We start from the raw sequence: 144,179 nt of genomic DNA on the forward strand, positions 1-144,179 counted from the left end.
GAAACAAACTGCGTGCCCCTATCAGAGACTATGTCTGAAGGAATCCCATGCAATTTGACAATGTGGTCAATAAATGCCTGCGCCAGCGTCTTAGCATTGGGCAAACCAGGGAAAGGGATAAAATGCACCATTTTGCTAAAACGGTCCACCACCACCAGAATCACAGACTTCCCCGAGGAACGAGGCAAGTCCGTTATGAAGTCCATGGACAGATGTGTCCAAGGACGGGAAGGAATGGGCAAAGGAAGGAGAAGACCTGATGGCCGTGAATGAGGGACCTTGGCACGAGCGCAAGTCTCGCAAGCTGCCACAAAACCCTCAACCGACTTACGAAGCGCAGGCCACCAGAATCTCCGAGCGATGAGATCCAGTGTGGCTCTTGCCCCCGGGTGCCCAGCAAGGACCGTGTCGTGGTGTTCTTTAAAAATCTTGTGTCTCAAAGCGAGAGGCACAAACAACCTCCCAGGAGGACAAAGATCAGGAGCTTCTGACTGGGCTGCCTGCACCTCTGCCTCCAATTCAGGAAAAAGAGCAGAGACCACCACACCTTCAGCCAAAATGGGACCCGGGTCTTCAAAATTCCCACCTCCTGGAAAACAACGTTCTTAACCCCAGGGCGGAACGTAACAACAAAATGAAACCTTGAAAAGAACAAAGACCATCTGGCCTGTCTCGGGTTCAGACGCTTGGCTGACTCCAAATAGGCCAGATTTTTATGGTCAGTAAACACGGTAATAGGGTGTCTGGCTCCCTCTAGCCAATGGCGCCATTCCTCAAAAGCCAACTTGATGGCCAACAATTCCCTATCTCCCACATCATAATTTCTCTCTGCGGAGGAGAGTTTCTTTGAGAAAAAGGCACACGGTTGCCATTTGGCAGGAGAGGAACCCTGAGACAAGACCGCACCCACCCCTACCTCAGAAGCATCAACCTCAACTATGAAGGGTAACGAAATATCAGGTTGTACTAGGATGGGAGCGGAAGCAAAACTCTCCTTGATATTAGAAAAGGCCTTACGCGCCTCTACCGACCAGGAAGAAAAATCTACCCCCTTTCTGGTCATATCAGTGAGTGGTTTAACAACAGAGGAATAATTCAAAATAAATTTCCTGTAACAATTGGCAAAGCCCAAAAAACGCATCAGCGCCTTCTGGTTCTCAGGAAGCTCCCACTCAAGCACAGCGCAGACCTTCTCGGGGTCCATGCGAAAACCAGAAGCGGAGACAAGAAACCCCAGAAATTGGATTTCTGGAACCGCAAACACACATTTTTCCAGTTTCGCATATAATTTATTCTCCCGCAGAATGAGCAAGACCTGACGTAAGTGTTCCTTATGAGTCTTGAAATCAGGAGAAAAAATCAAAATGTCATCCAAATACACTAATACAAATTTTCCCATTAAATGATAAAAAATGCTGTTGACGAAATGCTGAAAAACGGCTGGGGCATTCATCAAACCAAAAGGCATAACCAAATTCTCAAAATGGCCCTCAGGGGTATTGAAAGCCGTCTTTCATTCGTCTCTTTCTCTGACCCTAACCAGGTTGTATGCCCCTCTTAGGTCTAATTTGGAAAAGACTTTAGCCCCAACAACCTGGTTAAACAGGTCCGGGATCAGAGGAAGCGGATAAGGATCACGAATAGTGATACTGTTCAGCTCCCTGAAATCCAGACAAGGTCTTAAAGAACCATCTTTTTTCTTAACAAAGAAAAAACCAGCGGCAACAGGTGACTTCGAGGGTCGTATGTGTCCTTTTCTCAAACTCTCAGAGATATAAGCCCGCATAGCGACCCTCTCAGGTTGGGAGAGATTGTATAAACGAGATTTAGGCAGCTTGGCGCCTGGGATGAGATTAATAGGGCAATCATACTCCCTGTGCGGAGGTAAACCCTGAACTCCACTCTCAGAGAAGACATCCAGAAATTCAGAGAGGAAAGGTGGTACAGTCTTAGTAGAAACCTCAGAAACAGATGTCATGAGGCAATTCTCTCTGCAAAAGTTACTCCAACCATTTATTTGCCTCGCTTGCCAATCAATGGTGGGGTTATGTTTAGTGAGCCAGGGTAGCCCCAACACTAGAGGAGTAGGCAAACCGCTAAGGACGAAACATGACACATCCTCAACATGAGCATCACTCACAATTAAACGGATTGTGTGAACTATGCCCTTTAATGATTTCTGAGAAAGTGGAGCTGAATCAATAGCAAAAACAGGAATATCCCTTCCCAAAGTGCAAACCTGGAAACCATGAGTTATTGCAAATTGATTATCAATGAGGTTGACAGCTGCTCCACTATCCACAAAAATCTCACAAAAAATGCTCTTGCTCTCTAGCGCCACCCTAGCAGGCAGGACAAAACGGGAACTACAAGCAAACGGAATACCTTCAATTTCCGCCTCAACCCTGACAATAGTAACAGACGGAACATTTTTAAAAGATTTTTTCCTTTTTGTCTCTTTATTACTCCCAGAAAACTGCCTGAATCTCCTTGAGGGACAAACATTTGCCAAATGATTTATACCTCCACAACAAAAACAAACCCTCCCATGCAGGCTGAATCTTCTATTGTCAGAGGCAATCAACCCCAGCTGCATGGGCTCCTGCTCAGAAGGGGCTGACAGCGACTGAGACTCCTGCGCACAGAATGAGACCGCTGCACTGTTCCGAGACTGAGTAGGACAGGAAGGAGAGATCTCTCGTCTCTCTCTAAGACGCCTGTCAATACGAACGGCCTGAGACATAGCAGAGTCCAAGGAGATAGGCCTCTCATGAAAGGAAAATGCATCTTTCAATCCCTCTGAAAGACCATGGCAAAATTGACTTCGGAGTGCAGCATCATTCCAACCAGTATCAGCTGCCCATCTCCGAAATTCGGAGCAGTATATCTATACGGATTGTTTACCCTGGCATAACAGACGTAGTCTAGACTCAGCCAGAGCAATACGATCCGGATCATCATATATCTGACCCAGGGCTAAAAATAATTCATCCACTGAGCGGAGGGGCCGTGCCCCCTCCTGTAGCGAAAAGGCCCAAGACTGAACGTTACCCCTGAGCAGCTATACAATGATCCCCACCCTCCGTTCTTCATCACCAGAAGAATGGGGAAGAAGGCGAAAATGGAGTTTGCAAGCCTCTTTAAAACACACAAAATTCTCACTACCCCCAGAGAACGTATCCGGGAGCGAGATCTTGGGCTCAGCACAAACTCCATGAACGCAAGCTGAACCGGTCACTTGAAACTGAGAAAAAATCCTACGGAGATCAGCTACCTCCAATGAAAGACCCTGGAGGCGTTCAGCCAAAAGTGAAACCGGATCCATGCTTGAGACGGTTTTGGCGGCTGATAATGTCACGGATGGTGTACAGGAAACAAGACAATACCATATAAAAAATGTCTCTCTGGATCCACAACTAAGGAACAAAGGGAGACCCCTGCAATAGACCTGCCGCTCTCCCTCATTGCTCAGCCTATGCGAACACCCTAAAAGGTGGATGGCCGCATATCCACGTTCCTCGGCTATCTATTACCTGAAGACCCTACTATAGTGAAGGGACACGACCACCGGCTCCCTACACTGACACGGAGGGAGTCAGGGTCACCTGGATCCAGAAAAGACAAAAACATAAATACATAAACAGCACTAATCTGCAGACGACTGACGACTGAGGACTGAGACCTGGGAACTGGGAACTGGGAACTTGGAACTGGGAACTGCATGCACACACACTCCAGGAAGTTGTATCAGCCGCACACTACTGCATTATGGGGAGGAACTTAAAGGGTAGCGATCAGTCTGACTGCATGACAGCTGAGATAGACTAACGAGATGAGAAACTAAACCAAAACAAAGAAATTCAAGGAGGAGGATCTGAGAAGCTCCTGTGAGCGCTTCTCAGCTGTCTGGCTGTGACATTACATCACTGAGTATAATAGTAATATAATTACACTGTGATCAGACATGAGATCACACACCTTATACTACAGTAACAGCTATTCCATCTATTACTGCTGACAATTAGCCTCTATATCATGTCTGAGAGGTTGTCACAGCCCCGCCCCCTGTTACTGACATCACTGAGTATAATAGTAATATAATTACACTGTGATCAGACAAGAGATCCACACACCTTATACTACAGTAACAGCTATTCCATCTATTACTGCTGACAACCAGCCTCTATAGCATGTCTGAGAGGTTGTCACAGCCCCGCCCCCTGTTACTGACATCACTGAATATAATAGTAATATAATTACACTGTGATCAGACATGAGATCCACACACCTTATACTACAGTAACAGCTATTCCATCTATTACTGCTGACAACCAGCCTCTATACCATGTCTGAGAGGTTGTCACAGCCCCGCCCCCTGTTACTGACATCACTGAATATAATAGTAATATAATTACATTGTGATCAGACATGAGATCCACACACCTTATACTACAGTAACAGCTATTCCATCTATTACTGCTGACAACCAGCCTCTATATCATGTCTGAGAGGTTGTCACAGCCCCGCCCCCTGTTACTGACATCACTGAATATAATAGTAATATAATTACATTGTGATCAGACATGAGATCCACACACCTTATACTACAGTAACCGCTATTTCATGTATTACTACTGAAAACCAGCCTCTATATCATGTCTGAGAGGTTGTCACAGCCCCGCCCCCTGTTACTGACATCACTGAATATAATAGTAATATAATTACATTGTGATCAGACATGAGATCCACACACCTTATACTACAGTAACAGCTATTCCATCTATTACTGCTGACAACCAGGCACTATATCCACGACTGTATTTACAGTCAGGTCCATAAATATTGGGACATCGACACAATTCTAACATTTTTGGCTCTATAAACCACCACAATGGATTTGAAATTAAACGAACAAGATTTGCTTTAACTGCACACTGTCAGCTTTAATTTGAGGGTATTTACATCCAAATCAGGTGAACGGTGTAGGAATTACAACAGTTTGCATATGTGCCTCCCACTTGTTAAACAACCAAAAGTAATGGGACAGAATAATAATCATAAATCAAACTTTCACTTTTTAATACTTGGTTGCAAATCCTTTGCAGTCGATTACAGCCTGAAGTCTGGAACACATAGACATCACCAGACACTGGGTTTCATCCCTGGTGATGCTCTGCCAGGCCTCTACTGCCTTCAGTTCCTGCTTGTTCTTGGGGCATTTTCCCTTCAGTTTTGCCTTCAGCAAGTGAAATGCATGCTCAATCAAATTCAGGTCAGGTGATTGATTTGGCCATTGCATAACATTCCACTTCTTTCCCTTAACCACTTCCCATCTGGGCCTTTTGCCCCCTTCCTGACCAGGCCAAATTTTGCAAAACTGACATATCTCACTTTATGTGGTAATAACTTTAGAACGCCTTTATTTATCCAAGTCATTCAGAGATTGTTTTCTCGTGACACATTGTACTTCATGATAGTCATAAATTTGAGTCAAAATATTTCACCTTTATTTATGAAAAAATCCAAAATTTAACCAAAAATTTGAAAAATTCGCAATTTTCTAAATTTCAATTTCTCTGCTTTTAAAACAGAAAGTGATATCTCATAAAATATTTATTATTTAACATTCCCCATATGTCTACTTTATGTTGGCATCATTTTGGAAATGTCATTTTATTTTTTTAGGACGTTAGAAGGCTTAGAAGTTTAGAAGGAATTCTTCAAATTTTTAAGAAAATTGCCAAAATCCACTTTATAAGGACCAGTTCAGGTCTGAAGTCACTTTGTGGGGCCTACATAGTGGATACCCCCATAAATGACCCCATTGTAGAAACTAAACCCCTCAAGGTATTCAAAACCGATTTTACAAACTTTGTTAACTCTTTAGGCGTTCCACAAGAATTAAAGGAAAATGGAGATCAAATTTTTAAATTTCACTTTTTTGGCAGATTTTCCATTTTAATCAATTTTTTTCTTTAACACATCGATGGTTAACAGCCAAACAAAACTCAATATTTATTACCCAGATTCTGCGGTTTACAGAAACACCCCACATGTGGTCATAAACTGCTGTATGGGCACACGGCAGGGCGCAGAAGAAAAGGAACTCCACATGGTTTTTAGATGCATTCTCCCATTTGAAGCCCCCTGATGCACCCTTACAGTAGAAACTCCCAAGAAGTGACCCCATTTTGGAAACTAGGGGATAAGGTGCCAGTTTTATTAGTACTATTTTTGGGTACATATGATTTTTTGATCATTCATTATAACACTTTATGGGGCAAGGTGACCAAAAAATTGGTTGTTTTAGCACAGTTTCTATTTATTTATTTTTACAGCGTTCACCTGAGGGGTTCAGTCAAGTGACATTTTTATAGAGCAGATTGTTACGGACGTGGCGATACCTAATATGTATACTTTTTCTCATTTATTAAAGTTTTACACAATAATAGCATTTTTGAAACAAAAAAATTATGTTTTAATGTGTCCATGTTCTGAGAGCTATAGTTTTTTTATTTTTTGAGAGATTTTCTTATGTAGGGGCTCATTTTTTGCGGGATGAGGTGACGGTTTTATTGGTACTATTTTGTGGGACATACGCGTTTTTGATCACTTGGTGTTGCACCTTTTGTGATGCAAGGTGACAAAAATTGCTTGTTTTGACACAGTTTTTTTTGTTTTTTTTTTACGGTGTTCACCCGAGGGGTTAGGTCATGTGATATTTTTATAGAGCTGGTTTTTACGGACGCGGCAATACCTAATATGTATACTTTTTTTTATTTGTTTCACTTTAACACAATAATAGCATTTTTGAAACCAAAAAAATGATGTTTTAGTGTCTCCATGTTCTAAGAGCTATAGTTTTTTTATTTTTTGATAGATTTTCTTATGTAGGGGCTCATTTTTTGCGGGATGAGGTGACGGTTTTATTGGTACTATTTTGTGGGACATACGCGTTTTTGATCACTTGGTGTTGCACCTTTTGTGATGCAAGGTGACAAAAATTGCTTGTTTTGACACAGTTTTTTTTTTTTTTTTTACGGTGTTCACCCGAGGGGTTAGGTCATGTGATATTTTTATAGAGCTGGTTTATACGGACGCGGCAATACCTAATATGTATACTTTTTTTTATTTTTTCTATTTTTAACTTTTTTTTTTCATTCCTTACTTGGGGACTTTTTTTTTTTTTTACATGTGAAACTTTTTTTAATTTTTTTATTTTCAACCTTTTATTTTTATTTTTTTTATTTTACACTTTTCGTCCCCCATAAGGTCATACAAGACCTCTGGGGGACATTTACTTCACTTTTTCTTTTTTTTTTCACTGTTGATTTCTCCTGTAACTGGGGCTGACATAGTAGCCCCAGTTACAGGACAAATGCACCCCTAGAGAGGCTGTACAGCAGCAATCCAGCGCTGTACAGCCTCAGAGCAGGGCTGATCGAGGTCTCTGAGAGACCTCACACAGCCCCTGCACTCTCCGGTCCCGGCGGTCACATGACCGCCGGGCCGGAACAGGAAGCGCACAGCGCTTCCTTCTCTGCAGCGATCATGAAGGCAGGGACACCTGGGAACTGTCCCTGCCTTGTCTTAGGGTTGCCCTGCTGTCACTGACAGCGGGCAACCCGATCAGCAGCTGCACGATTAGCGTGCAGCTGCTATTTCTGACAGGACGTTTTAAAACGTGCTGTCAGAAATAGACGTCCACCCATAGGACGTTTATAGTCTATGGGCGGACGTGAGGCGGTTAAAAAACGTTTTGGTTGCTTTTGCAGTATGCTTTGGGTCATTGTCCATCTGCACTGTGAAGCGCCGTCCAATGAGTTCTGAAGCATTTGGCTGAATATGAGCAGATAATATTACCCGAAACACCTCAGAATTCATCCTGCTACTTTTTTCAACAGTCACATCATCAATAAATAAAAGAGAACCAGTTCCATTGGCAGCCATACATGCCCGCACCATGACATTACCACCACCATGCTTCACTGATGAGGCGGTATGCTTAGGATCATCAGCAGTTCCTTTCCTTCTCCATACTCTTCTCTTCCCATCACTCTGGTACAAGTTGATCTTGGTCTAATCTGTCCATAGGATGTTGTTCCAGAACTGTGAAGGCTTTTTTAGATGTCGTTTGGCAAACTCTAATCTGGCCTTTCTGTTTTTGAGGCTCACCAATGGTTTACATCTTCCGGTGAACCCTCTGTATTCACTCTGGTGAAGTCTTCTCTTGATTGTTGACTTTGACACACATACACCTACCTCCTGGAGAGTGTTCTTGATCTGGCCAACTGTTGTGAAGGGTGTTTTCTTCACCAGGGAAAGAATTCTTTGGTCATCCACCACAGTTGTTTTCCGTGGTCTTCCGCATCTTTTGGTGTTGCTGAGCTCACCAGTGCGTTCCTTCTTTTTAAGAATATTCCAAACAGTTGTTTTGGCCATGCCTAATGTTTTTGCTATCTCTCTGATGGGTTTGTTGTGTTTTTTCAGCCTAATGATAGCTTGCTTCACTGATAGTGACAGCTCTTTGGATCTCATCTTGAGAGTTGACAGCAACAGATTCCAAACGCAAATAGCAGACTGGAAATGAACTCTGGACCTTTTATCTGCTCATTGTAATTGGGATAATGAGTGAATAACACACACCTGGCCATGGAACAGCTGAGAAGCCAATTGTCCCATTACTTTTGGTTCCTTAACAGGTGGGAGGCACATATGCAAACTGTTGTAATTCCTACACAGTTCACCTGATTTGGATGTAAATACCCTCAAATTAAAGCTGACAGTCTGCAGTTAAAGCACATCTTGTTCGTTTCATTTCAAATTCATTGTGGTGGTGTATAGAGCCAAAAATGTTAGAATTGTCCCAATATTTATGGACCTGACTGTATAGCTGGTGCCACCCTAGGCACTGTCTGAATATTCCCTATCACGGCCCAAAATAAAAGAAGGTGGGGCTAATACATAGATGTGGCAAGCAACACCACAGAGCAATACCTGCAGCAGAACCAAATACCAAAGCACAGCTAAATTGTTATACCCCATTAGAACAAAATAGAAAAACGCAGCACAAAATACTGCCCCAGCAGAACCAAATACCACAGTACAACACAATATACTGCCTCAGCAGAACCAAATACCATAGTGCAGCACAATATACTGCCCAAGCAGTAGGCCTGCAGTAAGCGATTATTTCAGTAATCGAGTATTCTATTGCTTATTTTTTGCGATTAATCGAGTAATCTAATAAGAAAAAATTAATTAATAGACTGTTTTCCTTTCTAAAAAACTCATCAGACCCCCTGCCGTCAGTCCCCAACACCCTTTGTGCCCTCCTGTGCGATCAGCCCAAGTGCATCAGTTCTCCGAGTGCCATCAGCTCCGTTCACCTAGTGCAGGCATGGCCAACCTGCGGCTCTCCAGCTGTTGTAAAACTACAACTCCCACCATGCCCTGCTGTAGGCAGTCTGGGCATGCTGGGAGTTGTAGTTTTGCAACAGCTGGAGAGCCTCAGGTTGGACATCCCTGCCCTAGTGCCCTCAGCTCTCCCCCACCCCAGTGCCTTCAGCTCTCCCCCACCTCAGTGCCTTCAGCACCACTCCCCCAGTGCCATCGATCAGCCCCACCATGCTATCCATTGCCATGTCCCCCACTCCCCCAGTGCCATCAGATCAGCCCCTCCATGTCCCCCACTCCCCCAGTGCCATCAGATCAGCCACTCCATGTCCCCCACTCCCCCTCCATGCCATCCATTGCCGGCTGTCCCCCTTCAGTGCCATGTCCCCAACGCCAGTGAAATAAAATACTTACCTTTCCTGTAGGGGCGCCGCTCCACAGCTCCTTCCTCTTCTTCTCTGCTGACGATGTGTCAGAATCCAGTGCAGCGCGGTACGGGCCAGCGGGTGACCACGGAGCGTTAAGTGATAGCAAGCACTTCACTCCGGCTCCGTGGTCACATGACACAAACGAATCCTCGATGCAAAAAAATTTGCATTGAGGATTTTTTTGTGTAGAATTACTCGAATTCAATCGAGTAATCTGTAACGGATCTCCTAGCACCCTGACCGGGTACCTCCGTTGATAAATGCTCCCAGTGCCTCCCGAGGACTCCAAGCACTCCGCTCGACACCGATACCACCACAGGAACCAGGAAAAGGAACAGCTCTTACAAGAGCTAGGAGTAATAGCCAGGGGAGTATACAAGTATAGCAATCCCCACACACATGAGACGAGGCTCTATGTTGAGTGTAAAACAGGAACACTTTATTGAGGGCTACCCGCCCGTATTTATGCAGGTCCCCATCTGGTGTACACGCCCCTAGGGGACCAGAAGGAAGACTGTGACACAGGACAGATACGTAGCACTCAGGATACACAGACACAACACATCCCCACAATGCATCATGGTTTCCTCCTCTCTGCCCTGGAGACACCCGAGGAGCAATTCAATTATCTCTCAGGACAAAGGGAAATCACCAATACACATGTGGGAACAACAGGACAGGAATCACCACCCAAACACACAATGTCACACCCTCACAGCAAACACAGACATTTAACATATTCCCAGATAGCTCAAGTCTGAGTGCATATCATTAGGTGAATAGCACTCAGAATACACAAATACAATAAAATTAGCTATCGGGGTACCCTCACATAACATACACTACAATTACACAGACAGAGGGTTCTGTCACACACCTCAAAACCCCACATGTCCCCATATGGCTTGGATCTGAGCGCTCAGATGCCCAAACACAGTCAAATCGCCATGGGGGTTTAAGTTTTGCATGGGCTGATGAGAGGGCCCATAATCCTGGGGCAAGAGGCTGGCAACCAGCCCCCTCCAAAACCCAGTGGCGAGGTTATTTTCGCCACATAATCGTTTTAGCCCTACCAAGCAGAACAAAATACCACAGCGTAGCACAATATACTGCCCCAGCAGAACCAAATACCACACTGCAGCACTATATACTGCCCCAGCAGAACCAAATACCACAGTGCAGCACAATATACTGCCCCAGCAGAACCAAATACCACAGTGCAGCAGAATATACTGCCCCAGCAGAACCAAATACCACAGTGCAGCACAATATACTGCCCCAGCAGAACCAATTACCACAGTGCAGCACAATATACTGCCTTAGCAAAACCAAATACCACGGTACAGCACAATATACTGCCTCAGAAGAACCAAATACCACAGTACAGCACAATATACTGCCCCAGCAGAACCAAATACCACAGTGCAGCACAATATACTGCCCCAGCAGAACCAAATACCACAGTGCAGCACAATATACTGCCTCAGCAGAATCAAATATCATAGTGCAGCACAATATACTGCCCCAGGAGAACCAAATACCACAGTGCAGCACAATATACTTCCTCAGCAGATCCAAATACCACAGTACAGCACAATATACTACCCCAGCAGAACCAAATACCATAGTGCAGCACAATATACTGCCTCAGCAGAACCAAATACCATAGTGCAGCACAACATACTGCCCCAGCAGAATCAAATACCATAGTGCAGCACAACATACTGCCCCAGCAGAACCAAATACCACAGTGCAGCACAATATACTGCCTCAGCAGAACCAAATACCATAGTACTATACAATATACTGCCTCAGCAGAACCAAATACCATAGTACTATACAATATACTGCTCCAGCAGATCGTATTGAACTGTTCTATTTGGTTCTGCACTGTGGTCTGCTGGGAAGTATATTGGAAGCATTTTGGTATTTTGTTCTCCTGCAGAACCATACACCACAGTGCAGGGCAAATACAATCCTAGCAGAGATAAAATACCACAATGCAGCACAATAAACCACCCCAGCAGCACACCTTCCCAGAAGCTGCCCCTGTGGTGGCCAGTGCAAGCTGCCTTTTTCCCTCCTCCTGTTGTCTCTAAGATATGGAGGAGGGGGCTGAGAAGGTGAGACGCGGGTCACAGCACTGAGCCAGCTTTACCAAACATACAGGAGAATACAGCACTACATACCTCTTACATGCAGCGATGTCTCCTTTGATGCATAAGTTCCCTTTCTTCATCATCTCCATTTGGCCTAGGTCACCGCAACAAGTTCTTTCAGCCACATCTTCTCTCTGCAGAGTTTACCACATAGCTATATTAGATTCCTCACTTTTCTATCATCTTTCTCCTCCTGGTGCCCCAACATTGTCATCCATACTACTACCCTCAATGGCCTCAAATACTGTACTGTGGAAAAAATTGTGCCCTCAGTATTATTAATAATGCCTTTATAGTGACCCCGGTAGTACTAATACCCCTATAGTGCTTCCAGCAATAATAATTCCCCCCCATTAGTGCTCTCCAGTAATAATAATAATAATTTAAGCTAAGAAACGCCCCCAAAACGTTGTGGTAGCACAGTCTTCTCCCACCGTGATTTGGTATGTATTAATTAATTACTCTTTTTAGATAATGGTGAAATAAAGAAGATGTTAATACACTGACAATCATCTTCGCTACCTCATACATAAATTGGACTTGCAACTATTTAGCATATGATTAGTAATGCAGATTCTTGTCATGTAACTGCATTGTTATGTCTCAAGTGAAATCTGTTCCCAGGTCTCTTCTTCATGTTCCCAATGTTGGTGCACACTGCTCGACCCACTTGGGTAGGTATACAGCTTTTTCTTTAACTCTAAAACAAAACCCTGGTGGACCCTATCTGGGTATGGGCATTGTGGGGATTCGCTCTGGTAGGCAGGTTAGTGGACGCAGTATAGAGGCAACAACAAAGTCTTTGAATTAAACAGTTCAGTGTTTATTCACACATTAAGTAAATGACAAAACAAAAAGTCAGTTTCAAGGAAAACCGTCACCTTTTGATTCTGGTGTTCGTTCAACCATACAGCAAAGAAGAAGTCCTTGGACAAAGCAGAATCCACCTGCTTTCACACCAACAAGGTAGCAGGCCTTAATCCAGGCCCAAACTCCCAGGTCCCAACACAGGGACTGACAGAGCTCCACTGTCAGAAAGGAGTAATCCACTCACAGCTGACACTGCTGGCTGGGTTTTTTATAGGCCAGTCAATACCCAGCCTGGAACGTGGGGAGTAGTCACCCACCCATCACTTTGGCTACTCCCAGTAAGAGCCGTCCCGGATCAGCTATACAGCCATACTAAAACAGAAAAGTGTCAATCAGCATTAGCTGCCGCTGACACTTGAAAATACCGGCTCTTACTTCACCGAGGCCAGGACACATACCTTCTGTCAACGATGGACCCTTCCTACAGTATACTTAAATAAATCAACAAAAAGCCTAGAGGCTGAATACGCAAACTTGACCCAGATAATTTTTCCCAATAAAACGTAACTTTTAATGATCACAATTATAATGGCTCAGTGAGCATAAACAATAGGTTATAAACCGCTGTGTCCAGTCTGTGTGTAAAGTGTGTTTGTATAAAGCCGAAATCATAGATGTCAGGGACGTGCACTATCCCTGCTAAACTATTAGATCAGTGTTGCCAAGAGTCATTATAATTGTGATCATTAAAATTTATGTTTTATTGGGAAAAATTATCTGGGTCAAGTTAGGGTATTCAGCCTCTAGGCTTTTTGTTGATTTATTTTTTAATTTATCTCTACCCATAGTTTGATTGGGTTGAGGTCTGGGGACTGTGGAGATTAATCCAGCACCTCTACTTCACTGTCATTGAACCATTTCTTCTCCAATCTCGATGTATGCTTCAGGTTGTTGTCCTGCTGGAACACTATGTCGTCCTTTTCATACCCATAATACTCAAGTGTATGAAGTAACTCATCTTGTAGGATACTCACATATATCTCAGCATTGAGACCACCATCGATCCTGGTCAAGTATTCATCAGGCTTCCTCCACTAAACTTAACCGTTCCTTCAATTTCTTGATCCGTTTCCCCTTGTTTCTTCCAGACTCATTTGCACAATCAGAGCCCAGACTATTGACTTTCGCCTCATCGCTCCAAATCACCCATTTTAAATCTTCTATTGTCCACAGTTCGTACTTTTTTGCAAACTCGAGCCAACGCTTCTTATGATGATACTGAAGTAGAGGCTTCTTCACCTTTTTCGGGCCACCATTCCAAACTTGTGTAATGCGCGTCGCACGGTGCTTGCATGTGATCTCTGTCACAGTTCTGCTTTTTCTAGGCACTGCGGAGTGTCTTTTGTCTTGCACTGAAAAGTTGGGCACCATCTAGGGCATTTTACTCAGCGCAATCATCGCCCGACCAATTGTACGAATGTTTCTCCCTGATCATTGCCACGTGTAAACATGTCTAGCAATCGAAGGACTAATGATAGTTTGCTTGTCTGTCATTGATTACATCTTTCATGATCAAATACAAATTAGGGGATGTACTGCCGATAATAATGGAAATCATATGGGAGGGAGGGACAAATACCATATGTTTCCCCCCCAAAGTTCGTTTTATGGGACGAATACTAATGAGAGCTTCCATTGTGGAAGCGCTCATTTGCACAGGAGGACCGGGAAGCAGTGAATGCACCGCTCCCTGGGCTCTGTACTCACCACTTCCTCGGAAGCTCGCTGTGCTGTGACTGCGCACAGCGTGAGGACCTCGGGTTTCAGTAACTTTACACTGTTCAGCGTCGAGTCACAGCGTGTGGCAGGAAGAACAGGAAGAGCGCTGCATGTGAGGAGCGGTGGCGTCCCAAGCAGGAGAGGTAAGTTGATTTTTTTTTGTCTGCACTACTGTCTGATCTGAGGACTGATTGGGGGTCATTCACATTGGGGCTCTGATGTGAGGTCTGATCTAAGCTCTGATTGGGGGTCATATTCACATTGGGGCTCTGATGTGAGGTCTGATTGGGGGTTATTCACATTGGGACTCTGATCTAAGGTCTGATTGGGGGTCATATTCACATTGGGGGTCTGATCTGAGGTTTAATTCACATTGGGGGTCTGATCTGAGGTTTTATTCATGTTGGGAGTCTGATCTGAGGTCTGATTGGGGGTCTTATTAACATTGGGGGCTTCAGCTGAGGTCTAATTAACATTGGTGTTCTGATTAGGGATCTGATGAAAACATTTTTTTCTTATTTTCCTCCTCTAAAACCTAGTTGCGTCTTATGGGCAGGTGCGTCTTACAGGGTGAAAAAACCGGTAATCATAATATCGTTTGTACGAGAATCTCGATCGCCGCTCATTACGGGCAGGTTATCTGCCCATGTAAAAGGACCCTTAGACAGTGCTCCTTCCCACTTGCTGGGGCATGCACTGCTGACTACAAACAGCTACTACTCCACAGATCTGCGACCCCTTCAGAGCTGCCACTTGTAAATATATATGGCCCCCACCATTTTACCCTTGATACATTGGCCCCTGTCTTGGCAATGACTGTGAGTGACAGCTCTGACATGTGAGTACAGGCAATTTGCCCTTAAGGATTATTTCTACTGTCAAGTGCCCCGTGGTGGTGCCTGCTATAAAAAGCCATTATGGGACAATGATGTCGTACAGTGAATGCAGCAATTAAGGCAAGTTTTATGGCTTCCTTATAGTTTTCCAGACTCTGGGCAGCCACGTAATTAGGGGAAGGTCTGATGCTCACAGGGGGCTCATTGTGTCCATACACCGGCACTTTATTAAAGACGTCCTCCCCGGCCGTAATACCTTAATTTACTCTGATTTATTCCTAGATGCCTGAAAGAAGAAACAGAGTACACCCTGATTATTTAAGAAAGTACCTTACATGATAGGCTTAGATACCTCAGCTCGGCAGACAGTATCAAACATGATAGTATTAGGGCTCATGCACACAAACGTATTTTATTTCTGTGTCCAGTCCATTTTTTTTTGCGGACCATATGCAGAATTATTCATTTCAATGGGTCGCAAAAAAAGGAAGTTACTCCGTGTGCATTACGTTTCTGTATGTCCGTTCCACAAAAGAATAGAACATGTCCTATTATTGTCCGCATTAGGGACAAGGATAGGACTGTTCTATTAGGGGCCAGCTGTTCCATTCCGCAAAATACGGAATACACGCGGACGTCATCCGTATTTTTTTGCGGATTCGTATTTTCCGGACTGCAAAATACACAGGGTCGTGTGCATGAACCCTTAGATACAGAGTCTCAGCAGAGAGTATCATACATGATAGACTTAGATACAACAGCTCAGCAGGGGGCATAACACGATAGGATTTGATACAGCAGCTCAGCAGGCAGCATCACACATGATAGGATTAGATACAGAGGCTGAGCAGAGAGTATCAGTTACAATATCAGGCTTAGATATAGCGGTTCAGCAGAGAGTATCACACAAAACGATTAGATATGACAGCTAAGCAGACAGAATCACACACAATAGGATTAGATACAGCAGCACAGCAGAGAGTATCACACATGATAGGCTTAGATACAGCAGCTCAGTAGAAAGTATCACACAATAGGATTGGCTATAGTAGCTCAACAGATAGTATCACACATGATAGGAAAGATACAGCAGCTCAGCAAACAGTATCACACATGATATAATTAGATACAGAGGTTCAGCAGAGAGTATCATACATGATAGGGTTAGATACAGCAGCTCAGTCAACAGTATCACTTATGATATGATTAGATATAGCAGATCAGCAAGCAGTATCACACTTGACAGGATTAGATACATCAGCTGAACAGACACTATCACATATAATGGGATTAGATATGGCTCAACAGACAGTATCACACATAATAGGCTTAGATACAGTAGTTCCACAGACCGTATCACGCCATAGGATTAGATAGAGCGGATCAGCAGACAGTATAACACATCATACGATGAGATACAGCAGCACAGTATCACACATTTGGTTTAGATACATAGATACATAGGCTCAGCAAGAGAGCTTAGGCTGCATTGTAGTCGGTGATGACTCCTCTGGGGGGATTTGGGTTCCGAGAATGATGAGGCGTCTGCTCTTCGGCTCGGGGCAGGTTCTAGAGTTACAGGACGGATGGGAGAGTTTGTCCCATTTCTCTGTTTTCTCTCCAAATTCCTTTTTTCCCACGTGACCTGAAATCGGACTGTGGACAGATATTTTTGGGGTTATATTTTCTCAGCTCGCACTGGTGGGGCCCGGTAGGGGAAGTCATAAACCTTTAACACATTAGAAGCAGGGAGCATTAGCACGCAATGTGGATGATTTTAGTGAAAAGTTTTTGAAACTTAGTCTATCTGTAAAGTTTTTTCTAGCAAAATGAATAAACAGATAGAAACTTGATGGACCATATTATAGTCAGTGGGGTCCATTGGGCACCATTGGTGTCCATCATCTGACAGATCTGGCACTGCTGTCATTTTCATGTCCCTATAATGGAACAGAAAAACTGAAATACAAGTGCAGATGTGAACCTAGCCTTACATATCGGACATTGTAAATCCGCAATACAATAGTTCAATTGAAGTGATCATGTGACCAGAATTTGAGCGGCTTCGTATTAAAATTTCATTATAGGAAATCTTCATATTTTGTCTTAATATTGGTGCAATTGTAATAAAAATCAGTTTGATTTGACTTCCCCCCAAAAGGAACCATCTAAAAGTTGGAGTCAGGAATAAAAACAAGCAGAGGAAAAATCGTGATCGCCCCAAAACTGGGACCTGCAGAAATACCCAGATTATTGGGTTGTCAATCTTACATCCCCACTTGGAACCGAACCCGAGTTTGGGAAATGTTTTTTTTACAGTACAAATTAATTTATGAAGTTATTGCGCGAAGTCTCGTGAGACTTCGCAAAGCAATAACTTCGGCTCATCTGAGCCAATACATTCTAATACTGTACGGAGATCCTGCTCCGTACAGTATTAGAACAAAGTTTTATGCAAATCAACTTCGGATGTTTCATCTGAAGTCGATTCGCTCATCCCTAGATACAATATAACATAATCTATCGTATATATAGCGTACAACCCCAATAATTTACAAATCTCATAGACCCATATTTTATCAGATGTTGAAAGTGAGACATTTTACCATTTCATGATAAAATTTACTCATTTAGAACTTGATGGCATAAACACATCTTAAAGAACTTGAGACAGGGCCATGACTACAACCTGTAAACGTCTGGGAAGTGAGAAGACCAATTGCTGGAGATTTAGGGCGCCTTCACATGCAGCAGATTTTGTGGCAGAAAATTCTCAAACTGCAAATCCGGAAGTCCAGCTCCATTCATTGTAATGGGGCAGCAAGCACATTGATTTCTGCAATACCCCATTAAGGTGAATGGAACTGATTTGCAGTTGGAGAATTTTCTGCCAAATTTTTTTCTTGTTTGTTATCTTACATTTTAAGGAAAGTACAGAATTTACCTCAATGTTTCTTAAATTCTACAAGTTATATAGCTTCTCTCCTAGAAGACACGTCATTGCTAGACGCCTGGAGGACTTTACACCCAGATGATCGGCAGTATACACAATATTCCCATGCCCAACATTCCTGGTCAAGGATAGATTACTGGATTATAGCCCCTCAATTGTTAACCAGGATACAAGAGGTACATATTGGAGATTTTGTGATATCTGATCACTCCCCAGTTCTCTTGACTCTGGCAGATTCAACCCCCAAGGGCAAGGAGTTTATTTGGAAATTTCCATCCTACCTAACAAAAGACCATTCTTTTGCAGAATTAATACAAGGATTGTGGCTGGAATATAGCTCCCTAAACCAAGAACATGCCACTAACCCGTTGTTGTACTGGGAGGTTGGCAAGGCCAGGTCGGTTAATATCCCACATTGCAGGACTCAAAAGGGCCACGAAGGCTCATTACCTTAAAACTAGTAGAGAGGTCCAGAGAACGTACAGGGAATTCCTACAATTCGGCACATCACAATATAAGCAAGCCTGGATACAAGCCAGACGGGACTTTGATTTATGGGCAGACAGGAAGGAAAATCTCTATAGAGCAAATTGGGAACTGGAGTTTCATAAATACGGGAACAAAGCAGGGAGATTGATGGCTAATCTGGCAAAAGGAAGACAGTTGGTAAGGCCTATAGGTCACATCAGAAATCCCGGGGGGTCCATTGAAACAGATTCACGGAAGATCCTACAGGTTTTTCAACAGTATTACGCGGGGATCTATAGTAAACCAATTACTAAAATAGATGATGGGCACCAGTTTTTGGACAAGTTAGGACTTTTCGGTTCTCACTCAAGAGCAACTGAACGAACTGAATTCACCCATTACAGCAGGGGAGATCAAAACCACAATCTCCCATATACCGGGCTCTAAGGCACCGGGACCAGATGGGTATTCAGGTGACTTCTATAAAATTCTTAAGACACAAATTTCCCCTCTGCTGTCATGCGTAGGTAATGCCTTTCATTAGGGAGGGAGTTTCTCTTCTGAGATGAATGTGGCTCACATTAGACTGCTACCTAAAGAGGGCAAACCATCTCAGGATCCCGCCTCATACCGCCCTATCTCCCTAATTAACCAAGATGTGAAAATCATCTCTAAACTCATGGCCAACAGACTGGCAGGGATTCTCCCAGATCTGATAACTCCAATGAAAGTTTGTTTTATTCAAGGCCATTCAGCGGTCACCAATATACGTAGAGTATTGGTGGCTCTGGATGGAGTGGCACGGAACACAAGGGGGATACGGACCCCGCCCTAGTCACCCTGGATGCAGAAAAAGCATTTGCTATTGTTCATTGGGAGTGGCTAGGGCGGGTCCTAGACAAGATGGGAATAGTGGGACCCTTCAGATCTTATATTGCTCAACTCTACCAAAACCCACAGGCTAGAATTAGCATGTCAGGCTTTCTATCAGAACCCTTTCAGCTGTTTCAGAGCACCCGGCAACGCTGCCCATTGTCCCCCTTATTGTTTAACTTGGCTATAAAGCCAATAGCACGGTATCTGAACAAGCAAGCACCATACGCAGGTATTAAAGTGGGAAATAGTACCTTGAAGGCAGCTATTTTTGCTGATGAAGTTATACTGTTCATGGGGTACCTTAGGAGAGACTTACAAAAGGTATTGGATAAAATAACAGTTTGGGGCACTTTCGGGGTTCAGACTGAACATTACAAAATGTGCGGTCTTAGCCTTGAAGGGGGGTAAGCCTGCCCAAATACTGCGGTATACCATTGGCAAGAGATAATATAACCTACCTAGGAATTAAAATCGGACATAAGTCTGACTTCCCGTACTCTCTTAACTATGTCCCTTTACTTAGGAAAATAAGCCAAGAGCTCCAAAAATGGCAGAATCCGCCTCTATCGCTTTTGGGACAAATTAATCTTGTCAAAATGATGAGTTTCTCAAAACTCTTATATCTGCCGCAGACATTGCCCCTCCTAATCAAACATGCTGATATTTCCAAATTATATGAGGCAATATCACACTTCATATGGCAAGGCAAGGCATGGAGGATCTCCAAATACTTGTCTCTATGGAACCATCCAGAGTTTGAGCAAGGGAGATCTAATGTTCTCTCCAGGGAATGGAGGGACAAGCGGATTATGACTGCTCAACACATGATGCATGCTACTAACGGATGGTGGTTAACTCAGCAAGAAATTACGGAGCAATATAAATTAAGATCTTTTCAGGCCATTCAGTTTGCACAGGTCAAAGACTTCCTTACTGCCAAACTGACCAATGTATCTCATGAAACGCAGGCGAACAGGTTTGATAAGATCCTCAATAGAGGTTCAGGCCCAGAATCAATTTCCTCATTGTACTCTCAAATCAGGGTAGGTCTTGGCGATGGTATGCCTGTACACGCATTTAAAACATGGAGTAGAATTCTGGGGGACCAAGAAGCAGGTAACAAGATACTTACGGGTTGGGGTTCCATGAGAAATGCCATACTGAACAAAACCTGGAGGGATACATATTTCAGGATTATGCATAATGCTGTGTATGCCTTTGACCTCCCTCAAACCCTGACAGACCAGATACATTAACTAGTTGTCCTAAATGCCAAGCGTCCAAGACGGATCTATTTTATGGGTTGTGGACGTGTCCATAATCCGCGGCATTGTGGGAAAGGATTGCGCTATTTATCAGAGATATCTGGAAACAGGAGATACCACTAACCCCTATGACCTATCTGTTTCACTATTGGGAGCGGCGGTGTCACGGATGAAGTTAGCAGATAGCTGGAACATATAAATAAACGAGCGACTGGCTTGATCCCAAACTAGGGAGCTTATAGGTGAGCCCTATAAAACCCTAAGAGCTCTCCCTGACTGCTATGCACATGCAAGGGTCTGTATGGTAGACGATTGCATGCCCGCGTACCTAATACTGTGTGATATATATTACATTCATATATACCCTGCACATGTAGAGGCACTTAATATCGTGTATACATTTAGTCGTAGACTACTGGTTGCCTACTCTTGACATGTGCATTTGTGTTGTAATTTTTATTAATTTAAAATATAACTTTTATTACTTGTGATAATACTAAAATACATTTTTTAGCAATTTTTATCTAACCTACTAGTTAAAACTATCTCTGGACTTCGAGATGGTGCTTCCTTTTATATTTGTTTTTTTACACTATTACTGCAGCAGTGGTAGTTAGTTAGCAGTTACTATCGATTGGTCAGCCTTTATTAGTGCAGGCTGCCTTCTGTTTGAATACTGTATTTGTACCTTTATCTTATGGTAAATAGGTAGTTATTGCTGGTATATATTGGCTCCAGCAGTTGGATAATTTAGAGCCAAGGCTTGTTACTGTAGCCTATTTATTGCAACATTTTCTGCCTGTAGTTACCCTATAACTATTCCTATATAGCTGCTGCTGTTCACACTGCTATCTGCTGGTAGTGCTCTTACTGTGATCTGGCTACTTTAATCGCTGACTATTAGTGACAGCCTGTCTACTGTTTTAACAATCTATTGGCCCGCTATTTGCGGTTTGCTAAGTTTGCTGATAGTGCTGTTACCAGCATGGTGCCTTTGTGGGCTGTCACTGTGTTAGTCGAGCGCTGGATCACTGATCTCTAGATGTCCAGGGTCTAAAATTCTAATTGCTGCCCCCCGACATGTTTCGCCATGTCCATGGCGTCTTCAGGGGATCGGGCAGTCTGCATGGAGTAAACGTGTGGCTGTGTTATTTATAACCTCCGTCACCCTAAGGGAGGTTATAAATAAGGCTACTTTCACACTAGCGTTCGGAGCGGATCCGTCTAGATCCGCTCCTATAATGCAGACGTTTGCATCCGTTCAGAACGGATCCGTCTGCATTATAACTTAGAAAATTTTCTAAGTCTGAAAGTAGTCTGAGCGGATCCGTTCAGACTTTACATTGAAAGTCAATGGGGGACGGATCCGCTTGAAGATTGAGCCATATGGTGTCATCTTCAAGCGGATCCGTCCCCATTGACTTACATTGTAAGTCTGGACGGATCCGCTCGCCTCCGCACGGCCAAGCGGACACCCGAACGCTGCAAGCAGCGTTCAGGTGTCCGCTCATTGAGCGGAGCAGAGGCTGAGCGCTGGCAGGCGGATGCATTCTCAGTGGATCCGCCTCCATTGAGAATGCATCAGGGCTGGACGGCTGCGTTCAGGACCGCTCGTGAGCCCCTTTAAACGGAGCTCACGAGCGGACACCTGAACGCAGGTGTGAAAGTAGCCTAACACAGCCACACGTTTACTCCGTGCAGACTGCCCGATCCCCTGAAGACGCCATGGACATGGCGAAACATGTCGGGGGGCAGCAATTAGAATTTTAGACCGTGGACATCTAGAGATCAGTGATCCCGCGCTCGACTAACACAGTGACAGCCCACAAAGGCACCATGCTGGTAACAGCACTATCAGCAAACTTAGCAAACTGCAAATAGCGGGCCAATAGATTGTTAAAACAGTAGACAGGCTGTCACTAATAGTCAGCGATTAAAGTAGCCAGATCACAGTAAGAGCACTACCAGCAGATAGCAGTGTGAACAGCAGCAGCTATATAGGAATAGTTATAAGGTAACTACAGGCAGAAAATGTCGCAATAAATAGGCTACAGTAACAAGCCTTGGCTCTAAAGTATCCAACTGCTGGAGCCAATATATACCAGCAATAACTACCTATTTACCATAAGATAAAGGTACAAATACAGTATTCAAACAGAAGGCAGCCTGCACTAATAAAGGCTGACCAATCGATAGTAACTGCTAACTAACTACCACTGCTGCAGTTATAGTGTAAAAAAACAAATATAAAAGGAAGCACCATCTCGAAGTCCAGAGATAGTTTTAACTAGTAGGTTAGATAAAAATTGCAAAAAAATTTATTTTAGTATTATCACAAGTAATAAAAGTTATATTTTAAATTAATAAAAATTACAACACAAATGCACATGTCAAGAGTAGGCAACCAGTAGTCTACAACTAAATGTATATACGATAATACTGTGTGACACCTGAAAACCCTATAATAGTGAGGGGACACGACCACCGGCTCCCTGCACTTAATACGGACGGAGTCAGGGTCACCTAGAATGAAGCCAGCAAGGAAACACAATAAAGTAAATGACTTATCTGAACAAACAGCAGGCGCAGCCTCCAGCAGTGAACACCTCATCCAGGAAGTAGTATAAACTGCAACGTGAGGCAGTATGGGAGGGATTATAAAGGAAGACGATTAGTCGAAATGAGTGACACCTGGCAGAAGGAAAAGAGATGAGAAAGTGAAACCAAAACAAAGAACATCATACAAGAGGTAGAGAAGAACGTCTGCCATATCTTCTCACAGAACTGGCGGTGACAGTACCCCTCCCTCTACGGGTGGACTCCGGACACTCAGAGCCCACCTTCTCAGGATGAGACCTATAGAAAGCCCTGATGATTCGAGTGGCCTTAATGTCCGCCACTGGGACCCACATCCTCTCCTCAGGACCATAACCCTCCCAATGAACGAGGTACTGAAGAGAACCACGGATAATGCGAGAATCGACAATCCTAGAGACCTGAAATTCAAGATTACCATCAACAATAATCGGAGGAGGAGGCAAAGAGGAGGGTACCGTGGGTTGGACATAAGGTTTTAATAGGGACTTGTGAAAAACATTATGGATCTTCCAAGTCTGAGGAAGATCAAGAAGGAAGGCAACGGGATTGATGACGGACAAGATCTTGTAAGGCCCAATAAACTTAGGACCCAACTTCCAGGAGGGAACCTTCAGTTTGATATTCTTTGTAGACAACCACACCAGATCACCAACATTCAGGTCCGGACCAGGCACACGTCTCTTATCCGCCACACGCTTATATCTCTCACTCATCCTCTTCAGATTACCCTGAATCTTTTGCCAAATAAATGACAAAGACTAGGAAAATCTCTCCTCATCAGGTAAACCAGAAGACCCCTCTCCAGAGAATGTCCCAAACTGCGGATGAAACCCATATGCACCAGAAAAAGGTGACTTATCAGAGGACTCCTGGCGACGGTTATTTAAAGCAAACTCAGCAAGGGACAAAAAAGAATACCAATCCTCCTGATTCTCCGCTATAAAACAGCGCAGACATGTCTCCAGATTCTGATTGACGCGTTCGGTCTGACCATTCGACTGCGGGTGAAAAGCAGAAGAGAACGACAACCGAACCCCCAAGCGAGAACAGAAGGCCTTCCAGAATCTGGAAACAAATTGCGTGCCCCTATTAGAAACAATGTCTGAAGGAATGCCATGCAATTTAACAACATGATCAACAAACGCTTGCGCCAGCGTCTTAGCATTGGGTAACCCAGGAAAGAGAATGAAATGTGCCATTTTGCTAAAACGGTCCACTACCACCAGAATCACAGTCTTCCCCGAGGAACGAGGCAGGTCCGTAATGAAGTCAATGGACAGATGCGTCCAAGGACGGGAAGGAATGGGTAACGGGAGCAGAGAACCCGATGGCCGTGAATGAGGGACCCTGGCACGAGCGCAGGTCTCGCAGGCTGCCACAAAACCCTCAAACGTCTTACGAAGAGCCGGCCACCAGAATCTCCGAGCAATGAGATCCACTGTGGCTCTACTCCCCGGGTGCCCAGCAAGGACAGTATCGTGGTGCTCCTTAAAAACCTTGTGTCGTAAAGCGAGAGGCACAAACAACCTCCCAGGAGGACAAAGATCAGGAGCCTCTGCCTGGGCTGCCTGAACCTCTGCCTCCAAATCAGGATAAAGAGCAGAGACGACCACCCCTTCAGCCAAAATGGGACCCGGGTCTTCAAAGTTCCCCCCTCCCGGAAAACAACGTGACAGGGCATCCGCCTTCACATTTTTAATCCCAGGGCGGAACATAACAACAAAATGAAACCTAGAAAAGAACGAAGACCATCTGGCCTGTCTCGGGTTCAGACGCTTGGCCGATTCCAAGTAGGCCAGATTCTTATGGTCGGTAAACACGGTAATAGGGTGTCTGGCTCCCTCTAACCAATGGCGCCATTCCTCAAAAGCTAATTTGATGGCCAACAACCTATCTCCCACATCGTTATTTCTCTCTGGAGAGGGGAGTTTCCTTGAGAAAAAGGCACACGGTCGCCATTTGGCAGGAGAGGGACCCTGAGATAAGACCGCACCCACACCCACCTCAGAAGCATCCACCTCAACAATAAAAGGTAGAGAGACATCAGGTTGTACCAAAATGGGAGCGGAAGCAAAACTCTCTTTAATACTAGAAAAGGCTTTAAGCGCATCTACCGACCACGAGGAAAAATCCACCCCCTTTTTAGTCATATTAGTGAGTGGCTTAACAACAGAGGAATAATTCAAAATGAACTTTCTGTAATAATTGGCAAAACCCAAAAACCGTATCAGCGCCTTCTGATTCTCAGGAAGCTCTAAATCAAGCACAGCGCGGACCTTCTCAGGGTCCATCCGAAAACCAGAAGCGGAGAGAAGAAAACCAAGAAATTGAATCTCCGGAACCGCAAACACACATTTTTCCAGTTTAGCGTATAATTTATTCTCCCGCAGAATCAACAAGACCTGACGTAGGTGGTCTTGATGAGTCTTGAAATCAGGAGAAAAAAAATCTAAATGTCATCTAGATACACCAGTACAAATTTCCCCATTAAATGATAAAAAATGCTGTTCACAAAATGTTGGAAGACGGCCGGAGCATTCATCAAACCAAAGGACATAACCAAATTCTCGAAATGACCCTCAGGGGTATTGAAGGCCGTCTTCCATTCGTCCCCTTCACTGACCCTGACTAGGTTGTATGCCCCTCTTAAATCCAACTTAGAAAAAACTTTAAGCCCCAACAATCTGGTTAAACAGGTCCGGGATCAGAGGAAGCGGATATGGGTCACGAATCGTGATACGGTTCAGCTCCCTGAAATCCAGACAAGGTCTTAAAGAAGCATCTTTTTTCTTAACAAAAAAAAAAAAACAGCACAACAGGTGACTTCGAGGGTCGGATGTGTCCCTTTCTCAGGCTCTCAGAGATATAAGTACGCATAGCGACTCTTTCAGGTTGGGAGACATTGTATAGTCGTGATTTTGGCAGCTTGGCCCCTGGGATGAGATTAATAGGGCAGTCGTACTCCCGGTGAGGGGGCAACTACTGGACACCACTCTCGGAAAACACATCAGAAAATTCAGAGAGAAAAGATGGCACAGTCTTGGTAGAAACCTCTGAAAGAGACGCCGTGAGGCAATTCTCTCTGCAAAACTCACTCCAACCATTTATTTGCCTTGCTTGCCAATCAATGGTGGGGTTATGTTTAGTGAGCCAGGGTAGCCCCAACACTAGAGGAGTAGGTAATCCGCTTAAGACGAAACATGACATATCCTCAACATGAGCGTCACCCACAGTCAAACGGATATTGTGAACTATGCCCTTTAACGATCTTTGAGAAAGTGTAGCGGAATCGATAGCAAAAACAGGTATATCCTTTCCATGCGTTGTTGCAAATTGGTTATTGTGGCGAAACCAACCTCGCCACTGGGTTTCGGAGGGGCCTGGCTACCAGCCTCTTGCCTCAGGATTATGGTCCATACTAACTTTAAAGGAGAAGAGAGACCGGCCGCACAGCTTAAATCTGTCTTTGGAATTGTATTTTATGTTATGTGAGGGTACCCAGATAGCTAATTTTATTGTATTCGTGTAGTCTGAGTGCCATTCACCTAATAATATGCACTCAGACTTGAGCTATCTGGGGATATGTTAAATGTCTGTGTTTACTGTAAGGGTTGTGACATTGCATGTTTAAATGGTGATTTCTGTCCTGTTGTCCCCACATGTGTATTGGCGATTTCCCTTTGTCTTGAGAGATAATTGAATTACTCCTCGGGTGTTTCCAGGGCAGAGAGGAGGAAACCATGATGCATTGTGGGGATGTATTGTGTCTGTGTATCCTGAATTGCTGCATATCTGTCCTGTGTCAAAGTCTTCCTTCTGGTCCCCTAGGGGCGTGTCCACCAGATGGGGACCTGCATAAATACGGGCGGGTAGCCCTCAATAAAGAGTGCCTGTTTTATCCTTCATCATGTTGAGGCTGGTGTTTGGGTAACTAATCAACACTGGGGGATTGCTATACGCTGAAGATCTGCTATACTCCCCTGGCTTTACTACTAGCTCTTGTAAGAGCTGTTCCTGCTCTCTGGTTTTAGGAGAGGTTCACCCACTGGAGCCTGGAGCCTTGTCGTAGGTCCAGGGTGGGTAGGAGACGGTGAGACCTCAACCAAGCTTCGGCGGTTCGTGGGGTCTGCAGTGCGTACGGTGACAAGTGGAGTGCTTGGAGTCCTCGGAAAGCACTAGGAGCATCTATCAACGGAGGTACCAGGTCGGGGTGCCAGGAGATCCGTTACAGTTATCAATGAGATTGACAGCTGCTCCACTATCTACAAAAATCTCACAAACAATGTTCTTGCTGTCTAGCGCCACCCTGGCAGGTAGGAGAAAACGGGAACTACAAGCAAACGGCAAACCTTCAATTTCCGCATCAAACTTGCCAATAGTATCAAATGGAAAGTTTTTAGAGGTTTTTTTTGTTTTGTTTTTATTACCCTCAGAAAACGCCATGAATCTCTTAGAGGGGCAAACATTAGCCAAATGATTTATACCCCCACAACAGAAACAAACCCTCCTCTGAGAGCTGAATCCTCTACTATCAGAGGCAAGCAAACCCAGGTGCATGGCCTCCTCCTCAGAGGGGATTGAGACAGACTGAGACTGCAGCACTGAATGACACAGCCCCACTGTCCTTGGGCTGAATATGACAGGAAAGAGTAGTCTCCTCTCTCTCTCTAAGACACCTGTCAATACGAACAGCTAGAGACATGGCTGACTCTAACGACGCTGGTCTCTCATGAAAAGCGAATGCATCTTTCAATCTTTCCGAAAGACCATGGCAAAATTGACTTCGGATTGCAGCATCATTCCAACCAGTATCAGCTGCCCATATCCGAAATTCAGAAATATATATCTCTGCGGACTGTTTACCCTGGCATAAAAAAAGCTGTTTAGATTCTGCCGTGCCCCCACCGGCAGCGAAAAGGCCCAAGACTGAGCGTTATCCCTGAGCAGCGAGATGATGATCCCCACCCTTTGTTGCTCATCACCAGAGGAATGGGGAAGTAGGTGAAAATGGAGTTTGCAAGCCTCTCTAAAGCGAACAGAATTCTCACTACCCCCGGAGAACGTATTCGGGAGCAAGATCTTAGGCTCGGAACAAACTCCATGAACGCCAGCAGAACCGGTCACCTGAAACTGAGACGCAGTTTTACGGAGATCTGCTACCTCCAGCGAAAGACCTTGCATACGGTCAATCAAGGCTGAAGCCGGATCCATGCTTAAGACGGTTATGGCGGTTTATAATGTGACGGATGAAGTTAGCAGATAGCTGGAACATATAAATAATCGAGCGACTGGCTTGATCCCAAACTAGGGAGTTTATAGGTGAGCCCTATAAAACCCTAAGAGCTCTCCCTGACTGCTATGCACATGCAAGGGTCTCGATGGTAGACGATTGTATGCCCACGTACCTAAGTCTGTGTGACACCTGAAAACCCTATAATAGTGAGGGGACACAATCACCGGCTCCCTGCACTTAATATGGACGAAGTCAGGGTCACCTAGAATCAAGCCAGCAAGGAAACACAATAAAGTAAATGACTTATCTGAACAAACAGCAGACGCAGCCTCCAGCAGTGAACACCTCATCCAGGAAGTAGTATAAACCGCAAAGTGAGGCAGTATGGGAGGGATTATAAAGGAAGATGATTAGTCGAAATAAGTGACACCTGGCAGAAGGAAAGGAGATGAGAAAGTGAAACCAAAACAAAGAACATCATACAAGAGGTAGAGAAGAACGTCTGCCAGATCTTCTCACAGAACTGGCGGTGACAGGCGGTGAACAGACGGTCCAGGGGAAAATAATTTACCCAATCTTTTTCATGCTATATGCATGGTGACTAAAAGGAGTCTTCTACAACACTGGCTGCGACCCGCCGTCCCTACTAGGGAGATAGTATTGGAACGCAGGGAGGCTGAGAGGCACAAGGAACGGAGTGTGAAAAAATTTGTGGGAAGGTGGCGTAATTTTCTACTACATTTCCTTACAGAGGAATAAATAGATAATGTGATCAGACCTTTCTCTCTAACTTAATGGTACCTGACAGCAATTAAAAAAACACGCTAGGTAGATTGCAGCTGAGATCTTGAGATCTATTACAGTATATATATCTTACCCTTACCTTCATAGGGTCCGCATTGAGAGCTCACGTATATCATGGGTATATATTGAAATGGCAGGGATATTTTTTATTTCATATTTTATTTTTTATTATTTGATGTGCAGGTATGTTGTCTGTACAATGTTTGTATAAAATGTTGTATGTATTAAAATTTTCAAAATGCAATAAAATATATATATAAAAAATAATAATGAATGGAGCTGATTTTCAGTCGCAGAATTTTCTGCCTCAAAATCTGCCGCTTGTGAAGGCGCCCTTAGGAGAGGAGTTGTCCCAATCTCATCTGATGTAGGATTATAGCTGCTCAGGTTTTTAATTGGTGAAAGGTCTGGACTGTAGGCACCCTCACCAATCTGACATTGATCAGCTCTCTTGAGGATAGGCCATCACTTGTAACCCCTTTAAGGCGAAGTCACTCCTGGTGTCAGCTAAAGGCCTTATTACATGGTAAGTAGCAAGCGACTGACTGTCTGGAAGGAAGTGTTCCTTCCTGACAAATACCTGGTCGTCAGTGGAGGAGACTGCCGCATTTACATAGAGTGATCCACAGTATGAGGAGGAGTGATCGCTAACACCATCGCTCGTCCCCATACAGAATTATTAATTGCCGGCAGCAGAGGCTGGTTAGACGGCACGATCTGCTGCCGGAAAATGATGATTTAGGTGACTGCACCAATGGCACCTTTACACAGATTATCGCTAACGAGTGTTCATATGCAATGGTTTTTCTCTGGCCTAAGGCCTCATGCACATGACCGTAGGCAGCCTGTGGTATTGTGGCAATATACACGCACCAGCTGTTTATGCAGAATGGAGGCACGGATCGGAAGCCCACAGAAGCACTACAGAGTGCTTCTTTGGGTTTTCTGTTCATGCTTCCGCACCGCAAAAAAGTAATGCGTGCACTGCTTTGTTGCGGTGTGAACCGTCGGATGAGAACCCCATTCAAGTGAATGGGTCTGTGTCCACAGATGGCGGGCACAGGGTCGGTGCCCATTGCAGTCTGCAACATGGACATGGCTGACACACAGTCATAGTCATGAGGCCTAAATCTGGAATTTATGTTGGAAAGCGGCCGGATCACTGCCAACCTCATTACAATCAATGGGGATCCGGTGGTGAACTATAGAATCCAGCAATGCTGGATCTGTCAAGTTGCTCTCTGCCATAGCAGTTGGTTTTCCAAGTGATTTTTACTGATGAACTGTCCTCTGGATAGGTCATCAGTATCTCATTGGTGAAGGCCGCAGCGCTACTGTGAGCACTGCTGAGAAGCCAGCAGTGCTCACAGTAGCGCTGCGGCCTTCTCCAGATTTTCTTAGACCATGTGACGTCACATTTATTGGTTACATGGCCCAGGAGCAGCTCAGCCCTATTGAAGTGAATGGGGCTGAGAGCAAAACCAAGAACAGTCGCTATAAAATATACGGTGCTGTGCTTGGTGAGCTTAGAGAAGGCCACAGCGCTCACAGGAGCGGCGGTGCCTTCTGAAACAGCCGATCGGATCCCCACCAATCAGATACTGAAGATATGTCATCAGTAAAAAAAACACTTGGAATACCCCTTTAAAGGGGGCATTTACTAAGACCAGTGTATCGCACATGACTGGTGCACGCGTCTTAATAATTGTGGCGCAATTGGAGCAGATTTCCACTATAAACTACACGAGTTTCCTGATGTAGATTATGAGAAACGAGTGGGGTTCCAAATGCCCCAAAAGTCACCACATTTAGCGCATGTAGGGCATGCACCAAGCTTTGTGACTGTTTGGCATACAAGGGTTAATAAATGTCCTCCATAGTTTTAACATAGCATGGAAGATGAGTAGGTAAAAGCGATATTACAGTATTTGTGTATATATTTATATAGTAAATGTATTATATAAAGTTAATTCTAAATTATTTTATAGTTACACTAGCAGAAGGACCCAGCTTTGCACGGTTATATTTCATCTATTTAATTTAATGTTTGTGTGTGTCGTTAAAAGATATCGACAGTATCCCCCATAACAGTGACATCTGCAGAACCCCGCCCCTTCAACAGTGACCTCCACAGCAGCCTGCCCCCTTAACAGTAACATCAACAGCGCCCTCCCCTTTAACAGTGACTTCCACAGCGGCCGCTCGTTTAGAAGTGACCTCCACAGTACCCAGTCTCGTTAACAGTGACCTCTACAGCACCCCGCCCCTTAACACTGACCTCGATAGCGGACCACCCCCTTAAGGGCTGTTTCACACGAGCGGATGCCGTGCGTGGCATCCGCTCCGTGAAAGAGTGCCAAGACCCGATGCAGACTGCAGAGGCACGGAGCATTATCAGTCATGTTAATGCTCCGTGCCTCTGCAGTCTGCATCGGGTCTTGGCACTCTTTCACGGAGCGGATGCCACGCACGGCATCCGCTCATGTGAAACAGCCCTAACTGTAACCTCTACAGTTCCCTGTCCCCTTAACAGAGACCTCCACCGCGCCCGCCCCTTTTATAGTGACCTTCACAGCATCCCTCCCCCTTATCAGTGACCTCCACAGCAGCCCACACCTTTAACAGTGACCTGGACAGCATCTCACCCCCTAAACAGTGACTACCACAGCAGCCCGCCGCTTTAACAGTGACCTCCACAGCGGCCGCCCCTTTATTAGTGACCTCCACAGTACCCCATTTCCTTAACAGTGATTTCCACAACATTCCGTCCCCATAACAGTGGCCTCTACAGCAATCTGCCACTTAACACTGACCTCCATAGCGGAATGTCCCCTTAACTGTGACCTCCACAGCAGCCTAGCCCTAGGGTGGCCAGAGTTCCAGATTTAGGCAGAACAGTCAAGCTTTCAGACTCCCTGTCCTCCGTCCGGCGCAGCACCTGGACGGACACAGGGATGTTCTTTTGAACAGCTCACTCTCAGACAGCAGCACTGTGCTGTTTGAGCGTGAGCTGCAGGGAGAAAGTCACCCTCCCTCCCACCCCTGCAGCTGACAGAAGTAGGAGTGTGGAGTGGGAGGGGGCGTGGCTTAGTGGGACCTGGGGGTGGGGTTTTTAAGTCCGTCTTTTGAGGGTGGCCTGAATGGCCAGTCTACTTGCCCCTGAACTGAGACCTTCACAGCACTCCCCTCCCTTAACAGTGTCATCCACAGCACCCTGCCCCTTTAAAGCTGACCTGCAGCAGTGAAGAAAAAGGGCTGGGTTGTTATGGAAACCTGGTGTAAAACTTTGCGTATGTGGAGACTAAGGGCCTGCGAGCTTCTATTGGCTAAGAGTCATGTGACCAGCCTATTGGCTAATGCATATTTTGGGAATATCTCACACAGGGATGTTCTTTTGAACAGCTCACTCTCAGACAGCAGCACAGTGCTGTCTGAGCGTGAGCTGCAGGGAGAAAGTCACCATCCCTCCCACCCTTGCAGCTGACAGAAGTTTATTTTTACTTTCATTTTTTCAATTCCTGGCGGCTGTGGATTGGGAGGAGGCGTGGCCTAGTGGGACATGGGGGCGGAGTTTTAAAATCCGTCTTTTGAGGGTGGTCTGAATAGCCACCCTACCTACCCCCTGAACTGTGACCTCTACAGCACTCTGCTCCCTTAACAGTGTCATCCATAGCGCCCTGCCCCTTTAAAGCTGACCTACAGCAGTGAAGAAAAATGGCTGGGTTGTTAGGGAAACCTGGAGTAAAACTGTGTGTATGTGGAGACTAAGGGCCTGCGAGCTTCTATTGATTGATAAGGGACATGTGACCGTGTGTATGGCAGTTGGGATATGAAGAGAAAGACTTGCAGGCTTGTATTGGCTAATGCAGGTCATTTTTTAGGAATATCTTAGGAACGGTACGTCCTACAGAGCTGTGACCCCCACAAGATTTCTTTCCAGGTAGCAAGGGATGAGTATACCAAGTTTCGTTGAAATCGATGGTTGCGTTTTTGAGTGATCGCGGAACATACACACATACACACATACAGGTGAAACTCGGAAAATTAGAATATCGTGCAAAAGTCCATTTATTTCACTAATGCAAATTAAAAAGAATTGCATTAATGCAGCTTAAAATTTGAATTTTGTGAAAAGGTTTAATATTCTAGACTCAAAGTTTCACACTCTAGTCAGCTAATTAATCCATATCCCCTGAGCAAAGGGCAACTGAGATTGTGACTTTGGGGTTTCATAAACTGTAAACCATAATCATCCAAATTATAACAAATAAGGCTCCATTCACACGTCCGCAAATGGGTCCTCATCCGTTCCGCAATTTTGCGGAACGGGTGCGGACCCATTCATTTTCTATGGGGACGGAATGGATGTGGACAGCACACAGTGTGCTGTCAGCATCCGCATTTGCGGAGCGCGGCCCCGATCTTCGGGTCCGCAGCTCCGCAAAAGATAGAACATGTCCTATTCTTGTCCGCAGCTTGCGGACAAGAATAGGCATTTCTATAGGGGTGCCGGGCGGGTGTGTTGCGGGTCCGCAACACACCACGGACGTGTTAATGGAGCTTAAAGGCTGGGAATATCTCGCTTTGCATGTAATGAGTCTATCTCATATGTTAGTTTCACCTTTTAAGTTGCATTACTGAAATAAATGAACTTTGCACAATATTCTAATTTTTCGAGTTTTACCTGTACGTCCTTCTTTATATATATAGATATATGTATATAAACATATATACACTATCTTGTTGATGTCTGTGTGTATATGTAATGTGGTATAATATGGGAAGTGTAATGTTTTATTTATGAGGTATTATATTTTATAGTTACACATGTATATAAACATATATACACTATGTCGCTGTTTATATCTACTGCGGTATAATATGGGAAGCGTAATGTATTATTTATGACATTATATATGTGTATTTTATGGTTATATATATGTGTGTGTATAAACATATATAGACTGTTGTTTATGTCTGTGTGTATATGTGCTATAATATGGGAAGTGTAATGTACTATATAATGTATATACTGTGAATTATATGATGGGTTCCTGTATAATGTATTCCAGGATTAGATCAATGTCTATACTGTATAATAGTAATGTACACTGCGTATAGTATACAGCAGCACAAAGGGACAATACAGCCGTGTGCCCTGACATGGAGTCGCCCGGTTGTTTACATAAGTGTCCTCTGCCCCCATCCCCCAGGCTGAGGGTGGGAGGGGAGCCGGCTGGCCCCTCACTCCAGACCGAGGTCTCAGCTCTCCGCTCACAGAGGACAGGCCCTGGGAATGTAGTTCCGGCTGCAGAAAAGGGGGAAGGGAGGAGAGAAGGTAGTCCCTGCGGAATTCTGCGCCTTACTCGCCCGTGAGAATGACCGAACGGACGGCGCTGGGTACAGTGCACAGAGCGGAGGGTACCGGGTTCATACCTGAGCAGTAAGGGCTTACGTTAGTCGGTGGAGCAGTGCGGAACTCGGTTACAGGACAAGGATCAATCCGCCGCCGGAGCAGGAGGGGGAGGAGAGTATCCGCGGCGGCTTCACACGCAGCATGGAGGGTCCTGAGCGGGGAAGCGTCAGCCGGGGCCGGGAGAGCGCTGAGCATTGAGGCGCACGCTCGCGATGTACAGGGGCCACACGCAGACATGGGCGCCGTGCTGAGGAGCCTGCTGGTCTGCAGCCTGAGCTGCCTGCTGAGGGGTAAGTGCGGGGTCATGTGACTGCGGGGGCTCGGAGCGAGGGGGTGACCTGGGGCAAAGTCGTGAGAGGAGGTGTGGGATTTTGGGGTACCCGACATCGATGTGGGGTGCGTAGGGTTACTGGAAGGGGGGGTCACCTGAAGCTGGCGCAGAGCCTGCTGGGTCTTTTTCATGGAGGACCTTGTACTGGGTGAAGTGGAGGTAAATGGGGCCTGCACTTGGGTAACCTGGAACCAGTTTTATGCAGACGATTGTACCTGGTGGAAGTGCAGGGGTTAATTGTGTGGGGTACTGGGGTATGAGCTGTGTGCCCACCTGTGCTGGTGGTGGGCTCTCTACAGGGGGATGTGATTTGGGGTAGGGGTGCCTATGAAGTATGAGGGAGCGGGGACCATGGTATGGTGATATTACGTGAGGTCCTAGGAAGCTGTACATGTTGAGAGTTGTAGTAAGTCGCTGGGATGGGTTTTTGGTTATTTTTGGCAGGTCTGTGTCCACTACTTTTTCTTGGTTGGGGGAGGGGGGCTCAGGATCTCAGCAGCCGCCATGATTGTTTGTTTTGGCTGCCTCCCACCTCACATTGCTGGACTGTTGAGTAAGCGCCCACTTAATCAATTTACATCCTAATAGCTTTTACATACATCCCCAGTTGGTGGGGAGGGGGCCGTGCCCTCCTCCTTCATTTTTCCTTACTTCTCCTGAGGTTTGAAGTTTTGCTCCAGATCTTGTGAGATGAGATTGTTGTCACTTTGTTTTTACTTGGCTCCCCCAATATGCCAGCTGCAGGCGCGTCCCCTGACATCTGTCCAACGCATGTGTTCTCTATCCCTCCCCCAGTATGTACTGGACAGGCTGGATTTTACCACATTAACCAGTATGCCAGGGCACAGACTGGGAACACGCTGCCAGTTCCAAATTGGCCATAGACTACAACTCGCTTCCTAGAAAGCGCCGCCGATCTCCGGCAGATCTACTGGTGCGGCCGGCTGCTTGGGTCGATCTTCATTTGGTTGAAAAGCTCTGCAAAGCCTTTATAAACCCTGTGTTTTTACACCTTTCCATATTCTCTGCTTGCTGTCAGTGAAGGCGAGCATTTTTGTTTACATCCAGGGCCTGAAAACCTGCCCTGATCTCATCCTGCCCGTCGCTGAGGGGCCTGTTGCATTGTATGATTCTAAGCAATCCTGAACGCAATGCGCCAGCTCCTTCCTATACATTGTAACAAACCATCATCTGCAATAAGTATTTTTCATTCACTGACCACCAGCAGACATCTCGATTAGGCTACAAGCACACGAACGTTGTTTTTCCGTGTCCGTTCCGTTCGTTTTTTTTGCATATATGATGCGGACCCATTCATTTCAATGGGTCCACAAAAAATGCGGACAGCACACTGTGCGCTGTCCGCATCAGTATGTCCGTTCCGTAGCCCCGCAAAAAAATAGAACATGTTCTATTCTTGCCCGTTTTAGGCATTGTTACAATGGATCCGCAAAAAAAACTGATGACATACAGCTCTCATTCGTGTTTCTTTTTTTTCTTGCGGATCTGCTAATTGCGGATCGCTAAACGCATACGGTCGTGTGCACGTAGCCTTAGGGTCCATTCTCACGTCCGTAGTGTATTGCGGATCCGCAATACACCAGGCCGGCACCCCCATAGAAATGGCAATTTTTTTTTCCGGAGCCGCGGACCGGAAGATCGCGGGCGCGCTCCGGAAATGCGGATCCGGACAGCACACAGTGTGCTGTCTGCATCCATTCCTGCCCCATAGAGAATGAAGGGGTCCGCAGAATTGCAAAACGGGTGCGGACACATTCACGGACGTATGAATAGACCCTTACTGCTGTGAGAAACTGGAGCACAAAGTCTGAGGAAGTGGCAATAAGACGCTTCATTATGGGAGGCGCCTGAGGTGCAAAAGTGTGCAGCTGAGGTCACATGACCAGGCTTTCTTTGTCTGCCTCCCAGCAGCTGAGGGGTTAAGTCACCGACAAAAGGTTCCTGCCTGATGCACTTCTCAGATGTCTATCCTGATGGTGACGCTGCGGTCATTACCCACATGAAGTCTGGGACTTTAGTAGATATGGGAGTCCATGATGGTCTGACTGGGATGGGAGACAAGTCCTTGCTGGTTTAACAGCCGCTTGACTTTTAGTCTGGCAGCGCTTAAGTCTGAGGCAGTCTGACGTGTGCCAGTGATGAAAGCCTTGGGCAGCCCCCTCTAGATCCACCACCAGTGCTCGGGACTGGGGCCTACTGGTGTCGGTGTGGAGCACTAATCCCACTAATGTTGTAGCAGCGCAGTTGTAATCATTCGGCAGTAGTTCTGCCATCTGAAGATCACTCTCCAATCTGGCGGCTGTAGGGTCACCCTGGGACAGGCAGGGGGAGAGCTGCGTGCCCGCTATTTCATGGCTCTTTAAGAGATTCCTCCATATGGTTTATGAGCTGCAGCCGGAGCTCAGCTGATGCTCCCCACACCTGGAAGTCTTTATATCCATGCACAGCGCCCGCACACTATCTGCACTTCATCGCCCTCGTCCTTATATTTCTCTAGATTGTAAGCTCTCCGCAGTCACAGTCTAATGTGGCTCTGCAAATTGGGAACTTTGTGCTGCTTTCTTGACCTAATTGGTTCCCTATGTACAAGAAATAGTGGGTTGATGTGGTCGTACCCATTATCAGTGTCACTTATTTCCATTCTGCTCCTTTTTCTAGATGCAGTGTAGAGCATGGTGGGTTTCTTGTTCAGGATCATATTGATCAGTAATATATTCCGTTCTACACCTCCCACTTGTAATTTGGTTGAGGCCTCATGCACACGACCGTATGCTGTCTGCAAACTGCGGATACCGTCCATGCTGCCTCTGCGTTTTTTGCGGACCGTGGTTAATGTTTTGCGACCACCAACAGAATATGTTCTATCTTATTGCAGAACGGCGTACGGATGCGGAAAGCACACGGATCATCAGTGTGCATTCCGCATCTGTATGACCTTTCCGCAAAAAGAATATAGAAGTCAATGGGTCCTAAAAAAAAAACACCACCATGCTTCCCACATCTGAATGTCCGTTCTGCAAAAAGAATATGCCCACAAAATGCGAACCACGGACCCAGTGAAGTCAATGGGTCCATAAAAATATGCAGAAGGCATACGGACTGGAGCGATTTGTGGACCGCAAAATCTATATGTTGTGTCCATAAGGCGATGGGTATATCTAGTATAGCGTAGAGGAGACTGTATTCAAGTGAATAAAGAGATATCACCGTGAATGCCACCATTCTTTACACTGCAGGCTACATCCAAGGAACTGAAAACGAGCAAAATTGAAGCTAGGTGTACATTGTTGTTTTTTGTCTGACTACCTGTACCCGCTGTAGTTCATCTGTCCTGGTTTTTCTTTCAGCATCTCCCTTACTGCTTTATGCCAACCGGCGTGACCTGCGGCTGGTGGATGCTGCTGGAATGAAGGGGAACTCCACTGTCCTGGTCACGGGCCTGGAGGACGCAGCCGCTGTGGACTTTGTGTATTTCCGTGGATATATTTACTGGAGCGATGTCAGCGAGGAAGCCATTAAAAGGATCAACTTCAACAAGACTGGAAGCTCGCAGGATGTTGTCATTGGCGGATTGGTATCGCCAGATGGACTGGCCTGTGACTGGTTAGGAGAGAAACTGTACTGGACAGAATCCGAGACAAATAGGATAGAAGTTTCTAACCTGGATGGCACTTTGCGGAAAGTTTTATTCTGGCAAGAACTTGATCAACCCCGAGCGATCGCCCTGGATCCTGCCAGAGGGTGAGTGGTAATGCCATCCAACTGTAGTGTTCTTCATAGGATAGAAACCTCCCTGCCCTTTGTTTTAAGTCAGTTGAAAAGCTGGCAGCTGTTTTGGTGACCGTATCAGTTGTCCCCCAACTAGAAAAAATGAGGAGAAATAGCCAAGTCAGATGTTTTAGGGCGGCTCCAGGTTTCACATTGATGATGGGTGGACAGGCCTACCACTGCACAGCGCCCCTGATGGGGACCACCTGTGACCCTGAGAGCGAGAAGTCCCCGAGTCCACCCTCTGAATGTGTCGGTCCACTTCTATGGAACTGAGATTTCTCTATTCTGTGGACGAGTGATAACTAGCTGATCACTGGGGGTCTGACCTCTGGGACCCCCACCAATCATGGAAGGGGGGTCCAGTTCTCTCTTTCTGCAGCAGGTCATGCATGTGCACTGCCGCTTTATTCATTGTCTATGGGAGCGCCGGAGACGGGCAAGTAACTTAAAAATGTGGCACAGTCAATTTGAAAACCAATCTGACAGATAACGTCAGGGGAAGAGAAGGATCAGGGATTTGGGTTTTTCCCCAATGCATTTGTTCTTCCAGGCGATAAGGTGTCTGACAACCGCTTTCCCTTTTTCCCCATTGACAACATGTACACGCTCATCTGAGCGGGGGAGTCGGGAGAGAGAGCTTTTGGCCCACAGCTGCTGAAGGTGTGTGGGCACCTTTACCTGAACAGGGCAGGATGCCTCAGGCACAGACTGGTGATTGTCAGGGGTGCATCACTTGGTCTATGGTCATCTTCTAGTGCAGCGTTTACTTCGTGTTACATTTGGTAGAGCTTCTTGGCGTCCGATCCCGGAGGTCTGCTTTCTATTTGCTTGCTGAATTGCTGATTGTTTCCTTTGATGCAGGGCCATGTGATCACAGCAGCAGGCAATCAGATGCCGAGCATATGCCAGAGCCTCCAAGCCTCGTCAGTGGCTGACAAATTAATTGGGTCCTCCCCTCCTCCAAAGGCCTCCGGGGAAGATGGTGGTTATAAGTCGCTTTGTCTGCTGCTTCTCCTTCCCATATTTTGCTTTTTAGCGTCTTTTGGCGGCTAATGGTTTACTGTGATAGCTGGTGACACTGCTTTAAGAGGATCCACCATAGGGGGGGGCCTGATGCCTGCCCCCCAACCCCCATGTTATCCTGTGGGAATGAAAAGTGTCAATCCCTGCCCTGTGCTCCTCTGTGGAATGTCTCCATTCATCTCAAAGGGAACCTGTTACCATGAAATGCCGTGCAATCTGCTATAGAGCAGGAGAAGCTGAGCAGATAGGCAGTCTTTTCAGTGATTGACAGCTAACGCTGACTAACCATAAAGAGGAGGCTGTCAATCACTGGGTGGCACCGCCCACATGACTCCTAAGCCTAAAAAGAGCAGAGGTGTAAATTAATAAATTACAAGATTTACTGAGTCAGGCCAACATAAATTTAGTTGAGCAGTAGCCACTCAGGACTAATGTATGCTATCGATGATGACGTTGATCGCGTACATTTAACACCTCAGATGCCATTTTCAAATGTGACCACGGCATCTGAGAAGTTAAAGACCAGGAGCGCTCGCTTCTGGCCATTTACTGGGTCCCCCTGGCGACGATTGGGGTAACCGGATGTAGTGTACTCAGGAGTGTTACCGGGCTGCCGCACACTAGTTCCTATTTTTAAAAATAAAAAAATTCAAATCATCCTCCTTTACCCAAAATAAAAATACAAAAATAATAAAAAAAATTAACATCATGGGCATCGTCTTGTGTGAAAACATCTGTAGTATTAAAGGGGTTGTGCACTTTGTTTTAACTGATGATCTATCCTCTGGATAGATCATCAGCATCTGATTGGCGGGGGTCTGACAACCGGGACCACCGCGATCAGCTGTTTGAGAAGGCAGCAGCGCCGCGGCCTTCTCACTGTTTACCGCTGGCCCAGTGAGGTCACGACTTGTATCAACTGGCCTGGGCGGGGCTAAGCTCCATTCAATTGAACAGAACTTGGCTCCGCCCAGGCCATTGATACTAGTCGTGACGTCACTGGGCCTGCGGTAAACAGCGAGAAGGCTGGAGCACCGCGGCCTTCTCAAACAGCTGATTGGCAGGGGTCCCGGGTGTCGGACCCCTGCCGATCAGATGCTGATGATCTATCCAGAGGATAGATCATCAGTTTAAACAAAGTGCAAAACCCCTTTAATATAAAAATATTTATACCATGCGGCAAATGACGAAACTGGGGGGGAAAAAAAGTCAATATGGCCAATTCACAATTTTTTGGCCATTTAATCTTCAACAAAAACATTGAATAAAAAGTGATAAAGACACACCCCCAGAATGGTGTCAGGGAAAAGTACAGATCGTCCCGCTAAATAATGAGCCCTCCTACAGTTATGGGGATGCAAAGGAAAACATTCTTTCCTAGGTTCTTAGTTTTTTTTTTTTTTCCCAGTAAATCTATACATATGTGCCATCGTTGTAATTGTAATGACCCGGACAATAAAAGTAACAGGTCGGTTTTACCACATAGGAGAAGGTGTAAAAAAAATAACATAAACACCCCATAAGGCTACATGCACAAGACCGTGCCGTTTATTGCCTGTGTGTCTTCCGCAATTTGCGGAACGGGCGGCCCATTGTAGAAATGCCTATTCTTGTCCGCAAAACGGACAAGAATAGGACATGCTCCGTCCCATAGCCCCGCAAAAAAAATATAGCAACGGATGCGGACTGCACACGGAGTGCTGTCCGCATCTTTTGCGGCCCCATTAAAGTGAATGGGTCCGCACCCGAGCCGCAAAAACTGCGGCTCGGGTGCGGACCCGAAAGACGGTGGTGTGCATGAGGCCTAAAACTGACGGAATGGTGTTTTTTTTTTTTTAGAATTCCACCCCATTTGGATTTTTTTTCCCTCTTCTCACTACATTGTATGCAACCGTAAATGGTGCCATTAGAAAGTACATCTTTTTGAGCCCAAAAAAACAAACCCTCATACGGCTATGTGAATGAAAAAATAAAAAGTTATGGCTTTGGAAGGGCTGGGAGTAAAAAATGAAAAAAAAAAAATGGTTAATGAGGGTCTGCATCAAAATTCACACATGCATCCTAATCTGCACTTTAAAAAACTGCGCCTGCAAAGTTTCTGTCAGATTTTCTTTTTTTCGCAGGGTGTGAAGACGTCCTTACGGATCATGTAGGCGTCATTCTTCGTCATGTCCGTGGCGCTGTATGTGGGCAGTGTGTTTCAGTCATATAATGCAGAGGTGCCATACCTCCCCACCATATGGTGTTCATGTCATGGGAACTATCTGTGTATGTTCCTGTGGTATAGGGGGAAATCTCGCTGACCCTTCCCATTGACTGCGCTCTCCCCGGAGTTCCTCCTGATCTGTACCAGGGGACAGCTCCATTTATGCTGATTGCTCCGGGTTCTTGCTGGGAGCTCAGCAGGGAGCTAATGAACTGCATAAGTAGCTTCGGGTAGGTAGGAGCCAAGGGACTAGATCTCTGCACTTCCCCCGTCTTCTTCCATGGGATTCCTTTTTTTTAATTTTTATTCCTCTGCGGAGCTTATGTATGGAAGTTTGGAGGGAATTATGAAGAAGTCCCATGGTTGCCCTAATTACAGCAGTGGAATGATTAGAAGCCTGCATATGGGGGAAACGATGAGGATCCGTGTCTGAGCTCACAGCTGCTTGCATGTGGTCTCACTGACTGCATCATCCCCCTCCCCCATCCTCCCTCCAGCCCATGCAAGTCAATGAGAATCTCCTCCACAGACCCTGGGAAGCCTCCGAGCTGTAAAGTGCTTCTAAAATGTGGTTGTAATGGGGCATGTTTTAATTAAAACTAACAAAGACTGCTGGCACCTGGTATGAGTTTACAAATCCATGCTATAAATACATGGGGCTATTCAATCTTCAGTGTGTTGGGATGAGCTGCTGTAATATCATTTGATGGCAGCATTATGAAGGGCAGCTCCACACTATTAGGCTCCATTCACACATCCGTGGTGTGTTGCGTGCAAGCTGCGGACAAGAATAGGACATGTTCTATCTTTTGCGGACCTGAAGATCGGGGCCGTGCTCTGCAAATGCGGATGCTGACAGCACACTGTGTGCTGTCCGCATCCATTCGTCCCCATAGAAAACGAATGGGTCCGCACCCGTTCCGCCTAAATTGCGGACCCATTTGCGGACGTGTGAATGGAGTCTTAACATGCCCACCGCTGTGATTGTTCCTGTTATACATCCCCAGGATAAATATCATCCAGACGAAGATTTCTTCTGTGCGCTACAGTATAACTATTATATTGCCCCCAATGTACCAAAATATAGCTACTATAATACTGCCTCCTAGGTACAAGAATATAACTACTATAATACTGCCTGCTATGTACAAGAATATAACTACTATAATACTGCCTCCTAGGTACAAGAATATAACTACTATAATACTGCCTGCTATGTACAAGAATATAACTACTATAATACTGCCTCCTAGGTACAAGAATATAACTACTATAATACTGCCTCCTAGGTACAAGAATATAACTACTATAATACTGCCTCCTAGGTACTAGAATATAACTACTATAATACTGCCTCCTAGGTACAAGAATATAACTACTATAATACTGCCTCCTAGGTACAAGAATATAACTACTATAATACTGCCTCCTAGGTACAAGAATATAACTACTATAAGGCCCCTTTCACACGGGCGAGTATTCCGCGCAGATGCGATGCGTAAGGTGAACGCATTGCATCCGCACTGAATACCGACCCATTCATTTCTATGGGGCTGTTCAGATGAGCGGTGATTTTCACGCATCACTTATGCTTTGCGTGAAAATCACAGCATGCTCTATATTCTGCGTTTTTCACGCAACGCAGGCGCCATAGAAGTGAATGGGGTTGCGTGAAAATCGCAAGCATCCGCAAGCAAGTGCGGATGCGGTGCGATTTTCACGCATGGTTGCTAGGTGACGGTCTATTCATTGTATTATTTTCCCTTATAACATGGTCATAAGGGAAAATAATAGCATTCTGAATACAGAATGCATAGTAAAACAGCGCTGGAGGGGTTAAAAAATAAAATAAAAAAATTAACTCACCTTCTCCTCTTGTTCGCGTAGTTCCCGGTCTTTACTTCTTTAATGATGAGTTGTGGGCTAAAGGACCTTTGGTGAAGTCAGATCACATGCTCCAATCACATGGTACATCACCACGGTGATGGACCATGTGATTGGAGCATGTGATCTGACGTCACCAAAGGTCCTTTAGCCCACAACTCATCATTAAAGAAGTAAAGACCGGGAACTACGCGAACAAGAGGAGAAGGTGAGTTAATTTTTTTATTTTATTTTTTAACCCCTCCAGCGCTGTTTTACTATGCATTCTGTATTCAGAATGCTATTATTTTCCCTTATAACCATGTTATAAGGGAAAATAATACAATCTACAGAACACCGATCCCAAGCCCGAACTTCTGTGAAGAAGTTCGGGTTTCGGTACCAAACATGCGTGATTTTTCTCACGCGAGTGCAAAACGCATTACAATGTTTTGCACTCGCGCGGAAAAATCGCGGGTGTTCCCGCAACGCACCCGCACATTTTCCCGCAACGCCCGTGTGAAAGAGGCCTAATACTGCCTCCTATGTACAATAATATAACTACTATAATACTGCCTCCTAGGTACAAGAATATAATTACTATAATACTGCCCCTATTATGCCTCTTTCACACTACCGTATGGCTATTTCAGTGTTTTGCGGTCCGTTTTTCACGAATCCGTTGTTCCATTTTTTTGTTTCCGTTCCGTTTTTCTGTATGGCATATACAGTATTATTTTATTATTTATTATTAAAGCGCCATTCATTCCATAGTTCTGTACATATGATAAGGGGCATACATACATACATACATACATACATACAGACAATTGCACGAAGCATGAACAAGACGAGTTACAAACTTGTACAGAAGTAGAGAGGGCCCTGCCTGTGAGGGCTTACAATCTACATGGTATGGGAGAAGGACACAGTAGGTGCGGGTGAAGCTAGTCATGGCAGTATAGAGGCAGCAGGGTCACCGGTTGTAGGCTTGTCTGAAGAGGTGGGTTTTCAGGTTTCTCTTAACGCTGGGTTCAGACCTGAGCGATCTGTATGCGCCATTCTCCGGGCGTCACATACACTGCTCCGGAAGTAAAGCGAACGCCCATTGTCGAGCGTTCCCGGAAGTCTATGTACGGGAACGCGCGACACTACGCCCCAAAGAAGCTCCTGTACTTCTTGGGGCGTAGGGCGTTTTACAGCGCGTTCGTACGTGCTGTAAAACGCTCAGGTGAGAACCATGCCCATAGGGAAGCATTGGTTCTTGCCTGTTGAGCGTTTTACAGCGCGTAGGAACGTGCTGTAAAACGCTCAGGTGTGAACCCAGCCTGAAGGATTCCACTGTCGGTAAGAGTCTGATATGTTGGGCAAGCGAGTTCCAGAGTGTGGGGGATGCACGGGAGAAATCTTCGAGGCAATTGTGGGAGGAGGTGATAAGAGGATCGGAGAGTGCGTGTGGGAATGTATCGGGAAAGTATCTCCGAGATGTAGGGAGGGGACAGGTTATGGACGGCCTTGTATGTATTTGTTAGTACTTTGAAGTGAATTCGCTGGGCAATGGGGAGCCAGTGAAGGGATTGGCAGAGGGGAGAGGCAGAGGAGTAATGGGGTGAGAGGTGGATTAGTCGGGCAGCAGAATTGAGGATAGATTGGAGGGGTGCGAGAGTGCTAGATGGAAGGCCACAGAGGAGAGTGTTGCAGTAGTCTAGGCGGGAGATGATGAGGGCATGTACAAGCATTTTTGCAGATTCAAAGTTAAGGAAATCGCTGATGCGGGAGATGTTTTTGAGTTGGAGGCGGCAGGTGGTGGAAAGGGCTTGGATGTGTGGTCGGAAGGAAAGGGCGGAATCCAAGGTCACTCCAAGGCAGCGGACTTGGTTGACCGGGGATAGTGTGCAGCCATTGATCGTGATAGATAGGTCTGCTGAGGGGGTTGAGCAAGATGGGGAAAGATGATGAATTCTGTTTTTATCCATGTTAAGTTTTAGAAAGCGAAAGGCGAAGAAGGATGATATAGAAGATAGACATTGTGGGATTCTTGATAGTAAGGTGGTGATGTCTGGACCAGAGAGGTAGATTTGTGTGTCGTCACAAATCAGTATAGATCAGTATGAGTCGTCACAAATCAGTATACAGTAATTACATAGAACATTTTGGGCTGGGCATAACATTTTCAATAGTTGGTTCCAACTGCATTTCCGTATGCATTCATTTTTTTTTTGTGGACCCATTGACTTTAATGGAGCCACGGAACGTGATTTGCGGCCAAATATAGGACATGCTCGATCTTTGAACGGAAACACGGAAACGGAATGCATACGGAGTACATTCCTTTTTATTTTGCGGACCCATTGAAATGAATAGTTCCGCAAAACGGAAAAAAAAACGATAGTGTGAAAGAGGCCTTACAAGAATATAACTATTATCATACTGCCTCCTATGTACAAGAATATAACTACTATATTACTGCCTCCTATGTACACGAATATAACTACTATAATACTGCCTCCTATGTACAAGAATATAACTACTATAATACTGCCTCCTATGTACAAGAATATAACTACTATAATACTGCCTCCTATGTACAAGAATATAACTACTATAATACTGCCTCCTATGTACAAGAATATAACTACTATAATACTGCCTCCTATGTACAAGAATATAACTACTATATTACTGCCTCCTATGTACACGAATATAACTACTATAATACTGCCTCCTATGTACAAGAATATAACTACTATAATACTGCCTCCTATGTACAAGAATATAACTACTATAATACTGCCTCCTATGTACAAGAATATAAGTACTATATTACTGCCTCCTATGTACAAGAATATAACTACTATAATACTGCCTCCTTTGTACAAGAATATAACTACTATAATACTGCCTCCTTTGTACAAGAATATAACTACTATAATACTGCCTCCTATGTACAAGAATATAACTACTATAATACTACCTCCTATGTACAAGAATATAACTACTATAATACTACCTCCTATGTACAAGAATATAACTACTATAATACTGCCTCCTATGTACAGGAATATAACTACTATAATACTGCCTCCTATGTACAGGAATATAACTACTATAATACTACCTCCTATGTACAAGAATATAACTACTATAATACTGCCTCCTATGTACAAGAATATAACTACTATAATACTGCCTCCTATGTACAAGAATATAACTACTATAATACTGCATCCTATGTACAAGAATCTAACTACTATAATACTGCCCCTATATATAACTACTATAATACTGCCTCCTATGTACAAGAATAATGAACATCGCTTATTAGAAGTAGCCCTGGTTTGGTATAGGACGCCATGTCTGGGCTGTGATATCATTGTGATTCTAGGTGTGACCACATTTTGTCAGGATTGTTGTCGTGTGTTGGTTGTGATTTTTTTACATGTTCTTGCCAATTGTTTCATGGTCCTGACAGTCTGGAGGACTCGGCAGATGTTGGGAGTCATACCCGTCAGCTGGGTTTTTGCAAGACTGAAAGTGGGGAACCTGCAACAGGTATATGGTTGTAATGATTTCAATATAGCGTTTACTGGGGTGTATACACACCTCAGTCACATTAATATCCAGTAACGGCTGTGGAAAAAGTGCAGTTTTATGTAAAGGCTTGGTTGGCCTCTGGTATTGTAATGCATTTCATTGATAAAGGACGTTGTGGTTAATTCGCCATTGAGCCGTGTTTTTTTTTGTTTTTTTCTTCCTACGATCACCTCTGCATTCAGAGATCCCTGTAACAAAGGCCATTAGCAGGGCTGCCCTGTTTACACTCGGCTCGGTGGAGGCGCTGGGATGGGCAGGTCTCGGCCTGGAATGCTTTTGAACTTGAGTTGCAAAAATACAGAGAGTGAAATGGAGCATGTGCTGAGGTAGGAGGCTCGGCTGAGCAGAGCTGACATTCCTTACCTCGGCTTCAGCCACTCGTAGAGGTGACCATGCAGTACACCGGGAAAGCAGGATGACCATGCGGCTTGTAGACATGCATGGTATGGATCAGTGTGTGATCAGGTTTCCCATGGAGGCTAGAAGACCTTGGTGCCAGCCTAGGCCACTGGACCTTCCTTGGAGGGTAGCGGTGACATTGGACCTGAGGACTGTTGTGTAGGGGGAGTTTCAGACCACTTATCAGGATACGGGTTAATTTAAGAAAAGGAGGCCCCACGACGGCTACATGTGTGCCCTTGTGCCAGTCCCTGAGGAAGTTATATTTCAGGGCAGGGCTGTGGAGTCCAAAGTCCTGATTCCCACTCCTGCATTTTATCACGCTCACACTCCTTCATAAATGGGCAGTCATTCAGTAATAAGACTTGGGATTTTTTTCTTACCATCATGTGAGTAATGAGGCTACTTACACCATATTTACAAAACCTACAAAAAATGGAGCTCACTGAGTATCAGTGCAAAAAATATATTTCATTGAAATCACAATAGTACATATATAAAAGACGTTGTCACTTTAAAAAGAAGGTAGCAGAGAAGAACACCATCCTAATAGGGACACAAGGCTACATGTACGTATTATAGTATAAGGACTTATTGTCACACATATGTAAAGGATAAGTCTAATATGTTACATCATTATGCATATAAGAAACCGGAACCTGCAAGATAGACACAGCAGTACTAGGAAATCACAGTATCAGGCAAAATACTGCGCACGCGCGGCACGTCTCTACGGCGGCCCGCTGTATCACGTGACTTTGTCACGTGGTTGGGGGTGTATCGATGTGACGCCGGCTGGGGGGAGGACCGCTCACTGTGTTTTGCCGCTGTACATCCAGGTGATTGAAAATTATTTACTCAAAGTGGGAATGCAACCTCATTGGTGGGAAGGGCTTTATAATTTCATGATCCACAGTGATGGCGTTATCCCCTGACGAAGGCACGCCGAAACGCACGTCGGGGTAACGCCATCCTGGTCTGGGTAAGCCTCTTTTCATCAGGTTCTTTGATATCTTTGTCTCCAGGGCAGTTTGTACATTCCTGTCCCTGTTTTGTGCGCAGTATTGTGCCTGATACTGTGATTTCCTAGTACTGCTGTGTATATTTTGCAGGTTCCTGTTTCTTATATGCATAATGATTTAACACATAATTTTCCAGGAAACTAGGTTCCTTTTTTGAACTTAAGCTGATCTCTGCAATTGTGGTTGTTTAATATTTAAGACGTGGGTGGTTTTCTTCTCTCTCTTCTCCCCCCCCCCCCCCCAAAAAAAAAAAAAAAAAAACAGTATAAGATTATGCACATTTTGCCTTGAATAAACAGACTTGTTTGATCACTGAGTGTCGGTCAATCAATACTCCAGATGGGTACCCATTACTAAATCTATGGGCAATGATGATTTGGAACTCGGCATAAATTGGAGTAAGGGGTCTTTGCCCCCACAGGTTGTCCGGGAACAGATGAGATAACGTTTAATTCCTAGGTGTCCGCAGCCTGCTCTGCTATGTGTGCCAGCTGCGGCCTGTTTACTTCCTCCCCATCATGGACATGATCATCTGCTCCACTGCGGCCAATGACTGGATTCAGCAGTGACATGTCCTCAAGAGACTCATCACCAGTAAAGCCAGTCATTGGCTGCAGTGGAGCAAATATTCATGTATGTGCCAGGGTGGAAGTGAGGATGGCGCGGACCGGACAATAGACACATGAGAGCCGTCGCACAGGACTGGTGGAGAGTAGGTAAGTATGAATCTTTCCATAGCGGAGACAGGCTGTGGGCACCTGTGAAAAGTTGCTTATGCCTGACAACACCTTTTAATGCTGTCTTCCTGTTCTGTCTAGAAGTTCTAAGATGACTTGCAGGCATGCCCAGTACAGAACTTCCTCCTCTGGTCGTCTCTACTGAGCATGTGCAGTTTTGTGACCTGGAACAGCATGAAGATGCCTAGTATAAGTGATGAGGGAGAACACGGGAGAGGTGAGGACTGATTATCTCTAACTCCGTTTTAATGCTGTGCAGAGACCTGTCAAAGGGGTTATCCGACCCCTGAAATGCTCCCCGGCATCCGCGTCGCTCCTGGTCCCCACACGTCCGCCACTGCTTCTGTGTAGTTGAAAGCATCCGGTGTCTTGGGAGGGGTGCAGCCAATGGCAGGTGGTGATGAGGACGAGCCTCCCTAGCATCTCCCGACCTTGGCAGACTTTGGATTCCTGTTTTTAAAGTTGTAGCATCGAAGGCCAAAGTTATTCACCGAAGCCTCGTGACTTTTGCCTCTGCACAGCGAATACATTTTAATGCTGTACGGAGACAGGCCGACTTTGGATCTTGGAACCGAAACGCGATTAGCTCACCCCGGACAGGACAGAACCGGAGGTGGTGAGGACTGATTCTCTAGCACCACTAGTCCATCCTGCTTATCATTGTCTGTATTATAGGGGCAGGACAGAACATGGGAGGGGGTGAGGACTGATTCTCTAGCACCACTAGAGCACCCTGCTTATCATTGTCTGTATTATAGGGGCAGGACAGAACATGGGAGGGGTGAGGACTGATTCTCTAGCACCACTAGAGCACCCTGCTTATCATTGTCTGTATTATAGGGGCAGGACAGAACATGGGAGGGGTGAGGACTGATTCTCCAGCACCACTAGAGCACCCTGCTTATCATTGTCTGTATTATAGGGGCAGGACAGAACATGAGAGGGGGTGAGGACTGATTCTCTAGCACCACTAGAGCATCCTGCTTATCATTGTCTGTATTATAGGGGCAGGACAGAACATGGGAGGGGGTGAGGACTGATTCTCTAGCACCACTAGAGCACCCTGCTTATCATTGTCTGTATTATAGGGGCAGGACAGAACATGGGAGGGGTGAGGACTGATTCTCTAGCACCACTAGAGCACCCTGCTTATCATTGTCTGTATTATAGGGGCAGGACAGAACATGGGAGGGGTGAGGACTGATTCTCCAGCACCACTAGAGCACCCTGCTTATCATTGTCTGTATTATAGGGGCAGGACAGAACATGGGAGGGGGTGAGGACTGATTCTCTAGCACCACTAGAGCACCCTGCTTATCATTGTCTGTATTATAGGGGCAGGACAGAACATGAGAGGGGGTGAGGACTGATTCTCTAGCACCACTAGAGCACCCTGCTTATCATTGTCTGTATTATAGGGGCAGGACAGAACATGGGAGGGGTGAGGACTGATTCTCTAGCACCACTAGAACACCCTGCTTATCATTGTCTGTATTATAGGGGCAGGACAGAACATGGGAGGGGTGAGGACTGATTCTCTAGCACCACTAGAACACCCTGCTTATCATTGTCTGTATTATAGGGGCAGGACAGAACATGGGAGGGGGTGAGGACTGATTCTCTAGCACCACTAGAGCACCCTGCTTACCATTGTCTGTATTATAGGGGCAGGACAGAACATGGGAGGGGGTGAGGACTGATTCTCCAGCACCACTAGAGCACCCTGCTTATCATTGTCTGTATTATAGGGGCAGGACAGAACATGGGAGGGGGTGAGGACTGATTCTCCAGCACCACTAGAACACCCTGCTTATCATTGTCTGTATTATAGGGGCAGGACAGAACATGGGAGGGGGTGAGGACTGATTCTCTAGCACCACTAGAGCACCCTGCTTATCATTGTCTGTATTATAGGGGCAGGACAGAACATGGGAGGGGTGAGGACTGATTCTCTAGCACCACTAGAACACCCTGCTTATCATTGTCTGTATTATAGGGGCAGGACAGAACATGGGAGGGGTGAGGACTGATTCTCTAGCACCACTAGAACACCCTGCTTATCATTGTCTGTATTATAGGGGCAGGACAGAACATGGGAGGGGGTGAGGACTGATTCTCTAGCACCACTAGAGCACCCTGCTTACCATTGTCTGTATTATAGGGGCAGGACAGAACATGGGAGGGGGTGAGGACTGATTCTCCAGCACCACTAGAGCACCCTGCTTATCATTGTCTGTATTATAGGGGCAGGACAGAACATGGGAGGGGGTGAGGACTGATTCTCCAGCACCACTAGAACACCCTGCTTATCATTGTCTGTATTATAGGGGCAGGACAGAACATGGGAGGGGGTGAGGACTGATTCTCTAGCACCACTAGAACATCCTGCTTACCATTGTCTGTATTATAGGGGCAGGACAGAACATGGGAGGGGTGAGGACTGATTCTCCAGCACCACTAGAACACCCTGCTTATCACTGATTTTAATATATAATAGCCTTGAATAAAACATAACATTTATTTTTTATTAACATTTTCTAAATTTATAGAAAGGTTAAATTAATTACACAATATTAATAATGGATAATAATTTTTTAAGCTGGAGTTGTAGTCAGTACATTTCTCCCAACTCCACCCAAAACTAGCTTAGAGTCCGACTCCACTGCCCTGATTTTGGGTGTGAAAATCCTATAGCTGCAAAAGATAGATCAGTGGTGGTAATGACCACAGGGAATCCTTTCTGCCCAGCACAAGCACCCATTCTCATAATTCATAGTAATCAGTTTGGACTCCTCCTCTGCATGGGGACTCTTAACAGCCACATGTGTAGCCACTCTGGGGTATATATGCCCTTGCGACAGTCCCTGGGGCAGTTTTAACAGATGCGATATTGGGTGTGCAAATGTTATAGGGGCATAGGAGCGATCAGTGGTGTTAATGACTACAGGGAATCCTTGCTGCCTGGCTTGATCGCCTATTCTCCTGATTCCTAGTCATTTTACATACAGCTTGCACCCCCGTTGGTGTTTGTGTGTGTGTGTGTTCGGTGGTGGGGGTCGTTCGTCGCGCTTTACTTCAGAGGACAAATTTTGCGGTTTGCAGTACAAGCGCAATGATTTCATATAATGACTTACTAATTGGAGGTGGCACGATTGTCTGTTCCAACTTGTCTTCCCACCGCCGAACTTTGTCAAGTACAAAGGTGAATTGTCTGTAATCCTCATACCTGAGACATGCTTCGATCCGTGTGCAGCGGGGTACATGGCTGCTGCGTTGTTAACCCTTACCCTGTCCTTGTGAATGCAAACTGCCCCAGACCTTATAATATCACTTATATAACTTATTCCTCTCATAGATGTTCTACACTTTTTTTTTTTTTTCTTCAATATTCTATTTCAGGTTTTGTTCAAATTCAAAATCTCTGCTTGCTGACTGTTAAAGAGAACATTTTTGTTTACATCCAAAGTCTAAAAGCGCATGGAGACCTAATCCTTCTCAAAGCTGAGGATTTGTTACAGTTGTGCTCAGTTCTGACAATTGTAGCGTGATACAGATTACCTGCTCTATATGTATCTCTGAGTTGGCTAGCCTGGATGCAATAGTTACAAACCCTCAGCTGTGAGAGATAGGTAAAGATGGATTTTCAGCCTTGAGGTATGAGAAGAAAATTTCTGATAGGGAATGTGGCCACCATTGTAGTTCTCCCAGTGTCCTGGTCTCTCTTGTGCATGGGTACACTAGAAAAGCTGGATGACACCTACCAGTATGTGACTGTTGCAGCTCTCGCATGGGTTGTGACCCAGCTTTTCCAGTGTCCTGAACAGCAGCTCTTCTCCAGCGCAGATGGCCACATGGAACGATGAGCTGCCCTCCAGGTGATGGGTTATCGGAGGTACACAGCGCTTACCATCATGTCTGTTTCTTTCTTTCAGTTACATGTACTGGACGGACTGGGGCGAAGTGCCAAAGATTGAGCGCGCCGGGATGGACGGCTCTCTGCGGGCCGTCATTATAGACACAGACATATATTGGCCAAACGGGCTGACGTTGGATTACGAAGATCAGAAGCTTTACTGGGCAGACGCCAAATTGAGCTTCATCCACAAGTCCAATCTGGATGGCTCCTTCAGGTGAGTGCCTATACCAACCCCTGTCTGTGAGGGGCAGCAGAGTTACCTGCACTGTGTAGAAGGCGCCTGCTTTGCGCAGTCTCTTCTCCGCAGCCTCCTCCCTGATGGATGGGAGCTCGCTGTAAAGTTGGGTGAGAAGTCCAGCAGGGTAAATGGTGTGTAGCTGCCGGCCGGTGTTTACACAGCTGCAGGATATTAGGAACGGGTCCTCAGATCGGCTGCAGGAGCTTTTGTTTCCCTCTTCCTGTCGGGACATTTCATTTAACCATCTAGGCAGGGTGCGATCCCAGCAGCGTTCCTTAAGGAGCATCTCGCGTGCCGATGGAGGAGTCTGCTTTACAACCAGTGTTTGAGTCATAAATGACCAGGCGCTTTTTTTCTTTTTTTTTTCTTGTCCTTTTGCATATGTGTTTGTTTAACAGCTGGCCGCATAGGGCTGTTTTTAATCTTTTTTGTATTTTTATTATTTATTTTTTTTGTTTTAGGGATGAGATGTACAAAAAATAAAGCAAAAAAGCAGTGGAGCGCCACTGCCTCTTCAAAAAAAGCTGATCGGCAGGGCTGCTGGTAGTCAGACCCCACCGATCAGATATTAACCTATTCTAATGATGGGTCATCAGTTTCAAAATCTCAGACAGCTCCTTTAAATTTGAAAATGTACATTTTTGTTTGGCTTCTCGATTTGCTTTTGGTCATTTTTGATAACATGCATGTTGTTGTGTTGTGTTTTGTTGTGTTGTTGTTGTTTTTTTTTTTTTTGTTTTTTTTTATTATTATCATCTTCTGTATTATGTTACATACACCATGATTTCATGGAAAACCTCTGGGGACATTCACACTTGTCTTTTTTCCCCCCTAATATTTTTACAGGGACTGTCCAAGTTAATTAAAAATCTCAGGCAACTGCTACAGTGTCCTTTAAAAAAAAAAAAAAAAAAAAAAAAAAAATGCTTTTGGCACTCCTGCTGCATAGTGGTGTCAGCCTGAATACAGCACGTGACTGCTGCAGCCAGTCACTGTCCTCAGTGGTCTATACCTGAGGACAGTGATTGGCTGCAGCAGCGAGGTGCCAAATCCAGGTACGTCACCGTACACATCAGACTACTGTGATGGCTGTGGGCCACTGAGACAGCGATTGGCTGCAGCAGTCATGTGCCATATACAGCTGTGGTAGGGGTTGTCTAAGATTTTTAGCTATCTCTGACAACCGCTTTAATTCCACTGTAACTGGGGCATTCATTGGAGCCACTGGAGAAGACAGCCCCCTGTGGGGACATGATCTGGGTCAACCCTGCCGTTCTTTTCTTGGATTGTTATAGTTTTGGCATTTTTGGATTCCAGATAACCGGAAATTTGCTGCGTACTGAAAAGTTCTGCAACTTCTTAATGCACTTTGTTTCTGTTCCTCACAATTGCCAGTGGAAGGAATCATTCACATGTATTTTCTGAGGCTTAGGCCTGCTTGTATACCTGAGGGTTTGTCACAGTGTATCAGTGTAGGGAGTACTGTCGCACAGCATCAGCCCTATGGGGCTGATACATTGCAACAAGCTACAGGATGCTAGAAACCTTTCGTTACCTTGTCCATTTTCAATGTTGGCATTGAGGTTCCACTCACTGACAGTAAAATGGGTTCTTGAAAATAATGAGGGATGAAAACGCAAAGTTTCAGTAAGGCCTCTTTCACACGGGCGTGTGCGTCCCGTTGCCGTATTGCGGACCGCATTTGCGGATCCGATATACACGCGCTGTTCCGTGGGCATTCCGCATCACGGATGTGGACCCATTCACTTCAATGGGTCCGGAGATGCGGAATGGTGCGGAACGGAACCCTACGGAGTGCTTCCGTGGGGGTTTCGTCCCGTACTTCCGTTCTGCAAAAAGATAGGACATGTTCTATCTTTTTGCGGAACGACCAGATCGCGGACCCATTCAAGTGAATGGGTCCGCGATCCGCTGCGGCTGCCCCATGGACTGTGCTCGTGCATTGCGGCCCGCATTTTGCGGGCCGCAGCACGACCACGGGGCGCACACGCCCGTGTGAAAGAGGCCTAAGTCGGTGAAGAAAGGGATGCAAATGAGCTCTTAACAAGCTCTGCCTCTAATGCCACCAGATGTAAGGCAGCTATTCTATAAGTCAGTGTTTGACCCTTTAACTAGGCCTTGAGACATGACTCGGATAATAAATAAGCCAGCGACTCATCTGCAGACAGCTGTTTGTGGGTGACATGCGTTTTCTATGATGGTTGGATAATCGGGATCGCACTGTATTGTCTTTGGTGTACTGCATTTAGTGGCTTCCTAGGCATAAGGTCTGTGCGCCCAGCTCCATGTGTAGTGACATTTGTCGGCTTGGTGCCAGCGGAGCTTATACAAGGTCTGTCACTAGTACCACGCTGCCGCTCTTGCTCGCTGGATTTATTTGTGGAGGCCGCGCCAGCTTCAGCGTGTCAAGTGCTGCCAGCTTTCTTGAACTTTCCTTTGGCACGATGAATTCCTTAACCAGCTAAAGAAAATAAAAGCCAAAGGAGATTTCCAAGACTTAACCAAAAGCAAATGTGTCGACGGCTGCTTTCCAGCTGTCTTGTGTGGGTGTCAATGTTTTCCTTCTAACGCAATGTGGAGCATTGACGGCTCAGCGACCGTCTCTGTGCATGTCGTGCCGCTCCGTCCCCGGAGCAGGACAGTCATAGCCGCACAACATGGAGAGTTCACTCACTGGCCGAGAGAGAGTCAGCTTCTGCCACTTTCTAGTATTCTTTTGCAGATTAGCTAACCAGTTACCATGATCTCTGCTTGCTGTCAGAGAACAGAAACATTCTTGCTTGCGTTCATAGGCTGAAAACCTACCCTGGCCTGAAGTCTTTTTTTTACAGCTGAGGGTTTGTTACAGTTGTATCCAGTTTAGACAATCCTTTGTGAGGTAAACTGATACATTGTAACAAACTATCAGGATAGGGCAGAGATTTGTGCTGCTGATGCATTGTAAGTAGCAGATCTGTGAGGTGAATTGGGTCAGGACGGGTTTTCGTCCTCTGGAGGATGGCATTCACTGGCTGCAAGCAGAGATCTAGCATCATTTAGAATAATTTTTTCGGGAAAATACTTTATAAAGAGTCTCTAAAGTAAAGTGGTGGATAGTGATGTCTGTCACACCTGGATGTAGAAGGTAAATGATGGGTACCTTGTGATGACCATGGGGCATATGCCCCTGCTGTTTACCATGATTTACCTCCTCATGGTGTGTAAGTGACAGATGAATTCCTCTGAGCCACGTGACAAACTAAGCAGCCATTAATTGGCGCAGTCTTTACGTCTGGTGCCCGTTATCTGTTATAAATGCATTATGTATCTGACCGGTGAAAGTGTCCTACGCCGCTTTCCTTCCTGCATTGCTCGTTTCAGCTCTCTGCAGGAAGCCATAGTGTGCCGCATTGTTCTCGCCAGTTAATATCCACGTCCTTATCACCACCGTTGCTTGGAGGCCAGCACGTCCTATCTGCGGATATTAATGACTTCCAGGTAATGACTGTGTCCTATGATCAGTGCAATCTCCTAAGGAGATGGTCAGGCCCCATGCATACGACCATATCCGTCATGCGTTCTTCAAATCGCGGATCTGCAAAATACGGATGTGGTCCTTGTGCAGTCTGCATTTTATTTGTGGACCTGTTGTTTTCACTTGGTCCGTGGTCTGCATTTTGAGGAACGGTCATATGGATTCGGAGAGCACACGGATGATCCATGCGCTTTCCGCGTCCACGTGTCCGTTCCTCAGAAAGATAGGACTTGTCCTGTACTTGTCTGCAGGATGAGGACTGAGGAACCATTAGCGGGGTTGTCTCTGGGCTTTGATCACCCTGCAATCCTATAATGTGCAAGCACGTCCCCCGCTGCTGGATTTGCAGGCTGGTCGTAACCCCTGGATACGAGCAGTGTGTAATGTGATGGGAAAAATGAATCCAGCCAGCAAAGGAAGCAATATGGGCAATCACAATACATTAGTAAGTGGCTTGTATTCACTTTGTGTATATGATCAATGCCATTTGCTAAAGTAAAATGCAGACTGCACAAGGACCACATCCGTATTTTGCAGTTCCACCATTTGTGCAGTCGTTTGCATGGGGCCTCACACATCTCCTCAGGAGTTAGTACAGTACCGATCATAGGATGTGGTCAATGGGTCTGTGGATGCAACATGGACCGCACCCGTATTTTGTGGATCCGGACATGTCCATGGGGCCTTAGGGTGGCTTGCAGAAACAGAAACTTCCCTTGCCACGTGAGAATAGAAAGAAACCTGCACCCATGAGCATTGGGGGGGGGGATCTAGAGGAAATGGACCCACTTATTTTTTTTTCTTTGCAAGATTTTGACAAATGTTGCAGTGGTTGCGGCACGGTGGACACCGCGTCCAGCATGGCAGCAGTTAACAAGGTCTGCTCCTCCTGCGTGTTTAGTCTTCAACCTCCCTCTTTGTTCCTCCCGGGGGTTGCTGAACCTAAATTTGTTTTATTTGTAGGAACCAAACGGTTCCAGCTGCGAGGACTGTGCGTCCGGGACCGACCTGTTTACTTTAGCCGCCCGCTCACCTCTGGGGATGTGTTTTTCATTGCTCCCTGTGTCTGATTACTCTTGTGATAATCTCCCTAGACCCGCACCCCCTCCTCCACAGGAAATGGCAGCGGACGGCATTTGTACTTTCCATTATTTTTTCCATAAAGTCTCCTTTGTTTTCGCTGCCTCCACAGGCTGATTGCATAAAGAGATCCTTGTGACTGAGTACATGACATGGAATCCCTGGCTGGCGATTATCTCCGTGCAGTGCCCCCCTCCCCACCACCAGGGCCCGGCAGTGGCAAATATTGCTCCTGAGAAGCAGAGCTTTCTTAGACATGCGCAAAATCGTTGCTGTATGCAAACTGTGTCAATTATAAAATGAATCCATGCTGAGCAGCAGGGTTATTTACAGGTACCTGCAGGGGCCCCTATATTGCTGGTAAGGAGCTGTCGGTGAAGTGTAGGGAATTGCTGTCTATGCAGTTGCTTAGTGCATTAACAGGAGTTAAGAATAGAGAGACCATCACTTTCCTGAAATGGATTAGTGCTCAGTATATAGCGGGTCCCATGTGGGACTGTGGTCCTTCCTTTTTTTTTTTTTAATTCACTTTTGCGCAATCTATAGAGGTTTACATGCACTGACTTTGAGGGTCTCTTTTTCTTTTCCAGACAAACGGTGGTGAAAGGATCACTTCCACATCCCTTCGCCCTCACCCTCTTTGGGGACACAATATTCTGGACGGACTGGAATACACGGTCAATTCTAGCGTGTAACAAGTACACCGGGGAAGACCGCAGAGAAGTGGACAGCAACATCTTCTCCCCCATGGATATCCATGCATTCAGCCACTTGAGGCAACCAAATGGTCAGTAGTGGTTGGTTTGTTTTCTATGGTTTCCTAATGCTATTCAGCAGTACGAATTGGCAAATCTGGAGTATAAAGCATGGGGGGTGAGACAGATCCGCAGCCTGAGGAGGATTTGAGACTGTTAGACTTCTGGAGAGAATACAGCTAAAATGGTATCGCTGGTCATAGTACCCTGGGAGCAGAGCTGCAGTGTAAGGCATGAGGGAGAAGTAGAGCCGGAGCCTGAGCCTTGTGAATGGGTAGGAAGTTGGATTTCAGGCAGTAGAGGTAATCTTCACATTTACCGATTTTTGTTCTTCTTTCTCTGGCAGCTACAAATCCATGTGCTGGGAACAATGGCGGCTGTTCTCATCTGTGCCTCATGTCTCCAGTGGAGCCATTTTACCAGTGCGCCTGTCCGACGGGAGTGAGGCTCCAGGATGATGGCATGACGTGTTTACAGGGTGAGTCTCCGCTGGTTTCTCACTAGGGAGAAATAAAAGTAAAAAAAACTGCCTGTATGTAGGGTGTTAGCAGTTTTACATAGGTATAGGAGTATAATACAGGATGTAACTCAGGATCAGTACAGGATGAGTATTGTATGTACACAGTAACTCCACCAGCAGAATAGTGAGTGCAGCTCTGGAGTATAATACAGGATCAGTACAGGGTAATGTATGTACGCAGTGACTCCACCAGCAGAATAGTGAGTGCAGCTCTGGAGTATAATACAGGATGTAACTCAGGATCAGTACAGGATGAGTATTGTATGTACACAGTAACTCCACCAGCAGAATAGTGAGTGCAGCTCTGGAGTATAATACAGGATCAGTACAGGGTAATGTATGTACGCAGTGACTCCACCAGCAGAATAGTGAGTGCAGCTCTGGAGTATAATATTGGATGTAACTCAGGATCAGTACAGGATGAGTATTGTATGTACACAGTAACTCCACCAGCAGAATAGTGAGTGCAGCTCTGGAGTATAATACAGGATCAGTACAGGGTAATGTATGTACACAGTGACTCCACCAGCAGAATAGTGAGTGCAGCTCTGGAGTATAATACAGGATGTAACTCAGGATCAGTACAGGATAAGTAATGTATGTACACAGTGACTCCACCAGCAGAATAGCTCTAGAGTATAATACAGGATCAGTACAGGGTAATGTATGTACACAGTGACTCCACCAGAAGAATAGTGAGTACAGCTCAGGAGTAGAATACAACTCAAGATCAGCCTAGGATAAGAAATATTGCTGTTCAGAAATGGCAAGAACTTGATCACAACGTGCATGGCTGTGGAGTATGGGGTAGCCATGATGTACTGTGCACTGCCTGTCCTGCATGGTGCAGAGCTTCTGTCCATCAGGCTCCTGCAGTCATTTGCTTATGGCATGGCCTTCATTTACCACCTCTTTGCCAGTGTATATGGGCAGCCTGTATAATGGATGGAGATGCTGCCACTAACGTATTTCCCCTTTAGTGTATGCATTTTTTTTATTTTATTTTTTCCGTCTAATATTAATGGAAACTTGGATCACTGTACCATTTACTTAGTGAGCAGCCTGGCCGCAGGCCAATGGTTTGTGCCCCGTGCTCGCTGGTAACGTTCGGGTAAGGAGCCGGTGACTAGTTAGGCCATCTGATAACAATCACTCCACAGGTGCTCCTGGCTGCCTTTTTGTCTGGCTTCTGTCACGCAACTGCAGCTGCTTGAGCTGTTAGTCAGCAGCACATAAAGAGCAGCAGGTTCCTGCGCGGCAGCGTCATAGGTTTTGGTAAAAAGCGTTCTCCAGGATCCTTCCGTATTCCCAGCACCAAACTCTGCTGTTCTGTCGGGACTCTGCGCCTTGGCGCCCCCTCTTGGCGTAGTTTCTCTCTGGCTCCTTTGTCTGGGCCTGGAATGTTGTCCCTGCCCTTAAGTCAACATTGAGGAATTCTCCTGCTTGGGCCTCATGTTTGTGTTAAGGGGGTGGGAGGAGGGGTACCTAAATCCTGTGGAGCCTTTGCTGAGGAAAAATGTCACTAGACTAAACACATTTTACTCTGAGCTGACCATTAATCCTGGGAGAGCAGAACAGAAGGCGGTAAAAATATTACAGTTGATTGGTAACAAAGCCCTCAATATCACATTGATATGTTCAGGGCTTGATGGGAGTTGTAGTTTTGCTACAGCTGGAGAGCCAAAGGTTGGGACCGCTGCTTCAAGTTATTTTGAGCTTTTGGCCACCCTCTTCACCCCCACCCACACAAAGTCTACCAAAAAATATCATTTCTTTAGGAAATCTGCATGACTGTTAATATGGCCACTATTACTGCAGCATTTTGTCTATGCATTCAGCTTTGCCATTCAGGAGTTTGGGAAAGCTGGATGAAATTTGCTGCGCAGAATAGGATATATGCACACAGCAGTGTAGTTTGTGTGGATTTTCCACGCGGATTGTCGTGCATTTTTCACTGGTTACCGTACTAAATCTGCACCAAAATCTGCATGTGTTACTTGTGGATTTTGTCGCGGATTTAGAGATGGATTTGCTCCGGATCTCGTGCTTTGCAAAGAGTAAATGCCGCACAAACAGTTGACATGCTGTGCAGTGCGGTTACTTTCCGAAGTGTGTACACAAGATTTTAAAGATCTCATCTACTTAGCTTGTACTGTATTAAGAGAGGATTCCACAAACTGCGCTGACCTGTTGTATTACTGCAAATTGTCGCAGTTTTCACATTGCTAGATCATGGTTAAGGATTGATTTGAAAATCGTGCCAGTTTACTGTAAAACCACACATTGGCGAGGTTTGCAACCATTTCATGTGGCCTTACATTTACTGAGGATTGAGATGTGGCATTAATGATTCTCCCTCTGAATTTCTGCAGGTGCGACAGAGTTATTACTTCTCGCCCGGCGGACAGATCTTAGGAGAATATCTTTGGACACCCCTGACTTCACAGACATCGTTCTTCCATTAGATGATATTCGCCACGCCATTGCCATAGATTATGACCCGGTTGACAGCTATATTTACTGGACAGATGACGAGGTGCGGGCTATCCGCCGGGCGCAGATAGATGGTTCATCCAGTCAGTTTATCATTGTTTCTCAAGTGTCTCATCCTGATGGCATTGCTGTAGACTGGGTGGCACGGAACTTGTACTGGACGGACACTGGAACTGACCGGATTGAGGTAACGCGGTTAAATGGAACCATGCGCAAGATTCTAATATCAGAGGACCTTGATGAGCCCAGGGCGATTGTGCTGGATCCAACTCACGGGTACGTTATGTTATACAGCCCTAGGGCTCATGCAGACGGCTGTTGCCTTTTTTGCGGACTGCAAAACTCAGATACAGTCCAGGCGTGCTTTTTGCAGCACAGAACGTCCTGCCCTCTATAGAACTGTCCTATCCTTGTCCGTAAAACGGACAAGAATAGGACATGTATTATTATTTTTTATTTTTTTTTGGGACCGCGGAGCAAAGATGTGGCCCCATTGGGTCTGCATCTGGCCAGAAAAAAATGCAGATTGGATGCTGACCAAAAACACATTTTGTGTGCACATGAGACCTTATACTGTAGTGCTGAGCAGTGTAGCTGTGAATCCTGCATTGGGAGTGAGATAGAAAACTTAAGATTTACATGCACCAATAATCAGCCAGATTATCGGAAACAGCCGTTCCTGCGAGCACTCGTTCCCTGATAATCTGACCATCTAACTGTGCCACTGATCACCCGATGAACAAGCAAAATGGTCGTTAATCAGCTGATCCTGTCGTTCGTGCAGGCACTCCAGTCATCGTTCCTGGGCAGTAGATTGTGGTGTTTAAACAGCGACCTGCTGCCCAGAAACAATGATTCTGTATGGAGACGAGGGATCACAATCGCGATCCCTCAACCTCGTACTGTGAAGGAGCGATCTCCTTCACTGAACGAGCAGCCGATTGTCGGGAAGGAACGCTTCCTTCCCGAGAATCGGTTGTTCCATCGGCACGTGTAAACCCGCCTTTACTAGAGCCTCCTTCTCCTCCCCTCTTCATAGACTTCTATTGGCTGCATGTAACATGATCTACCAGTGAGCTGATATTTTATGGTAAATGGTCAATGCAGGAGAGAAAAGAAGGAGCTGCTGATGTAGGACTTCTGGGAACCTTTTACCGGTCACTGGAGCAGAGGTTCTTGAGTCGCTTGTGTGATTTAGAGCCGTAGAGCCCATGTTTGACCATTGCACCATTCATTGTGTATTTGACTGCCAGGTACTGTGCTTGGCTGTCTCCAGCAGTCTCGCAGAAGTGAATGGAGTTGTGGTCACATGTGCACACTAACACTCAGTTCACACAGGGGACTTGGGACCCCCGTTTTTTGGATTATTGGGATTCCCTACGAAAGGACCCCCTCATCAATCATACTTTTATCACCTATCCTGTGGAAAATGAGAAAACCCTTTTAACTTTTCTTGCACTGGGTATTTGGAGCTATGTATCAGAAAAGCAGAGCACCAGCCATATAAATAATTCCTTGGCTCAGACTTTTGTATCTATTTAGGTGAAAAGAGCAACATGGTGTTCACATGGCGGGGAGATCAGTGGTAGATCAATAGATTTCCCAGCAGCTGTTTTCTCCCTGTCTTAAGGCGTTGGTTCTTGTAAAAGTCAAGTTAGGAATTCCTTGTAAAGCAGTTGCCCTTTGATCAGTTCTGCTTACATGTCCCTTTTATCTCTGCAGTTATATGTACTGGACTGACTGGGGAGAAACTCCCAAAATTGAACGAGCGGCAATGGATGGTTCTGATAGGGTTGTATTAGTGAACACCTCGCTTGGGTGGCCGAACGGTCTCGCATTGGACTATGCAGAAGGAAAAATATACTGGGGAGATGCCAAGACAGACAAAATAGAGGTAGGAGTCCGCTTTTCCTGAATTGTTTCTTCAGCGTTAAGACCTCTGCTTGCTCTCTGCTAGGAATATAGTGCATAGACAAAAGACTTGTACAGACCTAATACCTCTCCTCACCTTTATTACGCATCAAAACTAGCAAAACAAAACAGGATATCCATATTATTACCTTCATTTTTCTGTTTGCAAACTTAACAGATACAGATCCATAGCTTTGAAAAAAAAAAAAAAGGTAAAAATTGCATTCTATTTTTGAACACTTTTCAACGAAGGCTACTTTCACATCAGCGTTTTCCTTTCCGCTATTGAGATCCGTCATAGGTAGTGTTGAGCGAACTTGTGTTTAAAGTTCGGGTTATCGAAGTATCCCGTTATGGATTCCGTTACCAGGCACCATAACGGAATTTAGAATCCATAATGGGATTCTTCAATAACCCGAAGCTGAACTTTAGACGCCGAACTTAAAACACAAGTACGCTGAACACTGATCATAGGATCTCAATACCGGGGGAAAATGCTTCAGTTTTGTCCCCATTCATTGTCAACGGGGACAAAACTGAACTGAAGGGATTTGAGTGCACCAGAATGCATTCCGTTCCGTTTCATTGTGTTCCCATGACGCACACAAAAGAGCTGAAAACAGTGTTTCTGAGTGCGTCCTGGGAAACTGATCAAGACGGATCAGTCATGACTCACAATGTAAGTCAATGGTGACGGATCCGTTTTCTCTGACACAAAAGAAAACGGATCCATCCCCCATTTACTTACAATGGTTTTAGACACTGATCTGTTTTGGCAGTTTTAGAGATAATACAACGGGATCCGTTCATAACAGATGCAGACAGTTGCATTATCATGACGGAAGCGTTTTTGCTGATCCATGACGGATCCAGCAAAAACGCAGATGTGAACGTAGCTTAAAAAGCTAAAAAAAAAAGTATAAAATTCTCTAAAAGTGGTTTTAAAAAACAGCCTCATGTCCTTGTATCTATTTTGGTGGCCCAACAGAGAAGGTTACAGCCATTAAACCACTACTTCTGCTTTTAGTACTAAAATGTTGGCCATTAAGGGGTTAATAAGGGGCCTTTGTTCCCCATTTTGTTAATTTGTGACGTTCTGAAATAAGACGGCGTGTTCCTCGCCGCCTTCAGGTGCTCCCTGTGATAATAGTAAGGGACGGGTCTTGGGTTAGCCGCGTGTTGTATGCGCTGTTCAATCCAGTGGGATGTAGCTCTATATTTAAATTTTTTTCTGAACTTCTAAGTACAGGCGTCGCTTTGTGGGTTCTCTGCCAGTCCCCGAGACGTCGATAAGCTGGCCGTGGTGGTTAATAGACCTCAGCAGGGGGGTTCAGAAGAAGCTTTTGTTCCCCGTTTTTATCTGGCAGCTTGCAGCAGACTGTCTCTACAGCAGTGACATTAATCTCTTTAAAAAAAAAAAAAAAAAGATGGCCGCCACTCATTGTACCACACCAGCAGGGAGTGGGAGGGGCGTCTAATGTGAACTGCACATCACGGCATGCTTAACCCTGTGACTGCTGCGACTGTTATTCCACATATTTGTCCCCCTGCCTTTTTTTTTTTTTTTCACTTGGCATTGTAAGGATGTTTACTCCATAGACTTTCCAATAAATGATGATGGAGGCAGCATGTCCGGTACAAAAATCCCTTTATTGGGAACCGCTCAGGTGAACAAAAACGTGTTACAGGGTTGTTACGTTTCGGCTAACACATAGCCTTTATCAAACACCCTACTCCATAGACTTCACATTAGTGTGAGTGTGCAGCAGTGTTTGTGAAAGAATAGTGCTGCTTATGAACATAAAAGGGTTAAATAACGGAGCACTAGAGTTCCCAATGCTGTCCCCCCTCCCCCCCATGATCCCAAATAAGGGAGGTTTCCGAGTCCCCTCTCTGAGGAGCAGCTCGTATGTCAGTTCCCTGCTCCATTGACTTCTAAATACGTTTTCGTGGGATGACCCCTCTAAGTGGGAAGCTGCTGTCAGAGGTATGACTGGCCACGTACTACAGTGTTATAATCATTTCCATGTAATCAGGAGAAATAACCATGCTTGCTTCCAGTGAACAAGAACTTTCTTGTTTTATTTCCAAATGCTAAAAATCCATCCTTTATTCACTACTTCTCACAGCTGAGGGTCTGTTACAGTCTGGAATCCTGGAGTAAACATTTGACCTGCACTAATACATTGTAGTAAAGGCCAGATTTGTGCTGCGGATGCGTTTACATCACAGAGGAGCTTTTATATTGTTAGATAACCTACAGTACTTGGTGAACTGTTGCAGCTCTCATGTGCTCTGCTCTGTGCCGGCTCTCCGCCCAGGGAGTTGGGTTGATGCGGTTGAAGCCACATGTGTTTCCTGTAGTCGACTTTCTCCCCTCTGCGGTTTCCTGGTGTTTAGAATTGACCCCTAACGTGAAACTTCACACCACTCTGCACTTCCTAGAGCTGCAACCACCACAGATTTCAGTTCCTGAACTGGGGTGAAAAATGGGGGTTATCTAATGCTTAACCTCTGATGGACCAGAGATGGCTTCACATGTAAGAGGAGACACTGCTGGGAGGGAAATCCCTATGGCTGCTGGGCGAATCTTCTTATGGTAGATCCTCTGGCGGATTGTCTTATGGTAGATCCTCTGGCGGATTGTCTTGTGGTCGATCCTCTGGGCGGATTGTCTTGTGGTCGATCCTCTGGGCGGATTGTCTTGTGGTCGATCCTCTGGGCGGATTGTCTTGTGGTCGATCCTCTGGGCGGATTGTCTTGTGGTCGATCCTCTGGGCGGATTGTCTTGTGGTCGATCCTCTGGGCGGATTTTCTTGTGGTCGATCCTCTGGGCGGATTGTCTTGTGGTCGATCCTCTGGGCGGATTGTCTTGTGGTCGATCCTCTGGGCGGATTGTCTTGTGGTCGATCCTCTGGGCCAGGGCTGGCCAACCTGCGGCTCTCCAGCTGTTGTAAAACTACAATTCCCGCCATGCTGTAGGCTGATAGTTGTAGGCTGTCTGGGCATGCTGGGAGTTGTAGTTTTGCAACAGCTGCAGAGCCGCAGGTTGGCCAGCCCTGCTCTGGGCGGATTGTCTTATGGTCCTATTTATTCTTTTTTTCTTCTTGATTTGGGGAATTCTTTGTGGTGTCCAAGGATCATCCAGCTATACTTGGTGCTGTGAAACAGTATCATTGAAGAGCAATCTCCGATTCAGTTTAGTTTCTCATGGTCTTGTATGGATGACATGAGTTTTAGGCTACATGCACACGACCGTATGTGTTTTGCGGTCCTCAAAAAAAAGGATGACTTCCGTATGTCATCCTTTATTTTACATTTTTTTGCTTATCCATTGTAACAATGCCTAAAACTGACAAGAATAGGACATGTTCTATTTTTTTTGCTGGGCTATGGAACGGACATACTGATGCGGACAGCACACGGTGTGCTGTCCGCATTTTTTGCGGACCCGTTGAAATGAATGGATCCACATCAAAGCCAAAAAAACTGTGGCTCGGATGCGGACCAAAACAACGGTCATGTGCATGAGGCCTAAACAATACAAGATGGTACTTGCGAGTCCCAAGGTGAGAGAGGTTTTAAAGTAGACCTACCACGTCTCCTTAAATCCGCAAAAAAAAACGGAACGGACTTGGAAACAGAATATGTTCATGTGCATGTAGCCGATGGGACAATTCACCGCTGATCCATCCAGTTGTGATACTTGTCAGGATGCAGTTGATAACGGGATGTAAACTATAAGAATGGAATTGATATCACTGGAAAAACAGGTTAACTTTTCGTTTTGGGCCTATGTCTAAGTCATATGAAAGGAGGATCCCCCGAGATAGACCTATGAGATCTATTGAGTGGTAGTGAGGTTAATCCTCTTGCGGGTCCGCTGGCCCATCCGCAGTAGAAATCAAAGTGTCAGTCTCGGATTTCTCTTGCAGATCCTTAAATAGTACACAACAGATTTGCCATAAAACCTGAATGTGTGAACGTAACCTTAAATCTAGACTGCGTGAAGCTGTCAGGCTTGCTGACTCTGGTAGAAGCTGTGTGAGCAGGACTAGGCCAGCATCCTCTTTTGCCTAGCACTTAGTCTTGTGCTTTGTAGTAAGTGTGGCTCCATGACTTATTGCAGGTTATGACTACAAATGGAACTGGTCGGCGGGTGCTGGTGGAGGACAAGCTGCCTCATATCTTCGGTTTCACGTTGCTGGGGGATTATGTGTACTGGACAGACTGGCAGAGGCGCAGTATCGAGCGGGTTCATAAGCATTCGGGGGAGCGAGAGGTCATCATAGACCAACTGCCTGACCTGATGGGATTAAAAGCCACCAACATTCACAGGATGTCAGGTGAGTAAAGGACACTGTCATTTGGAGAGGATCTTGAGGTTGTGTATTGCCTCCGTGTATTCTAATTTTGTTTAATCTTCTCTTAAAGGGACCAATGCATGTGCAGACAACAACGGTGGCTGCAGCCATCTGTGCCTCTATCGCCCTCAGGGACCACGGTGCGCTTGTCCCATCGGCCTAGAGCTCATCAACGATATGAAGACGTGCATCGTGCCTGAGGCTTTCCTGCTCTTCTCTCGACGGGCAGACATTCGGCGCATTTCTCTAGAGACAAACAATAACAACGTAGCCATCCCACTGACCGGCGTGAAGGAGGCCTCTGCTCTGGATTTTGATGTTACGGACAACAGGATTTACTGGACAGACATAAGTTTAAAGGTGCGTGCGTGAGTGATAATGGGTAACAAGTCTTTTTGTTCTGCATTAGTGAGCTGGAAAAACACAAAATTTGTGTGGTTCTGAAGTGGTGAGTCATTTTTCCAGTTTATATGTAAAGGAATTTTGGACTAATTTGGAACTATATTGATTATATGATCATTTTACATCCTGTTGTATACTTTTAGTCCCATTCTGAGGTGCATTCACAAATCTTGCTTTGTGCTCTTTACAGACGATTAGTCGTGCGTTCATGAACGGAAGTGCTCTGGAGCATGTGGTTCAGTTTGGCTTGGATTACCCAGAGGGCATGGCGGTGGACTGGTTGGGGAAGAACCTGTACTGGGCAGACACTGGCACCAATCGTATTGAGGTTTCTAAGCTTGATGGCCTTCACCGGCAGATCCTGGTGTGGAAGGACTTGGACAGCCCGCGGGCACTCGCACTTGACCCAGCAGAGGGGTGAGTTACCAGATAATCTGTTATACCTAGATACACTTGACCCAAGAGTTGACCTTAATGTCCATCCTTTTACTCCCTGATACCCTTTCCTGTCATGAAAGATGCGTACCCCTTAAGATAGCCTGGGCAGTGAGGTCTCTCATGCGGTTTCAGACACTGTGCTATTTTTGCTTATGGGCTGTCTGATATTGCAGCTCACCCTTCCTGTGGAAGCTGGGTGGCAACTGTGGCATCTTAGACTTGCATGGCTGACTAGTAATACAGTGGTGTGGGAGCAGAGGATCTGTCGCTGCAAAATGAGGTTGATTTCTCTGCTGTGGATAACCTCCTCCCTATCTCTCGCCCACCTTTCTGCTCTGAGTCTCCCTCTCCGTCCTCCTTCCGCTGTGGATCCCTCCTCTTCCGCTGTGGATCCCTCCTCTTCCGCTGTGGATCCCTCCTCTTCCGCTGTGGATCCCTCCTCTTCCACTGTGGACCCCGCCTTTATTAGACCCGCTCACTGGAGAATTATCATTTTCTGCTTTGTGAAAGAAAATGGAAAGTTTTTAAAAATGGCTGTTGTCCTTTTTGTCCGTCTCTGTTCATTGTAACAAAGGGACATTTATCTACTCTATCAGTAATGACACAAAGGTGAAATATTATCTGGTCATTTAGTCAGAATCAGTCTCCCTGCCATTCCTCTTGTGTAAAGTAGGTCATGGCTGAGCTGAAGAGAATGTGCAAAATCATGTAGGTAAAGGTGAGCTCTGGAAAAAGACGACAGAAGCTCCAAGCTGTAATCATGGATGCATGTGCAGAAATAACGTAAAGGGCTTGTCTCACTTCAGCAAATAGCATTTATTATGTAGTGGAAGTTAATACAAGGCACTTACTAATATATTGTGATTGTCTATATTGCTTCCTTTGCTGCCTGGATTAATTTTTCCATCACAGTATACACTGCTTGTTTTTTTGGTTACGGCCACCCTGCAATCCATCAGTGGTGGTTGTGTTTGCACACTATAGGAAAAACACCGGCCTATGTGCACTTCCATGGTCCCAGCCGCCAGAGAGGCCAGCACTTTTTCCTATAGTGTGCAAGCACGACCACCACTGACAGATTGCAGGGTGGTCGTAACCATGGAAACGAGCAGTGTATAATGTGATGGAAAAATGAATCGGCCAGCAAAGGAAGCAATATGGATAATAACAATACATTAGTAAATGGCTTGTATTAACTTCCTCTACATATTAAATGTTTGCTGAAGTGAGACCATTTATATGGATACACCTTAATAAAATCGGAATGGTTGGTGATATTAACTTCTTGTTTGTGGCACATTAGTATATGTGAGGGGGGAAACTTTTCAAGATGGGTGGTGACCATGGCAGCCATTTTGATGTCGGACATTTTGAATCCAACTTTTGTTTTTTTTTAATAGGAAGAGGGTCATGTGACATCAAACTTATTGGGAATTTCACAAGAAAAACAATGGTGTGCTTGGTTTTAACGTAACTTTATTCTTTCATGAGTTATTTACAAGTTTCTGACCACTTATAAAATGTGTTCAATGTGCTGCCCATTGTGTTGGATTGTCAATGCAACCCTCTTCTCCCACTCTTCACACACTGATAGCAACACCGCAGGAGAAATGCTAGCACAGGCTTCCAGTATCCGTAGTTTCAGGTGCTGCACATCTCGTATCATCTGAAGGCAATCGTCTATGCTGTGAAGATACAAGATGTGCAGCACCTGAAACTACGGATACTGGAAGCCTGTGCTACATGATGTGTCACATGACCCTCTTCCTATTGAAAAAACAAAAGTTAGATTCAAAATGGCCGCCATGGTCACCACCCATCTTGAAAAGTTTCCCCCCTCACATATACTAATGTGCCACAAACAGGAAGTTAATATCTCCAACCATTCCCATTTTATTAAGGTGTATCCATATAAATGGCCCACCCTGTATAATGATATTGCTCAGTGCCCTTTAATGCAGTAGATCATGTCCTACTCTAGTCACAGCCAGAGCTGCCCTCGTCGTTCTGTCTGTGCAGTCTCGACCAGAGCTGTATAAAGCATCCAATGTATTGTTTTCTAGGTTTATGTATTGGACGGAGTGGGGTGGAAAACCTAAGATTGACAGAGCAGCTATGGATGGAAGTGAACGCATCACCTTGGTGCCCAATGTGGGCCGCGCCAATGGGCTAACCATTGACTATGCAGAGAGGAGGCTTTACTGGACAGATCTAGACACCAATCTTATTGAGTCCTCAAACATGCTCGGTGAGTAATCCTAATTGTTGCATTACATTGGCCTCCTGAGGAACAGCTTAAATGCATGTTCTGATCATGCATTGTGTCTAGAGATGAGCGAATTTCATATTTTGAAATTCGTTTGCGATTCATTTACTGGTAAAAGCAGAATTGCGTTATGGATTCCATTACCACGGAATCCTTTAGAGGCATTCCGTTATTTCATTCTGTCATAATAAAAGTCTATGGGCTGCAAAACTGATCCATCCCGTTTTCCGTTATGCACGGGAGTCCTCTCCTGCATAATGGAAATGAGACGGACCCATTATGCAGCCCATAGACTTTTATTATGACGGATAGGACTCCCACTCCGTTACTACTCCCTTTCTGTAAAGAGCGATCTGCCGCACAGAAACAATGAATCTGTATGCAGCAGTGATTGCTGCAGGTAAACGCAGCTCTCGCCTCCAATTTAAGATCAGGCGATTGTCAGCCCATGTAAAGGGGCCTTTCCAGTCGCATCCAGAGCAGCATTTAGTGTTCTGCAGCATGTTGAGCTGAGGGATTTTAAGTCCTATCCATACACTTGGGCACTTAGGGACCAACATAAGAAATCAGCATAATATTAAATAAGCTTAGCGTAGTATCAGTGCATGAAGCATTGTTATGCAGCCTTGTATGCATATTTAATACTAACAACCATCATGGCTCGTCTCTGTGAGCCGTGTGCCGGGCCTCGGGCCAGCGAGGTTCCTGCAGGTGAATGAAGGGCTCCCCAGCTGTGCAGCCTGCTCCCCACGCCTGGGTACGTTTCTGTTCAGGAAGCGAGTCTGCTCATGGAGAGGTGCCAAACTCCACTCTCTGCACCAAGTTAATTTGCATTAAAAAGGATTTATCTGCAGGGGGAAATGTTTAACACAGTGTTTTAAGTAACTGATCCTCTTTGTATGAAGCATCCCCGTCTATCGGCCTCTTTCTGTGGCCCACAATCCTCCGCTCTCCTCCAGTGCAATTCTGACGGCTGCTTTAAGTTTTATCTCCGTTTCTCATAAATTTGCCATTATCATTGCACCTCTGATATGCTTTATTTTAAATGTTTTTCAAGATCTCTGCTTGCTTTCTGTGAGTGTGAACTTTATTTTACATTCAAGAGGCAAAAGTCTACTTTTCACAGCAGTAGTTTTGTTAGAGTGTATCTGTTTGGAGTCCAGAATAGGAGAAGATTGATTCATTGTAACAAGCAAGTTTATATCTGTCTTTCGTCATTTGCATAGAAACTTTAAAAAAAAAATTTGAGAAAAAATGCATTCGCTGACAGCAAGCAGAGACTTAAACAAATATGGAATATTTATTTTCAAGGTCCTTCATTGTCCATTTCAGATGAATTAGGGCAATTCAGAAAAGGGGAATGTGGAGACAGCCATATTCTCTGTGGCTCTCTTGTGCATGTAGCAGGGTGGATTTGATTTAAATCACTAGTCAGTAAGGCTTGATTTAAATCATAGTTTTCTCCATAAAGACTAATTCTTGCTGGTATAACTTATAATATGCAAGTAGATGAAGATTTTTAGAATAACAACTTTTCATATTAGTTTGATTAGGTTGATTCTGTATTCATAGGTTTGTAGAAGTTAGGATTAAGGTCTTTTTCTCAACTCTGTTCATGTTATAACATTTTTGCTGTGAAGAAGAGGCATGTGATCTCTGCTGAGTCAAATTCAGTTTTGAGAACTGCAAAAGTAAACCAAGCATCTCTGATAATATCTTGTAGGCAGAGAAACTGCCCAATAATCTTACAAAAACCTCTGGAAGAGCATGACATTGTGAATGGATTAATGGAATTTATTTGCCCAAAATTTTTTACGTATACAGCCTTATTCTACATAATTAAAAAACTAATCTTTATTTCATGCTGGAATAACCTTTGGATGGTAATATATTTTCCTCAAAAAGCATTTTATATTAAAAAAATATATATTATTTTTATTTTTTAAATCATTGATTTTTTTTTTTTTTTATCCACCCTGGCATGTAGTCTCACATCTGGAGACATCTGACCCTTTTCCTAGCCTACGCTTTTGTCCCAAGTCTTACAATCTTTATACTCACTCACAGGACAAGATCGTGAAGTCATAGCCGACGACTTGCCGCACCCTTTTGGTCTTACTCAGTACCAAGATTTCATATACTGGACTGATTGGAGCCGTCGGAGCATTGAGAGAGCCAACAAAACCAGTGGCCAGAACAGGACCATCATCCAAGGTCACTTGGACTACGTCATGGACATCCTGGTATTTCACTCCTCCAGACAGTCAGGCTGGAATGAGTGTGCGGCCAGCAATGGCCACTGCTCCCACCTTTGTCTGGCCACACCGGTGGCTGGTTACACCTGCAGTTGCCCCGTGCACTACTTCTTGAACCCGGACAACAAGACTTGTAGTGGTGAGTGGTGGATCGCAGCGAGCTGCCAGTCTGGGGGTTATAATGTCTGTGTGCCATGTTAATGTGTTGCTCTCGTCTCAGCTCCTAGCTCCTTCCTGCTCTTCAGTCAGAAAAATGCGATTAACAGGATGGTGATCGACGAGCAGCAGAGCCCTGACATCATCCTCCCTATTCACAACCTACGCAATGTTCGTGCCATTGACTATGATCCTGTGGAAAAGCACCTGTACTGGATCGATTCCCGGCAGAGCATCCGCAGAGCCCTTGAAGATGGCAGTCAGGTGAGATTCAATCTTTACCATGAAATAACTTTCATTTTCTGACTAGATAAAAAAAATAATTGTGGTGATTAAATTTGTAATACATTTTTAGAGTGAACAGATTTTCATGTTTAAGAGCTACACAGCAAATCTCCTGCCTGGTACGGTTATATGATAAAATTCTGGCAGTCTGAGGCCACCACTGTGGGACCTTACCGCACGCGGTGACATTTAGTTCTAGAATATCGTAAAGAGGTTTTTAATGTGATGTGAAGGAGTTGTCTGGAATCTAGATATTGATGACCTATTAGATTGTTTTGGGGTCTGACACCCCCACCAATTAGCAGTTTGCAGCTGGTGCCAGGACAGAGCCATTGTGTCCTCTTGTCTTATTGCAGCTCAGCTCCTGTTCACTTGAATGGAACTTGGAACCCTTTAAGAAACGTTGGACCTAAACTTCTTTTTTTCAGTTTTTATGCCCAGTATATAATGCCTCATAGACTGGCACATGGAACCGCTTGATATTACCCTTTCTAGTTTAACCCTACCTTTCAGAACGTGACCTTGGTTTCCAACACAAACCCCAACCAGAACCTAGACATGCAGCCCTACGACATGAGCATTGACATCTACAGCCGTTTCATATATTGGACCTGCGAGGCGACCAATGTTATAAATGTCACCCGCATGGATGGCCGCGCTGTAGGAATCGTTCTGAAAGGAGAGCAAGACCGACCCAGAGCCATCCTGGTGAACCCAGAGAGAGGGTGAGTGAGAATTATTCTTGTCGAGTGAATGATCAGTCTATGGCCCTCTAATAATTGTTATATGCATGGCTGACCTATTGCTGGTGTTCTTCTGCTTCTCCAGGTACATGTATTTCACCAATCTACAGGAACGTTCAGCCAAAATAGAGCGCGCCGCGCTGGATGGGACAGAACGTGAGGTTCTCTTCTTCACCGGTCTTAGTAAACCCATCGCTCTTGCCCTGGATAATAAAATGGGAAAGTTATTTTGGGCAGATTCAGACTTGAGACGGATCGAAAGCAGCGACCTGTCTGGTAAGAAGCATTAGGTTATTTAAAGCGGGTGCCTCGTTAGCCGGCCCTGTAAATAATATGGTTATGGCTGGGAAAAGCCCCAGTTGGACTGTCAATTCTCCAGCAGTGCCCTCTGCAGGAAAATTGAGTTTTACATGCCACCTGTTCAAATTTGTGGTGTTTTCTGATCTGTGCCATTGTCGCACAGCTCCATGTTCCCTCCTTCCACTCTATAGGGACTAAGCTAGATCAGTTTTTGCTTAGTGTCTGTAGGAGGCAGACATACCTGTAAGTCTGCTGATCATTTTTTTGGGGCACTTTTACGTTTGCACAGGGATTACAGGGAGCCCCACAACCCCCCCCCCCCCCCTTACTAAGAGTGGGGAGACCAATGAGTCTTCAAACACATGCTCAGTATCAAGGGACCCCGGGACTCCACTGAAACTATTCCTGTCCTCTATTCTTGTGTATATCGCTCCCCCACTCCCACAGCTGACCACTGGGCTGCGCTGCACTAACCTTTGATTACTGGAATCTTCAGTAGTGTGAGCCCCTATGACAATATTTAGCATGCGTAGTGCTCAGTTCTATACGTATCGCACTCTCCTGTCCTATAGGAGAGATAAGTGTCTCTATATATGGTCTTGTATAATGTAGTATGCTGGCAAGTAATAATTTAAATTGCTGCAGCTCACATTGCAGTCTGTGGCAGGCAATGGCCAGGGATGATAGGTGCACCGAGCTGCCATGTTTTGCATGCCCGTCATCTGAGCTTCTTGATGTTCGGATATGTTTGTAAAGGAGAGCAGGAAGCAATGCGGGAGCCTTCTTTAAATGCAGGAGTCAACAATGGCTACTTAGGGCTATGTGGTCTGTCCTGTGTCCTGACACGAGTGAGAACATTTTTAGTTACTTACCATAAAATCCTTTCTGTTTAGTTTACCAGGGACATGGCTCCCACCCTGATTGCTCTTTTGTTGGGTAGTTTGAGATGAACAGAGACCCGTCTGTTGCGGGTTTCTCCATTATTATGCCACCTTGTTTCTCCTTCTAATGCACTGATCTAGCTTAGTCTCTGTGGGAAGGGTGTAGCTAGTGGGAGGAAGGAACACTGTACCCATGGTCTATCCTGTGTCCCCCAATGAACAGAAGAGAGAGGGATTTTATGGTAGGTAACCAAAAAAAATTCTATGTCCACCATAGCAAGTACTTTTTTTCTATTTTAGTCCCAGTGCATCTAAAGTGAAACCTGATGCAACCTTGCAGTAGGTTTAAATCTCCTTGTTCAGAGGATATTACAGCTTCCATGCAGAGCCTGTGTAGTCTGATATCCTGCGTGAATTCTCCCTTCTGTTCCCAGTTCTTTTCTAACATACATTAGGTCAGTGAGAAATAAGTATTGGACAGATGCGAGTATGACTGCAGGACCTGACTGCATAGGGTTGGATTTTCTGTTTTCATGGAGGAGCTAAAGAAAGTCACAGGAGGTTTTAAATTAAAACCGGCTGCTACGTTTTTTTTTTTTTGTTTTTTTTAAGGTTTCATTTTTGCCGCATTGGGACAATAAATAAAAAATTGTGTTGGTGGACATAGCCTTTCAGGGGGTATGATCAATTAATTCATCATCATTATCATGGACTGTTTTACAATAGTGTAGAAGACCAGAAATATGCCGAATTTGTGGCAATGACGTTAATCGTTTAGAAGGGGATTAGTCTTCTGTTTGCGTACATGATACTTCTGTACTGGATTATTGAAAGACAGATTGTAGGAATTTCAGCGTCATTGAATACTATTTTTTTGTATTGCTTGTGAAGTTTGGTCTCTCACATAATGTCTCACTGACAGGTGGGAACCGCATTGTGCTGGAAGATTCCAATGTGCTGCAGCCGGTGGGACTCACGGTTTTTGGTAACCACCTGTACTGGATCGACCGACAACAGCAGATGATTGAACGCATTGATAAAATGGGTCGAGAGGGGCGCACAAAAATCCAGGCCCGGATCCCATTCCTGACTGATATCCATGCTGTGACAGAACTGAGTGTGAAGGACTACAGTGAGTCCTGCAGTTGTTGGCACTAATTTTAAGAAATGCTGAATGAGCAGAAAGGTTGATCAGCAGTTAATTTTTCTCTTTCAGAGGAGCACCCCTGCGCACAGGAGAATGGCGGCTGCTCACACATATGTATAGTGAAAGGTGATGGAACAACTCGTTGCTCATGTCCCATGCACTTGGTCCTTTTACAGGATGAGCTGTCCTGTGGAGGTGAGTGACCAAACTTTTCAATACTGACTGTGGCATCTCCAAACAGTGGCCCCCAGGTCTGCCATGGCTATGTCAGACCCAGCCTTTATTACTGGACAGGCAATAATGCATTGGTATACCAAAGCATTATATAAGTGCATTGTGAAGTCCCATTGTAAAGTTTAATGGCTTTAACAAAACAAAAAACAAAAAAACTTAAATTTAAAGCTTAAAAAGCAATGGTGGACTTGAAGTATTTTCCCCCAATAAACACCACCACCACACAAAAGTGTTTAGTTAATTAAAAAGTTATATGAATCTCAAAATTGTTCCATTGATGAAGAAAACCTGTCGCCACGAAATGCAGTGCCATCTGCAGACAGCGGGTTATAGAGCAAGAGGAGCCGAGCAGATTGTATAGATCTGTGGGAAATATTCAGCAAACCTTGTCATTTTATTCATTTCAACCTGTGTGACTCGCAGCAAAATGGTCCTTAAAGTGTTACATGTTAGTGTGCCATATAACATCAGGATGTATTAACCTCCTGTCTCTTTATTTTTTCCAGAGCCCCCCACCTGCTCCCCCCAGCAGTTCACTTGTTACACCGGAGAGGTGGACTGCATTCCTGCAGAGTGGCGCTGTGACGGCTTCATGGAGTGCGTTGACAACAGTGATGAACACAACTGCCCCAAGTGCTCCAGTACCCAGTTCCAGTGTGCCAGCGGGCAGTGCATAGACTCTTCTCTCAGGTGTAATGGGGAGGCCAACTGCCAGGACAAGTCTGACGAGAAAAACTGCAATGGTGAGCATCCTGTAGTCCAATCTGCTGCTGAATTTGGCTTCCTTTGGAAAGCTTGGTGACCATATTATTCTAACCCAGTTTTACCTGGAACAGATGGGGCACTGTTTGGTGGGATTTTCTTCTATTTCTTAGATTTGGAGTTTTCCAGCCTGTGGCTGTCCAGTGATTGCAAAACTACAACCCTCAGCTGACCTCAACAGCTTGCGGTCACTGCCTTATGTTTAATTGTACCTTCTTCCCGTTTCCTCAGAAATCTGCACTGCTGACCAGTTTCATTGCACCAATGGCCAGTGCATAGGAAAACACAGACGATGTGACCACAACAGGGACTGCAGCGACGGCTCCGATGAATTGGGCTGCTGTGAGTTGATGATATAATACACCATACCCCACCCCTAGATTCACCTACCCCTCCCACCTAATATCATGTATTGTCCCTTACAGATCCTACAGAAGAGCCACCTCCACCCTCAACAAACACCATTGGCTCCATCATTGGTGTCATCCTCACTGTCTTTGTGGTCGGTGGTGTTTACTTTGTCTGCCAGAGGGTGTTGTGCCCCCGTATGAAGGGCGATGGTGAGACCATGGCGAACGACTATGTGGTGCATGGTCCGGCCTCTGTGCCCCTGGGATATGTGCCCCACCCAAGCTCTCTTACCAGCTCCCTGCCAGGTGGGTGTACTGCCATTTTGAAGTGTTGCTGCTGCTTGCTTTATGCATTCAAAAAGTCAACAAGTATCAATTTACAAACTACTTCAATGGTCACTGTCATTTCAACAACCTCTGCATAAATCATTAGTAGAAGTGAATGTAAGAGAGTTTGAAATATAGCTTTATTAGAGAAAAATGACTTACTCTGTTATCAGCTGCTTCTTCTCTCTCCTGCACTGATTACTCTCTCTCAATTCATTGGTAAATTTCTTATTGAGAGACTAGATGAACTGCCTTCTAACTAAGGGATCAGGTTAGATGCTACCCATCTTGTGAGGGACTGATACTACTTTCGCCCCAGTGCTGGATTCACTGCTGCTCAGCGTCACTATAATGCCCTCCATGTTCCTTCTGCTGCTCCTGAGAGTATTCTACAGAGAAATAGGGGAGCAGTATCGCCTCTTTGTGTGCTGTATATGGGAGACATCATAGCAGCTAGTCTTCACCTTCTAGCTCTAAGAAAAATGCAGGGTACAAGTCATATAATTGACAGGCATGGCCCGATAGGCATCTAGTCATGGCTGAAATGGGGGGATGGGGGGCTGGCTTTTGTTGGAGCCCCTCTGGGCTACCATGGCTATACAAGAGAACACCACAATCTCGGTTACAGTGGGCTATCAGCTGTTATATTCTGCGATGTCCCACACAAGGCTTAAAGGGAGTCTTTCACCTAAACTGACCATTATAGAACACTAACACCATGATCTGCATTATAGTCCCCATATCGGAATGCTACTTACCGTATAGCTGCCCATCATAAAAACACTTTTATTCAATATGTTAATTAGGTTCTGAAGGTGCCCAGGGGGTGGCGTTCAAGCGGCCGGTGCCCAGATCCCTCGTCGCTTTTCATATGAAACCCCTCCCCTTTCACCCCTCTCACCCACCCTAGGTTCTTCAGAAATGCAGCCCTGTTCACAAGATTCGCCGCGCCTGCGCACTTCATTCCCCGTTATAGGCAGAGGCACAAGAGCGTTTAATGCGCTTGTGCCGGATTGGGGAATGAAGTGCGCAGGTGTGGCGAATCTTGTGAACTGCGCTGGCGCTGCATTTCTGAAGAACCTAGGGCGGGCCAGAGGGGCGAAATGGGAGGGGTTTCATATGAAAAGCGACGAGGGGCCTGGGCACCGGCCGCTTGAACGCCGCCCTTGGGCACCTTCAGAACCTAATTAACATATTGAATAAAAGTGTTTTTATGATGGGCAGCTATACGGTAAGTAGCATTCCAATATGGGGACTATAATGCAGATCATGGTGTTAGTGTTCTATAATGGTCAGTTTAGGTGAAAGACTCCCTTTTAACTGTGCGTCTATATGCGATGAGGGGGGTTAATCAGTTCTCCACATTTGACACATTGGGGTCTTTCTGTGCTGCTTTGTCTTATGTGTAATGGAAACCTGGAACTGTAAGTGTGCAAAACACCTTTAAGAAATGGTATTGCTTCATATCCCTTATAGCAGGCATGACCAACCTGCGGCTCTCCAGCTGTTGTAAAACTACAACTCCCGCTATGCCCTGCTGTAAGCTGATAGCTGTAGGTAGTCTGGGCATGCTGGGAGTTGTAGTTTTGCAACAGCTGGAGAGCCTCAGGTTGGCCACCCCTGCCTTATGGTGTCCTGTTCTAGACGCGCCATCTCCACCCCCACTCTACAACAAAGAGCTGCCAACATCCTTCCCCCAGTGTATAGAGTGAGGACCTGTATCCAGTTGCATGTGGGTGCTGTGAGTTCATTGTACCGGTCATGGAATCGGGTTTCACACACTTTGGGTGCAGAAATTCACAGCCGTCTCTCCTGTCTTGTAACCCTTTCACTACTAGCATGCTCCACACTTTACTTTGTGTTGTGGTCTTCATATGACTGGTTATTATTGCCGGTCATTAGGATTGTCTCTTCCTGTAATTTTTTTTTATGATGGTTTCATCTGCAGGAATGTCACGTGGGAAGTCTGTAATAAGTTCCCTGAGCATTATGGGTGGGAGCAGCGGGCCGCCGTATGATCGCGCACATGTGACCGGAGCATCATCTAGCAGCTCGTCCAGTACCAAAGGAACTTATTTTCCACCGGTGAGTCAAGGTCTCTGTAAATGCAGTCTGATGATGTGGAGACAGTTCGATAGTGTTGTGAAATTTTCCATGGCGTACTTCCAAAATAATCCCGAAAGATCTTTTATTGGGTAATAGAAGGTTTTGCACCAATAAACGGTGTTTCACTTCCTCACTGTTTTCAAGATCTCTGCTTACTGTCCATGAATGAGAAAATAATTACATCCACAGACTGAAAATGTGTACAGGAGTTATACTCCTCACAGCTGAGGGTTTGTTAGTTATATTCAGTTTATAAAATTCGCTGTGAACGATACATATCAACAGCACAACTCTCTATTAGAAAGGTGCAGAAGTGTTCCTTATACACTAATGAAGCATCCAGTCTTTGAAGAATATGACGATCTACTTTCCACAGTCCCCCATCTTCCATGAAGAGTTGACATCTCATGGGATCAGTCGAGTGATTTGTCCTCATTGTTGAATATTCTGCTTTGGATGACATTTTTTTGCACTAGTAAATCTTCCCTAGTAATGTATTTCCTTCCATTTTCAGATTCTGAATCCTCCGCCTTCCCCAGCCACGGAGCGTTCACATTACACCATGGAGTTTGGTTATTCCTCCAATAGCCCATCCACACACCGGTCTTACAGGTAATGAGCACTCCTTAGGTCAGGGCAAGACAGGATTCGCCTCTTGTCTCACTGTTTAGAAGTGTTCTCCAGCATCCACTCAGAGCTGTGCCTTGCACAAGTCATGATGTGACAGTGTAGCACTGTGCCGTGCCGGTCAAGATCTCTGCTTTCAGTGAAAATTAAGACCCCTGTTTACATCCTGGTTCTCACTGAAGAGCATATAGGAATGAAAAGTCAGCTCACCACCATAGAAATAGTCAGGCATGTAGGAGATGACTTATCCAGTGCACGGAAATGGTTCCGGGCTGGCTGAAAACTTGTCCTGACCTAATGCTTTAGGATACTTTCACACTAGCGTTTTTCTTTTCCGGCACAGAGTTACGTCCTAGGGGCTCAATAACGGAAAAGAACTGATCAGTTTTATCCTAATGCATTCTGAATGGAGAGAAATCCGTTCAGGATGTCTTCAGTTCAGTCACTGAACAGCGTTTTGGACGGAGGAAATACTGCATCATGCTGCGGTATTCTCTCCGTCCAAAATTCCAGATCAGTTGCCGGAATGCCGGATTAAAATGTATTAGTGCCGGATCCTGCATTAAAAATATCGGAATGCCAGATTCGTTCTTCCGGTAAAAATGTAAAGAAAATATATAACGGATCCGTTTCTCCGGATGACATGCGGACAGACAGATCCGTTCTTGCAATGCATTTGTAAGACTGATCCACATCCGGATCAGTCTACAAATGCTATCCGTTTGCATGCAGATTGCCGGTTCCGGCGACGGAACTGCTTGCCGGATCACTCTGCCGCAAGTGTGAAAGTAGCCTTAATTGTATCCATCCTAAACATTACTTTGTACGATTAAAGGGAATCTGTCACCATTTTTACACTGCCCTCTCAACTCTGGGTCACTTTCTTGAATTGGTGCAGGTCTAGCCACCAGTGTCTGATCACTCGAGTCCTCATATTCACGAGCCATAGCTAAAGAGCTGTCGTTCAGCAGCAGGGGGCAGAAGAGCTTATGAATATGAGGACTCCCAAGCTTGTGCACTGTATTGGGTGGACTCCACACTTGGCTCATGCTGGAGCTGCTGAATGCAGCTTTTTCCAAAACTACTAGGTTATTTTATCTGTCACCAGTTTATGCTGCCCTGTCTGCTGAGAAATGAAAGTTGTTTTTTTTCCGATATGTTCATATAGATGGCCTATCCTTGTCATGTTTGGGGTATAATTTCCAACTTTTTATACTTGTCACTTTTCAAAAATGTCAGGAAGTGTAAACATTATGAGCAGCACTACAGTAACCAGCTCCGTCCACTACACAGTGAACAGAGCTGTGTAGTTCTGACACCGGAGATACTCTGAAACAGCTGATTAGCGGGGTGTCAGTCCCCCAACTGTAAGATATTGATGGTCTATTCTGAACATAGGCTGTCAATGGCCAAAACCTGGAATACCCCTTTTAAGAGACCTTTTACGAAGACTGTTGTATTACACGCTGTGAATCTGCCCCAAAGTGTATTAGAAAGTGGAAGAACTTTTATACACTATTAATAAAGGGGTTGCCCACTTTGCTGCAAAGTTACAATAATGCCATACAGTAGGATGTAATGACATTTGAATAAAGTTGTCCAGGAAGGTTTATACAGTCGCTGCCGCTCAGCGCAGGAATGGTACAAGAGGAAAAGCGCCATCTTGAAAACGATATGGCCAACGGCATCCCCATTTACTGATTGAGGCCACCTCCACGCAGTCTAAAGTAAAGCTCAGAGGCCAATTAGCAGCAGCTACATGCTACTCTATGGCATTACTGTAATTTTGCAGAAAGGTGTCCCCTTTAAGCTGAATTTCCGTACATCTATCACCCAGGTGGCATAATATGTTGATCATGTGTTTATTATTTCAGTTACAGACCATACAGCTACCGTCACTTTGCTCCTCCAACCACGCCATGCAGTACTGACGTGTGCGACAGTGACTACACGCCGAGCCACCGCCTCATGTCCACCACTGCTAAAGGCTACACCAGTGATCTGAACTATGACTCTGAGCCGGTGCCCCCTCCCCCAACACCGCGCAGCCAGTACCTGTCTGCTGAGGAGAGTTGTCCTCCATCTCCATACACAGAGCGCAGCTACTCTCATCATCTGTACCCGCCTCCCCCCTCTCCATGTACGGACTCCTCATGAGCCCCCCAGCCCTGTAAATACAAGAATACCTGTGGAGAGGGGACTTTGCTCCTCTTAATGTTTTTAATTTCATGTACAGATTTTATTTCCGGAAGCGATCTGAGTAGAAGAGGGCAGGGTCATTCCGTGGACAGACTTGTACATAGAGAAACATATTTATATATTTTCTTAACTCACTCCTCGTCATGCTGTTCAGCCGTTAACGCAAGGCGCAGCTCCTCCCCCTCATCTGACGTTTAAGCTTTTGTATAAAAGATTCTCATTCTACCCATATATTGTACAAATATATAAAGATATATAAATATATTTTTGCAAACAGAATACACACAATGCCTTAATCAGCTGCCGAGGAGACGCAACGCCAGATTTTAATGCCAAAAAAAGTTCTACGTTAATCCTTACCGTGTCTGGGGCACTTAAATGATTAACAACTATGATAGTAATTTTTAAATTTTATTTTTAATTGGACTCACACCTGAGCAATGATTCACATACCGTGCACCGCTGTGTACACATGTCCTGCCAACCCTGGTCTCCCGACTCTGGGTGCAAATTTCACTGTATGACAAACTTACATCTGATGCTCATGTGTATGAGTCTGCATTAAACCACAGAAACCTGCAGAGCCACTGTAAATGAACTGCGGAAAACTGCAACAGTTTTCAAGAATTAAAGGGGAGCTCCACTGCTGCTGCATTTAAGGCTACCTAGTGGGTGTACACCATCATTTGTTCCCTGGATATGTCCTATGTCGAATTCCATCATCACTGCATATGGAATTGAGCAAAGCTGTGGCTTATTCCCTATACAGTCAACTATATAGCAGCATGATATGTCTAATATACCACTAATCTGTTCCTAAACCACTATGAGGATGGGGCTGTTACTTGTGTTGCAGTTTTTTTTTGTTACTTTATATCACCAAAGTTTGTGTCTCCCCATTTATCACAGAGGTGGCGTCCCCTTCTGGCAGCTGGAGTTAGAGATGTATTGTTTCTATTTTACAAAGTCTGCAAATTTTAAGTGTTTTTATACCACATACAATGTAGATACTGTACTGTATTTATAAGCCATGTAACATTGTTTTGTACTCTCCTCATGTTTATATGCCGTATACCTGTGTGTGTATATAGACATCGATGTCTGTGCAGTATGTCCAGTCTCCATTATACCACATTTCAAGTGAAGAAGGCCTGGCACTCCACGTGGTTGGATAAAATCTTCAGTGCTTTCTGGTAGAAATCATACATGACACGTTTCAGTCAGAAAAGATCTCATTCAGGCTATTCTTTTCTGATCAAAACGTGTCATTGTTTGTATGGGCGGTTGGATCCAGGTTTGTGATTTCTACAATGAAGTATTGAAGTTTTTATCCAACTGTGTGGAGTGCCGGACTTTCTTCACATTTCTTGTTTAAGCTCTCATGCATGGTTCCAAGCACCCGTCAGGATTAATCTATATGAACAGGGTGAGTGAACGGTTTGTTTTTCTTATGTATATCGCATTTTTAGACGTTTTGGGGTGATTTTTCTTGTGGGTATCTAAACATAGCAAATGTCAGATCCAATACCATACTCAAGACGTGACCAGCAGGGGTTTAGATTGAAGAGGACCTTTTGGTTTGGCTAAAATTCTGGGTAGTGGGGAGACGGGAAGTGTTAGTGTCCATTGACTCTTCACTCCTAATAGAAGATGTCACCTAAAGAGGACCTATCGTGGGTTTGTGTATGGCCTCATGCACACGGCCGTTGTTTTGGCAGCTCGGATGCGGACCCATTCTCTTCAATGGGGCCGCAAAAGATATGGACAGCACTCCGTGTGCTGTCCGCATCCGTTGCTCTGTTCCGTGGTCCGCAAAAAAAAAACCTGTCCTATTCTTGTCCGTGTTTTGCGGACAAGAATAGGCAGTTATATTAATGGCTGTCCGTGTTTTGCGGACAAGAATAGGCAGTTATATTAATGGCTGTCCATGCCGTTCCGTGTTTTGCGGTTTGAAGACCACACAACAGTTGTGTGTATGTAGCCTATGAGAAACTGGTATGCGTACCAGATAGTGTAGACCCTATAGATCCAAACACTTTTTTTATTTTATAAATACCCCTCCGTTCCACTGCTGTGCGCGCCAACAGATTCTCACATCTCTGCTTCTTTTATCCTTATGAATGGGGAAATATGGAGAGGTGGAGATTGAACTCCATCTTTACCCGGTCTGAAAGGCCTAATAAAGGGGGACAATAGATTGGATAGAACAATAATGTAATCTCCTTTAGGTTGAGTGCTCCTTTAAGTACACCCCTACTGTGATGCGACACCCTGCTGTTTGCTATGCCAAGAGCCAAAAATACGTTCTTATGAGTATAGTTCACACTGCACTTTCAATGCTGCCGTGTAAAAGTGGCCTGACTCACTGTGTGAGCCTTAAAGGGGTCATACAAGGTAAGAAAAAACATGGCTGCTTTGTTCCAGAAATCGCACCAGACCTCTCCCTGTTTTGTGTATGGTGTTGCAGCTCAACTTCATGGAAGTGAATGCTCAGCAATACCACCCACAACCTGTGGACAAGTGTAGTATCGTGGGAGGAAGCAGCCATGTTTTTCTAATCCTGGACATCCCCCTTTAAGGGAATTTGTCATCAGAAAATGACCTATTGTTCAAATCACGGGTTTATGTTTAACATATTTTTAAAGAATTTTTTATTCTTATTTTTAATTTTCCATGTCATATTTAAACAAAAATCATAAAATCCTGCAGTTTTTGCACTGGCCACTAAGCCTAATAGGCGTGACCTCTTGGTCTTTACAGATCACTTTACTGCAGTTACCTCCTTATCTATACACGGAGGTGATATCTGTCCTTCTAATCTGGACTGTAATAAGACAGGATCCACCATTCACAATAGGTGATTGTCAAAGCTTATCTATTCTTTCATTGTACAATGACCTCTGCACAAGGCGCGCCTAGAAAACAATGAGGTCTCTTCCTGACCACTGTGTCTATGGTCCATGGGGCTGCCATAAAGCAATTTTCTTAATATTTTCTAAATGCTGTTAAGAACAGCTCAGACAAGATGGCCGCCCCCATAATCATGTCCAGGACATAGAATTAAAAAATCAGCAATCAGAAAGTAAAAGATTAGAAAAAAGGGATGTGTGTGTCACTGGTTTTAACTGGCAGATAATTTTTTTTTTTTTTTACACATTTCATTTAAAAAAGATGCTTCTCTTTTTTTAAAACTGGTTCTGTGAGATGGTAACACTAGTTGGATGCTCTCCTCTATGTAACGGTCGCACACTATAGGTAACTGCTGCTCTGTTTCAGTAATATTAGGCTCAATCAGGTATGCAGTGACCAAAGCCCCTGGCATGTTACGAGTTAATCACAGGTGATAAAAAGGAGGAGTGTGACTCCCTTAATGTCATTGGCTTCCAGCTTTAACACGGATTTCTTTTCTGCTGCTGCCGGTATGACATCTGCACGAGGATGTAATGGAGGATTTATGATATTGGCCAACATTTGGTCAGCGCCGCGCGCTCATACAATTCTTTTATATATTTTTTTTTTTTTGTAAAATATGAGCTTGACTTTGTAAGCTGTGTATAATAAATCACCAGTCACCTGTATAAAGATCAATTACTGTATGCCAAGCTGTAACAGAGTTAATTTTTATAATAAAACAAAAGCTCAAAACCTGAACAATCTTCCTAATTATTGTCTTGACGGCGCACAAACATTCATTACAGGCCCTCTGTCCATCGCCCTCCAACGTTGAAAACAATGCTTCTTCCCTTAATTCATTTCAAGTTTACAATGTATAAATATACCCTTTTATCTAGTGTGCAAATAAGCATCTTGTCTTGGTCCAGTACACAGACCTAAAGAGCAGATTGTTCCTTCCTGACAGAAGCTCGTCAGTGGAGGAGAGCACTGCATTTACATGCAGAGATCTCCTTCAGTATGGGGAGCAGTGATGGCTAATGCCATCACTCATCCCCATACTGACTCGTTTGCCGGCAGCAGATCATGTTTACACATGATGATCTGTTGCCGGCAAACTGTTTTGTGTGCACACAAACTATTGAATTACTTGAAAAACGAGCATTACATTTACACTGCCAGATTGCTAACAAGGGAGCAATGGTAGAGCAGTGCAGGAGATGTAGCACTGGTAGAATACAGGGGGCACAGGTAGAAGGCAGTACCATAAAGGTGGAGAGTAACAGGGCATGAAGGACAGGTGAACAGTGAAACGGAACATGTAAGGTTGGCGAGCAGTACTGTACAGTACAAGGGGCACAGGGAGCATGGGTAGAGATGTAGCACTGGTAGAGGCAGTACATAAAATTGGAAAGCATAACAGGGCATGTAGTACAGGGAGCTCCTGTTGAGCACAGTAGATGTGACTAAATGTAAGTATTCCAATTTAAGCCACAATAGTGCGCCTAAGGCCTCATGCACATGGCCGTGCCGTTTTTTTGCGGTCCGCGGATCCGCAAAAAAACGGAAGCCGCCCGTGTTGCCTTCTGCAATTTGCGGAACAGGCATCGGCAATATAAATGCCTATTCTTGTCCGCAAAGCGTGGACAAGAATAGGACATGTTAATTTTTTTTTAACGGGGCCGCGGAACGGAGCTACGGATGCGGAGAGCACACTGAGTGCTGTCCGCGTCTTTTACGGCCCTATTGAAGTGAATGGGTCCGTATCCGAGCCGCCAAAACGGCGGCTCGGATGCGGACCCAAACAGCCGTGTGCATGAGGCCTAACACTAACAGAACTGCCTCTCTTGGACTTACCTAAGCCTACAATATTCAGGGCAGTGTAGGAACCAGCTACATTTATACTCTGCTCAGAAGCCCCAGGTAGATGGGTGTGTTCAGTCTAAAAGAGACGCTACCCTCAATGTATACTACAAGACAATTTAGACAAGCACATTCATGTGCTAGTCTAAATTTTCTTGTAGCACATTGTGGAGAAAGGTGGCATTGCAGCAGGAGGGCATACGATCACAACTGATATACAAATTGTCACTCAAGTACATAGAATAAAGTGCTAGTGCAGAATCAAATGTTCGCAAGAGTTTCCGGGCATGAAGTGTAAGGGCTGTTTCACACGAGCGGATGCCGTGCGTGACATCCGCTCCGTGAAAGAGTGCCAAGACCCAATGCAGACTGCAGAAGCACGGAGCAGTAACATGACTGATAATGCTCCGTGCCTCTCTGTGATCTCTACTACGAAATCACAGTGAGATAAAGTTGTCACTGTGATTTCGTAGTAAAGAGATCACAGAGAGGCACGGAGCATTATCAGTCATGTTAATGCTCCGTGCTTCTGCAGTCTGCATCGGGTCTTGGCTGTCATTCACGGAGCGGATGTCATGCACGGCATCCGCTCGTGTGAAACAGCCCTAAAGGCGGGTTTACACAGTACAATGTTCGGGCTGGTTATCTGGGTGAAATGATTGTTGGTACAGACTCCTCAATCATCTTTTCCATTATGCCCCATGACTGCACCTGTGAGAGATCCTCCCCCTTCCGGACAGGAAACAGGAACTTCCCAGATAATTAGAAGGTTCCTCCTCTCTCCATTCCTCAGTTTCTTCCCGTTTCCTGTCCATAGGACAGGGGAGTGGATCTTTCCTGGAGCTAGTTAGGAGGCTGCAGGATCTCTAGGGTTTTTGAAAATACCTAGTAGATTTTACCTGACTGTGTAAGACACGGATGCTCAACCTGCAGCCCTCCAGCTGTTGCAAAACTACAACTCCCAGCATGCTTGGACAGCCTACAGTAGGGCATGGTGGGAATTGTAGTTTTACAACAGCTGGAGGGCCGCAGGTTGAGCGTTCCTGTCGTAAGCCTTCACTAGAAGCCGCTGTGAAGTCCGGTTAGTCTCTTTTTGCTTGCCATGGGTGGAGTCCTGGTGGCTGCCTCATGTTCCTTCAGGTCTGCAGCTGGGCGGTGTTCCGGTGGGGGATGGAAGTCTTCATCCACCCTGCACGTCAGGTGGTGTGTGTTCGTGTTCCAGCAGGCCCGGTTTTTGGCGGACAGTGGGCAAGTGTGCCAGATGTGTTGCGTGCGTTCCGCGCTGGTACAGGAAGGAGGAGGAGGAGCCAGAAACATGGTGGGTAGTGCACGCCCTTCAAAAGGAGACGCCGGCCGATGTGGAAGGTAGCAGCAGCAGAGTGGCAGGTTGCTGTATAGTGACTGGACCCCTTCCAAAATAACCCCTTTCAGCTGGAAATTATGGGGGGCGGAGGAATGGACCACAGCGCACAGAGCAGCATTCAGAATCTGGCATGGTACTCCTGGAGGGGGGGGGGGTAAGGGGTTGTACCCCACCATCTCCTGGTAGGAGAATGTGTTTTTTTTATGTTATATGGTTTTCTGTGGGATGTGTTAATACAGGTTAAAAAGCTCCCAAGGAAAGCTACCCACAAGATAAAGGGCAGAGAGTGTGGGATTTGCAAAAAGAAGTTAAGCCCATCTTACCCCATAGTCTGTTGTCAAGCATGTTTGGACAGAGTGGTAGCGGAAGAATTCTCGTCTCTCTTCCAGAACATACAGAATCTGGTCAAGATGGAGGTTCGTTCCCCTGTAGAACAGCTTAAAAAAAAATCTCTACCTTGCTCAGCTCCACCAAGTGGAGAAAAATTCAGATGGTAGAGTTTACTTTATCAAGCCTGGCAAAATATTACAGCAAGTCCCTGGGTAATACGTACTATAAACGGAAGGTTATCAGTTGGACTTCAAGAAATCCCCACCAAAAAGAGTAAAAATTATATCTTTGTATCAGCATTCTCCAAAGCAGTTAGCCTTATTAGGGGAAATAAAAGACCTAATGGACACAGCTGTTTTAATTCCTGTTCCAAAAGAGGAAATTGGAGAAGGGTTCCATCAACTCTTTTCCTTGTCCCCAAGCCAAACAGATCCTATCGGACAACAATAATAAATTTGAAAGACCTGACATCAGAAATTCCGGATGGAATTGATAGCATCTACAGTCCTTCATCTGATCCCCAATTGTGTTATGGCGTTGACATATCAAGGATGCCTTTTATCACATGCCCATGCACCCCTCATCTCAGAGGTTTTTCAGGGTAGCAGTAAAGACAAAAGACTCAGTCTTTCATCGGCAGTTCAGAGCACTGAGCTTTGAGATACCTCCAAAAGGAAACGGCAGAGGTGATGGCTCAAGTAAAGAGGTTGGATATTATAAAATTATCCCATACCTGGATGACCTTATAGTAGAGGGGGGGGGGGGAGAAAACAGTCGTCTGTTATTAAATCTGACTTATGATCTTCCACCTATTAGAAGGAAAAGTCCATTTGAAAGGTTCAGAAAATACTCAGGCAGACTTCCTAAGCAGGCACAGGATCAAACGGGGATTGGTGCCTTTGTCAAGAAGTCTTTAACCAAATAGAGCATCTATGGGGGAGTCCCCTCAATATACCTGTTTGCTTCCAGAGTGAACAAGAAATGCAAAAGTTTTTTTTTTTTTTTACCTCAACGCAGTGGATCAGTCTCAGGGGTGAGATGCTATGTCGCAACAATGGAGGGGAGGGGGGGGGGGGGTAAATCTGGAAAGCATTTATCTATTTTTCCAGATCAGATTTGGATTTATCCTCACCTCCGGATATTCCATTGATCCTAAACTTTCTGCAGGAAAGGCTAAAATAAGAGATTAACCCTTTCTACCCCAAGCCAGTTTTCACCTTCCTGCCCAGGCCATTTTTTGTGTGTCACTATATGGTGGTAATAACCTTGGAATGCTTTTACTTATCCAAGCCATTCTGAGAGTGTTTTCTCGTGACACATTGTGTACTTCATGACAGTCATAAATTTGAGTCAATATATTTCACCTTTATTTATGAAAAAAAAAAAAAGACAAATTTACCAAAAATTATGAAACACTTGCAATTTTCTAAAATTTTTATTTCTCTGCTTTTAAAACAAAGTGATACCTCAAAATATTACTTAACAGTCCTCATAGGTCTCCTTTATGTTGGCATCATCTTGTAAATGTCTTTTTTTTTTTTTTTTTAGGACGTTAGAAGGCTTAGAATTTTAGAAGCAATTAAAATTTTTAAGAAAATTTCCAAAACCCACTTTTAAAAAAAGGGACCAGTTGAGGTCTGAAGTCACTTTGTGGGGCTTACAGTGTAAACCCCCCATAAATGACCCCATTGTAGAAACTACACCCCTTAAGTTACTCAAAACTGATTTTACAAAGTTTAACATCCTTTAGGTGTTCCACAAGAATTAAAGGAAAATGGAGATTAAATAAAAAAAATTCACTTTTTTGCCAGATTTTCCATTTTTTTCTTTAACACAAAACAATATTTATTACCCAGATTCTGCGGTTTACAGAAACTTCCAGCATGTGGTCGTAAACTGATTTAAGGGCGCAGAAGAAAAGGAACGCCATATGGTTTTTGGATGGCAGATTTTGCTGGACTGGTTTTTAGATGCCATGTCCCATTTTAATGCCCCCCTGATGGGGTCACTTTTTGGGATTTTCTACTGTAAGGGTCCATTTTGGAAACTAGGGGGTAAGGTGCCAGTTTAATTGGTACTATTTTGGGGTACATATGATTTTTAATTGCTCTATATTACGTTTTTTGTGAGGCAAGGTAACAAAAACTGTGCCAAAACAACCATTTTTATATATTTTTTTTTTTAAAACATCCATCTGACAGGGTAGATCATGTGCTATTTTTTATAGAGCAGGTTGTTATGGACACAGTGATATCAAATGTCTTTCTTTCTTTGTTTCAGTTTTACATAAAGCATTTAAAAAAAAAAAAAGTGTTTGTGTCCATTTTCCAAAAACCATATTTTTCTTTCTACTGAGTCTCGTGCAGGGGCTCGTTTTTAGCAGGAAGAGTTAACGTTTTTTATTGGTACCATTTTTGGGTACATATGATTTTTTTGATCATTCACTATTACACTTTATGGGGCAAGGTGACCAAAAAAAATTGGTAATTTTGGTAGTATTTATTTTTCCAGCATGCACCTGAGGGTTTAGGTCATGTGACATTTTTATAGAGATTTTATACAGATTGTTACAGTCATGGCAATACCTAATATGTATACTTTTATTTAACTTTTACACAATAGCATTTTAAAATTTTTTTTTTAAAAAAGTCTTAGTGTATCCATAGTCTAAGAACCATAGCTTTTTTTATTTTTTGACCGATTGTCTTAGGTAGGGTCTCCTTTTTTGCGGGATGAGGTGACTAGTACTATTTTGGAAGGGGGGGGGCCATAAGCCTTTTTGATGTTGTAATTTTTGTGATATAAGGTGACAGTGGCTTTTTTGGCACTGTATTTTTACGGTGTTCACCATTTTTATAGAGCTGGTTGTTAGACGTGGCAAAACCCAATATGTATACTTTTTCTTATTTAACTTTTACACAATAGCATATTTGACACAAAAAAAAAAATGATATTTTAGTGTCTCAGGTTCTGAGAGCTATAGTTTTTATTTTTTTGTGATTTTCTTATGTGGGGGGCACATTTTTTGCAGGATGAGGTGATTTTTATTGGTATTTTGTGGGACATACGCCTTTTTGATCGCTTGGTGTTGCACTTTTTGTAATGTAAGGTGACAAATTACTGACAGTTTTTTTATTTGGTGTTTATCGGACGGGGTGGATCATGTGATATTTATAGAGTTGTTACGGATGCAGCGATACCTAATGTGTGTTTTTTCTTTTTGTTTTAAATTTTTTATTATAAAAAATAAGGGGAAAAGGGGCGTTTTTTTCACTTGAAACTTTTTCTTTTTTTTTTTAAAACAGTTCTTTTACTTTATTTCCGACTAACTTTTGGGGGTCTGATCCCCTCTACAATTCATTACAATACATCTGCATTGTAATACACTAACAGGTTGCCTAGGAGACCCAGCCTGAGGCCAGAAACAATGAATCTGTATGTGGTTAAATGATTTGCAATAGCCATTGCCCATCCCCATACAGTAAAGGTGATCACATGTAAATGCAGCGCTTTCCCTCCACTAACCAGCAGGCAATTGTAGGGAAGGAACGCTTCCTTCCCAGTAATTGCCTGCTCCATTGGCCTGTGTAAACCCACCCCAACACCAGGATTCTGAGCTACAACACAATGACCTGATCTACAGGCCCCACCCACTTGTCCATCTCTGTGCTCCGAGTCAAAGCTGGTGCTCTGTGATCCTCCGGGTGACCGGTCTGAAGCACCATTGGTCTGTATTCCCTTAAAGAGACCAGTATGTATTTTATTTATTTTACTCGCTTATATAAAACAATGACATATTCCACACTCGCTGTCTTCTATGTAGCTCACAATCTAGATTCCCTGTCTTTGGAGTGTGGGATGAAGCCTATGCAGGAGAACATACAAACTCCATGCAGATGTTGTCCTTGGTTGGATTCGAACCCAGAACCCCAGTGCTGCCCAGGAATCCTCACAACTAGTAACATGCAGGTCACTCAGGGTCCTGCCACTCATGTTGTACCCGTCTTGTCACTGCTCTATTGATGTTGGCATTAAAATGCATACAAGACCCTTTTGTCCTGCATGATAGATGAATTTGTTATTCCATGCTTCAGAAGACAAGTCCCAAGTCAGATGCTTGAGATCACAGGAATTGGGTGGCATTCGACTCAGACTTCCGTACCTTATTCTTCCTCTGACTCGTCTTGTGTGTCTGGGATTCCCATAGCTTTTTCCTAAAAGAAGATTTAATGTTATTCAGATCATCTTTGACAGCCCCAACCCAAATCCCTTTACATCTATAAATCGGCATTGTGCCTGAGGTAGTCTAAATGGGACAGTTTCTAAGCCAAATCCCAGACTGGGTCCGGAACACAGAAGAGGCACATTTTTCAATTCTACTTTTTCTTTGTAGGCTCCACTCCTGGTTTTGGAGAACTATACACAGTGGTGGTTACAATGTAGATCCAAGGCACATCTATGTAGAGCAGCTTGGTAAGTATATCCCTAACTGCTGTCCAGGACTAGAGCCAGCGATAATGCAAGTGGCGTTAAGGGGTCACTAAGCACCTTCCGCTTGCGTCGGCTCGGTTACGCTTTTGCAGAATGTGGAGTACGGATCTCATACTTCCAGAGCCGATACAGGTAGCTCTGAGAAGCACTGCTGCACCTGTGCTTTGCTTGAAGACTTAAAAGGTTATCCAGGAAAAGATATTTAGGACTTATCCTCTGGATTGGTCATCAGTATGAGATCTGTGGGGGTGCGACATGCAGGACCCCACTGATAAGCTATTAGGAGAGGTTTTGAGCGCAGCAGCCTGTGCATGTCATCCACAGCGTGAATGAGAGCCAAGCCCCGCTCTGGACAGCAGAGACACGGAGCAGTAACATGATTGATAATGCTCTGTGCCCCTCTAATCTTTTTACTACAAAATCACAGCGAGATAAAGTTGTCACCGTGATTTTGTAGTAAAAAAGGTCAGAGGCAAAGAGCGTCAATCCTGTTAATGCTCCGTGTCTCTGCTTTCCAGTGCAGGGCTTGGCCCTCATTCACGCTGCAGCTGACATGCACGGGATCCGCTCGTGTGTAATAGCCCTAAGGCTGAGCTGCAATACCAAACACTGCCACTATGCGATGTACAGCGCTGTCCTTGGAAAGCTGCCAGGAGCCTGCATTGCTCACCAGAGCTCCAGTAAGTGCAGCGGCTCCCTCAAACTGCAGATCGGCAGGGATGCAAGGACTCAAATCTCCGCTGATGTGATGACTTATCCTCGGGAGAGGTCATGTCATCATTATTTCCCGGATAACATCTTTAAATCCACTTCCAGTCTCAGCGAGACTCAGGCTTCACACTGCCTGCCATGTGGAGCTGTTAGACCATTTCCTCTTTGAGATTTGCTGTTCTACAACAGCTCCCTCTTGTGGCTGGGCTTACCCATCCTCCTTGCTGCTGTATCCACTGGCTGTAATTTTCCTTTAGATATCTGGCTCCAAACCCAAACATCCGGTTCATGGGATGACTGTCTAAAGCGGTGAGTTTGGTGGTGGCATGGATGCACAGCGCAATCTTACTGGTCTGCTGTATGTCCTCTAGTTCTGAGGCAGGGATCATCTGCGACACATAAGCCTCAGTAAGCTTCTGAAAGAAACTGTAAGACCAGTTTGCCTGAAGTCTCTGCTCTTGGACAATCTGAAGAGAGAAGGAACAAAAATAAATAAAAATTTATAAGAGAACCACCTACAGGCTGGCCAGTACCACTGCACCTCCTCAATAATAGAATGCTGCTCCTCTAAGATCTGGAGATTACATCTGCAATAGCATCATCTGCTGGCTGCTTAATGGCACTACACCTCCTCAATTACATAGAAAATGCATATGTAACAGCACCACCTGCAGGCTGCCTGACTATACTGCACCTCCTCAATGACATTAGGGGTGGGGAACCTATGGCTCCCGGGGATCAATTCATGTGGCCTCCAGCCCCCTGCCAGAACACAGTAAAAATGCTAATGACCGCTTCCATTATGAGAGCGGTCATTAGCATGAAGGAAGCAAGGGAGGTAAGAACAGCACTGCACTGACTGTGCTCACCTTCCCTGGTCTTCTGCCCCGCTCTGTGTCCACGTACAGTGTCAGAACTTAGTGCATATAGGTGTGCGCGCTGTGAGCCGTCAGGTCACAGTACAATGCGGCAGGAAGACGACCAGGGAGGGTAAGTGAATCTGCCAAGTGGCAGCGCCGTCCGAAGCTGGAGAGGCAAGTTGGATGCTGGGGGCTCTGATAGGGGCTGATCTGAGGCCAATTGAAAGTGGGGAAGGTCTGATCTGAGGTTAGGAGGAGTCTGATGGGGGTGTGATCTGAGGCTGGGGGTCTGATCTAAGGCAGGGGAGGGTCTGATCTGATGCTAGAAAGGGTCTGATGGGATCTGACGGAGGTGGGGGGGCAGATATGAGACTGAGAAAGGGACAAAAGCAGGGACAGTGGCGGAGTGAAAGGTGGATGTAGACGCCCCCTGGCTTCAGCTTGGCTGCCATTCATGCCAAATAAAGAACAAATATTCTGAACTTAAAAATTAGACTGCTACGTGTGGTCAAAATGGCACCTGTGCTATATGTAATATATATACAGCACTGTAGATTTAAAAAAAAATAATTGAAGCGCAATTTTTAAATGGCCCCCGAACAATGTTACAAATATCCAAATGGCCCTCGGCAGCAAAAAGGTTCCCTACCCCTGACATAGGGCTCTTGTATACCATGTGTATTATCTATGAGGACACTTCCCAGTGATATGGACATTACATCTGTAGTACCATAACCAGTAGGCAGGAGTCTAAGTCTTGATGGAACAAGGATACTCCGGATTATTGGAACTACAGAGTCTGCCTGAGGAGTGCTGCACGGCATGAGCATATCAATCTATGATCTAATACAACAAGCTGGTGATTTTCTTTCCAGTGTTTGTATAGGAAATCCTATCTGACTGATGCAAAGCTCCCAAATCCCCGAGTCTGTGTCATTCCTTGTACATTATATATTATCATAGAGCAATAATCACCTCTTTATTCATCTTGTCGCCTTCTGCTCTCAGAATCTCCACAATATCTTTAATTAAATCCTCTTCACCTGAAGAAGAGAACCAGACCATGCCATTAGGGTACAGGAGAGGAGGCCACGTGTGCCATTTTTCTTAACAATAGTTTTATTGACACCAACTATCTAGACCTTCATTACAAACTGGTAGCAATTCCTTCATAACTTCTAGCAGGAATAATAAAGAAATGTCACAACTAGCGATGCGCGAATAGACTTCGGCTGGAACATCCAAAGTTGATTTGCATAAAACTTTGTTCCAAATCTGGCCCTCAAGCCTATATATGTCAAGCTGGGTAGCAAAGAGACCTTCACTAAATCCACACCTTTTCTTTCTTGGGAGACAGAATTAAATAAATCCTTTTCAAATGCTCAATGGAAGATTCTCCACCAAACTCCTGTCACCTGGATTTTGGGTATAGAGCTGAGGACATGGGTTGCTAGATGGCCGGCGCTAACACATCCACAATATCCAGTCCACATAGCTCTGTGTGCTTTTATTGTGTAAAAAAAACGATTTGATACATATGCAAATTAGCCTGAGATGTGTCCTGTACGAGAGATGAGTCAGGGACAGGACTCATCTCAGGTTAATTTGCTTATGTATCAAATCAGTTTTTTTTACACAATAAAAGCACACAGAGCTATGGGGACTGGGTATTGCAGATGTGCTAGCGGCCATCTAGCAACCCATGTCCTCAGCTCTATACCCAAAATCCCGGTGACAGGTTCCCTTTAAATGCACTACACATTAATGAATGCATAATGAAGTCCACACTACGATGGTATTACACCCCAGACAGATTATGCCACATGTTCCCTGGTACCTCTAATCAGTGCTGGAGGGGGGGTGGAAATAGGGGCCCTTTATTGCATATACTATGGTCCTGCCCCAAACTTGAGGCACTTTGGAAGGAAGTATTTGAGGTTGCCTCTGAACTAGCCGGTTACCCAATGTCCCCATCCCCTTCTTTAGCCCTATTATACCTCGACCTGGGAGACATCCCTTGCAGAAGTAGCGGAGTTTTAGCACACTTATTTTTAGCCACAGAATTATTGACACTACTCCTTCATTGTCTGACATAATGCATATACATATGAGAAAACCCTCTCATTCTTATGCAAACATCATGAGAGATCCTTAGATGTATGGGAACAATGGTCCAAATCTAAGTATTGTTCTTTTACATAAACTGTTTGTAAATATGCATAAAAAACAAGTAGTGTAATTGAAGACATGAAACTGTACCTTCATTGTAATCTCATATGTTTCTTTATTTGCTCTATTTTAGTATTGTATAAATTATATGCTGGTACTGCGCTACCACTAATGCATACTGTAACCTTTCTGAAAACTCTATAAAAATGGTTTAAAAAAATTATAATTTGTTCCAACACTGTACGGAGCAGAAGCTCCGTACAGTATTAGAATGAATCATCTCCTATGAGCCAAAATTATTGCTTTGTGAAGTCTCGCGAGACTTCACGTAATACCGTAACTTCATAAATTAATTTGTACTGCAAAAAAAAAAAAAAAAAAAACAACATTTCCCAAACTCCGTTTCGGTTCCAAGTGGTACCTTAGAACCGAACCAGAGTTCGGAAAATGTTTTTTTACAGTACAAATTTATGAAGTTATTACACAAAGTCTCAATAACTTTGGCTCATCGGAGCCAATACATTCTAATACTGTACGGAGCTCCTGCTCCGTACAGTATTAGAATAAAGTTTTATGCGAACTGACTTTGGAGGTTTCTTCCGAAGTCAATTCACTCATCCCTAGTCACAACACATGGAACATGTTTGTGGAGGATTTTATTTATTTTTTTCATTAAAAAATGAGATTCACCTTACCCATGTGCTTCATAAATGTAGCGCTCATTCTAAACACCATATTTCTGAATGCATTTACACCAGACAACTGTCATAAATACACCGATCAATCTCTATACCTCCTCTTCCTCTCACACAATATATTATAAAGTGGTCTGCCTGCAGCCACCATTAGGGGGAGCTCAATGTAAATGAATGTATACAGCTACTATTGAACTCCATTTAACTAGGTTCCCCCTAGTGGTTGCTGCTTTAAAATGCTGTATTTTTCAGTCAGGAATTAGGAAGCTTTCAAGGACCTCCCCAAGTGCCCCATAGCAGTCACGTGGTCTGCTTCCATGCAGAGTATGCCACAGTAGAGCAGTCAGCTGATATGTATGGGCACCTTTAAGCTGTAGCGCGTTCACTGGCATTTTTTGTGGTAATTTTGTACGAGTATCTATGTTTGCAGTGATAGCTAAAGTAGTCCCCGTCCTGCCCCTTCACAGATCTTAAGATAGGAGAAAAAAAAAAAAAAAAAATCTATATTCTGTGACATCTGGGATGCAGAGGATGTTGGGAGTTGTAGTACAATCATAGAATGAAAGTGACACAGTTTATATATGGTTAAAGTGGCTGATCAGTCTAACCATCTGCACCAGTGGCATCCACCTATTAAGACCATCTCTTACCATCTCCGTCATGCTGGATGCTGGGCAATCGCTTCAACACCCTGAATGTTGCACTCTCGTGATCTTGCTTTTCCAGTCCCTGGACAATGGATTTTAGTCTCTGGACGATTTCTCTGAAGCGCGTGTCATCCGGATTCTCTGCAAACAGGTAACAATAGAGGAATTAGAAGCAACAAGAAGAGAAGTAGTAGTGTGTGGATGTCATGTGGACATGGCTTGCCGCTCTTGTACCAACCATAGTAGGCACAAAACTTAATGGGGGATAACGTACACAAGGAGTTATGGTTATATGTTGGTTCGGTCCCCGAGAAACCAAGACAGCTTTCCACACATGGCCACCTATGGCTATGACTTCCAGTCCCCAGTTACAAACAGAGGTGTAAGGGCCGTATGCGTTTTGTGGATCCGCAAAACAAGGATACCGGCCGAGTGCGTTTCACATTTTGCGGAACGCACGCGGCCAGCCCTATGATAGAAATGCCTCTTGTACGAAATTGTGGACAAGAATAGGTCTGCTGTCCGCATCTTTTTCGGCCCCATTGAAATGAATGGGTCTGCATTCGTTCCGCAAAACAAATTTACGGTTGTCTGAATAAGCCTTAATGGTGGAAATAAATAAAATATTATGCAGACTGAAAATACACCCCTGTATGGCGAGATATCTGACTAGCATTAAGCGTCTGCTTTTGGGAGGATTGTGGTCCCCTAAGCACAGGGGCCCCTGATATCCTGATGAACAAGGTTTCATTTGTAATAAAAGCGTTATACCTACCGTCTGAACGGAATTTGATTTCTTCCTTGTCTCTTGGTGGCTGCAGACACTTTGGGAACAATCGCCAGTGCCTACTCCTCTTCTTCTCTTTCTTTTTTGGGGTGGCCGAGGGGCCATCATCAACTTTGTGTCCTTCCCCATTAGAGGTGGCAGCACCTTTCTTCTTTTTCCCTTTCTTTTTAAGAGAGTTTGCAGGCCCATTACCAACTGTGTGTCCTTCCCCATTGGAGGTTTCAGCCTCTTTCTTCTTTACAGGAGTCTGGCTCATCAGGTCTTGGAATTTATTGTTGGGCAAAGTACGCTGTGCATATACCATCAACACCCGGAACTCAATACTGTCCTCCTCCTGGAGAGGAACCTCGTCCAAAGCTTCATCCTGCACCGAGACCATGGCTGCCGAGAGACAATAAAACTGATAAGTCACCTCACAGGAAGACTGCACAACCAGGAGACAGTATTATAGCAGTTTATTACTGTAAATAGGGGGCAGTATTACAGTAGTTATATTCTTGTACATAGGAAGCAGTATTATAGTAGTTATATTCTTGCACATAGGAGGCTGTATTATAGTAGTTATATTCTTGTACATAGGAGACAGTATTATAGTAGTTATATTCCTGTACATAGGAGGTAGTATTATAGTAGTTATATTCTTGTACATAGCGGCAGTATTATAGTAGTTATATTCTTGTACATAGGAGGTAGTATTACAGTAGTTATATTCTTGTACATAGAAGGCAGTATTATAGTAGTTATATTCTTGTACATAGGGGGCAGTATTATAGTAGTTATATTCCTGTACATAAGAAGCAAGCAGTGTTATAGTAGCAGGAAAAAGCTGAATCCAACCACTGGATAAAAACACATGGAGTAACTATTTCATTTTCAAAGAATCCGAATAGGAAAATAACCACACACAGTGACACTATAGCTCGCTTGTGATGCATTTTGTGTGGAAATTCAGACAGCCGTATGTTTTGTTCCGCATTTTTGTGGAACGGGTACAGACCCATTCATTTTAAAGGGGCCGCAAAAAATGTGGACAGCACACCGTGTGCTGTCCGCATTCACTGTTCACTTCCGCAGCCCTGCAAAAAATTGATTTTTTGTACTCACCGTAAAATCCTTTTCTCGTAGTAGGCATTGGGGGACACAGCACCATGGGTATATGCCCAGCTGCCACTAGAAACAAAGTGTTGGCTCCTCCCAGGTGGGCTATACCCCTCTGCAAGAACCGAGAGATATCAGTCGGTACAAGAGCAGTAGGAACGGCACACCAGAACCAGGAAAAAAACAGAGCCAACAAGTCTTCAACTGGGGAAACCCGACAACTCGAGGGTGGGATCTGTGTCCCCTAATGCCTACTACGAGAAAAGGATTTTACGGTGAGTACAAAAAATAAATTTTTCTCGTGCATGCCATTGGGGGACACAGCACCATGGGACGTCCAAAAGCAGTCCCCGAGGGAGGGAAGAAAGAAGCGCCATGCCGCAGTCTAAAGCACAGCTGCTTGCAGAACTATGCGCCCCAGACTGGTGTCGGCAGAAGCCAGGGAATGAAAATAAAAATAAAATCAAATTTAGCAGGATGACCTGCGAAAAAGAAATAGCAGGTCATATCTGCCTCCTACGGACACTAGAACTAGACTGATATCTCTCGGCTCTGGCAGAGGGGTATAGCCCACCTGGGAGGAGCCAACACTTTTTTGTTTCTAGTGTCAGCCTCCTAGTGTCAGCCTCCTAGTGGCAGCTGGGCATATACCCATAGTGCTGTGTCCCCCAATGCCATGCACGAGAAAAAAAAATATAGAGCATGTCCTATTCTTGTCCGCAATTGCTAACAATAGGCATTTTCTATGAGAGTGACGGCCATGTGCAGTCCACAAATTGCAGAACGCACACTGGCAGCCATCCGTGTTTTGCGGATCCGCAATTTGCGGACCGCAAAACACATACGGCCATCTGAATGAGCCCTTAGTCGTAGCAAAAACAGGTCACAAGAAAGCTATAATGTTACTGTGTGTCCATTTTCCTATTTGGAAATATAACTACTACAATACTGCCTCCTATGTACAAGAATATAACTACTATAATACTACTCCTATGTGCAAGAATATAACTACTATAATACTGCAGCATATAATCGTAAATCACAGCCAGCTGAAGCAGGACTCTTGGAGCATGGAAGTGATGTGGACCACCAAGTAACAGCAGGAAAGCAGAAACCAGCCACTGGATAAAACACATGAAGCAGCTTTATTTCATCTTCAAAGGATCCTAATAGGAAAATGGCCACACCGTGACACTATAGCTTGCTTGTGATGCATTTTGTGTGGAAACCCCACACTTTGTTGTAGCGATACAAGTCACAAGAAAGCTGTAGTGTCACTGTGTCCGCTTTCCTATTTGGATCATTTGAAGATGAAATAAAGTTACACCATATGTTTTATCCGGTGACTGGTTATGCTTTTTCCTGCTGTTACTTGGTGGTCCACATCACTTCCATGCGCCGAGATTCCTGCTTCAGCTGGCTGTGATTTACGAGTATATGCTGCAGTATTATAGTAGTTATATTCTTGTATATAAAAGAGGAAGTATTATAGTAAACTGACGAAAAAAGTTTATTCCAGCCTCTGGAATGGAATTCTTTATTGAAGAATTGTCATATAATCCAGGTATGCGAAACACATAGGGGGTAATTTATCAAATTGGTGTAAAGTAGAACTGGCCTAGTTGCCCATAGCAACCAATTATCCACCCATCATATTTTTGGACAGCTCCTTTGGAAAATGAAAAGTGAAATCTGATTGGTTGATATTGGCAAGCCAGTTCGACTTTACACCAGTTTAATAAATGACCCGCATAGCACACCAAAAAAAAAAAAAAAAAATGCACCTTCTGTGGGACAATTCGGATGTATATAACACCCTTAGTCTTCAATAAAGGATTCCATTGTTTTATCCGGAGGATGAAATGAACTTTTTTTTTGTCAGTTTGCACTTTTTCATGCCTGCAACCTATTTGGAGCTAGCCGTGATCATTTCTTTGCAGTATTATAGTAGTTCTATTCTTGTACATAGGAGGCAGTATTATAGTAGTTCTATTCTTGTACATAGGAGGCAGTATTATAGTCGTTCTATTCTTGTACATAGGAGGCAGTATTATAGTCGTTCTATTCTTGTACATAGGAGGCAGTATTATAGTCGTTCTATTCTTGTACATAGGAGGCAGTATTATAGTGGTTCTATTCTTGTACATAGGAGGCAGTATTATAGTATTTATACTCTTGTACATAGGAGGCAGTATTATAGTAGTTCTATTCTTGTACATAGGAGGCAGTATTATAGTAGTTCTATTCTTGTACATAGGAGGCAGTATTATAGTGGTTCTATTCTTGTACATAGGAGGCAGTATTATAGTGGTTATATTCTTGTACATAGGAGGCAGTATTATAGTATTTATACTCTTGTACATAGGAGGCAGTATTATAGTAGTTCTATTCTTGTACATAGGAGGCAGTATTATAGTAGTTCTATTCTTGTACATAGGAGGCAGTATTATAGTGGTTATATTCTTGTACATAGGAGGCAGTATTATAGTGGTTATATTGATGTACATAGGAGGCATGATTAGTGTACAGCTACACAACAACATTGCACGTAAGGATTGTCAATGGTATTCGAGCATGATATGGTGCAATGTAACAGTCTAAAACTATCTGGAAAAGAATCTAGACTTGGTGGTTTTTGTGTCGTAGTTCACAAGTTGGATGCAACTTTTGCTCCATTAACTTTAATGTAAGTCGCATGCGACTCGGGTGTGTTTTCACGGTCAAATCACAGTTCTAAAATAGTCATGTGACAGCAAGTTGCAGACAAGTCAGACATATTTTTGTGTTGTGCGACATGTCTCCGTGTAGACCTACCCTTATAGGAGGTTTCCCAGCTTTCCTACATAAAGTATTGTCTAACTGGCTGGACCGGTTTTCTGCAGATAGATCTTATTTACAGAGAGTTGTATTTTACCTTTCTCCTCCAATGAAAGGACTAAACCTTGATAAATTAACAGTAAAGTTGCAACTCTGGGTATCAAATAGAAACTGGAAATTAGGAGCGAGTATGAGTCAGCCACCGGAGGATAGCTAATAATTAGTCACTGATCTTGTGTTGCCATGTCTGCTGCAGGAGGAAGACTTTATAATGGCCGATCATGTGACAGCAGCAGTAACCCTTCTGAACTCAGTGGGGGTCATTTACAAAGACTGGCTTTTCACAACGCCATTTGTTTTCCCTTTGCGGTGGCAGAGGATGGATGCGCCTAATTTATGATGAGGTGTGCACCTAGTCATGTTAGGCGCATCCTCCAGTGTGTGCGCCTGTCGTTTCTTTTGCCTAATTTTACACCTAAAACTGGTGTAAATGTAAGTAAATATGCCTGGGCCGATGGCACAGCCCTGGCCTATCTCCCACTGCCTCCTCATCACTCCCAAGTGGATAAAAATATATATTCACCTGCCTATACCAATATAAAGTGCCTACTAGGGGGTATTCACTTGCCTATAGCCATATAAAGTGCCTACTAGGGGGTATTCACCTGCCTATACCAATATAAAGTGCCTACTAGGGGGTATTCACCTGCCTATACCAATATAAAGTGCCTACTAGGGGGTATTCACCTGCCTATAGCCATATAAAGTGCCTACTAGGGGGTATTCACCTGCCTATAGCCATATAAAGTGCCTACTAGGGGGTATTCACCTGCCTATAGCCATATAAAGTGCCTACTAGGGGGTATTCACCTGCCTATAGCCATATAAAGTGCCTACTAGGGGGTATTCACCTGCCTATAGCCATATAAAGTGCCTACTAGGGGGTATTCACCTGCCTATAGCCATATAAAGTGCCTACTAGGGGGTATTCACCTGCCTATAGCCATATAAAGTGCCTACTAGGGGGTATTCACCTGCCTATAGCCATATAAAGTGCCTACTAGGTGGTATTCACCTGCCTATAGCCATATAAAGTGCCTACTAGGTGGTATTCACCTGCCTATACCAATATAAAGTGCCTACTAGGGGGTATTCACCTGCCTATAGCCATATAAAGTGCCTACTAGGTGGTATTCACCTGCCTATACCAATATAAAGTGCCTACTAGGAGGTATTCACCTGCCTATACCAATATAAAGTGCCTACTAGGAGGTATTCACCTGCCTATAGCCATATAAAGTGCCTACTAGGGGCTATTCACCTGCCTATACCAATATAAAGTGCCTACTAGGAGGTATTCACCTGCCTATACCAATATAAAGTGCCTACTAGGGGGTATTCACCTGCCTATACCAATATAAAGTGCCTACTAGGTGGTATTCACCTGCCTATAGCCATATAAAGTGCCTACTAGGAGGTATTCACCTGCCTTGGTGTTTTCATGTCAGAAGGATAACAAACTGAAAGTTATCCCAGTTACTAACCTCAGAATAAGCCCTCTTGCACACGACCGTATGCCCTCCGAGACATGCAGTCCATAGGTCCCTAAGCGGCATTGATCGTGCGCACGGGAGTACACAGCATCATAGATTACAATGATGCTGTGCACGTCGGGCCGCCCGCGGGGCTATTATCCCGCACTCTTATGACAATAGCCCAGCAGGCGGCCCGACGTGCACAGCATCATAGTAATCTATGATGCTGTGTGCTCCTGTGCGCACGATCAATGCCGCTCCGGGACATATGGCCCGCTCACGGACCGCATGTCTCAGAGGGAATATGGTCGTGTGCAAGGGCCCTAACTGGTTGTATAAATCCTCCCCACAGGCATGGGACCAGTTCCCTCAGGTTCTCCAGATCCGGTTGTCAAAATTACAGTGGCAGACGGAGATGAGCGCTTCCATTCCATAGTTTAGCTCCTCAGGCTTTTTAAAAGTTGGGAGGTATGTGTGTGTAGTGTATATATGGTGTATTTCTGTTTGTGTACCATGTATATGGTGTATTTATGTGTGTTGCATATATATGGTGTATGTATATGTAAATATATGTCGTGATACCGCGCGTCCGCCTTTGAGTAGGGAACCTGTTAAAAATTTGAATCCCACCCCTACCTCCTTGAGAAGTTGAGGTGCAGTCAAAACCACATTTGAAAAAAAAAAAACACACATTCATTTGATTTTACCATAGTACTGTAATGCCGGAATTGGCTGTATGTTTTCTTACCGGTCATCTGTAAACTTCTGCAATTACTTTACATATTGCAGCATCAAATATTAACTGCACCTTAACAGCTACATGTGAATAGACCCTAAAGGAGTTGTCCAGGATACAGATATTGATGAGCTATCCTCAAACGACCCCTCAAACAGCTGAATGTGGGGGAGCTGGGAGTCCGACTCCGGCTGATCTGCTATTGATGACTTATCCTGAGCATAGGTCATCAATACCTCTAGCCTGAACCCCTTTAATCATCTTTTGTACAGTTCGTTCATTTTAGAACTGGGTTTCATTGTGGTGGCCACCATGTGAAGGCCACAAACTTGTCCACCTTAGGCTCCATTCACACGTCCGTAACGCGTTTTGAGGATCCGCAAACCACGGACAGCGGTAATGTGCGTTCGGCACATTGCCGGCACTAATATAATATGCCTATTCTTGTCCGCAATTGCGGACAAGAATAGGACATGTTCTATTTTTTTTTTTTTACGGGAACAGAAACGCGGACCCTGAAGTGCGGGTCCGCATTTGCAGGCCAGGCGTCGTGCGGCCCCATAGAAATGAATGGGTCTGCAATTCCGTTCCGCAAAATGCGGAACGAAATTGCGGACGTGTGAATGGGGCCTAAGGTGATCAGCAGCCTCACACGTTTATGTGTATTACATCCTTTAATTCACAAATTTGTGCGGCCGCTGAATCGCTGTGGAAACCCAGTCCAGAGGTCCCATAATTAGCAGAATGAACATTGCCTGTGTACCACGTTTCGTGACTGTAGTTAGGTTGTCCAAAAAGTACCAGTCATGAATACGTTTGTGTGCATGAGCCCTACAGTTATCATAAATCCAAGCACCCATCCACCCCCCTGACTGGTACTTTTTGGACAACCTAACTACAGTCACACGAAACGTGGTACACAGGCAATGTTCATTCTGCTAATTATGGGACCTCTGGACTGGGTTTCCACAGCGATTCATATGTATCAAATCAGGTTTTTTTTTACACAATAAAAGCACACAGAGCTATGGGGACTGGGTATTGCGGATGTGCTAGCGGCCATCCAGCAACCCATGTCCTCAGCTCTATACCCCAAATCCCGGTGTTCATGATCACAGACCCATTAAAGGGAACCTGTCGTTTGCTTGGATTTATGATAACTGTAGGGCTCATGCACACAAACGTATTCATGACTGGTACTTTTTGGTACTTATTTTCATTTCGTGTCTGTTACGGACTGTATGTGGAACCATTTATTTCCGTATGTCTGTATTTCCGTTCTGCAAAAAATAAAAATAGAACAAGTCCTATTATTGTCCACATTACAGACAAGGATAGGACTGTTTTATTAGGGGCCAACTGTTCCGTTCTACAAAATACTGAATGCACATGGATGTCATCTTTATTTTTTGCGGATCCATTTTTGCGGACTGCAAAATACATACGGTGCTGTGCATGAGGCCTTACATTTGAATTCCTGTGGCCTGATCTGGCATTGCCGGATACAACTGTTCACCTCTGGATCCCTATTGACTATAATGGGATCTGGCAATGGTCCACCCACTTTTCCAGCATAAATCCCAAGTTTTGGCCAGACAAATGCACCGTTTTTTTGTCCAGCCGACATTTTTGCCGGATCTGCTTGAGCCATGATGCCCATCTTGTGGGGGGGGGGGGGGGGGGGGGGGGGAGTTCAGACCTAAGGACACCAGTTGCCATAGCTGCCTCTACTATCCAATGACGTGATGGAGGTGATTATTTAAAGGGGGTTATCTATGTCTCACTGCGATCCCGTGTGGCGGCCACTTCCTTGGGCACGATTCTAGCCTGTGGCAATATTTCGCAACGCATGTGCAAGTCTGAATCTCGAGCCATAGCGCTAGTGAGATATTCCGATTTAGGCCTCATGCACACGACAGTATTTTTTCACGGTCCGCAAAACGGGGTTCCGTTGTTCCGTGATCCGTTTTTGTTTCCGTGTATCTTCCTTGATTTTTGGAGGATCACCAGACATGAAAAGTGAAAAAAAAATCAAGTTTGCCTTAAAAATTATAGATCACGGACGCGGATGACAATCTTGTGTGCCTCCGTGTTTTTTCACGGACCCATTGACTTGGTCATATTTTTTTTGACGGACTGGAAACACAGATCACGGACGCGGATGACAAACGGTGCATTTTCCGAGTTTTCAACTGACCCATTGAAAGTCAATGGGTCTGCAGAAAATCACGGAAAACGGAACAACGGACACAGAACCCAACAACGGTCGTGTGCATGAGGCCTTACACATGCGCTGCGGGTCCTAACCCCAGGCCAGCGACCAATGTACGGCACGTGATCGCAGCACAACCCAGATAACCGCTTTAAGCATTATGATATTTCGCTTATAATTGTAGTTTAAGAGTGTCTTCACATGCGGAAGATGTCATCACAAAGTTTTGCGGCTAAAAATCTGTTCGCGTTAAAGGAGCCTTTACAATTCCTTGTGCTGTTTATACGCACTGGGGGGGGTCATTTACTAAGACAGACTTTTTACGCCAGTCTTAGGCCTCTTTTCACACAAACAATATGGATTGTGTTCAAGAAAAAAAACACTGACGGTTTTGCACGCAAGTCCAGTCAGTTTTGTCTCCAATTGTGTTGTGTAAGTTTGCGTTGCGAATGCGTTGTGATGTCTAAGTTTTTTCAGCGCGGGTACAATCAGTTTTGGAATGCGTTTTTCAATCGCGTGAAAAAAAATAAGTTAATAAAACCCTGAAGAACAATCTACATCTCCCCGCAACCATCATTGAAAAACGCATTGCGTTTTTTTCACACAAGCCCCTTTCACCGCTATAGAACCAGAGCTACGTGAAACATGCTGAATACAGAACATGCTGCGATTTTTCCTAAATGCAGAAATGTTGCGTGAAAAAGGATGTTCATGATCACAGACCCATTAAAGGGAACCTATCAATGGGATTTGGGGTATAGAGCTGAGGACATGGGTTGCTTGATGGCCGCTAGCACATCCGCAATATCCAGTCCCCTCTGTGCCATTATTGTGTAAAAAAATAAACGATTTGATCCATATGGAAATTAACCGGAGAGGAGTCAGAGCTTGAAAATATGACTCTTCTCTGGTCACACAAGTAAGGCTACTTTCACACCTGCGTTCGGGGCTCCGCTTGTGAGCTCCGTTTGAAGGCTCTCACAAGCAGCCCCGAACGCATCCGTCCAGCCCTAATGCATTCTGAGTGGACGCGGATCCGCTCAGAATGCATCAGTCTGGCAGCGCTCAGCCTCCGCTCAGCAGGCGGACACAAGCGGATCCGTCCAGACTTACAATGTAAGTCAATGGGGACGGATCCGTTTGAAGATGACACAGTATGGTGCAATTTTCAAACGGATCCGCCCCCATTGACTTTCAATGTAAAGTCTGGACGGATCCGTCTGAACAACTTTCAGACTTAGAATTTATTCTAAACTATAATGCAGACGGATCCGTTCTGAACAGAGCCCAAGTCTGCATTATAGGAGCGGATCCGTCTGTGAAGACATCAGACGGACCCGCTCTGAACGCAAGTGTGAAAGTAGCCCAAGATAGGACTCTTCTCTGGTCACACAAGTAAGGCTACTTTCACACTAGCGTTGTTTTTGTGGCTGCGAGACACTATGGGGGCAATATATAAACCATGGGGGGCATTATAAAGCTGTGGGTCAAAAAATAAATAAATAAAAAAACACTATGGGAGGACATTATTTAAGATGAGGCCCTACATTAGGGGCATAATTAAAGCTAGGGGCAGTTCAAAAATAAAATAAAAAATACACTGCGGGGCACATTTATTTATTTAGCAAGGGGCATTATTAAAGCTGGGGGCAATAAAATAAAAAATAAAAAAAATCCTACAGTACGGGGAACATTATTTTAGCTGGGGGCCTACCGTCCTGTGGGTGTTCTCAGAAGGGTGGGTCAAATTCATCCATTTTTTAACGGACATGAAAAACTGATACAAAACGGACATTAAAAAACAGACACGGACAGAAAATGGATGCGCACACTGATGCAAAACGGCCATGAAAAACTGAGTGTCCTTTTTGATTTACTCCTATTCGGCTAATTTATGCACCTGGTCATAAGTTAGGCGAATCTATGGCAGTCCGTGCCCCTGGCGTAAGAACTACGCCATCCACTGGCTGAAGTCGTGTTTTTGCCAACAGTTACACCTGTGTCTAGGCCCTAATGTCAGTACATTTGCTGGGGCCCCTGTCACGCCCAGCTGGGTAAACAGGTAGCTGCAGTGGTAAAAAAAAAAAAAAAAGGAACTTGCAAAAACTTCTACCACTAATAAATATGTGCTGCGGTCCCTAAACAGCCTCCGCCCTCGTCACCACCTACCGCTGTCACCCCAAGACCTACCGTCAAAGTGTGTCCTATAAAAAGTGTAGGACGACAGGGTCAGGCTGAGCTGAGGGGGTCTCAGAATTAACCCCACCGGTGAGGGCACAGTCCGCACCACTTACCTGCTGCTCCCTGAGAACTTTGCCCGTACACAGGAACGCTCCTTGAACCCAAACGGCTCCAGACGTGTCAGATCGCTTTATAATCGCCCCTCCCCCTCACTGGGCGTGTCCAATGTCAGAAGATAGTGAGTCAACATGACGAAGTCTGAAGTCAGGGAAAATCCAGGGACAAACCCTCCAACTGCCAAGAGTCAGGGGCCACACAGCCAGCAGCAAGAGGGTGGCTTAGATTGGGGCTCTGCCATTGCCTCTAATGGATGTGCTGTCACCCAACTGGAGCCTGGATCCTGAATAGCCAAGTTATGATTGGTGGGGTCTGGGAAAGCTGGGTGACAACCCCTGTGTGAGGGGTCTATCTAATGGCTATCATCACCCAGCTTTCCCAGACTCAGGTAGAAATAAGGCAATGTTCACACTTCTGTCAAGTTTTTTTGTTTTTCTGTCTTAATAGGAGCAGAGGAAACTAAATTGACAAAACACATCTGGCATCTGTCGGACCCCATTCACTTATAATGGTTGGGTTATATGCCACTATGTCCTCATATGGTATAGAGGCTGGTTGTCAGCTCATGTCTGATCACAATGTGATTATATTACTATTATAGTCAGTGATGTCAGTAACAGGGGGCGGGGCTGTGACAACCTCTCCGACATGATATAGAGGCTGTTGTCAGCAGTAATAGATGGAATAGCTGTTACTGTAGTATAAGGTGTGTGATCTCATGTCTGATCACAATGTAATTATATTACTATTATACTCAGTGATGTCAGTAACAGGGGGCGGGGCTGTGACAACCTCTCAGACATGATATAGAGACTGGTGGTCAGCAGTAATAGATGGAATAGCTGTTACTGTAGTATAAGGTGTGTGGATCTCATGTCTGATCACAGTGTAATTATATTACTATTATACTCAGTGATGTCAGTAACAGGGGGCGGGGCTGTGACAACCTCTCAGACATGATATAGAGGCTGGTTGTCAGCAGTAATAGATGGAATAGCTGTTACTGTAGTATAAGGTGTGTGGATCTCATGTCTGATCACAATGTAATTATATTACTATTATAGTCAGTGATGTCAGTAACAGGGGGCGGGGCTGTGACAACCTCTCCGACATGATATAGAGGCTGGTTGTCAGCAGTAATAGATGGAATAGCTGTTACTGTAGTATAAGATGTGTGGATCTCATGTCTGATCACAATGTAATTATATTACTATTCAGTGATGTCAGTAACAGGGGGCGGGGCTGTGACAACCTCTCAGACATGATATAGAGGCTGGTTGTCAGCAGTAATAGATGGAATAGCTGTTACTGTAGTATAAGGTGTGTGGATCTCATGTCTGATCACAGTGTAATTATATTACTATTATATTCAGTGATGTCAGTAAAAGGGGGCGGGGCTGTGACAACCTCTAACAAAACACAAGGTGCATATTAAAATATATAACACTATATAACGACTATATAAACTGACTAGGGTCTCTGCTGCACTGTACCGTATTTTTTGCCCTATAAGACTCACGTTTTAGAAGAGAACAATAAGAAAAAAATATTTTAGTTTACACCTCAGGTCAGACCAGCAATCAGACCCCCAATGCCTCAGATCAACCCCCCAACCTTCAGCCATCTATCAGCCCCCCATGTCAGCCCTCAGCCCCCATGTCAGCCATCAGCCCCCATGTCAGCCAGCCATCAGCACCTCATGTCAGCCATCTGCTCCCCATGTCAGCCAGCTATCAGACCCCATGTCAGCCATCAGCCCCCCATATCAGCCATCAGCCCCCCATATCAGCCATCAGCTCCCCATGTCAGCCATCAGACCCCATGTCAGCCATCAGCCCCCCATATCAGCCATCAGCTCCCCATGTCAGCCAGCCATCAGCACCCCATGTCAGCCAGCCATCAGCCCCCCATATCAGCCATCAGACCCCATGTCAGCCAAGCCTTCAGACCCCATGTCAGCCATCAGCCCCCCATGTCAGCCAGCCTTCAGACCCCATGTCAGCCATCAGCCCCCCATGTCAGCCAGCCTTCAGACCCCATGTCAGCCATTAGCCCCCCATGTCAGCCAGCCTTCAGACCCCATGTCAGCCATCAGCCCCCCATGTCAGCCAGCCTTCAGACCCCATGTCAGCCAGCCATCAGACCCCATGTCAGCCAGCCATCAGACCCCATGTCAGCCATCAGCCCCCCCATGTCAGCCATCAGCCCCCCATGTAAGCCATCAGCCCCCCATGTCAGCCAGCCATCAGCCCCCCATGTCAGCCATCAGCCCCCCCATGTCAGCCATCAGCCCCCCATGTAAGCCATCAGCCCCCCATGTCAGCCAGCCATCAGACCCCATGTCAGCCATCAGCCCCCCCATGTCAGCCATCAGCCCCCCATGTAAGCCATCAGCCCCCCATGTCAGCCAGCCATCAGCCCCCCATGTCAGCCAGCCTTCAGACCCCATGTCAGCCATCAGCCCCCCATGTCAGCCAGCCTTCAGACCCCATGTCAGCCAGCCATCAGACCCCATGTCAGCCAGCCATCAGACCCCATGTCAGCCATCAGCCCCCCATGTCAGCCATCAGCCCCCCATGTCAGCCATCAGACCCCATGTCAGCCATCAGTGCAAATAAAGTAAAAAAAAAACTCACTTACCTCTCCTGCTCCTGTACGCCACCGCTCCTCACCATCGCGATCCTCTTCATCCTGCTGTCGGCTGTGTATCGCACGCGCGGCGCACAGTGTGAGGTCACAGTGCGCCCTCACGCTGTGCGCAGCCCTGGACAGCCGACAGCTGAGCCGTGGACCAGGAAGTGGTGAGTACACAGCCTTCACCGCTTCCTGGTGCTCCGGTACTAATGAAGTGCTTCCATAATGGAAGCACTTCATTAGTACCGCGTTAAAGACGGCCCGGCAAACAATCTTTCAGGGCCCAGTCCTGGGCTGCGGACCGGCGGTTGGGGACCGCTGTTTTATAGGACTGGGTCCCTATGAGAATCAGGTAATGATCAGCTGGCACTCTGTTCAAGAGGCGTGGTGCACGCGTCCGAGATAGCAATCTCACGTGTATTAGAGGAAAAGACCGGCACTCACTATATCTTCTGCGAACTCAAACTTTTATTGGTTACATATAGTATAAAGTTCTGTGACGCGTTACGGCTCACAATATGAGCCTTTCTCAAACAGGTAATGGCATACAAACAACATAGCATACACGATTTAAATAGACCGCCAAAGCGGAAGTGACATCAGGTCGCCTTGGTGATGAACTAAACAAAGAGCAAAAAAACAACAGAAACACGTGAGGAAATGACCCAACTGCAGCAGCATCAATAAAGACCAAATTGATATAACATATAAGGAATTCTCCAAAAGTAGAGGCAATTTCAAGATGAGATGATGCGGTTGTGGGTTCATCACGTTTTCTGAAAAAGAAGAAAATAAACAAGTGATTACATAAATATGAAAATGAACGGTGGAGCTTGGAAATTACAGGAAGCTATTGAGATCATACTCTCGGTTCAATCCCCTGGGTTCAAGTGTCTGCAGGGTGTGAATCCAGTAGGCTTCACGCTTTTTTAACATTTTAATCCTGTCACCCCCTCTGCGAGGTTGCGGTACATGTTCAATAATCTGGATGCGCAGTTGTGCGATATTATGACTACAGCGATCAATGTGGTAGGGAATCGGTAAGAGCAGGTTCTTTTTACGCATAGTGTACTTATGTTTCGAGAAGCGATCCTTCATCCGCATGGAGGTCTCCCCTATGTATCGGAGTCCACACGGACATTTCAGCAGGTGCACTACGTAGTTACTATTGCATGTGAAGAATCCCTTAACAGGAAATTGCTTTCCCGTATGGGGATGTAGAAAGTATTCTCCTCTGATCACACTCGAGCAGTGTATACATCTCAAGCAGGGAAATGTACCCTTTCTTGGAGTGGACAAGGTAAGCTGTCGCTTCTCAATCTGACCGCTGCCCACGTCAGCCCGTACCACCATGTCGCCAATATTTTTGTTGCGCTTATAACAGATTAAAGGAGGACTCTTGAACTCCTCCACAGAGGGGTATGCCCTGGACAAAATACTCCAATGTCGATTGAAGATAAGTCTGCACTTGTTCACCCATGGGTGATATTTGGCGACAAATGGTATACGTGACTTTTTTTCTTCTTTAGGAACCAAAGAAGTAACTTTATTCCTCTCTCTATTCAGCAGTGAGGTGGGATAACCTCGATTCTCAAATCTCACGGACATTTCATTCAAGCGATTTTCCTTAACCCCTGCACTGGAGACAATCCTGCGAACCCTCTGGAACTGGGAATGGGGCAGTGCTTTTTTAACTGTAGGGGGATGATTACTAGAATAATGGAGGAGAGAATCCCTGTCAGTACTCTTAACCACTTCCCATCTGGGCCCTTTGCCCCCTTCCTGACCAGGCCAAATTTTGCAAAACTGACATATCTCACTTTATGTGGTAATAACTTTGGAACACCTTTATTTATCCAAGTCATTCAGAGATTGTTTTCTCGTGACACATTGTACTTCATGATAGTCATAAATTTGAGTCAAAATATTTCACCTTTATTTATGAAAAAATCCCAAATTTACCCAAAAATTTGGAAAATTCGCAATTTTCTAAATTTCAATTTCTCTGCTTTCAAAACAGAAAGTGATACCTCATAAAATAGTTATTATTTAACATTTCCCATATGTCTACTTTATGTTGGCATCATTTTGGAAATGTCATTTTATTTTTTTAGGACGTTAGAAGGCTTAGAAGTTTAGAAGCAATTCTTCAAATTTGTAAGAAAATTGCCAAAACCCACTTTATAAGGACCAGTTCAGGTCTGAAGTCACTTTGTGGGGCCTACATAGTGGATACCCCCATAAAGGACCCCATTGTAGAAACTACACCCCTCAAGGTATTCAAAACCGATTTTACAAACTTTGTTAACCCTTTAGGCGTTCCACAAGAATTAAAGGAAAATGGAGATCAAATTTTTAAATTTCACTTTTTTGGCAGATTTTCCATTTTAATCAATTTTTTTCTTTAACACATCGATGGTTAACAGCCAAACAAAACTCAATATTTATTACCCAGATTCTGCGGTTTACAGAAACACCCCACATGTGGTCGTAAACTGCTGTATGGGCACACGGCAGGGCGCAGAAGGAAAGGAACTCCACATGGTTTTTAGATGCCATGTCCCATTTGAAGCCCCCTGATGCACCCTTACAGTAGAAACTCCCAAGAAGTGACCCCATTTTGGAAACTAGGGGATAAGGTGCCAGTTTTATTAGTACTATTTTTGGGTACATATGATTTTTTGATCATTCATTATAACACTTTATTGGGCAAGGTGACCAAAAAATTGGTTGTTTTAGCACAGTTTCTATTTATTTATTTTTACAGCGTTCACCTGAGGGGTTCAGTCAAGTGACATTTTTATAGAGCAGATTGTTACGGACGTGGCGATACCTAATATGTATACTTTTTCTCATTTATTAAAGTTTTACACAATAATAGCATTTTTGAAACCAAAAAATTATGTTTTAATGTGTCCATGTTCTGAGAGCTATAGTTTTTTTATTTTTTGAGAGATTTTCTTATGTAGGGGCTCATTTTTTGCGGGATGAGGTGACGGTTTTATTGGTACTATTTTGTGGGACATACGCGTTTTTGATCACTTGGTGTTGCACCTTTTGTGATGCAAGGTGACAAAAATTGCTTGTTTTGACACAGTTTTTTTTATTTTTTTTTTACGGTGTTCACCCGAGGGGTTAGGTCATGTGATATTTTTATAGAGCTGGTTTTTACGGACGCGGCAATACCTAATATGTATACTTTTTTTAATTTGTTTTACTTTAACACAATAATAGCATTTTTGAAACCAAAAAAATGATGTTTTAGTGTCTCCATGTTCTAAGAGCTATAGTTTTTTTATTTTTTGAGAGATTTTCTTATGTAGGGGCTCATTTTTTGCGGGATGAGGTGACGGTTTTATTGGTACCATTTTGTGGGACATACGCGTTTTTGATCACTTGGTGTTGCACCTTTTGTGATGCAAGGTGACAAAAATTGCTTGTTTTGACACAGTTTTTTTTATTTATTTTTTACGGTGTTCACCCGAGGGGTTAGGTCATGTGATATTTTTATAGAGCTGGTTTTTACGGACGCGGCAATACTAAATATGTCTATTTTATTTTATTTTTTCTATTTTTTTTTTTTTTTTTATTCCTTACTTGGGATTTTTTTTTTTTTTACATGTGAACCTTTTTTTTTTTTTATTTTTTCAACACTTTATTTTATTTTTATTTTATTTTACACTTTTCGTCCCCCATAAGGTCATACAAGACCTCTGGGGGACATTTACTTCACTTTTTTTTTTTTTTTACACTGTTGATTTCTCCTGTAACTGGGGCTGACATAGTAGCCCCAGTTACAGGACAAATGCACCCCTATAGAGGCTGTACAGCAGCAATCTAGCGCTGTACAGCCTCAGTGCAGGGCTGATCGAGGTCTCTGAGAGACCTCACACAGCCCCTGCACTCTCCGGTCCCGGCGGTCACATGACCGCCGGGCCGGAACAGGAAGCGCACAGCGCTTCCTGCTCTGCAGACACAGCGCTCGGCGAGCGCTGTGTCTGCAGCGATCGTGAAGGCAGGGACACCTGGGCACTGTCCCTGCCTTATCTCTGGGTTGCCCTGCTGTCACTGACAGCGGGCAACCCGATCAGCAGCTGCACGATTAGCGTGCAGCTGCTATTTCTGACAGGACGTTTTAAAACGTGCTGTCAGAAATAGACGTCCACCCATAGGACGTTTATATCCTATGGGCGGACGTGAGGCGGTTAATATATAGATCAGTCTCCACTGCTCCATCCTCACCTTTGATCACAAGGGTATCCAAAAAATTTATCTCATGGTTATCATAGTGCAACGTAAATTGGAGTTCATGCCATACAGAATTTAGATAATCTGCAAAGTCCCGAAGGGATCGAATGCCGCCCCGCCACACGCAAAACACGTCATCGACAGCGCGAGCACCTGTGGATTTCTACCATGAGTTCTTTTACCTACACGGATGAACGGGCACGTGAGATCATGTCCAATGTGACTGCCAATGTGGACTTTCTCAAAATACCTCCTACGGAATATCGAGGGAGAGAGTTGGAAAAGGAGCTGAGGAGATGAACCTCCTGGGAATTACACGTCTCTACTTTAGCTGAATACTGCCGTTTACAGCGTATCCCACGTGGATTACGGGTCCATTTGAGACCCACATTTTTCTGCGACGACATCGACTACTGTACCCATTTTGCTAATATTCTCAACAAATGCTCTATGGACCTTATGGTATTAACCATTGAATATCTGACGGAGGCTATAACTGCCAGCAAACAGAAGATAACGTCTATTGAGACACAACTAAAGGATGCGCTACCTGAGGATGAACTAACCGCTCTGAAGTCCAAAGTTGACAAAATTTGCGCTGACCTCAAGAGAGATATTGAAGGCACTAAACGCCAGAAGTTTATCAGAGACTCTGAGGATTATCAGAACAAGCGCGTGCATAAATGGCAAGATTTGTCAGGTACCGCAACACCACTATTCACTAGGCCGCAGCGCCGGGCAGGCTCTATGTCATCTGGATCTGGCAGCGACTCCCTGGTTGGAGCACCTCGCTCGACTTTTTTAGGCAGAAGGAGACAAAGACCCCAACCAAGAAAAACACCAGACGAGCAGGACGTCATTATAGGCGGCATCGATGCACCGAGGACCACGCGCTCTCAGGTACAAGTAACACTCTAGTGTTTAACATTTCTTCTAAAAACTTGAGTCCATTGCAACTTCAAGTACTTGAGAAGGGACTGTCCTTTTGTCCGACCAGTCCACTGGACAGTTTTGAACTTGATATGGACTGTCAGCGCTTTTTTCGGAATGTCCGACTTAAACCACACTTTGCCACCCCTGACAAGACGAATCAAGAGAGGGTTAATATGGATGATACTTGTCTCATGTTGAAAGATTTTGGCCTAAGATTAAAAAGTAGCTTTCAGCCACCTAAAAGTTACCATCCTGTCCAGCGCGATATTTTGCAAGCATTACAGGATGTGAGACATTGTGGGTTTCATTTAACTCACAACCTCTCACGTCCTGAAAGACAAGCTATAGAGGACTTGACGCAGGATAGTACCTTAATTCTTAAACCTGCTGACAAAGGGGGTGCCCTTGTCCTGATGGACAAGGAATATTACATAACTGAGATTCTGGGCCAATTGGCTAACACTGAAGTATATCGGCCATTAAAGGGGGACCCGGTATTCACTATCAAGAGTAAGCTTTGTACTTTGGTGGATATGTTTGTATCTGATAAAACTATTGATCCTAAATTGGGGGAATACTTGATCAATCATCATCCTGTAACGCCAGCGTTTTATACACTCCCCAAAGTGCATAAATCTCTTAGTCAACCTCCTGGCCATCCAATTGTGGCCCTGACTTGTGGCCCTGACTGATTCTATCTTATCTCCACCAGCGATTCTCCTTGAAAAGGTCCGGACACCTCTTACTAAAAATATGCCATCTTTTTTGCTGGACACTAACCAATTTTTAAGTGAGATTAGGAACCTGACGTTACAGGATGATGATTTATTGGCCACTTTATTGGCCACCTACATTATCCACTCCAAGGGCATACGGGCTGTAGAGTGGTTGCTGTCCTTTTCCTCTCACACAGAACGTGAGAAACATTTTTTCTTGTGTTTACTTGAGATCATTTTGAATGAAAATAATTTTTTGTTCCAAGACACGTATTATCAGCAGTGCTGTGGGACCGCGATGGGCTCGAATGCCGCACCGCCATACGCAAATTCTTACATGTCATGGTTTGAGGATAAATATATCTATAATAATGAACTGTTCAAGCTTCACTGTATTTTTTGGCGAAGATTCGTCGATGACGTGTTTTGCGTGTGGCGTGGCGGCATTCGATCCCTTCGGGACTTTGCAGATTATCTAAATTCTGTATGGCATGAACTCCAATTTACGTTGCACTATGATAACCATGAGATTAATTTTTGGGATACCCTTGTGATCAAAGGTGAGGATGGAGCAGTGGAGACTGATCTATATATTAAGAGTACTGACAGGGATTCTCTCCTCCATTATTCCAGCAATAATCCTCCTACAGTTAAAAAAGCACTGCCCCATTCCCAGTTCCAGAGGGTTCGCAGGATTGTCTCCAGTGCAGGGGTTAAGGAAAATCGCTTGAATGAAATGTCCGTGAGATTTGAGAATCGAGGTTATCCCACTTCACTGCTGAATAGAGAGAGGAATAAAGTTACTTCATTGGTTCCTAAAGAAGAGAAAAAGTCACGTATACCATTTGTCGCCAAATATCACCCATGGGTGAACAAGTGTAGACTTATCTTCAATCGACATTGGAGTATTTTGTCCAGGGCATACCCCTCTGTGGAGGAGTTCAAGAGTCCTCCTTTAATCTGTTATAAGCGCAACAAAAATATTGGCGACATGGTGGTACGGGCTGACGTGGGCAGCGGTCAGATTGAGAAGCGACAGCGTACCTTGTCCACTCCAAGAAAGGGTACATTTCCCTGCTTGGGATGTATACACTGCTCGAGTGTGATCAGAGGAGAATACTTTCTACATCCCCATACGGGAAAGCAATTTCCTGTTAAGGGATTCTTCACAAGCAATAGTAACTACGTAGTGCACCTGCTGAAATGTCCGTGTGGACTCCGATACATAGGGGAGACCTCCATGCGGATGAAGGATCGCTTCTCGAAACATAAGTCCACTATACGTAAAAAGAACCTGCTCTTACCGATTCCCTCCCGCATTGATCGCTGAAGTCATAATATCGCACAACTGCGCTTCCAGATTATTGAACATGTACCGCAACCTCGCAGAGGGGGTGACAGGATTAAAATGTTAAAAAAGCGTGAAGCCTACTGGATTCACACCCTGCAGACACTTGAACCCAGGGGATTGAACCGTGAGTATGATCTCAATAGCTTCCTGTAATTTCCAAGCTCCACCGTTCATTTTCATATTTATGTAATCACTTGTTTATTTTCTTCTTTTTCAGAAAATGTGATGAACCCCCAACCGCATCATCTCATCTTGAAATTGCCTCTACTTTTGGAGAATTCCTTATATGTTATATCAATTTGGTCTTTATTGATGCTGCTGCAGTTGGGTCATTTCCTCACGTGTTTCTGTTGTTTTTTTGCTTTTTGTTTAGTTCATCACCAAGGCGACCTGATGTCACTTCCGCTTTGGCGGTCTATTTAAATCGTGTATGCTATGTTGTTTGTATGCCATTACCTGTTTGAGAAAGGCTCATATTGTGAGACGAAACGCGTCACAGAACTTTATACTATATGTGACCAATAAAAGTTTGAGTTTGCAGAAGATATAGTGGGTCCCTATGAGGTCACAAGGAGAAGCCAGAGATCAGTAAACCCTGTAAGATCAAGTATAAGCACTGGTTTAACACCACAGTATGTCGGTGGGATCCGCTGTAGCCTGGTCGCATAGCATTATATTGATTTATGATGCTATGTAACCCTTAGAGGTCTGGAATGTACTGGATAACACTGACCTAATGCTGTCAGTGTCATCCAATACATTCCAGAACTGTAAGTGTTACATGGCATCATAAATCAATATAATGCTATGTGATCCCGGCAGTACAAAGCTCCTGCGAAACCAGCGCAATCCTATCAACGCACAGATTACTAATAACCATTTCTGATCATAAATCATATAATTATCTATTATTCCACAAGACCAGTATTCACTTCCAAATAGGGGATAGCAATCCGCTCTCAGCCTTCCCGTCAGTCCGTGACACTGCTGGCAGAATGATGAAACAATGGGACTCCCCCGGCCTAGGGGTCCGCTCAGCTGTCCCAAGGCACCAGATTGACAAGGAGGCTCCTTACTGACATGTGGGTGATGGGCAGAGAGCGCTTAGCTGCTCCTTTCTGCTCCAAAGACATGTGGTAAAGTTAAAAAGAGGGGAAAATGGCACTGAATCAGCCTATAAGGGGTTAAGCACAGGCTAGTTCACCTGCCAGAGGAAGTCCCCTACCTTTCCCACATCTCTGCTTGCTGGCAGTGAATGGAAACCTTCAAGGTTGACATTCACAGACTGAATGTCCATGTCCAGCCACAGTTGCACAGTGAGCAGCACTAGAATACGGGCAAATCTTTCCTCAAGAAACAACAGCAAACAAGAAAGGTTTTCATTCACTGACAGGCAAGCAGAGGGGTTGAGAATAAAGAGTAAAGCTCCTGAAGTATTATATTTTTCTCTGTTAGGCTACTTTCACACTTGCGGCAGGACGGATCCGACAGGCTGTTCACCCTGTCGGATCTGTCCTTCCGCTATTTCGCCGTGCCGCCGGACCGCCGCTCCGTCCCCATTGACTATAATGGGGACAGGGGCGGAGCTCCGGCGCAGCACTGCAGTGCACGGCGAAAGGCCGCCAGACTAAAAGTCCTGCATGTCCGACTTTTTAGTCCGACGGCCTCTCACCGCGAACTGCCGTGCTGCGCCAGAGCTCCGCCCCGTCCCAATTATAGTCAATGGGGACGGAGCGGCGGCACGGCGAAATAGCGGAAGGACGGATCCAACAGGGTGAACAGCCTGTCGGACCCTTCCTGCCGCAAGTGTGAAAGTACCCTAATATTATATTTTTTAATAAATGTAAAAAACAAAAGCTGCCCCCCCCCCACCCCACTGTGATGTTGGTCCCGTCAACACGTGATGCCTGCTGATGTGGTCACTGGTTGCAGCGGCGACTCTCAAGTGATTGGCCTTTTAAGGAGTGCAGTGGGGGTTTATTTTAACCAATTCTGTGTCACATACAGAAGAATACTGGTTTGAAACCCCTTAAAAAAATTAACTCCTTAAAGGGTTTGTATACACTCATTTCTGAGACTGGCAGGACCTTTGTTGGTGATCATACTTACCTGATCCCCAGTGTTTGCTCCCCAGCCTCCGTTGCTTGTCTTGAGTCCCTTCATGAAAACGTCCTATTTGACGCCGTTACAGCCAATAACTGACCACTGCTTCCCTTGCATTATGTTAAATGGTCATGTGATGCAAGGGGAGCAGATCTCCACTGTGGCCAGTGATTGCCACTGCAGCCAAACGTTTTCATGGAGAAACCCAAGATAAGCAGCGGAGGCCTGGAAGCGAATGAGCCAGGACCCAGCCCCTAGGGATTACCAACGTGAATCTGGCTAGTCTGACAGGTCATGGAAATGAGTGCACAACCCCTTTAACTGCGTGAGCTGTAGCTTAGAAAACCCCATTCTCCTAAGCATCCCAGCTATATTATATGTTTATAATCCAGAAGCAGGAAAAACAACGTTTATTTCATATGCAAATGAGCACTCGCAAGTGCCCGGGGGCGGTGTTTCGTTTGTAGGTGCCCAGGCTGCCCTGCCTTTTTAACCGTTACTCCTCCCCCAGCCTCTGACTTTGCCCGCCCTCCTATTCCCTTGTATCATCCCTAGGTCCAGCCGAGATCCCGCGCCTGCGCACTGCTTCGCTGGGCCGGGGCATACAAACTGCAATGCCCATTTTGGGTTCGGCATCAATTCAACTAGTGCGCATGCGCCAGCGAAGCAGTGCGCGGGATCTCGGCCAGACCTAGGGATGATACAAGGGAATAGGAGGGCGGGCAAAGGAAGAGGCTGGGGGAGGAGTAACGGTTAAAAAGGCAGAGCAGCCTGGGCACCTACACACTGAACGCCGCCCCCGGGCACTTGCGAGTGCTCATTTGCATATGAAATAAACGTCGTTTTTCCTGCTTCTGGATGTCTAAAGAAAATAACAAAGGTACCATTAGAATCATGTATAGGTGTGCTACAGCGCCATGTAAGTGCTGTATATGGTCATATAGTGGTGACAGACTCCCTTTAAATTTGGCGACTAAAAATTTCATTTGGCTCCTAAATTTTTCAGGTGAGGAGCCAATGGCTCCTTGATATTTATTTTAGTCTGGAACACTGCGATGGGGGTAGTAGTTGTTTACTCACTGTTCTGTAGAGCTCCCTGGGCAGGTGTGCAGTGAATGGAAGGACAGCACCAGTTCCTTCGGGGCACACTCTGTCGCCCAGGGATTCCCGCCGTACAGGTGGTTGAGGTGCCCTTGGTGGAATGGGTTTTTAAGGTGCTGTGGAGGCAGGGTCCCTGGTGTTCATGACGCCAGCATCGTTAGGTGCAACGGAAGGTGGTAGAAAGGATTAGGAGTCAATGGTTGTAAACAACTGAACTTTTTACTAAACCCCTTCAGGACCCTGCCATTATTCACCTTAAAGGGCTTCTGTTACCCCCCAACCCCCAATTTTCAGTTTTTGACTTATTATATTTGTTAATGTAAGCAGATTCCATATATGCCCTCTTACCTCGGGCAGTGCAGTAATTACAGTAAAAAACTTACTTTTATTATATGTAAATTTCTTCACTACCAGCAAGTTGGGCGGACTTGCTGGTAGCCGCCGCATCCTCTGTTTGAAAAAACACCCCCTCCTCCACTTAATTGACAGGGCCAGCAAGCGCTCTCCTCCTCTCGCTGGCCCTGCCTGTAGCCTCAAATCCCGCGCCTGCGCCGTACCGGTCGTCATTCGGCGCAGGCGCTCAGAGAAGGACGGCCGCTCCTTCCTCAGTGCGCCTGCGCCAATGACATCAGCCCTACACCCGGAAGAGAAGACCTCTCTTCTGGGTGTAGGGCTGACGTCATCGGTGCAGGTGCACTGAGGAAGGAGCGGCCAAGCGAGCGTCCTTCTCTCAGAGTGCCTGCGCCGAATGATGACCGGTACGGCGCAGGCGCGGAATTTGAGGCTGCAGGCAGGGCCAGTGAGAGGAGGAGAACGCTCGCTGGCCCTGTAAATCAAGTGGAGGAGGGGGCGTTTTTAATAAAAGTACGTTTTTTACTGTAATTACTGCACTGCCCGAGGTAAGAGGGGCATATATGGAATCTGCTTACATTAACAAATACAAAAACTGAAAATTGGGGGTTGGGGGGTGACAGAAGCCCTTTAAGGACCAGGCCATTTTTTGCAAATCTGACCAGTGTCACTTTATGTGGTAAAAACTTTAAAACGCTTTTACTTATCCAGGTCATTCTGAGATTGTTTTCTCATCACATATTGTACTTCATGACAGAGGTAAATTTGAGTCAAAATATTTCATTTTTATTTATAAAAAAATACCAAATTTACCAAAAATGTGGAAACATTTGCAATTTTCAAAATTAAAATTTCTCTGCTTTTAAAACAGATAGTGATACCTCCTAAAATAGTTATTACTTTACATTTCCCATATGTGTACTTCATGTTTTGATCATCTTGTAAATTACATTTTCTTTTTTTTGGGACTTTAGAAGGCTTACGGACAATCCTTACAGATGCTGGCGTGCAAACCTCTGTTTATATAAAAGTAATTACTGACATGGCAAAATATAGCTATTGAGGCACATAACAATAATGCAACTAGAGGAGGAAGATTGCGCATCTAGAGATCGTTACATCCTCCAATTAACTTTATAAGGTACATAAAACAAGAAACAAAGAACAAATTGCACTGGTGATGACCTATCTGTTGATACAGTGGGGTCTATAAGGGTTAAGGAAGGGGGGGGGTAGAGAAGAGAGATTTAGATTAGAGTATATTGGATGTCACTCAATGATAGAGCACTAGATTAGGTGAGACTCCTAATCATCCCAAGATCTCACTATAGGGTTAGACCTTTTTGTTAATAAAGTCTAGCCATGGGGTCCACACCTGAAGGAATCTTGATCTGGACTGAGTTTCCCAACCCAATAGCTCCTCAAACCTACAGATTAGGTGCACTTTACTGACCCATTGCTCAAGGGTGGGCGGAAAGGTTGACCTCCAATGCAGAGGAACAAGCAACTTGGCTGCTGTTATGAGAGTTGTAGTTAGGTCTTGTTTAGCAGGGCGGAAAGGCCCACTTGAGAGCCAGAGGAGGACTCATTTTTCATCTAGGATAGTCCCAGAAGATGTGTGAAATAGTTCCAACCCAAACACCACATCTCCAACATTTATTATCTGGGGACACTCCAATGTTATATAAGTACTCTGGGGGTTCTGTACCAGCGGGTAATAATTTTAAAAGAGTTCTCTTGGATTTTCACACATCTGGAGAACCCATGGGAGCATGCGAGTATAGTGGAAGTTTCTTCTTTTGTAAATGTGCAGCCAAGTTCATTCTCCCACAATGCAATTAATGCCGGTTTAGAGGAGAGTGTTATAAATCTTAGAGAGAAGTTTGGTTGGTGGAGTATCGAGGAGTGTGAAATTTTCTAACCAGGTAGGGTCAGGTTTATGTTCCGACTTTTAAATCGGCGGAGCGTCAAGAGGAGATCGAACCTTTGCAGGCTAGAGTAACGGTCCTGAGTGTTGGGAAACCAAAGATAAAACGTCTCCATCAGTGTTAGCTCCAACAACTTCTGCAATCCTTATATCAGGTAACGAGTTCAACCAAGTGGGAAAGTGTTTATGTGCCATAACTGAAGGTAAGGTGTTTATAGGCGTTAATGGGGAGATCAGATCTCTGGACATGGATAGAGAAATGTGGTTCCTGCAAACTCTCAGCATACCCAGTGTTAAGTCACTAGGGACAGTTGTGGGACTCAGAGGGGGGTATTTAAGCTACATCCAGATTCTATAGCCAGGTGATAAGGTCTCTCTCTCTATCTCCAAATACAGGGCTTTCAATGTGGGGTTGGCTAACAATGTCCAGCGAGCTAACTGGGAGGCTTGGAAATAAAGCAATGGATCAGGCAGTCCAATGCCTCCGCTAGTTGGTTTTTAAGTTAAGTGTAAGAAAGGCAGTCTCGCTCTCTTAGTATTCCACAAGAATTTTCTGAACAATGTGTTTACTTTAGAAAAAGAAGAAAATCGAACATCTATGGGCAGTACTTGTATCATGTATAGTAGCTGGGGAAGAATAAATGTGGAGAGGATGTTCTTTCTCCCAAACCAGGAAACGTATGGTACCTTCCATTCTTGAAGGGATTTGCTTATTTTTTGGAGTAATGGAAGGTAATTAATCTTAAATAAAAGTGGTGAGGTCCGTTGGGATTTATATTCCCAGATATTTAATGGCGTCGGAAGGCCATCGGAATGGAGAGTTCTCCTTAACTAGGGCCAGCTGGGAGTCCGAGAGGTTCACATTCAAAGCTTCGGATTTGTCAAAATTAATTTTAAAATTAGACACCTTCCCATATTCGTCAAATATCTGTAATATAATAGGGAACGCCTCGAGGGGATTAGTAATGATCAATAATAAATCATCTGCATATGCAGCAGTTTTATGTGTGAAAGCACCCACCTTGAGGCCTTGGATCTGGTCAGATTGGCGTATTTTCAGAAGAAGCATCTCAAGGCACAAGATAAATAGTGAAGAGGACAGGGGACACCCCTGCCACGTACCATTTCTAATAGAGAAATGGCCCAACAGGGTGCCATTTACTTGTATTCTAGCCGTAGGAGAAGTATATAGAGAAAAAACAGCTTCAATGAATGGGTCAGGGAATTGAAAGGCTTGTAATGTGCATCTGATGAACTTCCAGCTGACCCTGTCGAAAGCCTTCTCCGCGTCCGTACCCAACAACACTAATGGTGTTTTCTTTTGATTAGCATAGTATGCTGCATGCAGAACTCTAGAAACATTGTGTTTCCCCTCCCTCCCTTGGACAAAGCCCACTTTATCTTCACCAATAATCTTGGGTAAAAAGGATGAAAGTCTGTGTGCAAGGATCTTGGCCCACCATTTGAGGCCTGTGTTGAGTAAAGAATTCGGGCGATAGCTACTACAGAGTTCGGGGTCTTTACCCTCTTTATGTATGATGGTTATGTGAGCTTCGAGTGATTGTGGGGGGAATTTTGAATTGTTTAAAAGGGAATTGCACAGTTTGACAAATTCTGGTAGCAGGTTCTTCTTAAATGTCTTATAATATATTATGGGGAAGCCATCCGGGCCTGGGCCCCTTTCATTAGGGATTGTTCCTAGAACGTTCTCAGCTTCTTCTAATGTAACGGGGACACCCAACTGATCGCGGTCCACTGCCGAAAGTGAAGGAATGTTTATGTTACAGAGAAAAGAGGAGATCAAGTCCTCAGTTGGATTATTTGTGGTGTTCTCTGGTCAGTCTATAGTTAGAGAACTTAGGTTATAAAGGTCAGTGTAGAAACAATGGAATTGCTGTGCTATTAGGGGTGTGCTAGTACCCTCAACAGTTTTTATGGAAGATATAGTTTTAGTTCTCTGTTTGTTCAACAGCGAGGACATCACTTTGTTACCGTTATCCCCGTGTGCAGAGTATTTATAATGGAGGTATTGTAACGTCTTTGCAGACTTAATATTCAGTAAATCTTTCACCTGACGCCTGAGGGATACTAAATTTGTAAGATTAAGGGATGAGTGAGATACTTTATGGGTAGTTTCTAATTGAGTGATTTGACTTAGCAATGATTGCAGTTCTTTCTCCCTCTGTTTCTTGAGACGACTCCCTAGCGCAACAAATTCACCTCTAATGTATGCCTTATGAGTCTCCCACTGAATTGGTTGGGAGACATTGGGGTCAGCATTCGTTTGAAAATAAAACTAACTTTTGGGTCAGGGATTGCGTGTGAGAGGGGGTGTCCAAAATTGTAGTGTTGAGTTTCCATGTCCATTCTTTAGGGGGTAATCCCTGAAGCCGGAGTTTCAGCGAAATAGGAGCATGGTCAGAAATCGATATCTGAGCTATGTTGGCCGAGACAATGTTGTAAAGAGAGAGAGCTGGAACAAATATATAGACAAGGCGATATGTGCCATGCGTGTTGGAATAAAAAGTGCAGTCCCTATAATCTATATGAACTGTACGCCAAGCATCTATTAAAGCCATGTCTGAGATTAGTATTTTTTATTTAGTCAAGGGTGACCTAGATGTGGATTGAGAACTAGAGGTTAAGTCCAAATATGGGTCTAGGGCCAAGTTGAGGTCTCCACCCAGGAACAGTGTGCCTACTGTATGAGACCTAATAAAATTCAGTGTTTTGATTAACCACGATACCTGACGGGTGTTAGGAACGTAGATATTGGCTATTGTTATAGCTTGGCCTCCCAGAGTACCTACTACTATTAGGTATCGACCCTCCGGGTCTGCATAAAGAGATGACAATAGAAACACCTCTTGAAGCTGAGGAATGCGTACTATGGAACCATTGGGAGTAGGATTTGGTGGGGATGCGATTGTTGCGGAAGTGTGTCTCCTGGAGCAGCAGAATATCTGCGTGTTCACCACGGAGAAGCCTGAACATTTAGTGTCTCTTCTGTGGTGTATTTAAACCATTGATGCTAAAAGACACAATATTTAGGGTAGCCATATCAATGGAAAAGGGGGATGGCAGCATTGTAGTTTTCTTACTGGTCATCCGGAGCATTTAACAATAGTATACCAAAAGATAAAACATTTCAACAGGCAGAAGCCAATTATAAATGATAAGTGTAAGAACACGTGTAAGTGTAATAGTGTGAGTAAAAGGGTTGCCAAAACGCCACCTGGGGTATCAAGGGCATGGCCCATAGGGAGCCTCTGATGGACCGGGAGGTGGATGCCACATAAGGCAACTTCCCTGCACCTCCACCTATACATGAATAATTAACAGTACTTATCAGGAAGAGTCCACAAGACAAGCTCTTCATTTATGCAGAGTGGCAGCTTCCAGATCCGTAGATGGGACGCTGTAAAACAATGACATCTACATTCATCTTGAAACTCCGGCATATCTGCAACAGAATAAAGCATGTGGAAAAGAAAGGAAGAGAAAGAAGGCAGACAAGAGTGATAAGAGAGATAGTTAATTTTATGGTCCTCAAGCTGGGATAGTCGTGGCGGCTGCTAGTTGTCTTCTTTGCTTCTTGGTCCTCCTTACTACTGACCAGTTCTGGGGCTGAGGTAAGTTCGGAAGTCAACTGGATGGGGCAAAGGAAGCCAAGATGGTATGTCTATAGGAGGGATCTCCAGCTTTTCCCAAGCCTGCTCTAGGTCTTCTGGTGAGCGTATGGCGAGTTGGCCTCCTCCTTTCATTATGGCTAGTCCAAACAGGTAAAGCCAGCGTATGGGGATGCGTTGTGCTCTCAGCACCTCAGTAAGGGACTTCAGAATCTGTCTTTTCGCCAGAGTGCTGGCAACTAAGTTCTGGAATATAAGTATGTTTGCCCCCTCATACAAGATTTGTTTGATATATCGGGCCGCTGTCAGTATCGCCACCGTGTCTAAATAACTGAGTATCCCACATATAATGTCTCTGGGAGGAGCATCTAGTGGCGGTTTGGGCCTGAGAGCACGCTCTATTACCACTTGTTCGGCTCTCTCCTTCCCCAGAATCTGGGCGAAAATAGAGCTGACTGCTTGTGAAACAGCGTCCACTTCCACAGTCTCCGGTAGGCCTCATAGCCTCACATTTTTACTTCTGCTACGATTCTCCTGATCTTCGATCTGCAGGAGCGCTTCATTAATTTGGTCTCTGTAGGAGGAGGTAAGAGACCTCAATGCTGTACATTGTTGTGTGACTTCTATCTGTGAGTCTTCAAGCGCCGACACCCTGTGGCCCAAACTCTTTATATCAGCCTTAATGTCCGCTAAATTCTTCATTACTGGGGCGATTGCTTTTTTAAGGGCTTTAGTTAAAAAAGAACTTGGAGATATGAGTGGATACTGACTCACCTGTTGCGTCGGATATTGCCCCTGAGCTTTCTCCGTGTGAGTCATCCTTCGTGAGCTGTTGCGGCGCGGCCCATCTTGGGTTTCCCTCCCATGGTGTCCTGCTTCTTTTGCAGGAATCTATCCATTTCGGATTGCTGCTTCTCCCCTTTGGAGGTAGGGAGAGTGTTCCCCTGCTTGTCTCTTCCAATCTTGACGATTTATAGTGTGTTGTGGTCTCAGAAAGGCTATGGTGGAAGTCAGGTAGTCTGGAGCGCTGCAGTTATGCGGCAAGCTCCGCCCCCCTCCCCAATGGCCCCATTTTTGAAACTACACCCCTCAAGGTATTCAAAACTGATTTTACAAACTTTCTTAACTCTTTAGGTGTTCCACAAGAATTAAAGGAAAATGTAGAGGAAATTTCAGAATTTCACTTTTTTGGCATATTTTCCATTTTAATCCATTTTTTCAGTAACAAAGCAAGGGTTAACAGCCAAACAAAACTTAATATTTATTGCCCTGATTCTGTAGTTTACAGAAACACCTCATATGTGGTCGTAAACTGCTGTAACGGGCACACGGCAGAGCTCAGAAGGAAAGGAACGCCATATGGTTTTTGGAAGGCAGATTTCACTGGGATAATTTTAAGTTGCCATGTCACATTTGAAGATTCACCCTTAGAGTAGAAACTCCAAAAAAGTGACCCCATTTTGTAAACTACGGGATAAGGTGGCAGTTTTGTTAGTACTATTTTAGGGTACATATGATTTTTGGTTGCTCTTTTTGTGAGGCAAGGTAACAAATAAATAGCTGTTTTGGCACCGCTAAAATTTTTTGTTATTTACAGTGTTCATCTGACAGGCTAAATCATGTGGTATTTTTATAGAGCAGGATATTACGGACGCGACAATACCAAATATGACAACTTTTCACCTGAGGGGTTAGGTCATGTGATATGTTTATAGAGCAGGTCGTTAGAAACGTGGCAATACCTAATATGTATACTTTTTTTAAATTTTTTAAATATTTTTGAAACAAAAAAAAAATCATGTTTTAGTGTCTCCATAGTCCGAGAGCTATAGTTTTTTTTTAATTTTTGTGGTGATTGTCTTAGGTAGGGTATCATTTTTGCGGGATGAGATGACGGTTTGATTGGCACTATTTTGGGGTGCATATGACTTTTTGAACGCTTGCTATTACACTTTTTGTGATGTAAGGTGACAAAAAAAATGGCTTTTTTGACACTGTTTTTATTTTATATTTGTTACGGTGTTCACCTGAGGCTTTAGGTCATGTGGTATTTTTATAGAGCAGGTTGCTACGGACACAGCGATACCTAATATGTCTACTTTTAAAAAAAATTACATTTAACACAATGAAAGCATTTTTGAACCAAAAAAAAATCATGTTTTAGTGTCTCCATAGTCTGAGAGCCATAGCTTTTTAATTTTTGGGTGAATGTCTTAGGTAGTGGCTAATTTTTTGTGGGATGAGGTGATGGTTAGATTGGTACTATTTTGGGGGGCATACGCCTTTTTGATCGCTTGGTGTTGCACTTTTAGTGATGTAAGGTGACAAGAAAAAGTTTTTTTTAGCACAGTTTTTATTTTATTTTTTTGACGGTGTTCACCTGAGGGGTTAGGTCATGTGATATTTTTATAGATCCGGTCGATACGGATGTGGCGATACCTAATGTCTACTTTTCTTTTTTTCCCTATTTTTTACAATTTTTTTTTACTTTATTTTGTGAAAATGGACTCTTTTTTTTTTTTACTTCTTTTTCACTTTATTTTTTGCCCCACTCTGGGACTTCAACTTTTGGGGGTCTGATCCCCTTTACAATGCATTACAATACTTCTGTATTGTAATGCATTGGCTATAAGTTTATTACACACTTTAATTACACATCCTGCTGCCTTCCCTGCCATTGGGTCCCGGTCACAGCAGCTCGGACCTGATGGCCACCCCGCACCTGGCAGGATCCCAATCGTGCTGCAGTCAGTGCTGACCACGGCATTGCGAGGGTTAACGCACCGACATCAGTGTCTTCACCGATGCATACAACAGGGGTCCGGCTATCAGTGACTGATCAGCCCGCCGTACATGTTCGGCGCTGGTCCTTAAGGGGTTAATCAATTGCCTTGAGGTAGTTAGTGCAGTACATTTACATGGCAAGGGTGACAACCCATATGATGCATACACGATTGGCTTAGCTGCAATCCTGGTAACAGGCTTGACAATAGGTGCATTGAGATTTTCCTTTGGCTGGTATGAGAGAGTTCCTTTCTAACTGTCCTCACTTTGTCCACACTCTAGCCGCCAGATACTGGATATAATAATGACTCTTACTTGTCTTTGGCAACCCACAGGGTGGTCTCCCTAATGGCAGGCATGGATCCTCTGCTCCATTGTTTGCACTTGTTGCTTTCAAAAACACTGGTCCACAATATCCATAGAGGTATGTGGTAATGGACAACCTTGCGCCTAGTCGTCCGGCTGTTTCCAGGTGCTTTTCGGCACCGGTCACTGGTGCTATGGAGTCCATAAGCTAATGCTGCTTCTATCTCCACTAGACTTTCTCTATATCCACAGTTTACTCTGGTCTCTCTGCTAGGTAGCTGTAAGGATGTTCTCCCTACTCCCTCAGCTTGGCCAGGGCCAAAGGGCTAAGATAGCAGCTACATATTGGACTTTGCTTCTCCTGCTTCTCACACATCACTACTTCTTTCCTCAGCTAACTTCCTTCCTTCTACACAGAACTGACACACCCTAAGGTATATACACTGCTCAAAAAAATAAAGGGAACACTTAAACAGCACAATGTAACTCCAAGTCAATCACACTTCTGTGAAATCAAACTGTCCACTTAGGAAGCAACACTGAGTGACAATCAATTTCACATGCTGTTGTGCAAATGGGATAAACAGGTAGAAATTATAGGCAATTAGCAAGACACCCCCAATAAAGGAGTGGTTCTGCAGGTGGTGACCACAGATCACTTCTCAGTTCCTATGCTTCCTGGCTGATGTTTTGGTCACTTTTGAACGCTGGCGGTGCTTTCACTCTAGTGGTAGCATGAGACGGAGTCTACAACCCACACAAGTGGCTCAGGTAGTGCAGCTTATCCAGGATGACACATCAATGCGAGCTGTGGCAAGAAGGTTTGCTGTGTCTGTCAGCGTAGTGTCCAGAGCATGGAGGCGCTACCAGGAGACAGGCCAGTACATCAGGAGACGTAGAAGAGGCCGTAGGAGGGCAACAACCCAGCAGCAGGACCGCTACCTCCGCCTTTGTGCAAGGAGGAGCACTGCCAGAGCCCTGCAAAATGACCTCCAGCAGGCCACAAATGTGCATGTGTCTGCTCAAACGGTCAGAAACAGACTCCATGAGGGTGATATGAGGGCCCGACATCCACAGGTGGGGGTTGTGCTCACAGCCCAACACCGTGCAGTACGTTTGGCATTTGCCAGAGAACACCAAGATTGGCAAATTCGCCACTGGCGCCCTGTGCTCTTCACAGATGAAAGCAGGTTCACACTGAGCACGTGACAGACGTGACAGTCTTGAGACGCCGTGGAGAACGTTCTGCTGCCTGCAACATCCTCCAGCATGACCGGTTTGGCATTGGGTCAGTAATGGTGTGGGGTGGCATTTCTTTGGAGGGCCGGACAGCCCTCCATGTGCTCGCCAGAGGTAGCCTGACTGCCATTAGGTACCGAGATGAGATCCTCAGACCCCTTGTGAGACCATATGCTGGTGTGGTTGGCACTGGGTTCCTCCTAATGCAAGACAATGCTAGACCTCATGTGGCTGGAGTGTGTCAGCAGTTCCTGCAAGACGAAGGCATTGATGCTATGGAGCCCGTCCGTTCCCCAGACCTGAATCCAATTGAGCACATCTGGGACATCATGTCTCGCTCTATCCACCAACGTCACGTTGCACCACAGACTGTCCAGGAGTTGGCAGATGCTTTAGTCCAGGTCTGGGAGGAGATCCCTCAGGAGACCATCCGCCACCTCATCAGGAGCATGCACAGGCGTTGTAGGGAGGTCATACAGGCACGTGCAGGCCACACACACTACTGAGCCTCATTTTGACTTGTTTTAAGGACATTACATCAAAGTTGGATCAGCCTGTAGTGTGTTTTTCCACTTTAATTTTGAGTGTGACTCCAAATCCAGACCTCCATGGGTTAAAAAATTTGATTTTCATTTTTTTATTTTTGTGTGATTTTGTTGTCAGCACATTCAACTATTTAAAGAACAAAGTATTTCAGAAGAATATTTAATTAATTCAGATCTAGGATGTGTTATTTTTGTGTTCCCTTTATTTTTTTGAGCAGTGTATATACACTCACCTAAAGAATTATTAGGAACACCTGTTCTATTTCTCATTAATGCAATTATCTAGTCAACCAATCACATGGCAGTTGCTTCAATGCATTTAGGGGTGTGGCCCTGGTCAAGACAATCTCCTGAACTCCAAACTGAATGTCAGAATGGGAAAGAAAGGTGATTTAAGCAATTTTGAGCGTGGCTTGGTTGTTGGTGCCAGACGGGCCGGTCTGAGTATTTCACAATCTGCTCAGTTACTGGGATTTTCACACACAACCATTTCTAGGGTTTACAAAGAATGGTGTGAAAAGGGAAAAACATCCAGTATGCGGCAGTCCTGTGGGCAAAAATGCCTTGTGGATGCTAGAGGTCAGAGGAGAATGGACCGACTGATTCAAGCTGATAGAAGAGCAACGTTGACTGAAATAACCACTCGTTACAACCGAGGTATGCAGCAAAGCATTTGTGAAGCCACAACACGCACAACCTTGAGGCGGATGGGCTACAACAGCAGAAGACCCCATCAGGTACCACTCATCTCCACTACAAATAGGAAAAAGAGGCTACAATTTGCATGAGCTCACCAAAATTGGACTGTTGAAGACTGGACAAATGTTGCCTGGTCTGATGGGTCTCGATTTCTGTTGAGACATTCAAATGGTAGAGTCCAAATTTGGCGTAAACAGAATGAGAACATGTATCCATCCTCTGATGGCTACTTCCAGCAGGATAATGCACCATGTCACAAAGCTCGAATCATTTCAAATTGGATTCTTGAACATGACAATGAGTTCACTGTACTAAAATGGCCCCCACAGTCACCAGATCTCAACCCAATAGAGCATCTTTGGGATGTGGTGGAACGGGAGCTTCGTGCCCTGGATGTGCATCCCTCAAATCTCCATCAACTGCAAGATGCTATCCTATCAATATGGGCCAAGATTTCTAAAGAATGCTATCAGCACCTTGTTGAATCAATGCCACGTAGAATTAAGGCAGTTCTGAAGGCAAAAGGGGGTCCAACACCGTATTGGTATGGTGTTCCTAATAATTCTTTAGGTGAGTGTATATATATATATATATATATATATATATATATGTGGTGCCAGCACCACCTAGGGGTGGATGGATGTAATGCAACTACCAGCCTGTTGTAGGGAATTTGCAGCTTAAGGCTACATGCATACGAACGTTGTTTGTTTCCGTGTCCGTTCCTTTTTTTTGGGCGGATAGGATAAGGACATATTCAGTTCAATGGGTCCACAAAAAATGCGGACAGCACATGGTATGTCCGTTCCGTAGCCCCACAAAAAAAAATTAGAACATGTCCTATTCTTGTCTGTTTTATCGATTGTTACAATGGAGCCGACCAAAAAAACAGATGGCATACGGATGTCATACTTTTTTTCACATATGAAGCTCAAAACAGTTATGGTGATGATGGTAACCAGACACATTGCAGAGTGATTAAATGAATCTACGAGAAATGAGATCGACAGTGGATCTGCTCCGAGGGTGTCCTGTGAGAACCGTACAGTGATGTTCCTTGAACACCTCGTGCCACAATTCAGCAGGAACAAACAACTTCCCCAGAGGACAGGAATCCGGTGCCTCTCCCTGGGCCTCCAACACTTCTGCCTCAAGGTCGGATAAAGGATGGATATTACCACCCCTTCAGCCAATATCGGAGCAGGATCTTCCAAATCACCTCCGTCCCCCAGGAAAGCTACGCGACCAAGCGTCCGCCTTGACATCTTAACCCCAGGGCGATAGGTGACAACGAAATAAAATCTGGTAAAAAACAACGACCATCTGGCCGGCCTTGGGTTCAGGCATTTAGCCGACTCCAGATAAGCCAGATTTTTGTGATCAATAATTACTGTAATAGGATGAATCGCTCCTTCCAACCAATGACGCCATTCCTCAAAAGCCAACTTAATAGCCAGCAACTCTGTACTACCTACGTCATCATTTTTCTCAGCAGCTGAGAGCTACTTGAGAAGAAAGCACATGGGCGCCATTTACTAGGTGAAGGACCCTGCGACAAAGACTGCTCCTACCCCTACCTCTGATGCGTCAACTTCCACAATGAAAGGCTGTAACACTTCAGATTGCATCAGTATAAGAGCAGAAGGAAAACATTCCTTCACAGCTGAAAAGGCTCATAATGCCTCATCAGACCAGACTGAGATATCCGAACCTTTCCTAGTGATGTCCGTTTAACAATCGTCGAGTAGTTCAAAATAAATTGACGGTAGTAGTTGGTGAACCCCAAAAATCACATAAGCGTTTTCAGGTCGATCCCAGTCCAACACAGCTCAGACCTTTTCAGGATCCATATGAAAACCTGAAGAAGAGAGTAGGTAGCCCAGGAATTGCACTTCCTGAACTGCAAATACACACTTCTCTATCTTAGCATATAGTTTATTCTCTCTTAGGATCTGTAACACTTTTCTCACGTGACCCTGATGCGTCTCCATGTCAGGAGAATAAATAAGAATATCATCCAGATACACCACAACAAACCTGCCTACCGGATGATGAAACATGTCATTATTGAATTGTTGAAAAACCGCAGGAGCATTGATTAACCCAAAAGGCCTGACCATATTTTCAAAATGACCATCAGGGGTAATAAAGGCAGTTTTCCATTCCTCCCTCTTCTTGATCCTTATCAGATTATATGCCCCCCTCAAATCCAACTTCGAGAACACTTTGGCACCGACAATCTGATTGAACAAATCCGGGATCAAAGGAAGGGGATAAGGATCACGGACAGTAATGCGATTAAGCTCACGGAAGTCTAAACATGACCGAAGGGTTCCGTCCTTTTTCATAACAAAGAACCCTGCATCCACTGGGGATTTGGATGGTCTAATATGACTGTTGGCCAAACTCTCGGTGATATATTCTCGCATGGCGGCTCTTTTCGAGTTCGGAAAGATTATACAACCGAGACTTGGGCAACCTAGTTCCGGGTCTCCACTTTTAGAGAATACATCAGAAAAATCTGAAATAAACGAAGGTACAACTTTAGTGGCTACCACAGAAAGCAAAGTGCTAAGACAGTTGTCGATGCAATAATGACTCTGATCAAGAATCTGTCTCGCTTGCCAATCGATGGTAGGGTTATGTTTGCTTAACCATGGTAACCCTAGCACCAAGGGCGCAGGCAGACCCTCCAGTACAAAACACGAAATGGATTCTTGATGAAAATCACCCACCTTTAAATGGATGTCCTGCACCATTTGTGATAAACATTTCTGTGTGAGTGGAGCGGAATCAATAGCAAATACCGAAATATTTTTGTCTTATGCACTTGTTGTCAATCCATGCATACAGACAGACTGATGCAAGTCTCCCAGATCTTTTAACCTCTGTCAAGGGAGGGATCCTGACAGCCTGTCTTTACCCCTCCCTGACAAGCAGCCTTGTAAAGGACATTTCCCCTTAAACCCAAGTAAATGGCAGTCATTATCCAAAGCAGATAATGCAACAGCTGATATGTGTATTATGAGGTTTTGCAGACGCTGGGATGTCTATTATGATGTTCTGCAGTAGCTGACGTGTATTATGAAGAGCTACAGCAGCTAATATGTGTATTATGAGGTTCTGCAGCAGCTGAGGTGTGTATTATGAGGTTCTGCAGCAGCGGAGGTGTGTATCATGAGATCCTGCAGATGCTGAGGTGTGTATTTTGAGGTCCTGCAGATGATGATCTGCAGCAGCCGACGTGTCTACTATGAGGTGCTGCAGCAGTTGAGGTGTATATTATGAGGTGCTCCAGCAGCTGAGATGTGTATTATGAGGTTCTGCAGACACTGAGGTGTATATTATGATGTTCTGTAGCAGCTGAGGTGTATTATGATGTTCTGCAGTAGCAGAGATGTGTAGTATTATGAGGTTCTTCTGCTTAGAACTGATCTGGAGCCTTAAGGATTGTCTGAGTCTTAAATACTGAAAACCTATCTTCAGGATAGGTCATTAGTATCTGATCGGTGGGGGTCTGACTCCCTGCTCTCCCACTGCTTAGCTGTATGAAGAGGCTGCGGTACTCCAGTGAGAACTGCGGCTTCTTCCTAGGCCAGTGACGTCATGTTCATCAGTCACATGGCCTAGGTGCAGCTCAGTCTCATTAAAGTGAATGGGGCTGACCTGCGGTACAGGGGCGGACATACCACGGGAATAATGTATTAAAAGATTGCAGCATAGATGACAGTCTTATCGGCGTGTTTGTAGTAGAGTTAGTATCCACTGTCTATTAGATAAGACATTGGTATAGATAATCTTGTTGGTTTAACACACTGGTAGTATTGCGCACATACTCCAGAGTTCTTATATTACTTGATAACCAGTAATACTGATTGCCTGCCTAACTGTGCTACTGCTGCTTTTATTAAAACCCTATCTAAATGCTGCCCCGCCCCGCCCGAGACATGTTTCGCCAGAAAAACCGCCATCCTCAGGCAGAGTTTGACGCGCGGCAGGCGGGGACAACCCTTTTTATTTACTCCTATGATGACATCACCGGTTACTCTATCCAGTGATGGCCTCCACTAGAATTAGTGACATACGATGGCTTGCTAGATTGTCCGGGATTGGGCAGAGTAGCGCCACTCCTCCCTGTTCCTCCTCCCCCTGCATTCAACCTTGCCCTCTCTCCTCCCCCTCCCATATCTCACCACAGTCACGTTCTCCACCTTTTTATCTCGCGCATGCGCCCAATCTTTAAAGGGATTCTGTCACCTGGATTTTAGTGACAGAACTTTTAACATCATCACATCAGTCTGCTCGTTTTGTATTAAAATATACTAGTATTACTACCCTAAGTCTTGTCCTTTGTCTAGAAAATCGCTTTTATTAATATGGTAATTACCTGAGTAAGGAGCTCAAGGGGCTGTCCCGCACCGCCTGGAGCCCAGCACCGCCCCACTGCTAATTTATTCACTCCTCATTGCCGGCTGGCGCATGTGCAGTGCGTCCTGGGAGGCCAATTCCAGGCACTGACATGTGTATCCATGGATCACCTAGAGCTTTACAAAAGGCGAGATGATCTGATCGACGTATTCACTTATTCCCTCACATAAGTTTTGTTTTCCCGATACTATTGGTCTACCTGGAATTTTCTCTCTCTTATGAACCTTTGGTATAGCATAAAACGTAGCTATAGTGGGTCGTGGATTAAAGAGGACCTTGAAATCCTGCTTAGAAATGAGTTTACTATCCACTGCATTTTTCAATATCATTTTCAATTCCAGGGTATATTTTTCTGTCGGCTTACCATTTAGGGCCTTATATGTGCCATCGTCATTAAGAAGTTCTATTAGAGATTGAAAATAAAAGTTACGTTTTATTATAAATTAGGGGGTGAAAAATAGGGTGATATTTATTGGACTAAGGCCTCTTTCACACTTGCGTTGTCCGGATCCGGCGTGTACTCCACTTGCCGGAATTACACTCCGGATCCGGAAAAACGCAAGTGTACTGAAAGCATTTGAAGACGGAACCGTCTTCCAAATGCGTTCAGTGTTACTATGGCACCCAGGACGCTATTAAAGTCCTGGTTGCCATAGTAGTAGTGGGGAGCGGTATACTTACAGTCCGTGCGGCTCCCCGGGCGCTCCAGAATGACGTCAGAGCGCCCCATGCACATGGATGACGTGATCCATGTGATCACATGATCCATGAGCTTGGGGCGCCCTGACGTCACTCTGGAGCGCCCGGGGAGCCGCACGGACGGTAAGTACACTGCTCCCCCGCTCCCCACTACACTTTACCATGGCTGCCAGGACTTTAGCGTCCCGGCAGCCATGGTAACCACTCTGAAAAAGCTAAATGTCGGATGCGGCAATGCGCCGAAACGACGTTTAGCTTAAGGCCGGATCCGGATCAATGCCTTTCAATGGGCATTAATTCCGGATCCGGCCTTGCGGCAAGTGTTCCGGATTTTTGGCCGGAGCAAAAAGCGCAGCATGCTGCGGTATTTTCTCCGGCCAAAAAACGTTCCGTTCCGGAACTGAAGACATCCTGATGCATCCTGAACGGATTTCTCTCCATTCAGAATGCATTAGGATAATCCTGATCAGGATTCTTCCGGCATAGAGCCCCGACGACGGAACTCTATGCCGGAACACAACAACGCAGGTGTGAAAGAGCCCTAAAAGACTAAGAAAATGAAGGTTTATTTGATAAAATGCACCCATCACCTACTATAAGGGTCACAGATTATTTATTGATGGACATACCACGGGGGCCAATCCTAGTGCCAGCAGAGGTTTTTGTTCATTATTTATTTCACTCCCTCTGCCAACAGGGTAACTGGTCACCATGGGATGGAGGTTGGAAGGGGGGAACGGGACAGGAGGTCACTGATTAGGATTTACTGTGTATCTGCTGCCCTTTATGACTAAACTCCATAGCTGAAGGACCTGTGATGGCATCATAGTCATGTGATCTTTTCAACAGTGGAAGTGGTGGTAGGACCTGTGATGAGGTCACCATCATGTGATCAGTGCAGCAATGGAAAAGTTGGAAAAGACCTTTGATGCCATGGAACGAATGTGAATGCCAGAGCAATGCTGGGAGATGCGGTTCTCCTCCCTGTCAGCAATGCGAGCAAATATGAACATGGGCTCAACACACATGCCTTCAGCTGCCAAACACACATGTAAGAGGTCCGCCATTTAATTGTGCAAGCGTATGAGGGAGTCCTGAGGGATAGCTGAAGGCCTAGGGAACATTTTACCGTCGGCTATCTAAAAAATATGGACTTCAGTGGGGAGAGGAAGCTGGCACTAAAGTGCCTAGGGCAGCATAAAATCTAAATACGGTCCTGGCTCCACAGCAGTAGCAGGATGTAGTGTCACACATCACAGTGCTGGTCTGTGTAGGAGGAGCAGTACGGCCGGGAATCTGCTGTGCTCCTCCTCCTACACCGACCAGCAGAGCAATGTGTGACACTACATCCTGCTACTGCTGTGAAGCATCGGCGGCTGAATTGTGATCATGAGGAACTAGATTATTATTTTTTCTTCCTGTGAAGGGGACACATATCTGGAAAGCCACTGTGAAGGGGCACATATATGGGCATAGGTACTGTGAAGCAGCAACATATCTGGGCATAACTGCTGTGAATGAGACACATATCTGGACATAACTGCTGTAAAATGGGCACAGATCTGGGCATAACTGCTGTGAAGGGGGCACATATCTGCTGTTAAGTGGGCATCTCTGGGCATAACTTCTATGAAGGGGGCACATCTGGACATAGCTACTGTGAAGGGGGCACAGTGTGGGCATTACTACTATGTGCAGGTACAAAGGAGGAATAATTACTATGTGGAGGCATTAAGGGGACTGGGTGTGTATAGTTATGCTGTGGGCAGAGTTATAGGCATGGCCTAGTATGAAAAAAATATCTACCGTACTTTTCTCCTTATAAGATGCACCTAGGTTTTATAGGAGGACAATAAGAAAAAATATTTTTCATTAGACCTCATATCAGGCCAGCAATCAGACCCCAATGTTAATAAGACCCTCAATAAGACCTCAGATCAGCCCCCATGACACAGAGCAAATATAAAAAACAAAACAAAAAAAAAAAACACCTCCCGCTCCTGCTCCGGAAGCCGCCGCTCCTCTCTGCCAGCGCACTCTTTTCTTCCTGCCACGGCTGTGCTGTGACCCGACGTGCACAGTGTGAGGTCACAGAGCGCCCTCACACTGTGCGCAGCCAGTACTTCAGTACTAATGAGAGCTTTCATAATGGAAGCTGTCATTAGTATTCGCCCCCACTTTGGGGGGAAAAAACCCGTCTTATGCGGCAAAAAATACGGTATACATATTGTAAACATACTGACCCATATTAACAAGATATTTTTTATTTGCACGTGTATGTTTATATTTGTATGTGTGGTTTGAACTGAGCGCAACTCAGAAGTTGCTGCGATCACAGAATTCTGGATTTGTTTGACTATTCTGGAGTTCTGGCAACTTGCAAACATTACTGTGACCACCTTCAGTTTAATGGCTGTTCTGCTAAACAGCGATCTTTGGTCAAGAGATGAATGGCATGTAGGCCTTTATGGTGGGTTTACGCATAGGTTTCTAGCTGCATTTTTTTCCGATAAAGACTCCAGCTCCTTATGTTAGATAAAGGTAACCTGGCTCACAAAAGGGTTTTTTTTTTTTTGCTCCTGGCATTTTCTGTCTTTCTCACTTCTTTTTAAAAGCAGCCTGCTGTAGTTCTTGCCGTTTTCTCATCTTCTCTAAATGGGAGAAATACTATTAAGAAAAAGCTAGTGGTCACACACTGTTTTTA

The 144,179-nt window shown here is 44.8% G+C and overlaps 2 protein-coding genes across 2 annotated transcripts; one reads left to right on the forward strand and one right to left on the reverse strand.

Moving 5' to 3' along the window:
• The first annotated feature begins 35,095 nt into the window (after positions 1–35,095).
• Positions 35,096–85,720, forward strand: LRP6 (LDL receptor related protein 6). The gene is made up of 23 exons (XM_040437157.1): positions 35,096–35,311; positions 38,721–39,114; positions 53,921–54,118; positions 59,348–59,544; positions 59,859–59,990; positions 62,405–62,801; positions 64,248–64,419; positions 68,566–68,782; positions 68,871–69,160; positions 69,393–69,619; positions 71,704–71,888; positions 73,974–74,300; positions 74,382–74,581; positions 75,116–75,327; positions 75,431–75,621; positions 77,449–77,658; positions 77,743–77,868; positions 78,414–78,650; positions 78,901–79,011; positions 79,095–79,325; positions 81,295–81,431; positions 81,967–82,064; positions 83,954–85,720. Exons 1-23 carry the CDS (start codon positions 35,257–35,259, stop codon positions 84,234–84,236), a joined length of 4,827 nt encoding a protein of 1,608 aa, XP_040293091.1. The 5' UTR covers positions 35,096–35,256; the 3' UTR covers positions 84,237–85,720.
• Positions 85,721–94,198: 8,478 nt separating this feature from the next.
• BCL2L14 (BCL2 like 14) lies at positions 94,199–111,866 on the reverse strand. The gene is made up of 6 exons (XM_040437169.1): positions 111,779–111,866; positions 101,075–101,467; positions 100,303–100,440; positions 97,764–97,831; positions 96,141–96,395; positions 94,199–94,940 (listed from the first exon to the last, which is right to left on the reverse strand). Exons 2-6 carry the CDS (start codon positions 101,463–101,465, stop codon positions 94,890–94,892), a joined length of 903 nt encoding a protein of 300 aa, XP_040293103.1. The 5' UTR covers positions 101,466–101,467; positions 111,779–111,866; the 3' UTR covers positions 94,199–94,889.
• Between the last annotated feature and the right edge of the window lie 32,313 nt (positions 111,867–144,179).

This window comes from Bufo bufo, chromosome 1 (genome assembly GCF_905171765.1).
Source record: "Bufo bufo chromosome 1, aBufBuf1.1, whole genome shotgun sequence".
NCBI classification, from domain to species: Eukaryota; Metazoa; Chordata; class Amphibia; order Anura; family Bufonidae; genus Bufo; species Bufo bufo.

Coding starts and splice junctions, on each gene's coding strand:
- LRP6 (XM_040437157.1), top strand. CDS start 35,257: ATGGGCGCCGTGCTGAGGAGCCTGCTGGTCTGCAGCCTGAGCTGCCTG. Junction 71,889..73,973: donor TGAGTCCTCAAACATGCTCG/GTGAGTAATCCT, acceptor ACTCACTCACAG/GACAAGATCGTGAAGTCATA. Junction 77,659..77,742: donor ACTGAGTGTGAAGGACTACA/GTGAGTCCTGCA, acceptor TTTCTCTTTCAG/AGGAGCACCCCTGCGCACAG.
- BCL2L14 (XM_040437169.1), bottom strand. CDS start 101,465: ATGGTCTCGGTGCAGGATGAAGCTTTGGACGAGGTTCCTCTCCAGGAG. Junction 97,832..100,302: donor CATCCAGCATGACGGAGATG/GTAAGAGATGGT, acceptor TCTCTTCTTCAG/GTGAAGAGGATTTAATTAAA. Junction 96,396..97,763: donor GCGACAAGATGAATAAAGAG/GTGATTATTGCT, acceptor TTCTCTCTTCAG/ATTGTCCAAGAGCAGAGACT.